The 127,976-nt window shown below is 42.6% G+C and overlaps 1 protein-coding gene across 1 annotated transcript; it reads right to left on the bottom strand.

Annotated features, from left to right (window-relative positions):
• Positions 1 to 52,095: 52,095 nt before the first annotated feature.
• On the bottom strand, positions 52,096 to 104,301 carry Kiaa1210 (KIAA1210 ortholog). The gene is made up of 14 exons (XM_036174610.1): positions 104,203 to 104,301; positions 103,924 to 104,002; positions 93,161 to 93,314; positions 89,115 to 89,241; positions 81,077 to 81,232; positions 71,477 to 71,650; positions 71,169 to 71,237; positions 67,158 to 67,263; positions 61,876 to 63,475; positions 60,822 to 61,752; positions 58,997 to 60,770; positions 57,014 to 57,201; positions 54,176 to 54,272; positions 52,096 to 52,262 (listed from the first exon to the last, which is right to left on the bottom strand). Exons 1-14 carry the CDS (start codon positions 104,299 to 104,301, stop codon positions 52,096 to 52,098), a joined length of 5,721 nt encoding a protein of 1,906 aa, XP_036030503.1.
• Between the last annotated feature and the right edge of the window lie 23,675 nt (positions 104,302 to 127,976).

The following is a 127,976-nucleotide window of genomic DNA, read 5'->3' on the forward strand; positions in this document are numbered from 1 at the left end:
AAAATAGGATAGATAAGGGAATTATTTTATCTGAATTTGTCAAATACGAATGAACCAGACATTTTTTAGGTATTTATTGCTTGTATATATGATATATATAGTTATTGTACTTTTGTATATAGTTTTTCTTATATTAGTTATAACTTTTTCCTTTTTTCTTTTTATTAAAATTGAAAAGGGGAAATATGGTGATATTTTATTTGTACTGAAATATGATTTTATTTGTTTATTAATAAAGTTGCCTTGGGGTCAGAGCAAGCCATAGCAGAAGCTAGGCAGTGGTGGTGCACGCCTTTAATTCCAGTACTTGGGAGGCAGAGCTAGGTGGATCTCTATGTGTTCAAGGATACAGCCAGCATGGAGACACATACCTTTAATCTCAATGCCAACCATAGAAGACCTGGAGGTCTGTACAGACAGGCAGTGATGAGGAGGTCATGTGGTTGGGTTTACAACCAATGAGAAGGCAGAACAGAAAGTCTATAAAAAGAGAGAAACACAGGAAGTAGCTCTCTTTCGGAGAGGAAAGACAGAACAGTGAAAGGTAAGGTTTTCAGCTCTCAGCTATTGCTCTGACCTCTTGGCTTTTAACTCTACAATTGGCTCTGGGTTTCTTATTTAACAAGATGGTTACATACAAAATTTGCAAAATAGGAACTGTTGGGTTAACACTCCTCAGTGACCTAGAAGGATAATGAAAAATATTAAATGGTCATTAAAACATGGCATCTCTATGTAGCTTGGCCTTTCTAGAACAACAGTGTCACATACACACTGTGAACTTCTCAAAGGCAGTTAGTTCAGTGGGACCACATTCAGGATCATGTCAACCAAAGTTTATCTTGAGGAACATGATAGTCAGCTGGTTCTTGGGTCTTGAGTTGACACTTATGCAGGAAAGAAATGCCATTTGATGGATCAATTTGAAGTCCATAAGATCATCTAAAAAGTGGTCACATCTAGATGTTTAAGAACTCTAGATGTTTTAATCTGGTTAAATGTAGCCACATAGTATTCTAGCTAAATGTAACTGGTAATGGATAAGATGTAGGAGAGTGGATAGCCTGGTTTGCCTTTGGCAGATGTGGAGAGAATGAAGCAATGAGCCATTACAAACTGGTAGTGCCCAAGGCAGGGCAGCAATCACAAGGAACTAAATATTGGTCATTGTTATAGGCTGAATTGCATCACCAACCTCAGATCCAGTGTTGAAGTCAATAACCCCTAGTACATTAGAAGGTGACTTTTTGAAAATAAATCCTTAGAAGGTATTAGGTTTAAATGAAGCCATTAGGGTAGGTCTTAATTCAATTCAAGTGGTATCCCTATGTGAACCTAGGGGGCTATATAAGTTCACAGTGAGCAAGAGAGGGGAGAGGGAGGGAGGGGGGAGAGAGAGAGAGAGACAGAGAGACACAGAGAGAGAGGCTTCAAGGAGAACCCAAACCTTCTGGCATCTTGATCTTGCACTTCTAACTTTCAGAACTGTGAGAAAATAAATTTTTGTTGTTAAGCCCATTCAGTCTGTAGCATTTTGTTGTGATAAAACTAGCATAATGATATACTTCCTTGAATCTGAAGCCTCTTTCAGAGTTTGGGGAAGTCTCCACAGATGCATAATTGTGGAAGGCAGAGACTCTGTAGCAGCAGCAGCAGCAGATGTGTCTAGATGAAGTTCCCAGCTCAACACCGAAAGTAATGAGGCGGGTTCCCATGGGTGATGCCCAGTGGTGGACACTGCAGTAGTGTCAAGAATGGATTAAGGTTCAGTTACCTTTTCACCTTGCTGGCAAAGGGGCTCACAGAAAGAGCTTATTGAAGGAAGGGTTTATTCTGCCTCATTGTTTCAGAGGGGTCAGTCCATCCGGCTAGGGAAGGCATGGCCAAGCACTTCAGTTTATATCATGGTGAGTCAGGAGGCAAATAAATAGGAATGCCTTTCCCCTTTTAGACCTTTATGCCATCCAGATCTCCAGCCCATAGGATAGTGCCATCACCCATATTCACAGTGCACTAAACCTCCTCACTTAATCCTTGATGGGAAACTTAAAAACATACATAGCGGTCCCTCAGTCTCCCAGGTGATTGTAAAATGAGGCAAGCTGAAGATGAAGACAGGGGATACAGGCAGCTTTTGTAGTGGGTTGGCTGTTTTCCTTGCATGAACTTCATCTTGGTTTCCAACTCTGTTAGGGACTCTGTGAGCTACTGAGAACCTTGAAATGGATTCCTTTTCTCCCTAACTCCATTAGTGATGGGATCCAGCCCTGACTGCTTTGCTGAAGGTCTACATCCACATCTTGGCAGTGATCACATTAAAAATACAAGTCAAGGCATCCAGAGTAGGGATGGATGATGACATCAGGGTCACACACACACACACACACACACACACACACACACACACATATATATATATATTAATTTTCACTTCCCACCTTCCTTTTGTTCTCTTTTTTTTCTCCCCTTGGCTAAGGTTTTGACTAGGCCAAAGGTGACATATTATTTGGATTTACATGGGGCCTTTAGAACTAAGAAAGCTGTGGTTTGTGCTTGGTGTGAACTCTGTTGGGAATGAAAGCTATTTAAAATAAGTCCCTCTTGACCCATCTCAGCCACCTTAGTCTCACATTTACCATAAAGAATAGAAGATAATAACTCCACTTCATTTCTTTTTCTTTTTTATTTTATTTTTTAAAGTTTTTTTTTGTTTTTGTTTTTTGAGACAGGGTTTCTCTGTGTAGCTTTGCGCCTTTCCTGGAACTCACTTTGGAGACCAGGCTGGCCTCGAACTCATAGAGATCCGCCTGCCTCTGCCTCCCGAGTGCTAGGATTAAAGGCATGCGCCACCACTGCCGCCACCACCCAGCAAAGAATAGAAGATAATGACTCCACTTCATTTCTTTTTAAACTGTGATTTTACATTACTTGAACTGAAAGGCCAGCTTGAGACAGTGAAAGCTCTAGAATACACAGGGGAGTAGTAAAGGGGTACATGATTATCAGTGAGCAGTGGAGAAACTGTTGAAGAGGGGACACTGATGTGGTCAGGGTACTATCTTGAAGCTGAGTTTACACGATGAATACATTATTTCTTTTTAGGTGATATTTAATAGAGGAACAGAAATAAAAATCTGTGCTACATCATTTGTTTGCCCTTTACCTCATAAAACACATGCTGTCCTTGTGAAATAGCTGTGTGTTGGGAGAGGGACTGGAGATTGAACCTAGGGTCTCCTGCAGGCTAGGCAACCATTTCTACCACTAAGTTATGTGTCTAGCCCTCTTTTTTACTTCAATTTGTTGTTTGAGACAAGGACTTACTAAGTAATCCAGAGTAGCATTGAACTGACTTTGCAGCCTAGGCAAGCCTTGAACTTGTGATCTTATCTTAACTTCCTGAACTGCTGGCATTACACATCTGTGCCATTAAACCTGGCAAAAAAAGTTTTATTGTTTCTTATTTACAGATTATATTCAGAGACTTAGGGAAATAAAAATGTCTATATATTCCCCCAAACAACTCCTCAATACTACCACACCTGGAGTTGTTTCCTAATCTCATCTCAGAAGAAATTTATGTTATTCCTCAGTTACTTGCTTGGGGTCTTACTTTCAGTTGCCTAGCAACCTTGTGCAGGATTTTTGAGTCCTGATCTCTTGGGCCTGGATGCTAGCTCTTAGCTGATTTGTTCCCATGCATGTATGTATGCATGTGTGTTTGTATTTTGGTTTTGTTTGTTTGTCTGGTTTTGGGTAAGGTCTCCCCTTGTAGCACTGGCAGGATTGGACTTGTGATTTTACTGCCTCTCAACCTACAGAGGGCTGGGATTACAGGCATGCTCCATACCCAGCAGTTATTCTTGTTAAAATGTGACTTCAGACCTGCCAAGTTCCAGCTCTCCTCTGTATGTACTGTCAATTGTTTTTGTTGACTTTTTGTAGGCTGTAAAATGTAGGCATGACAATGGAGATAGCCCTTTAGTGGTGACATATACAAATGAGAGAATTCCTGGTTTTTTTTTTTTTATTTTTCCTTTTGGAGAACTCAATTAGAATATTTGGCTGGAAGTGTAAAAATACAAAATATAACACAAAGCCCAAGGAAACAAACTGAATTGGAAGTATAGGCTTTCAAGCACTCCCCAGAATGCAAAAGAACATTACACTTAAAATATACCCAATTCCTCATTGATTTGCTGGTTTAAGATATCTATATATATATATATCATTAGGGGAAGAAAAGGGTAAGTAGAACAGAGTTCATAGTAACCACCAGCCACACCTCTTGTAACCTGTGAAATCATTAAAGTTGAGAGGTGCAACTAGGTCAGAGAAGAGCTTGATGGGAGCTGGCTGACCAATGGTTATGTAACCAAGCCAAGTGAAGGTCACACAGGCCACTCCTTCAGGAAGAAGCATGTAGGACTGGCAAAGGGCCAAGGCTGCATCATGTTGCCCTACTGTCAGAAGGCCCTTCACCTTAGTGTTCCCAGTAGGATGCCCCAAGAAGTCAAAGGACACACCGGGAGAAAACAGAAAGGAATATTTGAATATTTGAGCTAGAAAACGGTGGTGCTACCCAGACCCAGACCTGGTGACCCCCTGCTGATCTGCTACCTTGGCAAGAGGACATAAGCCTCTTTGTTGGGGAATGGAGGAGTCCATTCTTATTCTTATTCTTTCAAATGTATGAGAATAAAACAAACCTGCAGGTAAACCAAGAGAGGCATAGTAGCTGAAACAAAAATGTCATGCTTGTGTTACAGTCTAAAGGTGGGATGTCCCCACAGGCTCATGTGTTTGACCGGCTGGTCTCTAGCTGGTGGTGCTGTTTAGGGAGACTGTGGGACCTCTGAGGCAGGGTCATGGAGGGTAGAGGTGGATCACCAAAGACAGGTCTTTGAGGGTTATAGCCCAGTCCCACTTCTGTCCAGGGTTCTCTGCTTCTTGCTCTACCAAGACGTGAACAAGCCGAGTGAAAAATTCACGTTGTGCTAGGTATGGTGGCACATGTCTTTAATCCCAGCACTCGAGAGGCAGATGCAGACAGATCTTCGTGAGTTTGAGGCCAGCCTGGCCTCATAGTGAGGTCCAGTCCAGACAGGGCTACATAGTGAGACCTCAACTCAACAAACAAAAACAAAAAACAAATCCTGTTTTTCTGGAGCCACCCCCAGCTGTTTCCTGGCCTTGAAATATTCCTGACTCTATGGGCCAAAGGAAATCCTTCTTCCCTTAAGTTGTTTGTATCGGGTATTCTGCCTAAGTGATGAGGAAAGTTAATAACACAGTTTAGGGAACTGAAGGTTTACCCAGATTAAGAGACTAAACCTCTGTGATTGGGAGATACATCCCTTTGGGTCCTCATTCTTCTCATCCTGTAGCCCATTGCAGAAACTAGAAATTCATAATTCTCATTATGCCTACAAGTAGAAAATTGGTGGCTTTAATTCGACAACACCTCTGCCAACCAAATGTAAATAGATTAATCAGTCCAGTTGTCCCCACTACAGGAATTTCAGAGCATGGTATAAAGCAACTATTTTATTTTGTGCCTTCTGAGGAGAGCAGCCTTTGATTTAGGAAACTTTGTGGGGCTGGATTATACAGTAGAGGAGAGACAGAGATGTAGTCTGTTTTCTCATAATCGACTGGGAGGAAAGTCGGTCTTCAACCCTATCACAGGGACTAGAATCCGTACCCCCCACAAATTATGCAAATGCTGTGAGGCAGGTCTAAGATGATGCTAAGTTCCTGGGTGCTGGAAATGACGTCTTTGGTAAACTCTCTGGTGTCTTAGAACCCATCTCTTTCCTCCACCCTCTCCAAACAGCACACTTAAGTACCTTGCTTACCACTTTTGATCACATATGGGAGAGGGAGGTAGGCATGAAGGACTGAAGACTGTGTGACTTTAGGGGACTGGTGAGGAAGGGGGTCAGTTGGGGGCAGCAACCAAACTGCAGTGTTCATTCACTAGCTCTAATACTAAAGTTCAGGATGATTCTGTCTCGCTGGGTGACCTTCAGTGCTCCATGAGTCACAGCTTCAGCTGAGTCACTGGCAGTAGAAGAGGCTCCTTCCCATATTCTCCCTAGTTAATTGAGGAAGGAACTAGATTTCTATTATTATTAGTGCCTTCTGTGGATTTAGAGTCACGGCTTTGCCATTTACCATATGTAGATTGCTTCTGTCTAAAGCTTAATTCCTCACCTACAAATGAGGCAAAATAATACTGCATAGCATATCACAAGAGCCTTGTGGCATTTGAATGGAATGAGTCATATAAACATTTTGTGCAGGCTGGAATATGGTTCAGTGAGCAGGCACTTGCTTGTGTACGTTTGAAGATCTGAGTTCAGATCTCCATCACCTGCACAAATGCCATGTTGATATGGTTTCCCACCTGTAAATCAAGTGCTCCTTAGGCAGAGACTACACAGCCCTGGGACAAGATTCCTAGATAGACCATCCAATTCAGTGAGATCTGGGTCAAAGTGAGAGACCCTGACTCAATATATAATGTGGAGAACAACTGAGAAAGACATGCAACATCAACCTTTTGCATACACACACACTTTTACACATACTCATAATGTGTGTCCACACACATGAACATGCATATGTACTCCACACACTCACATACAAGTGCAAAGAAAAGAATATCTGAGTTGCTATCACATAGGAAAAACTCAGAGAATATGAATCATTACTAAATTATTACAGAAATTTAATTGGTTGGTGAAATCTCAACATCTGGAAATAACTGCTGTATAGAAATCAGTGGAAGATTATCCTCCATTATAAATTACTAACTTAGACTTTGGTACTTAAAAATTCATTTACCAGGAGTTTGGTTAATGAGGATCTTTATTCCCAGACCTCATCACCCTACAGGAAGAGGTAGGTCTTGAGCTAATTTCTGAATTCTCAAAGGTAAAGGCCAAGGACTCAGCACCTATGGAAGCACATGTACCCCACAGGCTCTGTGGGAGACAGTAGATGGGCTTCTCAAGATCCCTTGCTGGTGGTGGATAGAACCTAGGTGATGGATATGTGAACTTTTCAGCTTGCTGGGCTTCTGCTAGGGGATGGAGGTATTTTGGGCTTCCTGTATTACTGCTGATGGAATGGCTTGTTCAGGCAATGTAAAAAGATGAAGTTGCTTGTCACTGACAGTAGAACCTGACCTTTGGACACTGAACGTCTCCTGGGTGCCTGACACACTTTATCCTGTAGCTCTCAAAATAAAGACTAATTTGCTATCTTCTTTTTCTCTAGGAACAGCACATTCATCAAGAATTCTCTATTGCTTTATGATTAATTTCTTTCTTTTTTCTCCCAAGAAAGCAAAGTCTCTAGTGAGCTTCTATGCCCTGTTCCAAAGTTTCCCACAATAGACTCAGAGAACTGCCTTTAGCACAGCGTGTGCTTTCAGTATCTCTGGAAGTTGATAAGGGCCTCTGTGCCACAGTCGTTCCTTTCTAGATTGTAGTTAGAGGAAATGAGAAGGCTGCCAGACGCCAGAGCATGTGTGTGTGTGTGTACTCTCTCTCTCTCTCTCACACACACACACACACACACACACACACACACACATACATATACACACACCACTAGAATCAAAGATTTGGTAGTGGTTTGTATGCACAAAGCCAAAGGCAAGATCAATGCAAATGTCATAAATTTTCTAGACAAAGAAAAAGAGTAGACGCTGGTAAACACCATTTAGGGTAGAGTGCTGGTTCAGTGGGCCTCACAGAGCTCACTGATGACATACTCAGGTCTGTGAAATCTTTTCCCACAGGTTTTTGACGATCTTCTGCTGTGCTACATGCCAACCACAGATTACAGATGTTTTGCAGAGAGGACTGCATTACACTTGAGAAGTCTGCCTGTTCTGTCACCTAAGTTATTGAATTCGTGAAATCCAATTAACACATTTTTCCTTGCCTTAAAAGTGGACTTTCCTGCAATTACAGAATGGTTTGGGAGTAATATTTAAACTTGGAAGGGCTCTTAGAAACTCCTCAGTCCAATGTTTTCACTTTATATACAAGAATAAACTGAGGTTCAGAGAGATTCTGTTGCTTATCTAAGGCTATGAAGTAGAATCTAAGAATCCCGACACCAGTTTCCTGGCATCTTCAAGGCCAGGATGCTACTTTTCACTGTAATGACATTTACTTTATCTTAAATAATGACATCTTATAATACATAGTGATCACTTCCTCTACATTTAGCAATTAAACACATACCTGCTCCCCAAGACAAGGCTAAGTGGTAGCAAATTTTATTTTCTCTCCTTAGACATGAAGAGGTGGAACTGAACTTGGTCATACATTGTGCCACAGAACTCATTCAGATTTAGTTGATCTAACTAATTCGATCCAGGAAGAAAACTGTTTAGACTAAGGGAGATATTTATATACAGCAGAGTGTACAAAGCAGAACATCAGAATGTACATTTGTTTATTTTTATCCGGAAAAGATAATTGCATTAGCACTTACAGGTCTATTTCTGGAAGACTCTTCCAGTTTCTGAATGCTCTCATCGATATTTGCCACTATGTTTAGGAGCAGCAATGAATGTGTATAGGTCGGAATAAAGAGTGGCTTCATAAGGGACTGAAGAGTAAAACAGGAATAGAGAAAAAACCTGTAGTCTCATACAAGCTCAGGGCAGAATGGGAATTTGAGAGTGAGAGAAGCATAGGAATCATGCCCCACGTACTCTTCAAATCAGAGTTAGCAGGTCTTCCCACACTTGTGTGGGTTCTATGTGTTTCTCAGCATAGGAAAATTTATATCTGAAGTCACCACAGTTGGCTGCTTGGCAATATTTTTGTCAGGGGAGCTGAGATTGCAGTCAGACGTGACTGTTTTGAACACCCTTTGGGGGAAACACCCTTGGGTGGCTCTAGTGGTCAAAATTAACAGTCCTAATTCATTTCTAGTGAAAGACGACTTACACTCTGAAATGCTAGTAGGGCAGAGGAAACATCTTTGACCTACATTTTATTTAATTCTACCCTTCTTTCTCCACAAAGCTTTCCTGGTCTCACCTGGTCAACAAACTCTTCCTGTGAGAACGCCTCCTCCTCCTGGATTTAGGAGTGCAGGCCTGTCAAAGGACCACGGAATTTAGCATGTTCTTCTGAGGTTGGGTTCTTGCTCTATGCGTTAGCAATCTGCTGTCTGTCTGTCAGGCCATTCACTTCTTGACAAGAAGACTTTCTGCACTCAAATGAGTGTTCCAAAATACAACTGAGAATGGCCTGAGGGAGGATGTCATAAAATCCACATCCTTATTAAGCATTTAAGAAACTACCAGGAGTAAGGGGTGGCAAAACAGCTAAGTTTGATATAGGGGATTGCTGCCTATACTGAGGACTGGAGCTTGATACTGGTCCTCATACAGTGGAAAGAGACAACCAACTCTGCAGACTGTCCTATGACCTCCGCACAGGCACTGTAGCGTGTACCCACATACATTTACATAAATGAATGAATGAATGAATGAATGAATGAATGAATAAATAAATGTTAAACCTAAAAAAAAAAACCGAATCAGCCAGAAGGGAGTTCCTTTCACGAACGTCAGCTGTGATTTTTCTGCAGGCGCTAACACCATAAGGAAATTACACTGAGCTCCATATTTAACCAGACTACAATCTGGACATTTTCTCCCGGGCCCTTTGCCATAATCACAGAGAAAACCCAGCCTTGAATGAATGTCTGCTGGGAGGTGGAAAGACACGTCTCTAGTGTTGGTGTGGGAACAGCAGTGGAGGACAGCTGAGTCATCTCCCTCACTGGAGGGTGACCAGGAAAATAGGAAATTACTATGCACAGTGGATTGTGGGATTGTGCTTTGTTGGCAGCTCACGGTGAGTGGCAGAGCTGGAATAAGAACCCAGGCAGCTGGCTCTACAAGCTGTGTTCTCAACTCCTAGACTAGACAACCTCTCAGGAGAGCGCAGGGACTCTCTGTCTCTGTGCTTGTCTGTCTTTATCTCATTCACTGTTTCAATCAGACAATAACTGTGTTTTTTTTTTTTAACAAAAGTGTGCAAATAAGTCCTTCTTCTGTCCCTGTGATTGCCTCTGTCATTTCAGATGTTGTTGCTTCTGGGAATTTTTCAAATGAACCTGGGCAAGAGGATTGTCTCTGTACCCCTCGGTCCTTTGGTGACATTGTCACCACGTGTGTATTCCATGAGAGTGAGTTTCACGAACCGTGAGGCAGCTACACCCCAGGATACTGTGGGAGTTGGACTTTGGTTGGGTCGTTTGGAGGTAGGGGCTGAGGTTTGCTGTAACTGGCCACCTCTGAAGGCACAGCCATTCTGCAGTGGAGTATCTGGAAGACTAGATTGGAGCTAAAGGTCTAGTTGGACAAGAACCAGCAGGCACTCATGGTAGCTGGGTGAGGGATTTTTTTTTTGGTCACTGATGTGGTTTGGGCTGTGTTCACGGTCTGTCTGAATTCAGACATTACAGAGTGATCTTGCTTTTGTCTGGATCCATCATAGTCACAGAGCTGCCTTGTCTGGTGCTGGCATCCTGTGTCATTATGTTCAGCAGAACACCAAGACCTACTTTAGTGTTGCAACCATTGCCAGACCAGCTCCTAGCAACCCCATGGCCTCGCTGATAGCTCTGCTTCCACTCCTGAATGGTAAAAAAAAAAAAAAAAAAAAGATTTTCTCTTACTCAGGTCAGCATTTTCATTTTCCCAGAAGGCCATGTGCAGGGGACTTTCTTAAGTGTGCTGTTTAAGTAGGTTCCTGGTTGCTCTCACCACATAGGTATGTCTACCTCCAAACCTTTGTTCTCTTGTCCTGACCAAATCGATGTATCAGCATCCACCCACTCAGCCTCGAGAAATTTCTGAGCTAACACCCTATCCTTGTTCATGTTTCTGTTGCTGTAATAAACCCCATGGCCGAAGTCACTTGGGGAAAGGGTACATTTTGGTTTACAGATTACAGCCCATCATCAAGGGAAGCCTGAGCAGAGGGTCAAGGCAGGGACATGGGGGCAGGAACTGAAGCAGAGACTATGGAGGAACACTGCTTACTAGCTTGCTCCCAAACTCATGTCCAGCTACCTGTCTTATAACAATATATATGCACCCTCGTTTAAATCCCAGAAGCCTCGCAGGTCAGCAGTGTGATGAGCCAGTATTTTGCCATGCAGTACCAAATGGCCTTTTGAAGCTGAACTAGCCCAGAGCATGGGCCAGTGGGCTGCACAGCAAAGTGGGTTGTTGGATTGCTGGCATAGGGCTTCATGAGCTAGCTAGACTTGTGACAGTCATTACTTTAGCTGGAGTCATTTGACTCTTTCAATAGTCCACTTAAGAGAATCAGGAACCCCTCCCTCCTGGCCAGGCTTGGGGATGCATACCTTCTCTCCCCACACTAGGGATACTAAGGCAGGAGGATGGTGAGCTTGAGGCAAGCCTGAGTTAGATAATGAGACTTTAAAAAATAAAAAGATAAACTTTGAATGCTGGCACTCAGGAAGAAGAAGCAGGCAGATCTCTGTGAGTTTAAGGCCATCCTGGTCTGTATAGAGAGTATTAGACAAGCTAGGGAGATCCTGTCTTAAAATGAAAATAAATATTCAAATTAAGATAAGCTAATAAAATAAAATATAGTCCCTTCTGCTAATCATTGGAAATGAGAGAGAAGGAAAACCTGATTCCTCTCTCTCTCTCTCTCTCTCTCTCTCTCTCTCTCTGCCTGTCTGACCTGAATTTTGTGTGAGCTGGGATTGATGAGATATAGCCTTGCCTTGTTCTTTTCCATTCTTTCTCTGCTTGCTTCTTGGTCCTGCATGGATTTGAGAGGCACCAGTGCACTGAGAGTTTTTATCTAAAGACTTAGCAGGCTGGTTGGCTCCCAAACACTGCAAGCTAGTTCTTTGTACTGCTTCTCTTATACTGTCCCCCTCAGCTCCACTCAGGCTTGTGAGTGATGCACAGCATAAGGCAGAGCGTCTGTGCTTGTGGGTCTTCCCCAAACGGCATCTGAGCATAGTTCCCTTTATATAACACATTTCTGAAAATAGGTATTCCTGTGACGATGTTTGCTGGAAGGAAGCAGCTTCCATTGCAGTGTGGATTAGAGTAGAATGTTGTGAGACTATAGAAGACACTACATACCAAATCAGATCACTCCCAATGGTGCTACCCTTGTTCTCATTTTCCATGTAAGAAAACTGAGGAAGCATAATTACCAGAAAAAGTAGAGGAAGAAAGGATAGAATGGTAAAAGATAAGAGGGAAAAGGTCAGGGAAGTATTGAGCAGGAACTAAGAGGATCTGGTAGAGCTTGGTGGAGGTAGGTTAGGAAATGGGGAAAATTTCAAAACAGATGCACTTTTGTTATGAAACTAGAAGAGGAAAAATAAACCAAGACTTTCCTGGACGAGCTGCCCATGTCCCCATCTTGAAATAGGAGGATTTGGTAAGCATAGTCAAGAAAAACAACATGCAGACATACAGACACACATACAGACAGACATACACAGACAGACAGACAGACACACACACACACACACACACACACACACACACACACACACACACACACACACACACACTCCTTTCATTTTTCTTGACTGTTGAAGCAAAGGCAGACATCTGTTCTGATATAGGGCCATAGTGCTCCATCTAGTGGCAATCTTTAGAACGTTCGCTGAGTGTGCCACAGCCTGTACTGAATGGGAAGCTTGAAATAGAGTGGCATTATGTAGTTTTTTAAAAGATAGTGAGGTCCTGATGTGCTGCCACATTAAAAAATGTTTAATAATCTTGTATAACCTATGACAGGGGGACTCTGTGATGCCAGTCACTAATGCAGAGTGCCCCTGGACAAACCACCTTTGCTCAGGAGGGATATCCTTTGTCTCAGTAATCACTCCATGTTTGTAGATTAGGTGCATGGGACGCAGTGATGTGATATGAACAAGGTCCCTGTTCTAATGGAGCTTCCTGTGAGAACTAAAGAATAGTCAATGTCATCCTTTTCAAAATATATTAAAGAAAACTCAAAATTTATATGGAAACACAGTTATCCAAAGGTAATCATAAGCAAAAACGATTCTCACTGCAGGTATCACAATACTTGATTTCAAGTTGTACTACAGATCCATAGTAACAAAACAACATGGCACTGGTGGAAAATCAAACAGAGCAGAGGACCCAGACATAATCCCATACAACCCTAGCCATTTGCTTTTTGACAAAGATGTAAGAAGTATATGTGGGAGGAAACAAGTGATGTTGTGAAATCCAGATAGCTACATGTACAATAAGGTTTATCCCTTCTCCTAGGGTCTTGACCACAAACTGAGGTGTGATTCCACCAAAATTCTCTCTGGAGAATCAATGAGTTTAATTGGGGTTCCCTACAGAGTATAGTTAAGGGGTTACTTACAAGGATGTGGGCATGTCGTCTCAATCCGACACTGCCTTGAAAGGCTAACCCAGCAAGAATGAGGGATATACATACATACATACATACATACATTCTATAGACTAAAAATACAACCTAGCCCCTCCCCTAGGCCATGTACAGAGTTGCCGTTTGGTAAAGAGCAGTTGGATACTCCAGGAGTGAAGTAAACTGTCAACAAGGCTAGCTGGGATAATCTTTTGCAAGAAGGGCATAGCTGAATGTTCCAAGAAAGTAGTTGCTTGGCTCAGAGGACAGTCACTCACAACACACTCTATCTGTTCTTCCAGCTCTTACATTCTTTCCATTTCCTTCTTTTCCAAGGTTCCTGAGCCGTGGAGGGAATGTGTGGCTATATTTGATGTGTGACTATATTTCTTGTGCTCCAAGAGGAAGTGTCTCCATTCCTCTCTATTCACTCCTCCGTCTCTAAGACATAGTGGTCGGAGCCACTATTGTACTAGTTGGTTCCTCTTGACTAGTTCTTCTATCACAAATCATGCAGGTATCTCATGCAGGTGTCATGCAGGTGTGGTGGCTCTTTTAATCCCAGCACTCAGGAAGCAGAGAATCAGGGGGATCTCTGTGAGTTCAAGGCCAGCCTAGTCTACAAAGTGAGTTCTAGGACTACATAGAGAGACCTTGTCTCAAAAAGAAAAAGAAGCATGGAGGATCAATGGTTACTGGGCTTCTGAGATTTAATTCTCCCCAGCATCCTTACTAGCAACTTCTGGAACTACAGGTGCTAGCTCACAGGGACAGAACACTTCAGGCTCAGTTCTAGCTTTATTTCTTAAAGTGTAAAGCAGCCAAAGCATGCAACCTCTTCAGCAACAGGGTCTTACCATTCAGTTCTGGACCCTAACCAACAACTGTGGCAATAGCCTTTATTGTTAATGGGGCCTCTGGGGCCAACAATTGCTAAGGAAGTAACCCACTTTGAGGGCTGAGATTTCCAATTAACCACCTACAGCTTCTAGGAGCACCTGTGCATACCTTTTAGATATACTTCACCATTTACAGGCATGGGCTATTGTAAACTTTCCCCAATTGCTTTGTGGTTTGTTATCACTTGAGTCTTATTCAGCCACAACACTTGCAAAAATTCCAGGGCAACACCTGCCCTTTGCACCCTTTGTGAGCTATTCCCCTATGCTTGTTTCTTTATGTACACTCTCATGTATCTTAAATGAGTCTCTAAAACTGCAAAACACTCAGAGTTAGAGTTATGGTATGCATATGTAACAATGCCTTTATACAGAGAATAGACAGATTAGTGGTGCAAAACCCTGAGCCACCATCCCATAATGAGCGGTGGAGTTGTGGAGATAACCTTGGCAAAGCACTTTGAAAGTCCATAGTCACAGAAGGCCACAACTAAGGAGATACTGAAGTCAAACATAAGCAAGGTCTGACACAACAAGAGAAGAGTCTAGCCATTAGTATTAATTGTTCCCTCCCGAGAGCCACGTTGGGTACAGGGCCATAAGAGGCACTGAGTTAACTTTTCATAGCCGTCAGTCATTCTGAGCCACTCCACTTCCATACCCTGGAGATCTTCCATGGAACCTCCCTGCATCTCCCCAGCCCTGGTGGGCTTGGGGAGGCTGGCTCATGTGGCTCAGGCCTGCTCAGGGCTAGTGATGAGTGAGGTCCTGTTCTCCCCCTGCTGCTTGTACCGGTTCCCTGGGTCAGAGAGGCTCTGGGCTAACACTGTGGCTACAGCTTCTGCCTCTCCACTCACCACACCTGGCTTCTGGGAGAGGCCTATGCTGGGCAAACCAGCTCCACCCCTAGCATACACTTGGGCGACAGTCAAGAAAGTAAGATATTCCACTTAGTCTGGAGGAATAATTGCCCACCCCTGTACAAGCTTGATCTTCTGCACCTATGTTATTGCTTTTTCTTCTTTGTAATCATGAAGACCCTCTGCAAACTGCTCCTCATTTGGCTTACTGTTGTCTCCCCTCCTTAGGAGCTTGGGCCCGACACAAATCTTGCCACATCTGCCTACCAGTAACCCAGACAGACCTCTTTCTCAAATTTGACTTTTTCTTACTCTAGGCTGCTCTTCCACATTATGGACACGTTTTGCTTGCTGGTCTCAGTCATTTAGATCCTCCAAAGCTGTTCCTACTTCATAAAGATCCTGCCCCACCACAGGGCTCAGCAAAGCTGCAAAAGCTCTAGGGCATGTCTAGCTTCCGTTTGAACCCATTTCTGATTGCTTGTATGAGCTAGTGCGTCAAGGGCTGATTCCCCCTGTACTGCCTCAGGCTCTGCAGATTGTGTCTCAAGGAGGGATGTGTGGTTACATTGCTCAGTTTCTTTGCTGTCACAGTACTCACCCTGATCGCATCAGCTCTGTATCCCATAGTTTCACAAACAGGCTATGGGAGATTATTGCATTGTTAGTTTAAAGCTTTCCATAATTCCAGAAATTTGTGTTGAATATTATTTGATGACTGTGGTCCCTCACACAGGGCCATTGTTAAGACCCCTGCTTGCCTCCTAGGTCATGGATTTTCCCTTTCTCTGTACCAAAGGTCAGACTTAAGGGGTATCTTTCATTGCTTGGAGGTAAGTCCTTCTTTGCTACCCAGCCCCCCCCCCACCATGGGTTCTAGGTTTGGGGTTCCAGGAGGGGCTTTGTATTACTGGTTTAATATGGGCCCTCTTCCCATTTTGGCCACCTAGCCATAAAAAATAGCAGGCCAGTACCTACATTTCTCCATCTCTTTTATCCAATTTACCCACTGATCAAGAAGCCAATGCAAAAGCCCCCAACCTCATATCGCTTTCTGACTGAAATCCCCCTCTTATGCCTACAGTCTTCCTCAAGGGTGTCTCTTCCACCTTGGATAGAGGAGAGATCTCTTCATCGCCATATTAGTGGCCAGAGTAACTCTGTAGCTGCTTGCTGACACCTCTACCCATGATCTGTTACTCCCAGGACTTACAATGTCTACTGTAGACTAGGGTGATATTTTATTTGTACTGAAATGTGACTTTATTTGTATGTTAATAAATAAAGTTGCCTAGGGGTCAGAGCAAGCCAGAGCAGAAGCTGGGCAGTGGTGGTGCATGCCTTTAATCCCAGCACTTGGGAGGCAGAGCTAGGCAGATCTCTGTGTGTTCAAGGACACAGCCAGCATGGAGACACACACCTTTAATCTCAACACTAACAATAGAAGACCTGGAGGACTGTACAGACAGGCAGTGACGAAGAGGTCATGTGGCTAGGTTTACAACCAATGAGAAGGCAGAACAGAAAGTCAATAAGAGAGCAGACACACAGGAAGTAGGTCCCTTGCTGAGGGGAAGGACAGCAGCAGCAGTGAAGGGTCAGAAAGGATTTTTAGCTCTTAGCTATTGCTCTGACCTCTTGGGCTTTTAACTCTGCAATTGGCTCTGTGTTTCTTATTTTAAAAATATTGTTACATCTACAGTAGACCTTTGGCAGTCCTCAAAATATCTTCATATTCCCAGAGCAGACCACACCTGTCAAGCAGCATGTCATTTCATAATATCTGGAGAAAGATGCCATCCTGGGATTTCCCCCACTGACAGCTTCTGCTTCCGTGGGTGCAACTTACTCACATGCCTCACTGCTCTCTGCACTTTCCATGTCCTGGGCACTATGCTACAAACCCTACAGAGACAAACCACAATTCAGCCAAAGTTTATTCTAGGGAACCAATGAGTTGATTAGGCTTCCTCATAGAGCCTAGATGAGGAGTTACTTACAGAGGTGTGAGCATGTCTCCTCCAACTATTCCTACCTGAAAAGCCTTACCCAGAGGTGATAAGGGCTTCCCAGTAGCCATGTGGATGGAGTTCCACACTTCAGCCCTCTCCAGCATGCACAACACACACACACACACACACACACACACACACAGAGGCATGTGCATGCACTCACATGTCCCTCTCTTAGGTCATAAGTAGGCCAGTTGGTATAGAACAGTTGGGGGTTGTATTTTGGCAACTAGCCCAGCCAGGATAATCCTTTCCAGGAGGGACGCAGATGAATGCCCCAAGATGGCCCTTACTTGGCTTCAAGGGCAGTCACTCACAATATATTCAGTTCTTTGACTTTTTTCATTATAAATATTTTTATTTTATAATTAATTTAATTTTACATATCAGTCACAGATTTCCCTAGACAGGGATTCTCTGTGTAACAGTCCTGGCTGGCTTAGAACTTGTTTTGTAGTCTAGGCTGGTCTCTAACTCATGGAGATCCACCTACCTCTACCTCCCAAGTGCTGAAATTAAGATTAAAGGTGTGCGCCACCACTGCCTGACTGAAGGGAGTATTCTTTAGATATAATAAATCATTGTGTGTCCTTTAACAGAGGACTGTGTAAAACAACACTTTCAGTGAAAGGAATCATCTCCAGGCCACAGCAGGGCAGCTGCATACACAAACTCACAGTGGTTGTGACAATGTGCACAGAACCTACTCAAACCCAGGCCAGACTAATTTCTAGCACAGAGAGTGGAACTGAGCAAACAGTTCTACCATTAGCCATGTAGAGTTTGGAAATGGATAGCTGCTGGGTAAGGAAGAAACACTTTTCTCTAAGAGTATATGTAGACCCCGGTAAGCCAACCAATGGAAGATCACACATCCAAGAATGTTTGCGCAGCACAAGTGAGTCTTGAAGGGTTTGAAAAAATAAAAGGACACCAAGGCAGGTGGGCAAGAAAAGGAGATAGATTTGGATTATTGGGGGAGGGTGAATATGATCAAAACACATTGTATGAACTTGAAACTCTCAAAGAGCTAATAAATTTTTTTAAAAAATAAAATTAAGGATGTACAAAAAAGCCATAAGGAGGTATTTTATTTTATTTTTAGTTAAAATTACACGTAATATATGCATATATATAGTTTCTACTACATGTATACATGCATGTCATCGATATCCTATATATGTAGTTTAATTGAAGTTACACCAATTGGGGTGAGAATGCTCTCCTCAAAAATCCCTAAATTAGCCAACAAAAATCTCAGTGCTATGCATGGCAAACCTCCTTTAGAGTTGTTGGTCAGTGCAGCCCAAGAGACCCCTAAAACAATATAGGCTATTTCCCTTGCCCTTAATGCCTTCCAGAAAAAGAAGGCAAGGCCCTGTTGCTGAAAATACAACACACTTCGAATACAGGATTTGAAAGAACCAATCTAGATCCAACTTCCAAGCTGATTCCCTGAAGACTAGATCTCATAGTATCAGAAGGAGTCATGCAAGATGCCAAGAGCAAAAAGCTATCAATAGTCCCATTCATTTGTATTGTCTATGAACTATGAAATAAACAGCATGGCAAGATATTCTGAAAGGTGCAATAGTGGCACTTACAACCTGAGGGTATCCAACAGCTACCTAATTAGACTTCAGACCCACTCAATGAGAAGGAATTCATGTCTGACACTTCAATATTAGCTAACTGTCTGGTGAGGCCATGAAACTGAGAGGAGAACCTAATACTGTCATTTTCCTAAACCAGTGTAATCTGCAACTGGATGTAAGCACTCATCCTTGTGTACACAGATAAATGTAGCTTTCACCCCCATCACAAGCCTTCTTGTTCTTCAGCAGATGGAGATCGTTATATAAAACCACAACCAGTAAAAATGCAGAGAGCAACTGACCATGGAGTGTCTGCTCCCAATGAATAGATTTACAACACAGCCCCTACACTTAAGGCTCAGGGAGTATCTAAGAAGGGTGTAGTTTTAGTTTCCCATTCCTGCCCTCCTATTCCCAAATAACTGACACAGAGACTATTAATTGTAAATGTTTGGTGGATAGCTCAGGCTTGTTACTAACTAGCTCTTACAACTTAAATTAACCCATTTCTATTAATCTATGTGCTGCCACATGGCTCATGGCTTTACCTGTCCTCTAGCATGTCTTGCTCCCTCTGCATCTCCTGGTGACTCTTCAGACTCTGCCCTTCTTTCTCCTCACATTTTCAGCCTAACCTTATCCTGTTCAGCTATTGGCCAGTCGTCAGTTTCTTTTTTAAGCCAATCACAGTGACATACATTCACACAATATAAAGGAATATTCCACAGCAGAAGGGGAGAGGGACACAAATATTATGAGTCATATGACCAAGATAGTCTCCAAAAAAAAGGATGAAAGTAGGGTGTGAGGGGGTAGGGATTAGGGGTGGCTGGGAAGAGTAGGGAGGGGAGTATGGGATGAAAATGATCAAGATATGCTGTATGAACTTCCCAAATAATTAATAAAAATATTATGTAATATTTTTAAAATCACAGAAAAAAACTAATCACCAATTTAATTGTTGAGTGACAAATAATTTGTATGGGAATTCAAGTAGGCCTTAATTTATGTTTTAACACATACTTTGAGATAAAGTTAGATTTGCAAAACTCTGTTTTTCAACTCCAACATTAAAAACTATAAAATTAAGATTTTATTCATAGTAGAAATAAATGTACAAAAATATCAAAACCACAAAAGCTGTCAGAAATATATGTGAGATCATGGAGAAGAATGAAGATGTGGAGAAGGATACTACATTCTTGGAACTAAAAGCCAATATTTCAAAGATATTTATGAAGTGAATTTATTGTCTTTTTAGAAAATAGTATTTTGTAGTTGGGTAGTGGTGGTGCACACATTTAATCCAGCCACTCAGGAGGCAGAGGCAAGTGAATCTCTGTGAATTCAAGGCCAGCCTTGTCTACAGAATTCCAGGACAGCCAGGACTATGCAGAGAAACTCTGTCTTGAAAAACAAAATAATAATATAACATTATTATATTATAATAACTATGTAATATAATAATGATAATATTATCATTACATGTGTGGATTTTTTGTCTGCATGTATGTCTGTGCACCACATACATACAGTGCCCATGAAGGCGGGAGAGGGCTCAGATCCTCTGGGACTAGAGTTACTGACAGTTGTGAGCTGCCTTATGAGTGCTGGGAATTGATCCAGAGTCCTCAGAAGAGCAGCCAGGTTCTCTTAACCACTGAGCTACCTCTCTAGCCCCTAAATTTGTAATCTTAATAAAATATTCTAATTTTTCAGGTCTTGGACTGTTTCCCTTGTCTATTTCATTGCTTTTTCATGATTTTCTTTCAGGGACTTATTGTTTTCTTCTTCTTTAATTGTCTTTTCTCTAGTTTTTTATAGCGTTCTTCCCATTTTTTGTTTGTCTGTTCCTCCACTTTATTTTTGATTTCTTCTATATAAGGCTCTAGCCTCTTCATGATGTTACTTATAAGGTTGTTTTCTTCTGCTTCATCCATTCTGTGAAGAATGGATAAAGAAAATATGGTACATATACACAATGGAGTACTGCTCAGCAGAGAAAAACAATGACATCATGAGGTTTGCAGGCAAATAGATAGATCTAGAAAAAATCATCCTGAGTGAAGTAACCCAGACTCAGGACAAACATGGTATGTACTCACTCACAGTAGGATACTAGATGTAAAACAAAGATGACTAGACTGCTACACAACTCCAGGGAGGCTACCTAGAAAACGGGACCCTAGGAAAAACACAGGAATCTCCCAATGACAGAGAAATGGATGAGATCTACATGAACAACCTGGACGACAATGGGAGTAATGAAGGGCAAGATTTGAGGGAAAGAAAGCTTGGGGGAGCAGGAGATCCCAGCTGTATCAAGAACAGAAAGGGAGAACAAGGAATAACAGACCATGATAAATGAAGACCACATGAGAACAGGAATAGGCAGAGTGCTGGAGAGGTCCCCAGAAATCCATAATGATACATCCTCTGTAGACTGCTGGCAGTGGTCGAGAGAAAGCCTGATCTGACCTAGTCTGGTGATCAGATGGCCAAACACCCTAACAGTCGTGCTGGAACTCTCATCCAATAACTGATGGAAGTGGATGCAGAGATCCTCAGCCAGGCCCCAGGTGGAGCTCCAGGCGTCCAATTGTCAAGAAAGAGGAGGGACTGTAAGAGTGTGAATTGTTAAGACCAAGATTGGAGAGGCACAGGGACAAATAGCCAAACGAATGGAAGCACATGAATTATGAAGCTGTGGAGGCCCCAGCTGGAGCAGGCCCTCTACATAAGTAGGACAATTGAATAGCTTGAACTGTTTGGGAGGCATCCAGGCTGTGGGACCGGGACCTCTCCTTAGTGCATGAGCTGGCTGTTTGGAACCTTGGGCTTACACAGGGACACTTTGCTCAGCCTGGAAAGAGGGGACTGGACCTGCCTGTACTGAATCCATCAGGTTTAAATGAATCCCCAAGGGTGTCTTGGCCCTGGAGGAGATGGGAATGGAGGGGAGGGGCTGGGGGGAAGGTGGGGGTAGGGGCGGGAGAGGGGAGGACAGGGGAACCATGGCTGATGTGTAAAATTAAAACACAAGTATAATAAAAAAATTCTAATTTTTAAAAAAAATATAGAAAACTTTACAAATCAACAGAGGAACATTTACAATCAGTTTTGAGAAAGGAGAACACTAAAATTGATCCCCATTTAGGGAACATTGGCCTCCCCAGAGTTCAGTGCTTGTCCTCCATAGGCCTCAACTCTTTCTTCAATAAGTGCACTTATTGTGTTTTAATGTAAAGTGTTTGTGGAAATTTGTTTTCTTTCCTTTCATGTAAATACATAATATAGATTTTAGCTCTCTCTGAGAACTTCCGAGCCTAAAATATGCTACACTTTACAGAAAAGTTAACCTTACTTAGGATCCTTCATATGGGGCAACTATATTTTCCCTGATAACCATCGAATCAAGAGGATAGAGCTGAAACAGGAGAGAGAGCTCAGAGGCTACATACACTTGCTTCTCTTCCAGAGGACCTGAGTTCTGTTCCCAGCACTGATGTCCCTGCTCATAAATGTGGTTAATGCCATTTCTAGGGGAATTCCATGCCCTCTTTTAACCGCTTTAGGTTCCAGCACTCCCTTGGCATACACTAGCACAGACACCTTTAAAAGAGGAGGGGAGAGGACCTATTTTAACATAAAGAGAGTCCTGTTTTTCTAAGGACCCAAACAAGGAAAGGATGGTGGTTTTTTGTTTGTTTGTTTGTTTGTTTTTCTAGAAATGGAAGGTTTTCAATCAGTCATTGGATGATGGCCACGTCAGTCTTCTCTTATCAACAAATCAGCTTAAAGCTGGCTATGTGATGACGAAAACCATTGCATAACCTTCATAAGCCCCACCCCCACTTGTGACACAAGTATTTCCCTTCCTGTCCCCGGATATTACAAGAGACGCGGGGGTTGGCCTCCTCTGCTCTCACACCCCTGCTTACATCCATGGGACCACCTCAGGCACAATCATAGACTTTTGCCCTTTCACCTGCAGTCTCTTCCGAAACCCCTTCTCCTCCTCTAAGGACCCTGCTGACTGCCTTTAGGGGCCTGTAACTTCTTAGTCACAATTTATCCTGTCATCGTGTCATCGTCAGTAGTCTTTGTCCTGGCCGTCATGTCTACCACAGGGAATCGAGATCCAACCAAAGAGAGCCGAGATAACCCAGTAACCCTTCCGGGAGAGTGGGTACAGGAAGCTGCAGAGGGCGGCAGGATAGGCCACGAGTCCCGCCTAGATGGGGTCTCTGCTACACCTGCAGTTGAAATAATGGCCGTTTGCCCTAGGAAGGTGGAGAATGTTGGGACTGAAAGAAACCCAGAGGAAGGGGATGACTGGGAAGAGAGGAATGCTGAGGAAGACTCAGATATTGATCCTGTTGAGGAGGAGGAGGAAGAACGGGAGGAGGAGGAAAACGTGGAAGATCAAGACGTGGTGGACACCCATCAGTTCCCAATGGCTGGCTTCCGATTTATGTTTCTGGATCTGATCCACGCCATTCTCAATCGTGTCTATTACAACAACCATGTCATGATTAGGCGCTCCCGTGAAAACCAAGTGAGGGAAACATCTGGCCCTTCTGCATCTGGCCACTCAAGAGAGGTCCAAGTACCACCGGGGCCCATTCCATCAACGTTGAGGGCCGCAGAGTGTGAGGGCCGTGCCCCAGGTCTGGCTCGAAGCCTGCCAGAGGTCATCTCCACATTTCCGGAGCTGGAGGAGCCTATAGACTTCGAGGAAGCAGATTATTACCTGCCAGAGCCAGATCTTTGGGTGCGGGAGCCAGCAGTTCGGGCAGCAGCGGAGGAACCAGCAGAGCAAGCAATAGAAGAGGTGGCAGCAGTGGGGACAGCGGAAGATCCAGCAAAGGGACTCATAGAGCAAATCATGGCCTCAGAGGGTAAGGACACAAGGCCTAGGGGCCTATATGAAGCGATCAGTGCTGGGCAGTGGTGGGAAGGCAGGAAATAAGGACAAAGATTGGCATTGGCATTGCTGCAGGCCCAGGCCAAGGCTGCTGCTTCACGGACCCAACAATTGACTCTGCTCAGTGCTGGCCTCTAGTGGAGAAAGTTATGATTGGGCACTGCGCGCCTCTAAGGTCCAAAGGGTCTGGTTAAAAAACTGATTCCTGACAGAGATGGTGGTGTCGCATGTCTTTAATCTCAGCACTCAGGAGGCAGAGGCAGAGAGATCTCTGTGATTGATGCCAGCCTGGTCTACAGAGTAAGATCCGGGACAGCCAGGGTTACAGAGAGAAACCCTGTCTCAAACAAACCAGAAACAAAACAAAACAAAACAAAAACACTCAAACAACAAAAAACTGGTTCATTTGTTATTGTTCTTATTTTTGTTCATTTGTTTTGAGACAGGGTCTCATTATTTAGCCTGGGCTGCCCTGGAACTCACAATGTAGCACAGGTTGACTTTTACTCACAATCCCCTGCCTCTGCTGGCCATTGAGATTACAGGTCTGAATCACCAGGCCAGTTCTATGATAACCTTTACAGTTTTTTGTTTTGTTTTTGTTTTTTTTTTTTTTTTTTAGACAGAATCTCACATAGCCTAGATTGGCCTTGAGCTCACTATGTAGCCAAGGTGTCCAAAGAGAGCTTGGGAGCCAATAGAAGGGAAATCTGCAATTCACCAAAAGAACAAGCAAATGATGTTCCTCATTTTGTTTATGGCTTTTAAAAATGTAAAGGTTCTTACAAATTTGATTCTCTGCATTGATAAACTAGTTTGGAAGCACTTCCTAGGAAAGAGAGTGTTAGTATTCATGGCTTGAGAAAACAAATTCACCCCAGAATTTGTACTTGAGGCAAACAAGATTCTGCTCAGGGCATAATGGATGCAAGGTGACCAATGGCTCAGATGTCTGTTTCACAGAGAAGAAATGAATATCATTGCCTGGGATGTGTGCTGGGAAAGGGAAGAAATGTCACTGTGGAAACTGTGAGGTAGCAGAGGGTGGAGGTGAGGGAAGCCGAGCATGAACAGAAAGAAGGCACCAACGACTGCTGTTGTAGTGACTCATGTGCCCTGTTTCTCCTGAGAGTAGACGTGAATGGTGCTACTGGTTGGGAATTAGGCTATTTTCGTCTTTTTAAAAATGATCTTTTCTAAATAAATAGATGCATGCCATTGTGATATCTGGAATGAAGAGGACAACATCTTTGAGGAGGAGGAGGAAAAAAGAGAAGGAAAGAAAAACCAAGGACCACCTGAAGTGGACCCAGATCCGGCAGGCTCTAGCACCAGCAAATCCAGGTCTCTGTGCACCATCCCTGCAGTTAGTTACCTTTCAGTTGAGCTTTCGCATTTGAAATTCTCATCCATTAAGTGAGGAGAACTTTATTTTGAATTCAAACAAAATTCAATTTAGCTTTCTTAGAATGTGACTAAAGTAATCATGCACTTACTAATCTAAATGTATGTTCTTTGTGGCAATTCCTTAGTTATGCTGAGGTCTTTTGTCCACCAATGTAAGACTAATAACAAGTGGTAAACCTATTAGACTTAATACCTGTATCAGATCTAGACGAATATCTGTTTAGAGAACAATTGTCAGGAGTAACAGTGGTGATGGTTGGGCTGGGCACTAGCTGAGTCTTTAGTGCTTGGCCACAGTTAATGCAGCCACCTACACTAAGTAGGAAACAATGACTTTTAAACTACTACACGGAGATAGTAAAAAGTTAAACAGTTCAAGTAGGATCATTTTTAATGGTTAATATCTAAATATTCATTTAGCTGTGGATTTTTACATTTTATAACAGTCAAAAGAAATTTAGTCCTAATATGATCATTCAGCACCAAATTGATAATTAAAATTTAAGGAATATCTTTTCTTTTAGTATCTTTAAGTGATTCACATTTTTCTTCTCTTTCTTTCCTTCTTTCTTTTTTTTCTTTTTTTTTTCTGCATTTTCACAGCTGAGTGCTCCATAAAATATGTGGAAGCCAAATGTCATCACCTATGGCACTAGCACTGGCTTTTAGCGCTCAAGGGACTTCTTCACACACGCCAGCAAACCCTCTGAGCAGAATAAACAAACACATACAACACTGAAGTTGTGGCTCGTGGGGTTGGTGTGTGCAGGGCTCTGAGTTCAATTCAGAGCTGCACACACACACACACACACACACACACACACACACACGCACACACACACCAATAGCCAAAAAAAGGGGTGTAATCACATGATTGGTTGCATAAGCACTCCCGTCACCATGGGTTTGATTTATAAGAGGAAAGCATGTTGATTTTCTGTAATTGTTGAGACAGAGAACAAATGGAACAGGCATGCACCAAGGGCTGAACATTTTCTTTCTTTCTTTCTCTCTCTCTCTCTCTTTCTTTCTTTCTTTCTTTTTTTTTTAAATTTTTCGAGACAGGGTTTCTCTGTGTAGCTTTGTGCCTTCCCTGGAACTTGCTTTGTAGACCAGGCTGGCCTGGAACTCACAGAGATCTGCCTGCCTCTGCCTCCCTAGAGCTGGGATTAAAGGCGTGTGTCACCACCGCCCGGCCTTATTTTCTTAAGTACAGGAAGCAGATTAATCTTGTATAATTGCTCATTTTCTCTCATTTTTACCCGTAGTTAAGAAGAATAGCAAGAAGAGGATGAAGAAAGAAGGCTTTCTGAACTTAACTAAATTTAGGTTTTCCACTTCTGAGAAGCCAATAAGGTTTCATTACCAATGACGTCATCATCCAAAAGTTCATCCTTCAGTAGTGATACTCCTCCTTAGGAATTTAACATCGTTTGCTCAAGTTCCAAATGAAACAGTGTCATGTGGTAAAATAAAACATAGTCGTGATTTGGAGGCAACACTGTCATTCTGTTTCACTTCTTTCGTGTTCGTTTGACAGGGATAACTTTCCACCATTTCATACTTGTTGTAATTATTTTATTACAGCTAAGTAATTAAAAGAATAAGCTGAAAACAATTTTATAGATGGGAAGATGAAGTTTAGGCTTTAGTTAAAAATCCACAACACTATCCACTTACATGTTCCTTTTTCTTACCTGTTACAGATATGTTTGGCAATAGTTAATAAAGTTAAAAAAATAAGATTTTAAAAAATGAGCATAAATATTGGCAGCTTTTATTTAGATAAATACTTCTCACTCATTTCTCCTTTTATTTCTTTGGCCACCTTACTTTCAGTGAAAGGCAAACCTGTCTTAATTAGTTTATTGTGGTCCAAATGAAATTCAATGACAATGCTAAAACATCATTTATATGCGGGGCAACAAGCCTTTAAAACTGTGTGCTCCCACATGAGTTACTGCTCTCAGTATGGCTAATCTGATTTGACACATGCTTTGTGAAAACCAGTGGATAATACCTCATTGACTGTGTGCCTAAACGACAGCCCATTGGGTTAGTCAAAACAGTAGCAAAATTACTCTCACATGTTTAGTTTTAAAAGATTTTATTTTACCTTTTTGATTACATTTTTTTTCCTTTTCAAAGTGACAATTTTATCAATTATTTGAGAATGTCAAGAGACTTTTCAAAAGATTTCTTTTTACTTTTATTTATGTGTGTATCTCATTGTGTGAGTGGATATCCCTTGGACCTGGAGTTACGAGGAGGCTCTGAGACACCCAACATAGCTGCTGGAAACCGAACTCTGGCCCTCTGGAAGAGCAGCAAGTGCTCTTAACTACTGAGCTAACTCTCCAGGCCCTGTAACGCCTTTTGATTAATTGCTTCCTTTCTATGAGTGCCTCCTTTATCTCATCCTACTCATTTGAATTTAGATACTATTGCGTCAGATACCGAGATAGCCATGCCTGCCTTTTTTTCCCTGGTCCCATTTGCTTGGAATACTTTTCTCTATCCGTTTACTGTCCTTAAGAAGAACTACTTGTAGCTAACAGAAAAATGGGTTTTGTTTCCCAATTCTTTGAAGTAACCTTTGTTTTTTGTTGAATAAAATAATTATTGGAAACTGTGTGCTGATGTCATCTTTTTTTCTGTTGGTGTTCATAGCCCTATTTTGTGTTTCAGTAATCACAGCTTCATGTGTTTGCAGCCTAAGGCCTCATGGCTTCACTTAGTACTCTTTTCAGTCTGAGGTACTGCTTCCAGGATTCTCTGCAGGACTGCTTGTTGGACACAAATTCTTTAAGCTGCTTTGTCCTGTGGAAAATTCTTCTTTCTTCTTCAACTCTGGAAGATAGTTTTGCTTGGCCAAGTTAGCTTGGTTGGCATCCGTGGTCTCAGACTGCGGAGTACACTGCTTTAGGCTTTTCTGACTTCTAAAGTTTCCATGGAGTAGTCAGCTGTTATTGTGGTGTTTTTCTTTATGAGACCAGTGAATTTGTTTTTGCACTCTTTTTGAAGGAATTTTTTTATTCATTTACATACTATTCACAGGTCCCCCTCTTCCCTCCTCCTGCCCTTCCAGCTTCCCCTCTCACCTCCTCCCCATTTCCTCCTCCAACAAAGTAAAGCTTCCAAATGGGAGTCATTAGAGCCCGGTACATTCATTTGAAGTAGGTCCAAGCCCCTCCCCCTGCCTCAAGGCTGTGTAAGGTGTCCCACCATAGGTAGTGGGCTCCAAAAAGCCTGCTCATGGACCAGGGATGGATCCTGATCCTATTGCCAGGGGGCCCCTTAAGCAGATCATGCTATACAACTATCTCACTTATGCAGAGGGCCTAGTCCAGTCCCATGGAGGCTCCACAGCTGGTGGTCTAAAGTTCATGAGTTCCCACTAGTTTGGTCTGGTTGTCTCTGTAGATTTCCCCATCATGATCTTGATGCTCCTAGCTCATAGAATCCCTCTTCTCTCTCTTCAACTGGACTCCTGGAACTTGGCCTGGTGCTTGGCTGTCGATCTCTGTATCTGCTTCCATCAGCTACTGAATGAAGGCTCTATGATGACAGTTAGGGTATTCACCAATCTGATTACTGGAGTAGGCTAGTTCAGGCACCTTCTCCTCTACTGCTAGTAGTCTAAGCTGGGAAACAAGTGATTTTTAAATTCATTATTTTTGTTTGTTTGTTTATTTATTTTAAATGCTCTATCTACGTGTACAACTTTATGCCAGAAGAGAGCATCAGATCTCAATACAGATGGTTTTGAGCCACCATGTGGTTGCTGGGAATTGAACTCAGGACTTCTCGATGAGCAGCCAGTGCTCTTAACTGCTGAGCCATCTCTCCAGCTCCTTCATTATTATTTTTAATTAAAATATAATTATATCATTTCCCCCTCCCTTTCCCCCATTTGAACCCTCCTATTTACCACAATTTCAAATTCATGTCCACTTTTCTTAATTGTTATATATATATTACACACACAAAACCTGCTTGGTCCTTACATTGTTTGTATGCATATGAGTTCAAAGCTTACCAATTGGTACTAGGAGAGGGGGGCTTTTCCCTGAAAAAGATTATTTCTCTTGTTCTCAGTGTTCATTACTTGCCTGTAGATCTTTGTCTAGAGTTGGAACTCTGAGATTTTCCCCCTTCCATGTTAACATTTCTTTTCTTTCTTTTTTTTCCTTTTTGATTTTTTAGAAATAGGGTTTGTCTGTGTAGTTTTGAAAGACCCCCTACAATAGCTTTAGCTTGACTGCTGTAACGCCATTTTGCAAGGCTTAAACATAAAGAACAGGATATCTGCGGTTCAGGGGAAGAAGGCCAAACAGGAGTTCATAACTATGGTCGGCCACCCGGCCTTGGGAGAGAAACCATTGAGTCAAAACAGGATATCTATGGTGGGCCACCTGGCCTTGGGGAATAGACAGTCGGGCTAGGAAAACACCACTGTGCCCTAGACAAGGCCAGGTCAGCCACACACATCCAAATTCCGAGATGTCCCCAAGTTCACCCTGGCCTTATTTGAATCAACCAATGGGAACCCTGTAACTATGCTTCTCGCTTCTGTAACCGTGCTTCTGCCCCTGGGATCCTATAAAAAGTCCCCCTTCCCCTAGGAAGGCGCGCAAGTCCTCCGAGAGACTTTGTCGCCCCAGGTACCTGTGCATCTCAATAAACCCTCTTGCTGTTTGCATCTGATCCATGGTTTCGGCGTGTTCCTTGGGTCCGGGGTCTCTCCTGAGGGAAGATCTCCTCCGGGAGTCTTTCAGTTTTAGTGCCTGTCCTGGATCTCACTCTGTAGCCCAGGCTGGCCTCAAACTCACAGAGATCCACCTGGCTCTGCCTCCAGAGTACTGGGATTAAAGACGTGTGCCACCACCAACCAGCCATATTAACATTTCTTGATTATTTCAGTATATTATTTCTGTATATTTACTGGTTCAACCATAAAGACAGTTTCTTTTCTGGTACTATCTGGTGTTCTGTGTGCTTCTCTCTCTCTCTCTCTCTCTCTCTCTCTCTCTCTCTCTCTCTCTCTGTGTGTGTGTGTGTGTGTGTGTGTGTGTGTGTGTGTGCGCGCGCGCGCGCGTGTGCGTGTATGTGTATGTGTATGCATGTACATATATCTTATTCCCTTTGGTCCCCAAAATCTTAGCAGGAGAAATAAAAGGAATACAAATATTTGAAGATAACACAATCCTATAGTTAAAGAATCTCAAATGCTAAATATTCCTCTAGAAAATTCTTAGATCTCATACACACTTCTAGCAAAGGAACAGGCTACAAAATCAACACACCCAAATCAGTAGTTTTTTCATTACTAACAATAACATTGTCAGGAAAGATATTGGGACATACTGTAGGCAGAGTTTTACTGTACCGCAGCTGCTCTCAATCTCTCAGAGTCTTAATATTAGTTACAAATGCTTGGCCAATAGCTCAGGCTTATTACTAACTAGTTCTTACATTTTAAGTTAATCCTTATTTACACTCTACCATGTGGAGGTATCTTTATTAGCATGGCATGTTGATCTCCTGATCCCTCTGCATCTGGCTCAGGACTCCAGACTCTAACCTTCTTCCTAGCATTTTCAATTTTGCTTTCCTGCCTAAATTTATCCTATTCAGCTATTGGTCAATCAGCTTCTTTACTAAACCAAGCACAGCAAAAAATCTTCATAGTGTACAAAAGGATTATTCTACAGTAGCATACATCACATTCACAAAACCTTTCAGATAATGCGGAAAGAAACTGAAGAAGACAATAGAAAATGAAAAGACTTCCCATGTTCATGACCTGATAGAATAAAATGACAATGACTACATCACTGAAAGTAATCTATTGATTTAATACATTCCATTTAAGTTTGAATGGTATTTGCAGAACTAGGAAACACTCTTAGGATTCTTATGTGGTCACTAATGAATCTATATAGCCAAAGCAATCCTACACAGAAAGAAGAATATCAGATCTCAAATTCTATTACAGCCTCAAAGCAACAAAAACTATATTGTATGGGCACAAAAGTAGATATCTCAACAAATGGAATGTATTAGAGGACTCAGAGATAAGCTCACATAGCTGCAGCAATCCAATTTTCAATAAAGGTATTCAAACATCCTTATCTAACAGGGAAAAATGCTTTGAGGTTCCATCTCATCCCAATCAGAATGACAAAATGTCTATGATTTAAAAAAAAAAAAAAAAAAAAAAAAAAAAAAAAAAACAGCAAATGATAACAGCCCCTGGTATTTTCCAGGCCTGAATTGGTGGAGGACACAGATGGCTGTGTAGCTGGAGTTTTCTCCAGTACCACAGGAGCCCACAGCCATTCAGACCCAAGTAAACATACAGAGGCTTATATTACTTATAAACTGTATGGCTGTGGCAGGCTTCTTGCTATCTAGTTCTTATATCTTAAATTAACCCATTTCTATTAATCTATAAGTTGCCACATGGCTTGTGGCTTACCGGTATCTTTACATCTTGCTTCTCATGGTGGCAGCGGCTGTCAGCGTCTCCTGACTCAGCCTTCTAATTCCCAGAATTCTCCTCTCTGCTTATCCCTCCTATACTATACTTCCTGCCTGGCTACTGGCCAATCAGCATTTTATTTATCAATCAATCAGAGCAACACATTCACACCATACAGAAAGACATACCCAGCATGGCTGCCCCCAGACTCTTTGGTCTGGGGTAGGTTGTTCACATAATCAACCAGGAGCCCACCTGACACCTCTGGTGCCAGGTGGTCAGGCACCATCATACCAAGTGCCACCCACAGCTTCTAGTCCCAAGCACATGAGAGAAGAAAAGCAATAGCCCCTCTTCATGCCTTGAGGCTGGAGTGACAGGACTCAACCACTCATACCTCCTGTGACCCAACCAAGAGCTCTGGCACCCTCCAAATGGGCATCATTATGGTGAGCAAGTGCAGAGTGGGAAATGTAAGTGAAATAGGGGCATAATGGTTCATGGGCTGGGAAAAGAGGCAGATCTGGAGAGGCAAGGGTGGTGAGGAACAGGCTGAATGAATGGTCTGCTAGCCACCTGATTCAAAGGTGATATCTGGCCTGGGCTATTTCCAAGGGCTAGGTCTTGATCCGATGCTCTGAAGCAACCAAGGATGCCTGTGTTGATGTCTGTGGCTCTGAAGACTATGAAGAGGCCTGTAGTCTGGGCTGCCACTTAGGGGCATTTTGATATCCCAAGGGCCATGCTGCTATAGGTGCCATGACAATCTGAATCACCTCTGTTTCTACTTGGGGCCATGGTGACATTCTGACCTGGGCTGTTGCCAAAGCCAATTTGAGTGGCTAGTGCTATCACCTGGAGCCATGGTATCATCTGGACCAGGGCTGTGGCTGGGACACAAGTCTGGGTACACAGGCCTTCTGAAGCCAGGGTCTGTGTTGATGTCTATAGCTCTTGAGACCATTGAGGGTCATGCTGATGCTGGGGGTCTGGGCTGCCACCTAAGGCTGGCCATGTTGCTGCAGGGCCACGCCAATCTTAGTGGACTGTGCTGCCACCTGGGACCACAGTGACATCCAGGCCTGGACTGCTGCCTAGTACCATGTCTGAGTCCAAGGTTCTATCACAGCCAGGGTCTGTGTTGATGTCCATGGCCCATGTTGCCACCAAAGACTATATAGATGCCTGAGGTCTGGGCTGCAACCTATAGTCATAAGGGTATCTGAGAGTTGTGCCACCACCAGGGCCATGCTGATCTGAGTGGTGCATTGTCACACAGGGCTATAGTGTCCTCTGGGCCAGGTCTGCTGCTGAGGGCCATATCTGGGTGTGTGACTCTACAGCAGCCAGGGTCTGAGTTGATTCTGTGGCTCTTATTACCGAAGGCCATGTGGATGACCTGTATCTGGTCAGCCACCTGAGGCCGTATCTGTGCCCCAGATCCATGCTGCTGGTGGGGCCATACTGATCTGGCTGACTGGTGCTGTCACTAAGGCCATGGTGATGTCTAGGCCTGAGTTGCTGCCAAAGGTCATGTCTGGGTCCATGGTTCTGCTGTAGCTGGGGTCTTTGGTGATGTCCATGGCCTATGTTAGCACAGAGAGTCATTGGAACCATACTGTGATAAGCTAGCTCCTCTTTTCACTGGCCCTGGGATAATTGGCCCACTCCTCGCTGAATACTGAAGCAGAAGAGCTGGCCCTGAGGCCCTCAAGGTAGAGCTCACCCCCCAATAATAAAAGATGGTCAGGAACACAGGTGAGCTTAGCCTGAGGTCGTGAGAACAGGAGAGCTGACCACCATCCCATCCCACCCCTACCATCTGTCATATGCCCCCTACAGCAATCAGCAGAGAGATCCCTGCATCTTGCCTGGGCAAAACAGTAGAGTTGGCCCTGGTGGTGTGAGTGTGGGTGATCTGAATCTGAGGACTTAAGAGTCAGAGAACTGGCTCTTGCTCCTTGCTGCAGGTTGCATTGGGTGAGCTAGTCGAGGCAGTGCTGGAGAGCTTGCCTGGGTAACAATTATGAGGGAAAGCTGGCAGGCTGACCAACCCAGTTACCACCCAGGCCCAGAACCAGGGCTATGAGTTAGCACACCCCAACATCCACTGAATCTATGAACTCTTGGAGCTTGTGAAGGGGACAAATCTACAGATCCACAATAGCAGCATGACATAGGAAGACAACAGGATCTCCAAGAGGAGCCCCAGTGAGAGCCCATTATCAGTGGTATAGCAGAAACCAGAGGCCTCGAGCCAGATCAATCACTCATGGCAATAAACACTTGTAAGTAAAGATGAATGGACTAAAGGGTCAACTGTGTGTCTCAACAGGCCACATCACAGCTTCCACAACAAGATTCTGCTCCTTTTGGGGGTTTGTTTTGTTTTGTGTCTTTGTTTTGTTTTGGTTTTGGTTTTTCTTTGAAATTTGGTTTTGTTTAGGGGGAGAGGTTGCAAGATCAGAGGGCAGATTTGAGGGGACAGGGAGATGAGTGGAATCAGAATGTATGGTGTGAAATCCACACTCAATAAAAGTTAAAAAAAAGTAAACAAATGACAATGATGTTGATGGAGATATAAAAAAAGACAAAGCCTTACACACTGCTGAGGGGGATGTAAACTGGTACAGTCACTGTGGAGATAAGTATGAATGGTTCTCTAAAAGTAAAAACAGAAATTGGAGCTAACACATGAAGCAGCTCTACCTAATGCTGTAGAAGGATTCTCCTCAACGTGTCACAGAGATACATACACATACATTTTATTCCTGCACCACTCAAATTAGCTAAGAAATGAAACCAGCACAGCTTTTTAAAACATGGACACATTACCACAGTGCACATAGTCACTGAGACATTTTTCACTTTATTAAAAAATGCAGGGGCACCTGCTAGCAGGTCTGAGGACCTGAGTTTGATCCCTGAAGCTCACATGATAGAAGGAGACAAATGACTCACACACAGGCCACAGCATCCCCCTCCCACCATTCATGCCCACACTTGTGCACGCACAAAATAATAAATATATAATCAAACATTTTAAATTGAAATTGTAACATTAGCAGGAAAATGGAAGGAGCTGGACATCATCATGTTAAACAAAATTTAGAAATACCACATTTTCTCTTATACTCACAATTTAGATTGAGTGTGTGTGTGTGTGTGTGTGTGTGTGTATACACTTGTGCAGGTCATGAAATCAGAAAAGAAGAGTTGAAGGAAAGAGATCTTGTGGGAGGTGGGAGAGGAGAAAATAAAAATATGACATGAAAAGTGAAATTTTAATCTCCTACTATAAATCAGAGTAAAATGTAAGCATTTAGTAGGCAAACAAAACCTGGTGTTGGTAGCACACGCCTTTAATCCCAGCACTCGGGAGGCAGAGGCAGGTGGATCTCTGTGAGTTGAGGCCAGCCTGCTCTACAGAGCTAGTTCCAGGACAGCCAAGGCTACACAGAGAAACCCTGTCACAAAAAAGCAAAACAAAACAAAACAGAAGGCCATCAAAAGGAACATACAAAATAAAATTTCTCTGGATGAGAAAATAATTTCAAGCTTAGCATAAAGCTAATTTTCATTGCCATGAAAAAGGCAAAGTTGTTTGATTTTTAAAACATGAAAAACTACATAATTACAAACATTAACCAATTTACAAAATCAAATCGAACTAGGTAGTATTTCCAATAAATTCTTAAATTTATCTCTTTCTATCTACCTGTCTGATTGAATTGACTGAAAATGGTTTATAAAATTGTACCAGGAAGGAAACTTATAGTTACATGTGACTGGGAAATACTGAGGTCTGACTATGTCCCTTTCAACTCTGTCCTTAAGTAAGAATGTATGTGCAGGCACATGCATATGGAGGTGCATGCATGTGGAGGGAGTCCCCTGGACCACCCCGGGTCCCCTAGTGCTGTCATTACAAACACACACCACCACCTGGTTGGTGCTTCTGTACAAACTCATGTTTGAACAGCAAGAATTTCACTAAGTGAATCATCTCCCCAGAACCTTTTAAAAATAAATTTAGCCCCATCAGATCAACTAAATTCTCAATCTTCCTGAGAGTTTTTTACTATTGCTGAAATTTTAGTGGCATTCTTTGCACTTTTAAGACTATTCTGCTTCCAGAAGCAATACCAGGTGGAAACTGATGAACATATACCCTTTAAACCTGTCTCAGGATCAAGTCTATACTGGCTCCCTATACTATCAGGGATACATGTGAAATCAAAATGTCGGTACATGTTTGAACCTAAAAGGTTGCCTGGGTAACAGAACGTAGGGGGAAAAGTGAGAAATTCGTATTATTTAAAGGATGGGCGGGAAAATCATTCATTGGATGATGGGCAGATCACTCGAATTTTCAGCAAATCAGTGTAGAGTTTGTTAGGCAAAGGGGCGGGGGAGTGGCTCTTGGTTGCACTGCCCCCTATTGTCTGCCACGGAGCTTACCCTTCTCGTCTGCTCCGACTCGTGGGAAGCGGTCCGGCTTTTCGGTTCCTGAGATTGTACACCTATCTTCCCGTGGAGCTTCTCAGGTGACATTAAATTAGAATCTTAACCTATAGCTTATCTCCTTGGCACTATCTACTCCCTCAGCCCTCACCATTACCTTAGCCCTTACTTCTTACCTCAACCCCTACCCTCTCGCCCTTCGGGCTCCTCTCCACTCTTAGCCCCTACTTCTCAGTCTACCTCTCAATTCAGCCCCTACCCCTCGTCAATTTTCAGTCCTTTTCATTTCAGCTACCCCCTCACCTCAGCCCCCAGATCTTGCTTTGCCCCTTCCTCTCACTTCAGACCTAGCCCTAGCCTTCTCCTTAGCCCCACCACCTCAGTACCCCCAGGCACCTTCACATCAGGCACCCCTTACCTCAGTCCCAATCCCACACCTCCGTCCCCAGCCCTCGCATTACTCTGCACCTCTCATGCCAGCTTCTCAGGAACCTCAGCCCTCAACCCTCACCCCAGTCTCCTCCCACTTTTTCCAACCACCCTTGGGTCTGAGAAAGGCCCCAAGGAATAATGAGGTGGAGGTACATTGGTCCTGGCCAGAGATCAAGAGGGTTTATTTGGAGGAAGACTGGACTACTATGCCTCAAAAAAGGAGGCATCACGGTATCAAGATAGAACATGACTGTGAACAACTTTTAGTTCCTCATGGTTGGCTTTCTTTTCATGTTTTTGGATATTTCTACTCCATTCTGCACCTTGTCTACTACATCACATATTTATTCATTTATTTATTTATTCCAAGTGTCCTGGAGGTTAAAAATAACAGTTTCTTTCTGCAATGGTGAAGGCCAAGGTCTGAGCATAATCCTGGGTCTGATCTGGGTCTTAAGCCTGTCTTTTAGCATGGAACTTACTCATGGGCCTGTTCTTCCAAAGTCACAGAACACAAGGAGTTAAACAAAATGGATGGAGCCTTCACCACCAAAGTGTCTGTGGAGCCAGCAACAAAGGAGAAGGAAAGGGAAGAACTGGGAGAAGATGATATGTGCATACTGATTACAGATGTACAGGGTAAGGAACCAAGGGTCAGCGGGTTATTGGCAAGACTTAACAGGAGGACAACGGTAAGGAAGCAGGAAGGGGTACATGAGAGAGTGTCAGAAAGGCATCCGGGTTACAGACTCTGCTTAGGGAGCCTTAGTGCAGATCCCATCTACTGGCCCTGTTCAGCTCTGTCCTAGGACTGAGAAAGTACTAGATATTTCTTTCCTCTAAACCTGGAGCTACATGGGTCAGAGTAAAAGCCAAGTTCTAGAAGGACCCTTAAAGTTCCAAGAGAACATCTGCCCTCTAAAAACTTGTGTTTAACAAGAGAGCTGAAGTTCTAAAATTGTGAGCCCACAGTTTACTGTTTATGGGAAATAGGTGGGGGTCAGGGGCGCTTGGTAGAAAGTGTGAAGAAAAAGAACCAGTAGCTATGTTTTTCATTTTGAGTGCATGGCTTTTTAAAAATTTCATTTTTAATTTAAAATTTTAAGTTAAAATATAATTACATCACTTTTCTTCCTACACAGCTCTGTCACTTCCTGTCTGTCTATACAGACCTCCAGACCTCCATGGTTAACTAGTTTTGGAATTTAAGGCTCTGTTCTCAGTGTGGCCTTGAACACACAGAGACCATGCCTACCAAGTGATCAAATTAAGGGAATCTGCTACCGTTGCCTGACTTCTTTGTTTACTTAAAACAGCTTGCTATTTTTCTGATCACCAGGCAAGATTAATTTTTTTACAGCACAAATAAAGTATCACCACATTCCAGCACAAATAAAATATCACCACAACAAACTGTATGGCAAAACTGATTGTTTCCTAACCTCCCTGTGGATTTTATTTCCACAAAGTGACTCTTAGCCAGTTAATCACATTGAGGGACCAAATCTCCAAGAATCTTTCCACACAGAGGTCAGAAGAGGGCCTTGGGTTCCCTGGAAACTAGAGTTGCAGATGGGTTTGAAGCACCATGTGAGAGCTGGGAACCAAACCCTGGTCCTCTGCAAGGGCAGCAAGTGCTTTTATCCATTGAGCAGCAAGTGCTTTTAACCATTGACTCATTTCTCCAGCCCTTCTTTACAATTTTAAAAGGTCTAATTTGTTATCCAATACCAAGTGGTCAATCCTAAAAACATACATATATGAGGACTCAACAGTTCATTTGTTCGCTCTCTGTCTCTGTCTCTCTCTCTGTCTGTCTGTTTCTCTCTCTCTGTCTCTCTGTCTCTGTCTCTGTCTCTGTCTCTCTCTCTCTCTCTCACACACACACACACACACACACACACACAGAGAGAGAGAGAGAGAGAGAGAGAGAGAGAGAGAGAGAGAGAGAGAGAGAGAGAGGGAAACTAATAAAGGAGAAGAGAACATGAATTTGAGAGGGAATAGGTGGAGGAGTGGTGGTCATGGGTGGCATTGGAGAAGAGAAGGTAAAATTATGTAAATATTTGTATACGGAATTTTCAAAAATAAAATGGAAGGGGTTGGAGAGAGGAAAAGAAATGGGGAAATGATATAATTATATTTTAACTTAAATTTTTAAATTAAAAATGAAATTTTTAAAAAGCACTCAAAAAAAAAAGCCATGCACTCAAAACATAGCTACTGGTTCTTTTTCTTCACACTTTCTACCAAGTGCCCCTGACCCCCACCTATTTCCCATAAACAGTAAACTGTGGGCTCACAATTTTAGAACTTCAACAAAAGTTGGCAGAGAGAGCAAATCAGATGGCAGAACAGCAAGGCAATGAAGGTGTGGGTAGACAGGAAGTAGCTCACATTTGAAAGCTCCAGAGTTGGTGAGGTAGGGTTGGCTGGTGGCTTTCCCTATTTCCCTGATCTCTCTAAGGCTTTCACCCCTATATTTGGCTCTGTGTTTTTTTTTTATTTAATAAGACCACTTAAAAATTCATCTATAGTTTGTCTTTGAGGCAAACAATATCTTACCAGCAGATCTGTCCCCATAGTAATCAGAAACATGGGTTGATTAGGTTACTGGGCAAAGGAAAGAAATATAGCCATGGAAATGATCAAATGGCTGAAATGTGAGAGCCAGGAAAGGTGCCCAGCTACTCTTTTCCTAATTGCTTCTGTCCCCAGCTTTTTCCCAAGGATGTTGCTAGCATTTATGGTGAGTTATTTTTCCACATGTCTTCTCACACTGTCGTTCTTCACTCTAGCCATAACTCAGTATGAGTTTGATCATTTCAAGGAAATCTACCAAGACATTGGAAGCAATGGAAATACCAGACAAAAGGAAAATGAGTCAGAAGAAGCTATCCAGGACCCTGGTCCAGCACAAGGCTGTCCCAGCACCTCCAGGTATCCATGCACAGCTTTGAGTGTTACTCCCCCATCCCTGAATTTATCATAATTTCATATTTTTAATTCTTCTAAAGTAGCTGAGAAAAATATATAAGTTTAGATAGAAATTCAATCCTTTTTGAAATGTTAAATTATTAAAGTTCCTAGTAATTTTGTAAATGCTGTTTGTTTCTAAATATATAGTATAGCTCTTCAGTACCTCTTTTTAAAGACTATTAACATGTGGTTATTACATCAGACTTAGTAGCTGTGTTCTAAGTGGGCCAATATTTGTTTAATGAACAGTTACCAGAAGCAGCTTGGGCCAGGCACTGGCTGGGCCCTCATTCTATAGCCGATTATACAGTCTCTTGTAATGCCTAGAAGATAATACCTTTTAGACTGTTATTGCTGGCAAGCAGAAAAAGCTATTGATCACAGACAGGACCATGCTGTGTGGCTAATAACTAAATATTAACTGGTGAATTTTATATTTTTTGCCATTGAAAGTATAAGTTAACCTTAATATTATCACTAAAGTGATAATTACGGCTTACTTTCAGTCATGTTTTTAATTATACTTAAGGGATCAGGAAATTTTTTGTACTCTTTTCTATTTTGTTTTTATAAGATATCTGTGTTTTGTGACAGGGTCTTGCTATTTAGGCCAGGATGGCCTGAAATTCACTATATAGACCGTGCTGGTATCACATTTACAAAAGTATTCCCATCTTAGACTCTGAAGTGCTGGGATTACAAGTGCAAACACCCATTTTTTTATTTTGATTTTGCCTGTCCTCATGTTTTCAGTTGCATAATTCCTAATACCCTCTTTCTCTCTCCTCCTCCTCCTCCCACATATCCCTCCCTCCATTTGTCCTCACCCTCATGTCTTCCTCCTATTTTTTTTATAATCGGGATCTTAAAGGTTGGGGGTTTATTTACATCTCCAAATGCTCTCTCGAGTAAAAAACCTGGTGTTAGGAAAGGAGACAAGGAAGGCCATTGGCATCATATGGTTGAAGCTATCAGTTGGTAAGCACCTTAACTTTGCAGTGCTAACTTTGTAACACACTACAGCAGGGAGACAAAAAAATTTCCTGTTGGTTACAGTCTGGCACACAGATGGATAAGGGCTACGGAGCTCTCTGCTGTCTTCTGTGTGGAGAGTCGTTGTGGCTGCTTGATGTTTCCTTACTCACTGCTCTTTCATCTAATTCTACAGTTAAGAGACATGAAAGGAAAGAGGAACAAGAAGAATGCAGCCTGCGCTTCACTGTTTTTAGGATTTTCAGCTTTCAGAAGGCCCCAGAAGTTTTGAGATTGGTGTCAATTCTGTCTGTCATCGCTTAAAGGTGCCTTTCAATGGCATGTGCCCTTTCCCCTTCCTGTTGAAATATATCTCACAATGTTTGGTAATGTTAAGAATAAATTTTAAAAATAGAAATACTATCATGTTTTTTTTTTACATAATCTTGACTAAAATCTGTGTTTTTCTTCCTTGGGATACTTTTAACTTCATTGAAAGGTGAACTTGTTTTAAATGACTTTATATAACCCAAAGTAAATGAAAATGTCATGCCTAAAACAATTGTGAAGAGGGAGATGGAGCTGTACTATTCACTCCATTCATCAGTGAGTGCATGTGACACCTGGGCACTTACTTGAATCGCACTGCTTAGATTTTAGATGTGCTCTTTGGAAGAGGGTGTAATTTTTAAATTAATGCCTTAAGCTACCAAACAAAATTTCATTAAGGCTTTTTCGTGTGTATGTGATTTTCATTGTTTTTCTTCGTCCCTTTCCAGTTAGGCTGCCTTATCTCTCCTGCCGTACTCCTGCTAAACATCTTCCTCCCCTTAAAAAGGCTTCCCTTGGGCTTTCCCATTACGTGTATTCCATTTTCTTCTCTTTTTCTCCCCTCTCGTCTCTCTGGAGGCTCTTCCTCTCCTTTCAGGGTCCCCATCCTATTTCCATGAGACAGAGAGGAGAGAGAGAGAGAGAGAGAGAGAGAGAGAGAGAGAGAGAGAGAGAGAGAGAGAGAGAGAAATCTAAATTCCACATATAGGAGCAAATGCTTTTCTGGTGTGGCTTATTTTGTGTAGCGTAATTGTCTTCAGTTTTATCCACTTTTCTGGAAATCTCATGATTTCGTTTCTTAATGCAAATGGAGAAAAGAGGTCTGTTTTGTTAAATGCTCCATGTTTTCTTGGTAAGTTCATCTTTTGAACAGCTGGTTCTGTTTTTTAGCTATTTTGAATAGTGCAGCAGTAAATACAGATGTGCGTACATCTTTGTGGTCTTTGACTTTAAGTATGTATCTGGGACTGGTATAATATTTAGTATTTCTATTTTTTTTATTTTTTGGATGAACCTCCACACTGATTTTCCTATCAGTCATACCACTTTACATTCCCTTCAGCAGCCGGGGGTGGGGGTGGGTGGTGGGGTGGTGGTGGTGATGGTGGCGGCAGCGGCGGCACATGCCTTTTGTCACAGCAATCTGGAGGCAGAGGCAGGCGGATCTCTGAGTTTGAGGCCAGCCTGGGCTACAGAGCAAGATCTAGGACAGGCACCAAAACTACACAGAGAAGCCCTGTCTCCAAAAAAAAAAAAATTCCCCTCAGGAGTGTATAAAAGCTCCTCTTTCCCCATATCCTTGCCAATATTTAGTATTATTTTCTTTCTTCCTAATAGTCATTCAGACTAGAGTGAGGGGGAATCTCAAAACTACCCTCCCTGTTGTGTAAGGGATATTGATCACTATTTTCAAATATTTATAGACCATTTGTATTTCTTCTTTTGAGAAATGCCCATTCATTATAGTAGCCCATTTATTGATAAGACAGGTTTTGGTTGTTAAGTCATGCTGGTTCTTCATATATTCTAGATATTAATCTGACTGATGTGTAAGTGAAAATTTTTCTCATTCTTTAGATTGTCTCTTCACCCTAGTGATTATTGCCTTTGTGATTAAAAATGATTTTGAATTTCATGCAAACCATTTGTCATTTGGGGGATTATTTCCTGTGCTATTAGAGTCCCTTTCAGAAATTCCTTGCCTTGGCCTATAGTGTGAAATGCTTTACCTAGGTTTTCCCCTGGCAGTTTCAAAGTTTTAGGTACTAAACTAAGGTCTTTTGAATATCTTGTGTTGATTCTTATTCAAGATCATAGGTGCATGTGGATTCTAGTGTGAGGTCCTGCTAGTTCTTTAATTCTTTGGAGACTGGGTTTCACTATGTAGTCCTAGCTGTCCTGGAGCTCGTCATGCCCTTGAACTCAGAGATTCTCTTGCCTCCACCTCCCCAGTGATGGGATTAAAGGCATTGCAGCACAAGGCTCAGCCTTTTCTTATTTCTTGAATGTAAGGGATGTACATATTGCTGGACCTCACTTCCTGTGAGCACATCTAAGTTGAGGGCCATGAATACTAGTCTGTGACTGGTATAAATAACCTTGGGGCTGGCTAACTATGGTAGAGCCATTTTCAGTTTACACACACTGGACTTTTCCTATGACTTAAACAAGTGGCCCAATTAAACATGTCCCTTTTGTGTCGTTGATAGGTAGGTTTTGGTCAAGTTATTCCTACTCCAGTATAAGTAATCAGACTTGCCTGTAAGCATATCTTGCAGTCTTGACCTAAGTTGAGGAGATCATAGCTGGCATTTATTAAAGCCAGCCTTTTGAGACATGGCCTTTCCCACATGAAGGGCTTCTCTATGGTCAGTTCCCATATTATTCATCCTCACCCCCAAGGCCCATTATGGCCTTATCTCCTTGTTCCTCTATTGGATGTCTCTTCCAGGCCCCTTTTGTTAGGAAGTCCATGGATGACCAGTGTTTAAGATAAGACAGATAGATTTCCATACAGTAGTTCTTTTGTCCTCCGGCTACTCATCCATAGGCTGTCACTAGCTGGGGCCATAGCCAAAGGGAGCACAGTGTGTTTTACTGGTGTGGGCAGCTCCATCACATCATACTAGGTCTTAGAGGTGATCCATGGCTGTCTGTTTCCAAGTAGCATCACCTGGAGGAGATAGTGCAGATCCTCTCATGGGGGACAGTAAGTTATATTGATGGGTGTCCAGGAATTGGAATTTCCTTGGAACAAGGTTGCACTCCATACTAATTTATGTGACAGAGTCAGAGAGCTTGAGTGGGGACTGGCTCAGATGCACATCCACAGGATCAGAAAGGACAGCAGGAGGCAGAGGAAGAGCTGAGCCATTGTCCCTGTTTCTAGGTTGTTTTGAGGTTATCAGTTGCATTGGCTAGTCTGAGTTGGCTCTCATGGCCCACTCCTGGCTTGGGACCACAGCAGCTTTGGTGTGAGTGTGGTGTATCCATGGCTTGAAACCTACAACTTTAAGAGCTGAGTGGTGAGGACTGGACATTTTTTTTGTACAGTGTCAGCCAAGTCTTTCAAGAACCTCTAGAGGTAGTTATGTCTGTACTCTCAGAGGTCCCTTGAGTCCTTTAGGAGTGGCAAACACAACCTCAAAAGGACAGTAACCATATTTACAGGATGTGTAATGCATCCTAAACACTACGTGTGTCCGACTTACAGTCCAGTTTATTTTCTCAACCAGGCCTGAAGGTTTGGGGTGGTACTATGTGTACACGTTTCAAGTTAATTCTCTGTGCAGGTAGAATAAGCTACCCAGTACACACCATAACCGGCAAGTATTGTTAGCTTCTGCTGGATTGAGTGTCAGGAAAGTCCATTCATACATCTTTAAATAGGTAGGACCCCTGTTTTGTGTCAACATGGATGCCTTGGGTCCCTGCTTGAGATTTTTCCAGGAACACACAGATAGGCTTTGCTAGCTTGAAATGTTGGCAACCTTGGCACTACCAAATATCTTTACAATAATTCTTGTAGGGCAGTTTTATATTCAGATGGGTTGCTTCATTAGTTTTCAGGATTAAACTGGGAGCTGTCATCTCTGGGGAATGATTTTCCTATCTGTCACAATCAGCCAGTCCTTCTGATTTTTAGTAGCTCCTTCATCAATTGTTAAAGGATAATAAGAGAGGAATGGGGAACTTTGTCTTCATGGAGGCCAGCCTGTTTGGCACCTGGTCTGCCAGTTGGTTTCCCTGACTCACTTGATGGTGACTCTGTGTGAGCCTAGCAGTGTACCTCTGTCATAGCCAGAGGCCCAGACAGCTTCTAGGAGCTGGAGGATTTGGTCTGTTTTTCCATTTCTTTACCCCCTGAGGTAAGCAGCCCTCTTTCTCTGTATATTGCTATGTTGAGTATCTTTTTTACTTTCTTTTTATTTATTCTGTGTATCTTTCACATCATGTATCTCGATCCCATTCATTCCCTGTCCCTTCTCATCTGCCCTTCATCCCTGCAACCACCCCACCAATAAAACAAAATTTAAGAGAAAGAAAAGGGAAAAAATTAAAATTTCATCGTGGAAGCTGCAGTGTGACACAGTGAGTCATGCAGCCTTTTGTCCATTTATCTTTACTTGCAAGTGTTCATTGCAAAGAGTAATTGATCTGGTTCGAGGCCTCTGACTTCTGCTACACTATCAATGCTGGGCCCTCACTGGGACTCCTCTTGGATATCCTGTTGTTGCTCTGTGTCATGGAGATCCTGCATCTTTGGGTCTGCAGGACCGGCCCCTTCATGGGCTCCATCAGTTCACAGATGGGGTGGATGTTGGGACAGGCCAAGTCATAACCCTGGTTCTGGGCCTGGGCAGCTGCAGGGTTGGTCAGCTCGTCAGCCTGTCCTCACCACCAGGGTGAGCTCTCCATCACTGCTGCTGCTGATTCACCCATTGCGGCAATGAGTGAGGGATGAGACCAGTTCTCTTGCCTTCATGCCCTCAGGGTCAGCTCTCCCACACCTACACCATCGAGGCCAGCTCTACTGTGTTGCCCAGATGAGGTGTAGGGCCACTGTCCCCAGTGCTGCAGCTGGTGAGGGGCCGGGACAGCCCTCTTCCTCCCATGACTCCATGGCCATCTCTTCCACCTGTCCCAGGTGTCAGTGGGCAAGGGGGCACCTCTCCTCAACCCATGCCACCACATGTCAGAAGAGTAATAAGGACAGCCCTCCTCCTGCTCACAACATTGGAGCTGGGTCACCCACACCTCCTCTGACAACAGGGCCAGCTCTGCTGTGCTGCCTAGGCCAGGAGCAGGGCCCACTTTCCTGAGTGCTGTACCTGGTAATGAGAAAAGTCAGCTCCCTCATCTGTTGCAGCAGGGTAAGGAACGATGGGTAAGAGGGAGCATCTGTCCTCCACCCACGCTGCTGTATGACAGATGAGTAGTGAGGGCAGCTCTCCCGTGCTTAAAGCTTCGGGCTGGTTCACCCACCCCTCCACCAACTGAGTGGTGCAGCTGATGGGGGTCAGGGACGGCTCTCTCACTCTTGTGACACAGGGCCAGCTCTTCCACCTGCCTCAGGTATTGATGGATGTTTCAGGGAGAAGAGCGTCTTTCCACTCCCCATGCCACCACAAGACAGATGAGAAATGGGACGCACTCTTCCATGTTGAGCATCTTGATGTGAGGGTCTATCCCCTTTGTGCAGGCTTCAGCTCCCATCAGTAAAAAGTTCCATATCTTAATTGGGGAGTAGTCAGTCCTTTAAGTCTGGCCATGAGGAGAAAACTTCTTCTGTCATTTCTCTGAAATCGTGGAAGGGCTTTCCCCCCTTTTCAGGCAAGTATGTGGCTGTTTAACATACCGGTCATCTTGGCTGGCAAGACAAGTTGGTGTGCATTGTGCCAGACAGATGCCAATGGAAGGATGGAATCAGGTGGTCTTGCAACCACCTCTGCAATGTGAGGTGTTGGCAGTTGGAGCCAGTAGAGGACAGCACCATGGGCAAAATTTTATCCTCTAGGGAAGCTAATAACAGTGCTTCCTTGGCGTCTTCGGGCTTAACTGTTGTTGCAGGACTGTGTGGATCTCACATTGGGACTATGTAGATCCCATGACCACAAGAGTTCCCTAACCAGGAGTTGGGGGCTTTATATGTGCCTAGCCCCATGAGATGTGTAGGGTGAGCTGGGGGAAGATCGCCTTCTCTCTCAAGAGGATGACTGCCGGATTGGTTGCCTCACAGTGACTTAAAGGTCTTACCTATACCTTACATGTATAGGCCCAGGCTCAGTCACCTCCTTATATGGGACGTGAATGCCCATTCAATTGAAACACACTCAGCAGAACCTCAGGTTGAGCCCCAGTCAGACCCAGTAGCTGCAGCACTGTGGAACCATTACAAACATTAACACAACTCATTCACTATCCATTCAGAAGTTACATGTTCCCGTTTTAAATTCCCAGTCTATCTATTTCTCTGAAGACCAATATCAGTGCCTTGGTAGCCCTTTGATACCTTGGAGACCAGTGCCATCTTAGTATCCTACTGAGGCTTCAGATGTAATCGCCTGTTGGGTGATTAAGCCCATCTGGCTTTCCTGCCTATCTCCCCAGGTGTCCTTACCTGGTCTGAATATCCAGTCTAGTCTTAATTTTTTTTCCACTCTTGGGTCTCACAGTCAGTTCCCTTGGCCACTGGAATGAGATCCCAGAATCCATTTAAGGGTGCATACTTCTATATTCCAAAGTCCTTCAGTGAACTGAGAGGCCTGGAGCAGCAATCATTTTTTTATCAACTGGGGTCCTGGTGAAGGAGATCTCGCTGGAACCTCCAGAGGTGTTATAGGACTCTTTCTAGAATAAGCACTTCAATACCAATAAAAGCAGAAGGGAGATGTCACTAGTGGACTTAAGCCAAGATAGCTCCGGAAAGGCCTTAGTCCTGGGTCCAGTTTACAGTCTCATTTTATACTCTAAAACCACAAGGTGGGGTGGGCAAGAGAGATTGTATAGAAGGTATGTGGCAGTCAGCATGTTGTTAAGAGCAACAATCTGTTATTTTAGCTATTCTTCCAGATCATTCTGTTCCAGGCAACAAGTGAAATCATGCTTGGCAAATAGGCAGTCCATTCAGTGCTCTAAGTAAATCACTAAATCAGTATCTGATAATTGATCCCTTTTTTTCAGCAATACATGAGAAATTTGTTTATTTTTCTTTATGATTTCATCATAAAAGAGCAATTTGGCACTTCCCCCAATAAGGAATGTAATTAAAGTAGACAGAGTAATGAAAACTTGTTTTAAAAGATGGTAGTGTCACTATTTTAATTTCTTTTTTTTCAAAATACATTCGTTTATCACATAATATATCCTGATTATTTCCCCCCTCTCGCTACTCCTTCCAGTTCCTTCTCACATTCTCTCCAACCTGGATCTACTCCATTTCTGTCTCTATTAAAAAAGAAGTCTTCTAAGAGATAATAATAACATATAACAAAATAAAATATAGTGAGATAAAATAAAATCTATCACATTGAAGTTAAGCAAGACAAACCAACCAAAGGAAAAGAGCCCAAAGGAAGGCACAATAATCAGAGACCCACTTGTTCATACATTCAAGAATCACATAAAAACACTAAACTGAAAGCAATAATATATATGCAGAGGACCTGGTGTAGATCTGGGCAGGCCCTATGCATGCTGGTTCAGTCTTAACCTTATTCTATTTTACATATTTATATTATTTTATGTTGATCTCATTCTTACGGTTTTAACTAAAAGTTTGAGCACAATATGGAACAAGAATGTTGTGAATGGGTAATATGGAGGTTTGAATAAGAATGGCCCCCATAGGCTCCTGTATTTGAATGCTTAATCTTTGGGGAGTAGCACTACTTGAAAAGGATTCAGAGGTGTGGCCTTGTTGGAGGAAGTGTGTCACTTGGGTAGGCTTTGAGATTTCAAAATCCCAAACTAATCCCAGCATGTCTCCCTTCTCACTGTCTGTATATCTGAATGTAGAACTCTCAGCTACTCTTCCAGCACCATGTCTGCCTGCATGCCACCATGCTCCTGCCACTATGATAATGAACTAAACTTCTGAAACTGCAAGCAAGCCCCAATTAAATGTTTTCTTTTATAAGAGTTGTTGTAATCATGATGTCTCTTCACAGCAATAGAACACTGACTAAGACATGCACTCTTGTCATTATTCCTGATTTTAGAAAAACAATTTCATTTTTCTTCCACATTTAGCACAATGTTTGCTATAGGTTTATCATGTCACCTTTATTTTGTTGAGATATTTTACTTCTACTCTTTCCTTCAGACCCTGTATCACAATGGGATGTTCAACTTTGGAAAAGGCTTTTTCTGTGGCTATTGAGATGATTGTATGACTTCTGTCCTTAAGTGTATCTATGCTGTCAATACACACACACACACACACACACACACACACACACACACCACACAACACACACACAACACACACACACAACACACACACATTTTATATATATATATAATGTGCCAATCCTGTAACCATGGAAGGAAACCAACTTGGTTGACTTGATGTACAATCTTCTTAATGTGTTCTATAACTTGTAAGGATGTAAAAAAATTCATTTTTTTTGAGATTATAATTATATCATTTCCCCTTCCATTTTCTACATCCAAATCCTTTCATATACTCTTCCTTACCCCCTTTCACATTTATTTCCTCTTTACTTTGAAAGAATTTTTTAAAAGAAATTCTGCACTTATGGCCATCAGGGAAAGTGGTCTACAGTTTTCTCTTTGTTTTTCACATCAGTGTAATACTGACGTCATATAGCATGTTAGTTTTTCTTTCCAACTTGTGGGAAAGTTTGAGAAGCATTGATATTAGCTCTTCAAAAAGTCACTACAATTTGGCAGTGAAATACATCTGATTGTGGGTTTCCTTGTGGGGAGTCTTAATCACTGCTTTAATCTCATTGAACAGTATGGGTCTATTAAATGTTTTTATTTATCTTACCCTCCCAAAGCTCTGCACATTGACTTTTACACTAAATAGATACTGTCTTAGTACCCATTATGGTGAAGTAGACTTGACCATTCTATAACCCATCTTATTAACATCAGTGTTGATGTTTAAAATGTCTATCAATGCCGGGCAGTCATGACGTATGCCTTTAATCCCAGCACTCAGGAGGCAGAGGCAGGTGGATCTTTGTGAGTTCGAGGCCAGCTGCCCTACAACTCGATCCAGGAAAGGCACAAAGCTACACAGAGAAACCCTGTCTCAAAAAACCAAAAAATAAAAAATAAAAATAAAAAATAAATAAAATATCCATCAATATTGTATTCCTTATGGCTAGAACTACACAATGAAGCAGAAGCATGGAGACTCTTGTCCCTATTACTTAAACTGAAAGGACAGAATGGGTCAATATATGGGTATTCACATAGTGTAGTTTGGTGCACCAAGCTGGTTATGATATGTTATTATTTATGTTGAATGAGTCGATAAAATAGCATTGCTCTTAGATCTAATTATAAAGTATGCACCTCCATATTTCTTAAGTCACACCTTGGCCATCTTCCTGTTTTGTTCCTCTATAGAGGGCCAGGAACCTATGAAAACAAGATCTCCTAATCCTTCTAGAATATGCCCCATGTAGTTAACATCCATGAATATTTTCCAGTCTGCTTCTAGCGGCTGGTGCCCTTGGGATGGGGCGTCCTTGGTAAATCTGACTGTCCTATCAGGGTATAGGCTCCCAGAGCTAGCATAGGACCTGGGGCTTGGTCTAGGAGATAGGCCAGTGCCTAGAGGGAGAACAGGAGTGGGAAATAAGGGCCACAACATTGGTTATGTCTTTAGTAGTTTGAACGTTCTCAAATCCATTCTAGTCTCTCTAGTCATTATTAATATACATGAAAAAAGATAAACCATCATTTAAATCATGCTTTATTGGTTGGCTCAAATGTGGATTTCTTTAACTGAGTTCCCATTCTGAAACTCAGCTGATTGTCTCACTAGCCAGACTAGATAAATAGTTGATGTTATAACTCCCTTTCCTCCTTTATTGTGTACCACACATTTTTGCAAAAGCTCAGTGGCTCCATGATTTTGAAAATGACTGATTTGTAAGCTTATCTTTGTGTAAGATTTAGATGCAGTCCTCAAGCTGCCTGGACACCATGTGCCATGTCCCTTCTCCCACCCCACCAAGGCCCAATTGGAGGCCATCAGCTTGGTCAGACACATCAGTGTGGAGTGTGGAGACTACTTCTATATAAGGCAACCTCTTAAGATATTTTGGTTCATTGAAAATCTTCAGTCTGTATTGTCAATATTCTATTTCCCTTCCTTTCTCATTCGCCAGACAGAAATGAACTACAGAGCAAGCTTTATTGAATTTATTTGCTTTGCATTAATCAAAAAAACAAGAAAGCTAAAAGAAACAAGTAAACTTATCAGAATACATTTCTAGGCACTGAAAAAACTGAAGCTCATGATTAAAAACTGAGGTCTGTTAGTAATTGGAGAGATATCATTAAGGGACATTCTCATAGTAAGGAGGATGCAATGAAGGCAAAAATGGGGAAGGGAAGTGTTAGAGCTAATATACCAGGATTACCTATGTTAGAGGCATTGGTTTAAATGAAATCAGTCAATCAAAAATTTAACATTATCAAAAGGGCAAAACTGGGATCAAAATAACAAGGTGTCTTATAGATTAAGTGAAAAATCCAGCATTATATTGTATAGCATGTCTTTATACCATCATCTGCATGAATTAAGTTAGCTATAGAATCTCGTTGCCTCTCTAAACTTGGTTTTGAATGGGGAAGTATCCAACATAGATATTCAAAGCTGCATGTCTGTTTAAGCAAAGCAAGCACAATGTGACAAAAGTAGATGTCCTTTGGAATTAGGATGTCCTTTGGAGCTAGGTTTACTGTTAAGGCATCTAAATGTAGATCTCTCATAATATTTGCTAAACTTGAGAGAATAAATGTGGAGAAATTGAACATGGAAAAATTAATCAGGGTGGGGAAAACCCACCTGCCATAGGTGACACCATTCCCTAGGCTTTGGATCCTAGAATATATATATTCCAGAAAGTGAATTGAACACAGTAATTCACTACTTTCCATATCTTGACTGGAAAAGCAATGTGACCAACTTCCTCAAGTTCCTGCTGCCGAGAACTCCCTGCTATGATAGGCTGTGCACTCAAACTCTAAGCCAAAATAAGCTCTTTCTCCTTTAGGTTGATCTTATGAGAGAATTTATTACAGCAATCAGAAAAGTAACTAAGATGCTGAGTTACACAGAGTTCTTTGCCTTAAGCCTGCAGCCAGAGAGGAAGGCTACTCTCCAGAGGACCCGGACACAGTCTAACTAGTGGTCTTGCCATCTTCTTGGTTGAAAGTACATCCATTCCCTCGGCTAAATTACCTGAATCTTCCCATTGAAATTATTTGACTGAAAATAATGGCAATCTTTTAGTTGTTGAAGCAAAATACGGTTGTTTTCTTTCTTCTAAGCCACAATGTTTTGCAATTCTATAGCATAACTTTTCTGGAGAACATGCTGGGTTTGGGGATATTGGTAGTGACTTACTGAGGGTTAGACATTAGTAGCATTTATTTCACTCAAATAATTAAAATGTTAATTTCTAATGTTATTTTTCTTAATTAAAACTAGCCCTAGTAAGAATTTATATGAAATTACCACAGCTACTGGCAATTATTACTGAAAATGCTGATGCTCTGTCCAGGAGCTATTTATTTCATGATCTCTGACATTTGGCTCCATGCTTGAGATTTCTTCTTGGCCATTGCAAACCACACAGGCTCATCAGGTGGTGAAAATTTGGGTGGCAGACTTGAAGAGCGTCTGGTTTCTCTTTCACTGATATATGGATGAGGCAAGTTCTGATCATCAAATGCAACTGGAATCACAGCAAACAACATACAGTCAGAAATCCCAGAGACACTGGAATATATTTAAAGATGAAATGAAATGGACCATCCTTGCATGTTTTCCATGATCACCCAGTTCTTAGTACTTTCCAACCATTGTTCTCTTACAAGTCAGACTTCCAAAAATCAGAGCTTGGGTGAATGGCACAGTAGGTATGTATGTCCAGGGGCAGCATCAATTTGGAAATGGCTATAGGATCATAGCCATGGCAAGGCACGTGAGGTGATTCTTGCAGTGTGACAGCAAATCTTTTGACATTTACTATTTGACTATCTTACACTTTTGAACTCACACCCAAAAGGAAACATACTATACGTACTCCTTTTTTAAAATTTCAGATCTCTTTTCACCAGTTACTAACATTGTGAAATTAAATAACTAATGGCTCAATAGATCTATCTAATAAAAGCCAGAGAAATAACACTCTGCCAACTACTGTGGCCAGACAGACCACTCTCTGTTTCCCAACTCCACTCCCTCCCTCATCCTGCCCTACAGCTTAAAAGCTTCAACTAAACAAGTGGTTCTCAATTCTAACTACATATTGGAGTCATCTAGGAATGTTTTTAAAATGCCAGTGTATCTGGGTGTGATGGTACAAACCTGTAATCCCAGCATTTGGAAGGCTGTGGCAGGAAGACTAGGAGTTTGATGCTCTAGCTTGGGCTACATCACTGAAATCAAGTGACAACTACAATAACAAAAACAAAAACAAAACAAAGAAAAACAAAAACATAAAAGAGAAACACAAAAACTGTCAGTGCCCATGCAATTTCTTGAACCAACTGAATCAAGAGGGAAGCAGTCAGGACTATCATTTAACAAGCTTCCTGGTGGATCTATTCTTCAGTGGAGCTGAGAACCACATTTCAGGAACAAACAGCTCATAAGACATGGATCAAGATGATGACTGCTATTTCCACAGCGAAATAATGGGTTCCTGAGTCAAATGTAAGTTCATCCTCCTCTCCAGTTTCAGTAAGAGTCCAGGGATGATGGTGTACCAGAGGCCAGAGGCCTTGAACCAGACCAAAGATGAATTGCAATGAACATTTGTGGATGAGGCTGATTGGACAAAAGGGTATATATACTGTGTGACACACTGCAGCTCTCAATGCTACTAAAACGAATGAAGAAGTGGTAGAGAGGCAGTAATGGCAGAGGAGTGAAGTAGGGTTTTTGTTTGTTTGTTTTGTTTTTAATTACATTTGGGGTGGAAGCTGCAGGGGAGAGGGGAGGATATGGAGGGACTTGGAGGTGAGTGGGATTGGGGTGCATGACGTGAAATTCCCAAAGAATCAATACATACATTATTTTAAAAATATCCATCCTCCTCTCCTTCAGCTCCTGCTGAGGAAATCCCTCTGGTACATAACTCTCACTGATGAGGTCGCAGTCTATCATTTCCTGTCACATTTATCTGCAGCATTCAACATACCCCTATGTCTCACACCCCTAGTCGGAATATAGAGCATGTGAAGTGGGCCTTTTCAATGAATCAATGCTACTGGGCCTTTACAGTGGATTATCAACAGTTTCATTGAGGTTAGAACAGGTGAAGAAACATTGCTTTGCTCCAGCTAGAAAACAACTTGGTACTTTCCTCTCCTACCTAGCCACGAGAACGTTTTGTGCCTTGCCTTGCCAGCTTCTTCAATGAGGTGAGAGACTGTAAAGAGCTATGGAGATTGTGCACTGGACTCAGATACAACAATTGGATTTTCTTAAAGTAAATCTGTTGCATTTCATGGAAGAGACAAGAAAGAATCATGAAGCTGATTTGATTAATATGAGAAATACATTGAGTGAACTTGAAATTGCAAAACATTTCATCACATTCCTCCATGGCTAGTTTTGACAGATCAGAATGTGTGCTTTCACCTGTTTTTGTAGACTTATACAGCTTTGACATCACCTGTCTGGGAACAGTGGAAGAAAAAGTCATTCTTGACGGGGTATCAGCTATGGGTTCATGTTCCTGTAATACCAAAATGAAAACAAAACCTTTGTAAGTCTTGACAACAACGACAGCAAACTACTCAGAGGATCATATGGTGTAAGTGTTAGGATCCTGCCCTCACTCCTGTACATGTGCAGCTCAGGGTCTTGCATCTTACATCATCAGGGGGCACTGGCGACTACGTATGGCACAGCATGGTCACACAATCTGTGCCTTAAAAGCCTGATGCAGACCACACCCTCTTTCTCTGCTCTCTGTTCTGCTTTGGTCCCTCCTCTCCTCCCACCGTCTTTCTCTCTCTCCAGGCCTGGTTCCCTTCTACCCTCTTAATAAAGCTCTGAAAACTAACACTGGGTTCTGTTGTGACTGTGACCTTTCCATGTGGTAACCAGCGCCACACGCCTCAACCAGTGCTGCCACCAGCACCGATTATCATCCTTTCAGTAAGCCCTGTCCTGGGGACTATAAGTTCAACAATAATCAGAAAAAAGGAGATAGAGAATAGAGCTATTGATTTGGAAGTATACATCTAGATAGAAATATATAACTATAGAAACTGATTATATACATTAATAACAAAAGATAGCACAAAGCTCCTTGGGCTTAGAATATATACATACATAGATATTTAATGACTTATTTGGAATATGAATTACTTAATGATGTATTTGTTTTTATTTTGTGTGTTCAAGTATTCTGCTGCATATATGTGTGTACACCGCAGGCACTGCCCCTGAGGCCAGAAGAGAGTATTGCATCCCTGGAACTGGAGGTATGGATGGTCACGAGCCGCTATGAGGGTGCTGGGAACTGAACCCATGTCCTCTGCAAGAGCACTAAATCCTCATAACCACTGAGTAATCTCTCCAGTGCCAGAACTTAAATTATTAACAAATACCCAAGCTGACTCAAGTTTGCCACCTTTCAGATCAGGAAGAAAAGCTATCTAGTCACATACATAGTGTGAACAGACTGATAGGAGAGAATACCTTCTCCCTTGTCTATGGTCATACCACCCTAACTGTGCCCAATCTCCAATGCTCTCAGAAGCTAAGTAGTGCAAGACCTGGTTATTACTTGGATGGAAGAACAACCTTCTCTATAGCATGTACCACCACTTAGCTGTGAGCTAACAGAATGTGATGGTTACAAACTAATCTGATCAGTTGGTTTCAGTGAGCACTATACATTTTTCTACCTTTCCAAACTTGTTGGTATATGACTAGAAGTGCTTTTTCCACTAGGAAATGGTGTAACTGTATTGTTTAAAGTTGATCTCTACACAACTGTTCTTAATCAACATGTTTACACATGCTAGGATATTTTCTCCTGACAAAAGAGGTAACGGAGTAGGCTTTACCCTTTTATGATCCACTTTCCATTTAAATACCAATGACGAAAAAGGGAAAGATATTTAGAGCAAAGCAATGAGCATGATTCCCTCAATAAATTTAGCAAGCACTTAAAAGTATCTCAGATACAGCTTTTAATATGTAAATGTAATATGCTTTCCTGAGGTTCATTTTCTGCAGCTTTTCTAAGAAAAAAGCAAGGCATCATTCTATCATCCCTGATCCTCATGTCTAGTCCATCCTGTAATATTTTAAAATCTACAGGTAGGTTTGAAACCCAGCCGAATCAGTATGTATAAATGTAAACATCAACACATACATATTTAGGAACTGATATGTAAAGGAGTACATAATGAAACATTAGATGAAAAAGAGCTACGCTTTTCCTAAGGTTTTACTTCCCAGATTTAATTACACATGATCAATCACAGTCCAAAAATATTCAGTGACGTTTTTCATAAACAAACAGTTGATAAATTTTACACTGAGTGCCATTTCTAGCAGCACAGAATCTTCATCCCTTCCCATCCTCACCTGGCTTCGAATCTTCCCTTAGTCCAGCATCCCACACTGTATGCTCATGTTTCCTGCCTTTTACTCAGCTGTCTTACATGAGTGATGTCCTGGGATGGTATCATCATAGTGCCTGTATTCAGGTAACCCGTATTTAACATAGCAATAGCCCCAAAGTGCAAGGGTAATGATGCTGGCCATCCAGATACAAGACAGAGACGCTATAAAGTGCCTCCGTTACATGAATAAGCAAAAATCCTGGACTTACTAAGCAAATTTAGAAACATCATAAGCAGAGGTTGCTAAATTTATGGTAAAAACAGATCTGATTTTGAAATTGGGAGGAATGCTAGCTTTGAGCTCAAAATTTTAAAGTTAATAGTCACAATGTGTAAGTAATGAGTTAAAATGAAAAGAGCATTCACTTATAGGGCTCTTCACTATGTGCAGCTCCAGACATCCACAGAGACTCTTGGAATGTAATCTCTGTGGGGAAATGGGCCTACTGTGTTTATAGTTTGATTCTCATTTATGAAAATCATATACATGAACTTAAAGGTGTAATATATAGTTGCTCAGTTTTTACCCTATTGGTTATCTGTTTTATTGTTGTTGGTTGTAGTAATAGGGCTGTTGTTGTTTTATCTACTTTTTATGCAACCAATTTCATGGAATCCTGCTTTAGAATATTTAGGGCAAGGCTTGATTTATAGACTCTCTTCATATCCATTACTTTTCATAAATGCTTCAAGAGCACCAAGGCTGTCACATTTGTGTGAATACAAATAAAGACCCTTAATGAAGAATTGTCCTTGATTAATGCTCCCAATAAGAGATGGTCACTACATGTCTGACATAATTCCCAGTGCAAGCTTAGTCAGTGGCTCCACTAACCTTTACTGGAATTTCCAAGTCTGGCTCATAATTTGACTCATATCTTGGTTCCTTGGTCTCAGCCCTAGCTTCAGCTCTGGTCTTTGTTTTTTTGAGAAAGTGCGATACAAAGCCCTTTTGCCTCTGTTTTGCCACGTTGATCCAAGCTGGTTCTGTACTATAATCTGCCTTCCAATTAGAGGTCTTTCCTGAAAAAGAAATGAAAAGAATTAGAACGGAACTAGGCAGAGGGTCATCAGTCTGGGTGAGGTTGCCCACAATAGTGTTCCAAGTGGGATCCTTTCTGGTTGCCAAACAAAAAAAGATAGCATTTAGAGAAGGGCCATTCTCTTTTCTACCCTTCCTACAAACTGGGAAGGCAAGATTAAATAGTTAAATAGTTGTGGATTAAAGTGGGCATACTGTCCTTTACTGAACCCTTTCTTTCCTTTAGCTATCCCTCTTTGCATTCCCAAATCAGGGCAAGACAATGGTTGACAGGTAGGCTGAGAAAATTCTCAAGATGCCAGAGACTCAGACCATTGATATAATCCCTCCAACTCTAAAGACAGGTCCGGGTCCCACAGCCTGGGTGTCTCCCAAACAGTTCAAGCTATTCAGTTGTCTCACTTATCTAGAGGGCCTGATCCAGCTGGGGGCTCCACAGCCTTTGGTTCATAATTCATGTGCTTTTATTCGATTGGCTATTTGTCCCTATGCTCTTCGAATCTTGGTCTCAACAATTTACACTCTTACAGTCCCTCCTCTTTCTCGACAATTGGACTCCTGGAGCTCCACCTGGGGCCTGGCTGAGGATCTCTGCATCCACTTTCATCACTTATTGGATGAAAGTTCCAGCACGACCGTTAGGGTATTTAGCCATCTGATCACCAGCCCAGGTCAGATCAGGCTTTCTCTCAACTATTGCCAGCAGTCTACAGAGGATGTATCATTGTGAATTTCTGGGGACCTCTCCAGCACTCTGCCTATTCCTGTTCTCATGTGGTCATCATTTATCATGGTCTGTTATTCCTTGTTCTCCTTTTCTGTTCTTGATCCAGCTGGGATCTCCTGCTCCCCCAAGCTTTCTTTCCCTCGAACCTTGCCCTTCATTACTCCCACTGTTGTCCAGCTTGTTCATGTAAGATCTCATCCTTAGTGCATGAGCTGGCTGTTTGGAACCTTGGGCTTACACAGGGACTCTTTGCTCAGCCTGGAAGGAGGGAACTGGACCTGCCTGTACTGAATCCACCAGGTTTAAATGAACCCCCAGGGGAGTCTTGGCCCAGGAGGAGATGGGAATGGAGGGGAGGGGCTTGGGGGAAGGTGGGTGTGGGGGCGGGAGGGGGGAGGACAGGGGAACTCATGGCTGATGTGTAAAAAAACACAAATATAATAAATAAAAAAGGGGAAAAATAATCCCTCCAACTCTAAGAAAAATCTTACAGTCTGTTACTTCTTTGTCCCTTGTGCAAGTGAGTTGAAATGGCTGTGATCAGAGACAGGACTAGGCATGGATGATACCAAGGGCACAACGTTTTTTGGAAAAAAGTGGTACTCAGCAGGTGACCTTGATCTGGATTAAATTAAGATGATTTCAGGGTAAGAGCGTAAACGTATTGCTCTTAATGAACTGAGTTTTGGAGATCTGTTTGGCAGACTAAAGTGACATGGTGTATTCAAGTTATTATTAGTATTATTTTAGAAACTCATAGAATTCTGCCCAAAGACTACTATACATGAGTTAGATGGAGAAGGAAGAGGAGGTGGTTATGAGTCTATTAATGAAATGTGCATGGATGTCGGAACCACTGCATTCTTGGAAAAAGGAAGACTACAAAGAAGTTCCTTCTGAATCTATTCATCCAGGACGGGGCACTGCCCCACCTCTAAACCCACAACTAGTCCTGTCTAGGAAGCCTAGAGGCTAGAGAGTTCACCGTCCATCCATCCAAGGCTTTGCCTTGCAGGTCTTTCCTCTACCCCGAGAGACAAAACTCTCACCTGGAGGCCTGTAAACTGCTGGCTTCTTGAAAGGGCCTTCATATCTGGGCCTGCTCCCTTTCTTTTCTGCAAAGCTAAGTGTTTGGCTGAAATTCCTTAGGCCTCCACTGAAGCCCTGGGGAGCTCCTTTGTCCATCCATTCTTTGCTTGCTGGGACAACTGGCATGCAAGGATCTAGATTCTCAGTCCCACTCTTCTGTGAAATTCTTCGAAGTCGCACTCCAAAAACATTTTCGACATCAGCCTTGCTGGTGGATATGATCAAAGGGCTCTCATTTCCATCATGACCCTGAGGAACGTCCTCCTTGGAGTAAGTGCCTGTGGAAATGAATGCTTTCTGGGCAGAACCAGTAGTGAGCTTTCCAGGTTTGCTAACAGAAGTTGGGGTGCTTTGAATGAGGTCCCCATAGCCTTGTGTGTATTTTGTGGTTTTCTTTGGAGAATCTGGGCAAGACCGGCTGCCAGTATTTTGAGAAATGGTCCCTTCGGCAGCAGCATTAGCAGAGCTTAAATAAACTTGTTGCTGATAGTCAGTGATCAAGAAAGCCTGAGTAGGCTGACCAGGAGCCCAGTGCCCCTCGGGATAGCTCCAGTCTACAGGAACATTTGCAGAGCCTGTTGATAAAATCGGTGGCTGCAGCCCAGCTACATTGAAGGCCTGAGAAGGCTGTGTGGAAGGCAGCTGTTCTTCAGCCCTCACCCACTCTTTGGGAAAACTGACAGAAACTGAGACTTTCTGGCCATAGTCAAGCTTTCCAAGGGGCTGAGAGACATCCACTGCAGAACTGCTCCACTTTGCAGGGGCACCCTCAGAATGTGACAGAATTTCCTGTGGCTCTTCGGGCCTTCTGAGTGACTGTGAAGGCTGCTTCACGGACAGAGCCTTCAAAGTGGCATCTTCCTTGGGTTCCTCATCCCAGTTATATAAGAAAGTTTGCTCCTCGAGTTTAGGCTTCAACAAGGATCTGGAAGGACGGCTTCGGCTCTGAAGCATAGGCTTGGTATAAATGTCCGGCTCACTAGCAGTGCTCCCTGAAAAGATTTGCTCTGCCATAAACTTCACAAATGACTGGGAAGAAGAGCTGCTATCCTGTGGTTTCTTAGAGCTGTCTTGAGTAGTAACATTCTCTAGGCTGGAGGATATTTCCTGAATTTTAGGTCTCATTAAGAACGAGGTACTCTCAAAACTTGAGGGTGTTTTCTGGACTTGATGTTTGATAATGATTTGGGAAGGATTTCTGGAAAGCCATGCCTCCTTAGAAACATCCCCCTCTTTGGCAAAACCTTCTAGATTTGAGGTTTGTTGCTCAAATGCAGGGCCCAGCCATGGCTGAGTAGCAAATTTGGAAAGCATTGGCTTGATAGGAATGCCCCATTCTCCAGAAGTTCTCACTGAGTCTGGGGAAATTTCTTCCTTGAATCCTGGGCTTATTGGAGGCTGAGAATGACGTCTTCTAGGCCTCATCATTACAGAAATTCCCTCCTCTGCTGTATAACTCTCTGAATCTACTCTTGGCTGGAAAGGGAATCTAGAAGGAATTAGCTCCACAGAGCTGCTCTGTGGTGCAGAAATACTCACTAACTCAGTGGAGACTGGTTGTTTGATTACTGACCCCATCAAGGGCTGAGAAAGCATTGTGGGAGCTGGTGGATCAACAGGAATGCCCCATGCTGCCGCCGCAGCACTGTCTGAGGGCACAGTGACTTGTTCAAATGGAGAAGTTGGCCATGGCTGCAAAGGGTGTCTAGAAGACATTGGCTCTACAGTGATGATCTGTTGTACAGATGTGTTCATGGATCCTGAGGAAACTGGTTGTTGGGCTACTGATCCCATCAAGGGCTGAGAAGGCATTCTGGGAGTTGTTGGATAACTATGAATGGACCATGCAGAAGGAACATTGCCAGGGGGGACAGATATTTGCTCAAAGGTAGGAGTCAACCATGACTGGGAAGGGCATCTGGGGGAACCTGGCTGCATAGAGATGCTCCCTTGGGCTTCGGGGCTATCTAGACCTGTAGGCACTTGCTTAAATTTAGGGCTAGCCTGTGTTTGGAAAATACGTTGAACAGATACTGGCTCCATAGGGCTGCCCCATTGAGTGGAAGAGCTCACTGGATCTCGGGTCATCTGTGGCTGAAATTTGGGCTTTACTGAAGGCTGAGGAGGCAGTAGCTCCACCAAAGTGGCACCTTCTACAGAGGTACTTTCTGAGGCTGGATGACTTTGAGGATTTGGTAAAGACTGAGCAGAATATTTGGTGTGCAGTGGGCCCATTGAAATTATCTTTGCAGCAATAGCTTCAGATTCTAAAGGCACATTTTGATAAGGCTTCTGCATAGGCTGGGAAAGGATAGGACGCACATGCTCTGTAGAAGGGTTCCCTTCCAAAGCTGTGCTCTCTGGAGTTGACAATGATCGCTTCCCTTGAGACTTTGTCCATGGCTGGAAAGGGTGTGCCCGAAGCCTTAGATCCATAGAAACACCTCTTTCAAAAGCAGAAGCCTGGCGCTGGATGAAGGGTTTCAACAGGGGCTGAGAATGATGCTGAGGAGGCACGGGCTTCATAAAACGGCTTCCCTCAAATGCAGTACTTTCTGCACCCAGTGATATGTCCTTCTTGATGTTTGATCTCACCAAGGGCTGGGGAGGGTATCTGGGAGGCTGTGAAGCAATACAATCTTTAAAAACAGCAAGCTCTGTGCCTGTAGAAACATCTTTCTCAAGTTCTGGTCTGATTGGGGGCTGAGAATGGTGTCTGAGAACCAGGGCCTCCACAGAAGCCACCTCTCCCATGGTTGAAATGTCTGTACTTAAGGGTACAGTTTGCTCAACATTGTACCCCATTGGGTGCATCAAAGCCTTTCTAGGGGATGGTGACTGCATATACTTGTCCCAGCCAGCAGCAATGCCCTCTGGATCTGCAAACATTTGATGCTCAGACTGAGGGCTCACCCATGACTTGACAGTGTGGCTGAGAGGCAGCGGTGCCACAGATCTGTTCTGTCCTACAGAAATGTTCATTGAAATGGGGGTTTGCTGCTGAATAATAGGGCTCACAATGGGTAGAGATGTGTGCATGGGGCGCAGTGGCTTGGCAGAAACACTCAACTCTTTTGGAGCACTCTTTGAAACTGGGGGCACTTCTTGCTGGTCTCTGAACTGACCCCGGGTCTGTTTGGAACATTCAGGAGGCTCCTCTTCCTCTGTGCTGCTAAGATCCTCAGAACTGTGGTACTTCTCAACGTAACTACTTGACTCTGTGGAGACTTCCTTTTCTTCAGACCCCTGCAAGGCCTGGGAATGCCTCCTGGGAGCCAACTTCTCTTGAGAGATGGAATCTATGATAAAACTTTTTGATTCTGAGCATTCTTCAAAATCCCCCAAGGACTGCGAAGAGTGGGCAGATGTCATCTCCTCACAGCTTCTCTGATCTTCTGAACTTTCTAGGTCTAAGGAGACTTCTCTACCTTTGGGTTTTCCAAATGATTGGGAGCAATAACCGAGAGGGGGCTGCCGCTCCACCTTGCTCAGTTCTGCACCTACATTTTCTGATTTGAGGAAGACATCATCATCATCTTGAGGGTTCCATGCAAGCTGAAAAGAATGTGTGGGACATGGTTGCACTTCAGAACTACTCTCATATTCTGAAGAACTCTTTGAATCAGAGGAGATTTCTCCTTCAGTTGGCCACCTTCTGAAAGGAAGAGGCAACCTCTTCATAGAAACATTATCTTCTGTGTTAGCGCTTGAAACACTTGCTGAAAAAGCCTGAAGAGAACCTCTGGCATGCCTCTCTCTGTGGTAAGCTGTGCTCTCCATTTTGGGTTGAAACTTTTGCAAACCAAGGCTGGATGCTTCTTCCTTTTCTCCACAGGCTTGAGAATGATGTACACATGCCTGGACCTCTATTGTCCTCGAGACAGTGGCCTCTTCTTGGCTTGTAGAAGATTTGTTTAGCCGTAACAACAACGCAGCTCTATCCCTTTTCTTCTTGTCTTCAGAAGACCCTTCTTCATGGCTGGTTGGTGGACCATCAACCGTGGACTCTGCCACATTTGTAGGTGTAGGTTGTGATGCTGCTGTTCTTTGGACTTCAACATTTATGGCAGCCATTTCCCCTTTCACATTCCTTTTATCTGCAGACATCTCCTGAGGAGTAGTAACTTGCACTTCTGCAGTTGTGGTATGCTCTTTGCCATGCTGCTCCAGGAAGAGCTTCAAGAAAGAGAGGTCCCTGCTGACCAACTCTTCATTAGGTGAGGAATCACTTTTACTGTCCTGATCATACTCTTGAGTGCATTGTACAAGGCTTCTTTCAATGATCCCCCACTCACTTTTGGCCCTTCTTCTACGTCTTCTTGGTTGGGATCCTGAAGTCGAGTGTCCTGTGCTTGAGGCACCATCGGTACTTAGAGTCTGCTCTCTTGTGTTCTTATCCTGAGTTTCAGTTTTGTAGCTCTGCTCCTGGCTTGAGGGCCCTGTACCAAATGTAAAAAAAAAGGAGAGATGTGTGTGCTTTCAACTTCCTAAAAGAGTACTTACTACTCCTCCCTGGCTATGTTTACTACTAAATTCCCTGATATGAAGATGTAACTATGCAGAAGACATTCCCCTCTTCACTATTAGCTTTAAATTGTGAGAAATGTTTATATCAAAGGGAAATTTTAATCCTATGAGCAGATAGCACTTCATCAAAGTGGTCTGATTGGCCATTAGGTGTGAAATTCAAAAAGAGGCAAATTGTAATTTTGTAACAATGATTACATTTGAGAAATCTGACTGGAGCAGGAGCAAGGAGAATTCTTTTAAAATGACTTACATATTATTATTTTATGTATGTGGATGTTTTGCCTGCATTTATGTCTATGCACCACATATGTGCCTGGTGTCTGGAGAAGCCAAAAGAGGGCCTCAGATCCTCTGGAACTAGAGTTACAGATGTTGGTGAAATCAACCTGGGTCCTCTGGAAGGTCAGCAATTGCTCTTAACATCTGATCTGTCTCTCCAGCCCAGCAAGGGAAAATTTTTACTTTCTGATTAACATTTTTATTTTCTATATAGTACTTATCCAAACTTCTTAAAATTCTGGATTATATGAATTTATGGATTTTTTCAGAAAAATGTCAAAGGAATTATTTGAGAGGTTAAGATGATGGCCCCCATTTCTTCTGTTTTCTACCTCCTTGCCTTAAGACAATCCTGTGTAACACACCTGTAAAGCAGTTCTTTGAATACCCTCAAAGCCATACTCCCAACACCTCAGCAATTGCATCTGTGTAAGTGCTCTGACATAGATATGATAAGATGAAAGGGTAGATTATCGAATCTACTTTTAAAGAGCAACAACTTGTTTTAAATGTTTTACATTGCTATGGATTTTAGTTTTTTGATACAAATTTAAAGTTAATTTTGTTATACTCTCTCTCTCTCTCTCTCTCTCTCTCTCTCTCTATATATATATATATATATATATATATATATATATATATATACTCTTGTTTAAGGTATTATGTTCATGAAACTCATTTAATATTGTAATGTATAATTAAGAAATACCGATTAATAACTAGTCAGCTGTGACAATCAAACTTATAGTCATGTTAGTTAAGTTTTTTAGGTATATAAAGATATATTTCAATTAGGTAGGTAATCTTCAAACACTTCAAACACTTACAGAATATGGCATTTAAAATGTTTTAAAAAGTTAGACTTTTCTGAACAATGAGACATGTATGCTCCTAGCAGCATCAATTACTTCAAGGAAGATGATTGGCATCAAAGACACTCCATATGGAGTTTATCTTCTTCTTGGCAAAAATAGCCATTTGGGCAAGAGACTGCTCTTGCCTGGACTGTTGATAATATATTGTATAAACTGAACATACAGGACCCATAGGAAAATGACCACTGAATTTGCCAAAACAAGGCAAAATGGTTCTTCAGATTCCTGCTTTGCAGAGAAGACTGCCAGACATTCTACAGGACACAGGAAAAATGACTGAGATACTCTAGGCCTATAGGCTGAAGATGGATGCCCCAACATTGCAGAGGAACTTTGAGAGACTGTCCAGGTAGCCAGCTGTCTCTGTCATTCTAGACTTTTGGAAGTTGCTTACAGTGTTCTTCCTTTCACTTAGGTAATATTATCTCCTTCTAGGGTCTTTGATGTAGTTGAAGATGAGACAGTTATAATTTTTCCTTGGTTATGATAAAAGATAAATTAGATATAAAAGTTTAGACTCACAAAATAGGATAGATGGCAGAACATTTTCTTTAAATTTGCCAAATACCAATTACTAGACTAGATATTGTAACTGTAATTCTTGCTTGATAACTGTTTTGTTGTATGTAATTATACTATGATAAAGTTAAACCCTTCTTTTTTGATTAGAGAGAAAGGGGGAAATGCTGTAAGATAATGCTCTTGTACACTGGTTTAATAAAACGCTGATTGGCCAGTATCCAAGCAGAAAGTACAGGCAGGGCAAGCAGAGTAGGAGAGTGCTGGGAAGAGGAAGGGCAGAGGAGGAGTCACCAGCCAGACACAGAAGAAGCAAGATGACAAAGCAGAATTGAGAAAAGGTACCAAGCCATGTGGCTAAATATAGATAAGAATTATGGGTTAGTTTAAGTGTGAGAGCTAGTCAGTAATAAGCTTGAGCTAATGGCCTCTGAGTGATTATTTTATAAGCAGCTGTAGGTCCAAGGGGGCCAGGTGGGACCTGAGAAACCTTCCAAATACAAGTGCTTTTTTCAGGACAATTTCCTGTGCAGTTTGATCTAGGTGGTAAAGCCCCAGTTGTGGTTCCTTCTTCACAGACATTGAGTCTGTTGAGCCACTTAGTGGTTGCATATGCAGCATACAGCACAGAGAAGAGCTCCTCTGCTCTTTCTAGATCAGGCCTTTCCTGTGCAACAGCAACCAAGGTAGACCAGGGATACTGACTCAGATCTATCTCCATGGGTGAAAAATGAGATTACACTCTTAATCCATGTCTCTTTCTTCCTCCCTCTTGTCCTTCTTTGAAAGACTTTTTTAGTGTTTTGTTTGTCTGGGACATTGTTAAAAAGCCCTATCTTTGAAACCACATGTGAAATCATTTATAGAAAACCCTGACAACCATTCAATTTAAGTGATGAAACTGAAATTTAATTTTGTCAAACACTGCACGAAATTAGCTTGTCATCTAGCTAAAGCTAAAATCCATCTGTGCACACACGCAAACACACATACACAGAGTTTTCACTCTGGTGGTTTTCATTTGGAAATTGGTTAGGTGATGGCTGCCAAGGATATCTGGCTGCAACTGCAGATGAGCTCCAGTAGCCATGGTTATGTGAAGTCATTGTGAACAGCAAACCTTCTCCTCTATACTGGAAGAGAAAGGTGATTCCTATGAGAATGATTTGGGAGAGACAGTTCAGTTGTTATTATCTTCTTATGTTGTTGGGGAAGAATACTGAAGAGGCCATCAAGAGCTGTACTCTGCATCACTCAGCAAGCATATTCACTTGAAAGAATTGAACACATCTACAAAGAATGCACCTCTCTAGTTGGAAATTCATTTAGATAGGATAGAAAACCATGTGCAATCCTTTACACAAAGCCTGTACATTGTTTTTGCCAGTTTAGCTGGAGAATCTTGGACTGTACTTGCATGAACCTCTTTTTTAATTAAAATTTTTGTTTTTGTGATTTTTAAAAATTATGTGTATGGGTATATACCTCAGGAAAAGTCCTCAGCCTTTTCTAAGCTAGGCAGAAAGCAGAAGGACAGAGAACCACACAAAGTCTCTCACAGTGGAGAACCTGCTTCCCTCGTTGTGGTGAGGTGTCTTGGGGCCTAATGCATGCATAAGCTTTCATTATTTTTTAATTATGTCTATGGGTATGTGCAGGTAGGTGCCTACAGAAGTCACATTGTCAGAGTCACCTGGGGCTGGAGTCACACACAGTTGTGAACTGCCTTATTTGAATGCTGAGAACCAAACTGAGGTCCCCTCTCCAGGCCTTGTATATATATATATACATAGGACATTGAAAATCCCAAAAGGACCCAGGGTAGCAGCCCTGGGGGTATTTTTGTTTATAGCTCCCCCCACACTGTACTGTGCATCAAAGCCAGAGATCCACGGGCTGGCAGTGAAGGTATGCTAACCTGTGCTGTCCTTCTTCTGCTCCTTTTGGTCTGCTTGTTTCAGCTTGGTTATAGCCTTTTCTTTAGTCCCCAGCAAAGGATACTGCTCTTCCTGCTTTTCTTTGGCCTGAAACAAAGTTTAAAAAAAAAAAAACAAAGAAGTTCATTCTACTGGCATGCTCCTCAGACTTCTATACCAGTGAGCTAGGCAGAATGTAGAATGTCAAAAGGGTCGCAGGTTATCTCCCATAATGGAGAGCCTGCCTCCCTGGGTTGTAGTGAGGTGTCCAGGGACCCAATACCTGTATAGGCCTTGGCCCCTTCTTTCTCCTCCCTCCAAATACATCCACATATTCCTTCTTATTCTCTTTCAAATTCATGGCCTATTTTATATTATTATTATTGTGTGCATATATGTACATATATACATATATATTCCTGACTATTACCTGTTCGATCTATATAATGTTACTTATATGTATGTTTTCAGGGCTGATCATTTGGTATTGATAAATCAATTGTTATGCTTTTCCCTGAGGAAGACTATTTCTCCTTATCTTGGTATTCCTTAGTTGTCTGTAGTTCTTTGTGTAGGGCTGGGCCCTCACAGGTTTTTCTCTCAGTCCACTTTGGCATGTCTATGGATGTGTCATTGTTCAGCCCATGTTTAGGCTGTCATGTTAGTGAGACTTCATGGGTATAGCTTCTGAAAGATAGAGGCAACTTTGGATGAGTACCTGCATTATTTGTACTTTCATGATCTCCCTATAAAATATTTGTGTTAGCCAATCTTTGGGTCTCTTCCATCTATTTTAGTCCAGAATACCCAAAGAATTAATTGGGTAATTGAATGGCTAAATTGTTTTGGGTGACACATCCTTTTAAACACCAGTGTCTTTGATTTCTTAACTTTAATTGAAAACCTCTTACAAAAGCATTAGTTCTTTGTTTTCTTTTTAAAAGGTTTTTATTACATTCATTTATTTATGTGTGTTTTATGTGAGCACACTCATGTACAAATGTATGTGTATGTGCCACAGAGAGTGTGTGGAGACCACAGGACAACTTACTAGTGGTTAATCTTTCCTTGTACCCATATTTTTATATGGATATTAGGGATCAAACTCAGGTCCTCATGCATGTGATTCAATTTATTTGTTTGTTTGTTTGTTTATTGATTCATTCATTCTAACCCCAACCACAGTTTCCCCTCCTTCCTCTCTTCCCAGTCCCTACAACCCTGACTCCCCTATTCCACCTCTAACCCCCAGCATCCACTCCTCCTCCATTTCTATTCAGAAACGTGCAGGCCTCCCATAGATATCAACAAAACATGGTATATCAAGTTTCAGTAAGACTAAGCACCTCTCCCATGTATTAAGGCTGGACAAGCCAACCTAGTATAAGGAGTAGGATCCCAAGAATGAGCCAAAGCATTAGGGACAGCCCCCGCTCACACAGTTAGGAGTCCCACAAGAACACCAAGTTACACAACCATGACATATATGCAGAGAGCTTAGGTCAATCCCATGCAGACTCCCTGGTTGTCAGTTTAGTCTCTGTAAGTCCCGATGCAAAAATACTCAACAAAATACTCACAGACCAAACCCAAGAACACATCAAAAAATTCAACCACCATAATCAAGTGGCCTTCATCCCAGAGATGCAGGGATGGTTCAGCATATGAAAATCTGTCATGTGATCCACCATATAAACAAACTAAAAGAAAAACCACATGATAATCTTGCTAGATGCTGAAAAAGCCTTTGACAAAATCCAACACCCCTCATGATAAAAGTTTTGGAGATACAAAGGACATACCTAAACATAATAAAAGCAATATACAGCAAGCTGACAGCCAACATCAAATCAAATGAAGAGAAACTCAAAGCAATTCCACAAAAATCAGGAGCAAGTCAAGGCAGTCCATTCTCTCTATATTTATTCAATATAGTACTTGAAGTTTTAGTTAAAGCAATAAGGAGATCAAAGAGTTATAAACTGGGAAAAAAACAAGTTAAAGTATCTCTATTTGCAGAAGATATAATAGTATACATAAGAGACCCCAAAAATTCTACCAGGGAACTCCTACAGCTGATAAATATCTTTGGCAAAATGGATGGTTATAAAATTATACAAATGATAAATGGGCTGAGAAACAAATCAGGGAAACAACACCCTTCATAATAGCCATGAATAATATAAAATATCTTGGGGAAACTCTAGCCAAGGAAATGAATGACCTGTATGATGAGAATTTCAAGTCTCTGAAGAAAGAAATTGGAGAAGATATCAGAAGATGGAAACATTCTGATGGATAGGTAGGATTAACATAGTAAAAATGGCAATCTCACCAAAAGCAATCTACAGATTCAATGCAATCCCCATTAAAATCCCAACACAATTTGTTGTGCAATATTATTTTAAGATATATTACTTTTTATGCTGTGGGATCATTTGTTTAATTATGCAAAGATGTGCAGCATTATTTTATCTTGCATTTGTTTAATTCTGTGAAGCTGTGATTCTTTGCCTGTCTAAAACACCTGATGATCTAATAAAGAGCTGAACCAATAGTGAGGCAAGAGAAAGGATAGGTGGGGCTGGCAGGCAGAGAGAATAAATAGAAGGAGAAATCTAGGAGGAAAAGAAATGGCTAGAGAAGAAGGAGGATGCAAGGGTCCAGCCACCCAGCTACACAGCCAGCCATGGAGTAAGAGTGAAAGTAATAATTACAGAAGTAAGAAAAAGGTAAAAGCCCAGAGGCAAAAAGTAGATGGAATAATTTACACTTAAGAGAAGTTGGCAAGAAACAAGCCAAGCTAAGGCCAGGCATTTATAAGTAATAATATGCCTCCGTGTACAATTTGTTTGGGAGCTGAGTGGCAGCCCCCCAAAAAAAGCAAAAGCAAACAACAACAACAATTCTTTTCAGACCTTGAAAGAATAATACTCAACTTCATATGAAAAACAAAAAACCAGAGATAGTTAAAATAATCCTAAACAATAAAAGAACTTCTGAAGAATCACCATCTCTGATTTTGAGCTGTACTACAGAGCAATAATAATAATAAACCTCATGGTATTGGCTTTAAAACAGGTTAATCAATGGAATCAAATCAAAGACCTAGAAGTAAATCCACACACCTATGAACACATGATTTTCAACAAAGAAGCAAAATTATACAATGGAAAAAAGAAAGCTGGTCAAACTGGATGTCAGCTTGTAAAGGAATGGAAATAGATCCATATTTATCACCCTGAACAGAACTCAAGTCCACGTGGATCAAAGACCTCAATATAAAACCAGATACACTGAACCTGATAGATAAGAAAGTGAGGAATAGCCTTGAACACATGTGATATTTAAGAAAATATTTTAAAAATATGTTTTTATTTTAATTATGTGTCTTTGTATGGGTCTGTGCGTATGTAGCTGCAGGTACCTAAAGAGTCCAGAAGAAGACATTGGATTACTGAAGCTGGAGTTACAGGTAATTGTAAGCCACCTGACATGGGTACTGAAAAACACACCTCGGTGCTCGGTGAGAACATATGAGGTATCAAACATGGAGCCATCTCTTCAGACCCCACTGCCATGATTCTAACTTACTAGCTTTGCCTAAATATAGCTCTGCTTGCTAGTACCTCATACAGAACTCTGTGGCAACGTGTGGAGGTCTTTGGAATAGTTATCACCTGAATTCTGAATGATTGGAGTTGCTGAAAGCCTGGTCTCAAAATGAGTGGAGCAACACAGCAGTTTATAACTCATGGGTCTCATATGATCAATAAATAAATAAGTAAATGAGTCTTCATCCAGAGTAGGCTTGAATACTCTCTGCAGAGAGGACTGAGAGGATTTCCAGGCACTAAACCAATAAGTAGGTTGCACAGGGTTAACTCTGTTTCTGCTTTCCCTTTTATAGAAGTGTCAAATAGACAGGACATTTCATGCAACCAGCACAGTCTTTCTCACCCACTACATGCATCAAGGTCAAGAAAGTATGGTATATACATTAATATTCCTACTGGATCATCATCAATTGTGTCCAACCTGTAGTCCTCAGGCAGCACATGGCCACATTTGCCCAGGGATATCTTTGAATGTAGCCCAACACAAAACCACAAACTTAAAGCATGATGGGATATTTTGGGCATCTTTTTAAAAAAAATTCAGTTGCATGGTTCTGAAGCATAAACTTTGTAGATAACAATGCCATGGCCCAGTGTCTGAAGGTCAGACACATCTATACACATACAGTTTCCTAACAGCAGTGGGCACAGGCCAGAATTCATCTTTTCTCACAGTTTGATGCAAGATCTCTTGAGAGACTTACAGACAAGGAAATTGTCTTCTTCCTCTTCAGTTTCCGGGGGCTTAAAGCTATCTTGTATTTAGCAGCTGAAGAATCCAAGCAGCCTTGTGAAGTGGCTGGGGTACTGAACCCCGAGGGCTGCTGAGTGCTGCTTTGAGAGGATTGTGATAGATCTGAGGACAGCTCCGAGATGCTCTGTAGTGTGGAAAAAATACATGAATCAATCCATGTAGATGCCACTGCCCTTGAAGCCAGAAATGCTTCTTCCTTGCTAAGGAATGCCTAAGAAAACCTTTCGTGGATGACTGCTCTCTTTCTGTCCCCTTTCTGTATGAATGCCACACTTTGGTTCCTTTGTATAGGAAATCAAAAATATGAAGAAATTGGGAGTGCTCCCTCACTCAGGAAGCAACCAGGGGCGTCCTGGTTGCCCTCACAATTAGAACACAAGCACATAGTGTAGTTTACAAGGTGCAATGTTTGTATGTTCTTGTGTCCCATCTTTCCTTATTAGTGACAGGAAGACATCTAGCTAGGGAGTGAGGTGCATCCTTGTATGAATGAAAAACTCTATGGGCATTGGAGCTGATGTATTGAAGATTTAGGTGCAGAGAGAAAATCCAGTTGAAAGAAGGCCTATTTGCAAGCTAGAGAGCCCACTAACTTTATATTTACTGTTCATGGGTCCAAACCTGATAAGAAGACTCTGGGAACTGACTTTTTCTACCTCAAATGAAGCATAGACAGATACTGTAACCTAGTCCTCACTGTGGTTGGCTCCATCTCCCCAAACTACTTGGTTCTGGGATACCTGGTTCCATTCCTTGGTAGGAGCTTTGAAATAGTCCCCTGGGGGATTATTGGCACAGTATTTTTTCCACTCTCAAGAGACATACCAGTGCTCACCTACTCCTAAGTACCTGCAAAGAAGTCACATTGAATAGCAGGTGATGTGTCATCTCACTCCTGGACACATGATGCCACTGAGTCCTTTTCAAAGTAGTGTTGCATGGTGTCAGAGACCCCTTGACAAGAGGCAGAGTTCACATGCCCCCATATTACCTATGAACACTGCTTATCATGACTCTAAATATGATCCTTTTATGGTCTGTGATTTCAGTGTAGGGAACTAAGCAGTGCTAATGGGTTGGGGTACTGATTAACAGAGATCACCTTTCTGGTTTCACCTCTGATCTAAAGGAATACTGCAGCTGTTTTGTAGGGGTTGACCACACAGCACTAACCAGAGGCCCCAAGCTTTTCTTAACTTTTTGTTGTTTGTTTTTTGACACATGGATTTTTGTATAGCCCTGGCTGTCCTGGAACTCACTCTGTAGACCAGGCTGGCCTCAAATTCTGAGATCTGCCTGCCTCTGCCTCCCAAGTGCTGGGATTAAAGGTGTGCACCACCACTTCCAGGCTTTTCTTAACTTCTTTATGCAACTGCCATCCATTAATTTATAAACACCTCTTCCCAGTATAATTTATTTGGTTTGTGTCATTACTTACAATTACTAATTGACTGCTCAGCACATGGAATGACATCCCTTGTTTTATTGTTCTGAACTTCATAAAGATCATCTTAGGTTTCTGGCCTCTTAGGAGTGTATGGTAAGATCTATGCCCCAGTTAAACTCACATGACTGTGTTTCTTTCTTGTTTCTCTGTCTTAAGCTTTCTACCATTTACTGATCCAGAAACACTGTTGATTTGCTACATGCTCTCCAGAGGCTTTTGTACTGATAAGCATGTTATCCACCATGTCTATGTATGTAAGCTCCCTCACTTATGGATGGTCTCTGCTCAGAATCTGTCTTCTTATGGAAGCCTTCCAAAGCCAACCTACTTAAACATCACTGTGTGTGTGTGTGTGTGTGTGTGTGTGTGTGTGTGTGTGTGTGTGTGTATACCATGTGCTGTGCATGTGTATGCAGGTGGCCTTGCCCATATGTGCACCCATGAAGGCCAGAGGTCAACACATCAGATGTCTTCCTCTTATCACTCTCCACTATTATGGAATATTAGTTTAAGGTGTGTTACATTTGTTTATGTTGTGGAACATTGTTTAATTATGCAAAGATGTGTGGCATTATTTTATCTTGCATTTGTTTAACTCTGTGAAGCTGTGATTCTTTGCCTGTCTAAAACACCTGATGGTCTAATAAAGAGCTGAACTAATAGTGAGGCAAGAGAAAGAATAAGTGGGGCTGGCAGGCAGACAGAATAAATAGAAGGAGAAATCTAGGAGGAAAAGAAGTAGCTAGAGAAGGAAGAGGACATAAGGGTCCAGCCACCCAGCTACACAGCCAGTCATGGAGTAAGAGTGAAAGTAAGAAATACAGAACTAAGAAAAAGGTAAAAGCCCAGAGGCAAAAGGTAGATGGGGATAATTTAAAGTTAAGAAAAGTTGGCAAGAAACAAGCCAAGCTAAGGCCAGGTATTCATAAGTAAGAATAAGTCTCCATGTGTTTATTTGAGAGCTGGGTGGCAGGCCCCCAATGAGAAAAAAAAAAAAAAACTACACACCATCTTATTTCTTGAGACAAGGTCTCTCAATGAACTTAGAACTTGCCATTTTGGCTAGATTAGCTGATGAGCCCCCAGGATCCATCTGTCTTTGCCCCCTCCCCCTGGCACTAAGGTTACAGATATATGTGCTGCCATAGCTGGTTTTTCCTTAGACTGAGTTCAGGTTCTCATGCTTGTACAGCAAGCACTTTACCCACTGAACCATCTCCACAGCTCCACCTCTTTTTTGCATCGTTTTCCCCTAACACTTTCATCACTGTCTTATGTATGTTTTCTTTCATAATCTCTTTCATTGGCCGTATTCCTCATTACAGTTTGAGCTCCATAAAGAATAAATTTCATGTTTTCAGTCTGTCTGTTTGTTCTGTGAGTTTGTGTGCACAAGCATGCACACAGAAGCCGGAGGAAAAGTTCAGATGTTGCTATTTGGATGCTAGCTGCCTTTTCCCTTTGAGAAAGGGTCTCTCATTGGCCTAGAACTCACGAAGTAGGCTAGTATGGGTAGCTGGCAAGCTTCAGGGATTCACCTGTCTACACCTCTTCAGTGATAAGATTATAAGTAAATGCCTCCATACCTGGCTTTTTCTTTTGTCTTTTTAAAAGTGAATTCTGAGGGTCAAACTCAAGTCTTTGTGATTACAAGACCAGAAATGTGCCAACTGAAACACCTGCCTACCATTTCCTTGCTTTGCCTCTTTAGACTGAGTATACTCTTTATACTCACTTTATATGTGTTTGTGAGTGCCTAGTTGTTTTTAAGCAATGATTTTAACTGGTGAATTTTAATTGTGTTAAAAGCTTCCACCAGATTTGCTGGTCTAAATGTTGGCTAAGAAAGCTACTGTGTTTACTGTGTCATTTTAGTCATTCTATCTAAGACCTCACTATTTCCAGTTAATTGAAAGAGATCTAGATGTGGAAACCCTAAAAGGATACCATGCAACTTGCTTTGTATAAAAGCCAATGTAGGCTGCCAAAATGGCAAACAATACAGAGCAATTTTAATTTGATTGACCTCCCAAACCTTGCAGTATGAACACTACATAATAGCATTTTTTTTTTTGCTCCAGTGACACTTATTCTATAGTATCACAGAAAGATCAGGTGAACAAGAACCTGTTAATTTCCAGATTTGGTGTGTAGAAGAGGGAGTTAATTCATTCCCAGTCACAATCACAGCCGAGAAGCTATCAAACTTAACCTCAACTACTAATCTTCTTGAACTAGTTCAACTCATTGATCTAAGCACTGACCTACATCTATCCTCCAACCTGAACTAAAAACTACACAGAAAAATCACCTGACTATGGGGCCTTGCACTCAGACATGTGGTTCAAACTACCCGCCAGAGGATCTTTTGTAGGCTCACAGTAAGTTGTGTGGAAATGGAGTATCTTTGGATTTACGTATTTCCTATAACCCACTAGGGGATTAAACAAACTGTACATAATCTAGACCTCCGGGCAGTATTTCTTAACATAAGATTCAGTTACCTCCATATTAAAATCATCTAGAAGTGAGACCTGACAGTAACTGGGGGTGTGGCTCAGTGGTAGAGCATGTGTTCAGCATGTGAAAGGCCCTGAATTCAATCCCTAAGCAAAATAAAACAGAGCTGGAGCATAAGAATATCAGGAGAAGAGCCTTGTAATGGCTTGACTGACTTTCAGATTGTTATTTTAGGTATTTTAGGGCCAGAGTAGAGAATAAGAACCGATGACTTATCTAGCACATTTTCAAATGAAAGCACATAGAGTTCATAAATAATCCCATTAATTGTGTTAGAGGAATCTATTTCTTCTGGTTCTTTCTTATGCCTCATCTCTTCCCTCAGCCATATTATTTAGTATCTCCATAGAACAGTTACCAAGGGAGTCGATCATATGATAGTATGAGTTAGCTAGGAAGACCAAATCAAATCCCCTTCTGGCAGGACTCTGAAAGGAAAAGTGAGTAAAGGAATAGTTCTCTTTTCCCAGCTCCTCTATCCAAACCCAGAGGTTGTTTCCCCTCTTCCATGTGTAAGTAAGAGAGGATTCAATATATAGACATCCTTCCTGGAAAAGAAAGCTGATTAGAGATTTGGGAAAAGCAAAGGGATCTCTCAGTACTTGTTGATAGGGATTGGACTAGACACTCTTGCTTTTAGCTAGGTTAGTGGAGGTGCTTTGAAAAAATAAAACACATTTCAGTTCCATTTTTCCTCCTATCAAGTATTTAGACCCAGCAGGAAGCAGTTCAGTCAATAATGCACCGTTAGGTCATCCTCTTTTTTTTTTTTTTTTTTTAAATGATTTATCATGTATACAGCATGTATAACTGCAGGCCAGAAGAGGGTGCCAGATCTCATTACAGATGGTTGTGAGCCACCATGTGGTTGCTGGGAATTGAACTCAGAATTTCTGGAAGAGCAGTCAGTGTTCTTAACCACTAAGTCATCTCTCCAGACCAGGTCATCCTTTTAATGATTACATCTTTTTCTCTCTGTGTTAGGCTTCACTTTCTTTCTTTGTAGTTGATAAGATACTGGTGAAAAGATGTGAAGAACCAGCCTGCCTCTATAGTAGGCTTAAAAGCCATTTTATAGTAATGACACACTGGGTTCATTCCTGTTTATAATTAAACCTCTGTTTCTCAAAAGTTGGATTATGCCATGCCCATAACCTTAACTACAACTGGTTCTGTACTGTCTGTTCCAGGAATGGTAATTATGTCTTTGTTTCAAAAAATTGTTTATGACCATCTTGCGACCCTGCCTTTGTTTCAAAAAGGTTATATGACCACCTAAGACTACCTGTTGTTATGATTACCTTGTTATGCCCACCTTGCAATCATGCTTTATTTCAGGTGGTTGTTAGGACTAACTGTTATGCTTATATTCTGCTCCTGCAACCCTTACCCCTGAGCTATTAAAAAAAAAAGCCTTGTCTTCCTCATGTTCAATGCTGACCTCTTGCACCTTGCCTTATGGGAAGGTAGCCCATGTACATGAAAACAAAAACTCGCTTTAACTAATTTGGCCATGGTGATTTGAGTTGATGGTCTTTCTCTTCCCATCTTTGGGATTAACAGATAGAGAACAGTATGGGTTGGCTTCTCAGGATAGAGAAAAGTCCTGTTTTGTGTTAAGTAAGAATAGTAGTCATGTGCTGTGGTACAGTCTGTAAGCCTAGCAATTGAGAGGCTGCAGCAGGTTTGGGAGTGCATGGCCTGCCTAGGCTATTTTTATTTTTATTTTGGTTTTTCGAGACAGGGTTTCCCTGTGTAGCTTTGTGCCTTTCCTGGAACTCACTTGGTAGCCCAGGCTGTCCTTGAACTCACAGAGATCTGCCTGGTTCTGCCTCCCCAGTGCTGGGATTAAAGGTGTGCGCCACCACCACCCGGCGAGAGCCAACCTTTTGGGGAAGGTTGGCACTTTGTGTCAAATATATTCTGTAGCTGTCCAGGAGGGTCTGACACTGAGATGCTGTGGAGCCTGGGTCTGTGTGAGCCAAGGCTGTAAAGTCCACTGCCTTAGTAATGTCTCCAGAGGAAGCACAGATCTTGGTGGGAAAACTGTTCTCAGTAAAAGGTGTTTGTGCTAAGAGATGCTGGCACAGGATGTAAGACTTGTTATTACTGGTAGCTTTTTGTTGTTGCTGTTGTTGTTTATTCTCTGGCTGTGCTAAAGAAGTGTATGCCCCCATTCCTGATTGTACCCACTCAGCTACTGATTCGCTCAAATCCTTGGTACATAAAAACTGCTGAGGTCAACACTTTCCAACTTCAACATTCTAGGAGGAAGTGCAGATGTATCCTTCATCCTCCCTCTTAACACAATCACTTCAATTTCTCTTTAATTTAATCACTTAAAAATAAGAACATGCAGCATGGAGGCTGAGTGCACCCGTGGTAAAGCATGTGCTCTGTAAACATGTGGCCCTGGGTTTCCTCCTGTGTGAAATTAAATAGCACTTAATTTGAGGTTCTGGCCATATCATTTCCTGACTCAAGTTTCTTAACCTCTTTAAGTCTCAATCAACAATAGAGACATTGCTGTGTTGTTGCAAAGATCAACTAAGATGACACATGAGAAGTGTTTAGCACAATGCCTTTCCCACAGCAAACACCTCTTATAGGATAGCCCACATTTAACATGGTGGGGGTAAGGGAGGTGTCAGCTTCCCCATTGTCTTAGCTAATAAACGATGTCACGCGTTGCAACTGTCACACATTGATCATTCAAATTCATAGGACTGCTAGAAGTCACATGGCTCAGTGAAAAGTGCTATGAACCACGGGTAGGGATCCCAGGTTCAAGTTCCAGCTTTATCTCTGGTCAGCTCTATGGCCTTGTCCAAATCCTTTCACCTCTCTGAGTCTCACTTGTTTCACCTAAAATGGGCAGCTAGTATCTTTCCTTTTCTCTCTTAAAATCTTAGAGAGAAAAGCAAGTGCTCTGTAAACCGCCAATTTCCATGTGAAAACTGGAAGGTGTTATCCACTCCCCTTTGATTTATCACATGAATTTAACAAAGAATGCTCTGAGTTTCAGAGACTTACTTACAAACAGTAAGAGTGAATTCATTATTAAGAAAGCCACCAAAACTAACACAAGAATCGTGATCAAAAGAAGCAGCTGTGTGGTGCTCTAAATGAACTCCATTAGCCGACATAATGGAAGAACTATAAAGAACCTAACCTACAACGCATCAACACAGAAACATTTGCCCTTTGATGGGCCTAAGGTGGGCTATTTAATCAGCTGTGACTTTAACCTGTGCAACCCTCTTCACAAGGGAGAAGATCTCCTTGGTCCGTGTGCGTGACTTCTTTCCCATACAATTATTTTTCCTCTTAAACATAACACTGAAAAAAGAGTTCTATCACTGCATTGTGGCTAAAGATGACCAAAGTTATGGGCATGATGGGGTGCTGGGAAGCATTAGGCAAGGGTATTTGGATTCCTCTGCCTGACAAACATTGAGATCAGACACAGAGTCACAAGTCATATGTGATGTGCAGAGATACCTGCTCGTGATCACTGCCTAATGGAAAGAAGTGGAGCCCCTGTACTAGATTAGAGGTCTAAACTAGCAGGAAGGAGAGTAATCTGGGAGAAAACCATGTACTTTGCAGACTGAAACTGAAGCATACCAGGAAACCCACCCTCCACCTAAGGACTTGTGGAAGAAAGAGACTGTGGCGGCAACTGTTTAAGTAAGCCTCCCAATTCCAACCCAGGGGACTCTGAGAAAGCAAGCCTGAGCACCTAGGGCAGTAACTGATGGCATGCATCTCCCCCCCCCATTCTGCCAGTAGAGGGAAGCAGCTGAGAGAAGAAAAAGCCTGCAAATTGTTCCCAAAAACGTAGAGACGCAGTCATTGTTTACTCTGACCTATCTGGATGTTTTCTACTCTGCTTAGTTTCCTTCTCCTTGTTCGATGAGAAGACAATGGGAACTGGGTTTGTGGGGAAGCATTTGGGGATAGGAGTTAGGGGTCAGAATGCCGCCTATCTGCTTAAAGAATCATCTACCCAGGCCAGTGTGTCTACAAGATGCCAATGAAAGTCGCTTCCTTAGAAGCTGCGTGAAGCCAACTGAATGCCCCCGGGTTCACCACAGTAAAGTAATAATAAATCTGGAATGATGGCAGAAAGAGCACAGACCTTAATGTCTGGGGATCATTAGCAATTACACTGTAATCTCAAAGACTCAACTTCTATCTCATATTAACCTGACTCAACTCAGTTCGATCTGAGGGGCTGTTGTGTTTTTGAGGCACGAATATCCATCAAAGGATGAATGACTAAACAGAGTGGGATACCTACAAAGGACAGTTACTCAGCCATGAACGGGAATGAGGCTCTGATACATGCTGCAACATGGGTGAACTTCAAAACCAATATGCTAAATGAAAGAAGCTATTTATAAAGTCCTCATATTCTTCATTATATTTATATCAAATAGGAAAATAAAGACAGAGGAACTGAATTAGTGTTGTCAGTGGTGACAGAGATAGGAAAGAGGAGTCACTGCTTCACAGGTACTGGGTTTCTGTTTAGGAGAACCAAACAAGCTCTGGACCTAGATAGTGATGGTGGGCATATGTAACCCCACTGAACTGTATTCTAAAAAGAGTTTTCATGATTAATTTTATGTTAACCACATTTTCCCACAATAAAAAATAGTATCTAATTCAATCTTCCCACCAACTCAGACTGCCCACTCCAATCCATCTGATTTAGTGGTGCTCTGCAGAAAATAGTCATAACTCAATTCCATCAAATAATGATTTCCATCCCCTTACTATCAGTCTGTGCCCTAACTTTGGTCTAACCTAATTTTTGGCATATATAGCCAAAGGCTGCTTTTTTAAAGTTGGGGCCTTGCAAATGCTAAGTAAGTACAATGTCACTGGGCTATAACCCCAGATGCCTTTACAGAATCTTCTAACAACAAAATAGTTTTGTTCCAACAGTTATTTTTGGTATAAATTATGTTTCTGTCTACTTTTAGTTCCCAGTACTAATGGCTTCAAATTCTAAATCCATATAAGTTCACAACAACCAATTAAGACAAACACAAATTAGAGAATGGAGCTGTTAGTATGAGTATAATCTACTAATTTGCCAATTGTTAACGGATACTATTTGGTTGGCAGATCTAAACATACAAAACACATACACACGCACTCCCACTAGTGTGCCAACTGCCTTTTATTGCAGTCAACATTTAGGAAATAATCACATTACCTAACCTCTGACATTTTTTTGTGGTTGGTATGTAAAATGAATAAAAGACTTCTTAATAAAAAATAAAAGTGTACAATGTTTGCTTTTGTTTAAAAAACACCCTATTTTAGTTTCATAAAATAACTGAACGTATCACAAACTATTATGTATTTCAGAAACAATGTCTTTCATTGTTTATGAGTTAAACTGGTGATTATCCGGTTTGTAAGACTAAATGGAAAATGTAAACCATCATGCAAAAGCCACTCTAGTCTGTCCCTGGAGTTGGGCGTGGCAAGAGAAAAATAGAACAAGAAATGAGTCTTTGATGGGGGGCCACCCTGGAAGCAATCCCCGAGAGTAGAACTAATAGTCACCTTCCTTGATGTCGGTGAATGGTGCGGTGAAGACTTCTTTTTGCAGCTCTTGAGTGTCTTGTCACCAGAAAAGGCTGTTCTCAAGTCCCTAGAGGCTTTCTGGGATCGGATAACACTCGGGCTGATGCTGAGTTTCCGTAAGCGCAGAGGTGGGATCTGTTAAAAGGGAGAATGGAAGAGGTTCAAACTTGGGTGTTTCTCCCAGGCTCCTGGTGTTCTTTTGTTCCTTAACTGGTGAAAGACTGACAAGCCAGAAAAGAAAAAAATTACATATATAAAAAGTCATAATGAAATCTAGCATTATGTAAAATGAATAAATGCTAATAAGTTCTGGGAGATGGCTCAGTAGGTAAAAGTGCCTACCATGCAAAGATGAGGATCTGAGTTCAGATCCTTAGAACTCATGTAAAATTAGGATGGGTAGCAGAAGCATCTGTAATGCCACTGGCTTGATGGCAAGATGGGAGTCAGAGACAGGAGAATCTCTGGAAAGTTGCAGGCCAGATAGCCCGATGTATACAATAGAAAAACAGCAAAGAGACACTGTCTGAAACAAAGGAGGTTGAAAGGCAAGAATAAACATCTGAGGTTGTGAGTTTGTCCTCTAACTTCTACAAATGTGCCTTGAATGTGTGCACACACACGTTGAATATGTGTGTGTGTGTGTGTGTGTGTGTGTGTGTATGTATGTATGTATGCCTTTACATATGAATGTATATGTATGTATATAAAATAACAACTGAAAAATAGGCTCAGGAAGTAATCTCCTGCCTCCTTGCCTTCATGTCTAATACCTACTCAAATCAAAAGCCAACAGTCTTGGTTTTGCCTCTGGGTTTCTGCACAGTTTTGTCAATCCCCAAAGTCAGAAACTTCTAATTTCTTATTTGATTAAAGCAGGAGTCTTGGTTTTAGCCCATTCTGGATTCTATCTAGAAAAAAAAAATCTCGTTTCATTCCGATCTTTCTTTGAATTTTGGCCATGTCTTTGGAGCCTAGTGCTTACGGAAGCGAAATCTTGAGATTTGATCTGAGATTGGCTTCCACATTACAATCTCTAGTCCTCTTGCTCCAAGAATTGTCTGAGCCAGATCTTGACAACATTCATTTCTTGTCTTCATATCATTAGGGTTGATTTTTCTGGGAATGTTGAAGAAAAATCTAGAGATTTGTGCTCAGCAAGACTGTATTATCTACAGTTTGCCATAGCCAATCCTATGAAATGGGCCTGCAATAATTCATGAAATGAGGTTATTTCTTCTCCAGAGCTAACACTGCTTGCTTCTGTCTAAGGTGCTGCATAGCTCAAGACATAGAGCCTCCAGACACTAGCCAAAGAAAAATGGGCACAGTGGAGGTTTGCCAAGGTTTTGCTCCTGGATAACTCCTGGCCAGGCTTTCTAGCGCTCCCTTATTGCTACCAGTCTCTACTGGGAACTTAAGGACTGAGCCTGAATCAACTGTTGCTACAGTCAACCATCCCTAAGTCCAGGTCTAGTGATAATTATTACAATGACAAATACCTTTTACTAATGGAGTATAAAATGCCAGGCAGTGAGAAATCGCCACAGATGTATCTCATTTAAACAGCACTGTTCTCACAATGTTTATTAGTAATGACCTCCATTATCTAGATGGGGAAAATGAGATTTGAGAGATGATGTAACTGGTCATAATTCTACCAGTTGCAAGGCAAGTATTTGAAATATCTTGCCAAATTGATAGCTTGTGTCCTTAACCACTATGCACTCTTGTTTCCTCATGAGTAATAAGTGCTGGGGATGGAGGTCCCATACTGAAGGCCATGATTAGGAAGCAGAAAGGCAACAATCAGAGCCAATGGTCTATTGCTCCCTTACGAAGAACTGAAGAATGAGAGTTGGGCCTGAGAGTGGTAAGAAAGGTGCTTTTCACAGGATTTTTAAAATGATGAATTCTAAGTAGGACGGTGCTAATAATACACCATCATATCTTAACTGTTTGTAATCAAATAAAGAAAGCCTCATCTAAGCACACATGTTCCCAACACATCAGAGAGGGCATCAGGTGAAGGTCTGAAAAGGAATAAAATTGGCTCCATCTTAGCATTTCAGACACAAGTGAATACCTGGATTTCCTCCCTCCCAATGTTTAGATGCTATGAAGGTCATTTATGATCCACTAAGAACCCTGTACTGGGGCTGGAAGGATTGCTCAGTGATTAGGAGCATGTACTACTCTTGCAGAGGATCCACATCAGGCAGCTCACAATAGCCTGTAAATCCAGTTCCAAAGGAACTCAACACCTCTGACCTCTGTGGCAACCTGCACTCATGTGCACATACACCCACCCACCCCCACACATATATATATATATATATATATATATATATATATATATATATATATATATATATATATATATATTTTAAATTTAAAAATGAACCAAAACTCTTCAAGGGATGCAGGCACTGGACAATTCTATATCTCCATCAGGATCTATGGAACACTGAATGTAAGGAGCCTTGATTCATTTGGTTTTGCGTATGTATGTATGAATCTGGAATTCACTATGGAGAAGAAACAAGTCTTGAACTTAAGGTCCTCCTGCCTCAGCACCATAAATGCTTATATTACAGGAAAGTGCCAGCTACCCTGTCTGGCGTCTGGGACCCTTGCTATCAATTAACCTTCATGTAGTACTGTCATCTTGGCACTTGAAGGGAGTTTTCTACCCAGAGGTTAAAATAGTCATTTACAACATATTATCACCTATTCTGGTTAGCTTGCCCCTGCCATCCACCAACTTGACACAAGTCAGAGTTATCTGGAAAGAGAAAACTCAATTGAGAAAATGCATCATCAGATTGCCTGTAGACAACTCTATGGGGAATTTTCTTGATCACTATTTGATAGAGGAGGGCCCAGCCCATTGTGGGTGGTGTCATCCCTGGGCAGGTGGTCCTGAGTGGTATAAGAAAGCAGGCTGAGTAAGCCATGGGGAACTAGGTGGTAACCAATATTCCTCCCTGTCCTCTGCTTCAGTTCCTTCCCCCATGTTCCTGCCCCCATGTTCTTTCCCCCATGTTCCTGCCCCCATGTTTCTGCTCCCGTGTTCCTGCCTTGAGTTCCTGTCCTGACTTCCTTCCGTGATTGATTGTTCGCCTGCAAGTGTAAGATGAAATAAACCCTTTCCTCCCCAAGTTGCTTTTGGTCATTGCCTTTATCACAGCAACAGAAAACAAACAAAACTAATGCAGCACCCTCTGTTGTCCCTGGGCATGGTTCACAGGAGGAGACCTAAAGGATCAGGTATGCCCAATCAGTGTATGAGACATAGGCCCACACTGGTTGTTTAAGAAAACTTGCCTTTGAACTCTTGTGGTTTTTCCCATCCCCTTCATCATGAGAAATAAATCCCCTAGAATACTTCCTTGCAATCCTCTCAAAAAGTAACTCTTGTTTTTGCCTGAATATCTGTACAGTTACTGTCTGAAACTCTACTACAGAAGTTTCTCTGTTGCGGAGACTAAGAGACGAGGGAAAGAGTACAGAGACTAGGAACTAGGCTGCATCATTCCAATTGTAAAAAACAATCTGTGACACTTGGAATGGCCATGAGGGGGTAGAGGGTGTGACTATGGGCATGCAAAAGCTGGTGTTGCTATTTCAGGCTGAGTATTGGAAAGTACAGGAGAATATGCTTTCCCTAATGTGCTGCAATAAGGCAACAGTCCAGTGGCACCAGGGACTGCCACCACAGAGCTATGCCCTCCTCTGAATAGCTCAGTGCTGTCTTCCCACCCTTAAAGATTAATGCAGCCAGCAGAACTTGCACACACTTCATAAACCAGAGTCAGTCACCCGAAACCTCAAACAGATGTGTCAGAAATAAACTCAAATCAATGAAAACAAAAGAAAACAGCTTTCCAGTGGGGAATGGTATCCTTGTGTGGCTTCTCCAGTTTCACAGGGATGCTCAGGCAGAAACCCACCAGTAAATGAGAGACAAGTTGCTAAAAAACTGATACCCTGGCATTTACACCAGCTCCATGAAGGCACTCCTGGGTCAGAGTTCTAGAAGTGTCTGGCTGAAGAATGGATGTATCTTATAAGTTTAGGGTTAGCTGGAGGTAAGGGGCTGTCCTATGTAAATGATACATTTTGTTGGGACCATAAGAGAGCTGCCATATCTGGGCAGATATGAAGAATTAGATAATCTTAGGAAGAGGGGTAGAGGAAGCCCATGGATTTTGAGGTTAACACACATGAACAAATTTCTAAGTCAAGAATGTACTAGCTGGGTGGTCCTGAATCATTTCTTTTAAAAATATTTATTAGTGGTATTTACATTCATTTTATGTATGTGAGCATTTTGCCTGCATGTGCACCCTGTCCCAGATGCCCATGGAGGCCAGAGGAAGGTATTGGATCCCCTGGAACTGGAGTTATAGATGATTGCAAGCTATCATGGGGTGCTGGAAATAAAACTTGGGTCCTCTGTGTAGGGGTGGTTGTCTGTACCCTGAAGCACTGCCCCTAGTAGGCAGCAGGTAACTGCTAGGTACCTGCCCCCAAACCCCCCATGGGGGGGAGGGCTTGGTCCAATGTGGTTCTCTGGAGAGCTGCCTTGATACACAGCACCAGCATCCAGAATCCAGCATCCAAGATCACAAGGTAGCCAAGAGAGAATGAGCACATCTCATCCCAGGTCTTAAGGGTTCCCTGTCTTGGCCACGACCCGGGTGGTGGGCAGGTACGTAGCAGTTACCTGCTGCCTACTAGGGGCAGTGCTTCACTGTACAAACAGAAGAGCATTCAGTGCTTTTAACCACTGAGACATTTCTCTAATCCCTTGAATGACTTCTTTAACCTTTCAGAGTCTTCACACAATCTCCATAAGCAAATTTTTGAGGGAGCTATTAATACTCTACAATGTAGATGAGGAAAGAAAGGCTCAGAGGAAGGCTGTGGTCCTACAGCCACAGCCATTAAGTTTCAGGGCAAGAATTCAAGCATAGATCTGTGTAGTGATTTGATTAAAAATGGCCTCCAAAGGCTCATATGGAGTAGCACTACTAGGAGGTATGGCCTCATTGGAATAGGTATAGCCTTGTTGGAGGAAGTATGTCATTGGGGATAGGCTTTGAGGTTTCAGATGCTCAAGACAGGCCCAGTGTCACTCTCTCTTCCTGCTGCCTGTCAATCCAGATGTTTCACTCTCAATTCCCTCTCTGGTTCCCTATTAGCCTGCATGCTGCCATGTTGACAATGGACTAAACCTCCCTTGTAAGAGTTGTCATGATCATGGTGTCTCTTCACAGCAATAGAAACCCTAAGACAGAGGTTGGTACCAAGAACTGGGGTGTTGTTGTGATAGGCCTGACAATGTTTTTGTTTGGAGGAATGTGGGCTTTGATACTCTGAATTTAAAAAGTATCTGAATGCTTTAAATGGGCTTTAATGGGCCATATTAGTAGGAGCATGAAAGACAGTGGTGCTGAGGGTGATTTGAACTGTGGGGCCTGGCTCAAGAAGTTCCAGAAGAGTAGAATGTTAGTATGTTGCCTAGAGATCATTCTTTTGCTATTTTGGTGAAGAATGTGGCTGTTTTCTGCCCTTGTACAAAAAAAATCTGCCTTTAATCCCAGCACTTGGGAAGCAGAGCCAGGAGGATCTCTGTGAGTTTGAGGCCAGCCTGGGCTACAAAATGAGATCCAGGAAAGGCGCAAAGCTACACAGAGAAACCCTGTCTCTAAAAAAAAATTATGGATTAATAGCTTTGGCAGAGGATATTTTCAGACAACCTAGCATTGACTGTGTTGCATAGTTATTAGTGGCCAGCCTTATGCAGATCTATATTGAAAATAAGCAAGCTGACAAGGAAAAATACAAAATGTACAGTTGGAGGAGAAAAGGGGCACCAAGAAGTATAAATAGATTGAAGAAAAGCCTGATGCTGAGTGGAATAAAGGGACTGGTGACCTCAGAGGAAGACCCCACCCAGCTAAGTTTCCAATTTGCAAAAAGGAATTAAAAGTTTAGAGCCAGATATGGGGGTAATACCTTTAATCACAGCACTGGGAAGGAAGAGGCTGGCAGATCTCTGAGTCTGAGGCCAGCCTGGTCTACAGAGCTACTTCCAGGACAGCCAAGTGTAGGCTGTGAAGGAAACCATTGAAAACAGAAAGCTGATGAAAATGTATTTGAACAATGGTGCCATGTTCCAGCCCCAGCAAGTAGCAGAACTTGGCAGCTTCAGCCAAATTGTTCTGGCTTTAGGGTCAAGAATAGAAGAAGGGGGTTATGTAATCTCCCTCCACAACTAAAGAAAGCTGCTGAGGCCAGGTGTGTGGCAGGGTATCCCTGCATAGAGGCCTAGAGAGGCCATTGTGTGAGGCTATGAAGGTGAAACCTGGATTGCCTTGGAAACCTCCAAATCTTGGAGATGCCAGAGCCACAGGATACCTGCCAAGCAGAGATGCTAACAGGGAGTGGAAACAGCCCAAAAGAAAGAAACACGTTGTAGTCAACAAAGCTGAAAAGAGTTGCAGATCTGAAGAGCACTTGGACATCAGACATGGAGATGCAGAGTTTGGAGTTTGCCCAACTAGTTTTTGGTCTTGCTTTGGTCCAGTATTTACTCATATATGTTCCATTGCCTATGTTTTGAAACTGTATGCCCTGTGCCATTATACATTGAAAGTATGTGGTCTGCTTTTTCATTTTGATTTTACAAAGGATTATAGTTAATAGATTGCATGAATCTCAGCAGAGACTTTGAACTTTGGACTTTTAAACAGTGCTGATACTGCAAGAGACTACGGGGACTTTTAAAGTTGGACTATGACAAAGCCACAAGTGTATGGAGGCCACGGAGTAGAATGTGGTGGTTTGAATGAAAATGGCCCTCATAGGCACACAAGGAGTGGCAGTATTAGGAGGTATGGCCTTGTTAGAGTATATGTGGCCTTGTTGGAAGAAGTGTGTCACTATGGGGACAGGCTTTGAGATCTGATACGCTCAAACTATGCCCAGTGTGGCACACATTCTTCTTCTGCTGCCTGCAGACCAAGATGTAGAATTCTCATCTCCTTCTCTAGCATCATGTTTGTCCTCCATGACAATAATGGACTAAAGCTGTAAGCCAGCCCTAATTAAATGTTTTTCTTTATAAGACTTTCCATAGTCATGGTGTCTCTTCACAACAATAGAAACCCTGACTAAGACAATTTCTCTGGCTTAGCTGCCCATGAGCCACACATTTCCATGGTATTACCTCAGAAATCTTGAAACCTGAGACCAAGAGTTCACTTTTGGGTTCATAATAGCCCACAGATCCACTTGAAGCTCCAATGACATCAGTTCCTGTGACTTTAGACAGAGATCTGGGGATAAGAGATCTCTGTGGGAGAGAGAGAGAAGCTTGGAGATTGGTATGCTAGCACAGAAATTGTGAACTCTCCACTATCACAATAATGATGGTATCCTTAGAGTGTGTTGTAGTTGGAGACCTTCTCTCCAGGTGCCACCAAGCCCTGTTAGTCCAACAACCCACTTGTAAAATAAACACACAGACATTTATATTATTTAAACTGCTTGGCCATTAGCTCAGGCCTACCATTGTCTAGCTCTTATTCTTATATTTAGCCCATTTCTATTCATCTATACTTTGCCACATGCTCATAGCTTACCAGTACCTTATTTCTTTCTTGTCATGGCGGCGGCTGGCAGTGTCTCTCCTCCCCCAGCCTTCCACTTTCCAGAATTCTCTTCTCTCTTGTCCCGCCTATACTTCCTGCTTGGCCAGTGGCCAAACAGCATTTTATTTATATAGAGCGATATCCACAGCAGTGTGTCAAGTAAGTACACTAACAGCAGTCAACACTGTGTTGGCCACGTTACATAGTTACACACCTATTTACATATTGTATTATTTTATGTTTAAGATATTGCTGTGAATAGAATTAGCTGATAATCAGGATCAAATCCCTCCCTCCTATGAGGAGGGGTCAGATAGAACAGTGTCTAATTGGACTGAGGTCAAGTTCATTGTTACCTTCTGTGATCTGCCTCTCTGGGGATCTGGAGAAGAGCACAGTTTGCTTCCTGATGCTTCAGGCTCAGGCTCCAAACAGAAGACACTATCGTGGGATATGGCCTTGGCTCCCATGCTGCTCTTAGGCCTACATGGAAAGGAAAAGTCTTTTCAAAGCAATCCAATGGATTAAGACTCAAAGGACAAGGTATTTTCTTGATATAGATACCAGAGACAGCTCGGAAGCAGGGCGGAGATGCACATGTGCTGAAACAGAAATCAGTCTATGAGATGTGGAGTGAGAATGTATATACACATAGTACATACATACATACATACATACATACATACATATATACATACATACATACATAAGGTGGTTTCAAACCAAGTGGCCCCCAAAGGGAGTGGCACTATTAGGAAGTATGGCCTTATTAGAGTAGGTATGGCCTTGTTGGAGGAAGCATGGGCTTTTGAGGTCTCCTTTGCTCAAGCTATGCCCAGTGTTCACTTCCTGTTGCCTACAAGTCAAGATGTAGAACTCTCAGCATTATATTTATGTGGAATAGTCCTAAGTATCCACACACAAAATAAAGGATAGATAGACTTCTCTGGAGGTGGCCTCTTTGGTGACAGAATTTCCTGAAGATTTCTTCTTCTTCTTCTTCTTCTTCTTCTTCTTCTTCTTCTTCTTCTTCTTCTTCTTCTTCTTCTTCTTCTTCTTCTTCTCCTCCTCCTCCTCCTCCTCCTCCTCCTCCTCCTTCTTCTTCCTTTTTTTTTACATTCCAACCAAAGTTTCCCCTCCCTCCTCTCCTCCTAGTTTCTCCCCCTTCACCTCCACCTTCCCCACTCCTCCTCTGATTCTCTTCAAAAAAGGGGGGCCTCCCATGGATATCAGCCAGCTGTAGGATGTCAAGTTGCAGTGAGAGTAAGGCGGTATGAGGCAATCTGGAAGGAATAATAGGTCCCAAAAGCAGGCAACAGAGTCAGAGACAGCGTCTGCTCTCACTATTAGGAGTCTCACACAAAGCCCAAGTAATACAACTGTTACATATGCACAGAGGGCCTAGGTCAGTCCCATGCAGGTTCCCTGGTCATTCGTTCAGTCTGTGTGAGCCCTATAACTCCAGGTTAGATGGTTCTATGAGTTTTTGTGTGGTGCCCTTGACCCCACTGGCTCCTACAATCCTTCCTCCTCCTCTTCTGCAGGATTCCCTGAGCTCTGTCTAATGTTTGGCTGTGGGTCTCTGCATCTGTTTCCATCAGTTGCTGGGTGAAGTCACATAAACGTAATTATGTCATTTCTCCCACCCCCTCCCTTCTTCCCTCTAACCCCTCCTAGATGCCCCTCCCTCCTTCTCAAATTCAGGACCTTTTTATGTAATTACTGTTACATATATACATAAATATATAAGCATAGCCTGCTGAGTGCATTCACTGTTGCTTATTATATTTTCAGGGCAGACCACTTGGGATTCAATAACCAAATAGTATTCACTCCCGTACACCCTCCAACTCCTCCTATACTTCCTACTTCTCCTTCTCCTTTTCACATTCCCTTTTTAAATTAATTGTCTCTAATTAGTGCTTCCCATGTGGGGCCATCCACTGGGGCATAGGAAACCTACCAAAGGCCACACCTCTTAAGAAAATTGACACTCTCTAGTAACCATCAACTGCCAGTAGCTCCTCAACTAGGGGTAGAGCCTCATGATGCCCTCCTCCATCCATGCTGGAATGGTGACTGTAAAGCCCTGTTTTGTTCTGTTTTTTAACTGTGAGTTGCAATCCCATTTGGTTTTACATAACTGGAAATGTGCAATGAATGAAAACTAATTCAAAATCAACTGCATGGTGAATCTGGGGTGTTTCTGGTAATGCTCGTGCATGTTGCATCCTTGGTTCTGAACCCACAATACATGCACTTTGCACTCTTCATGTCACACAGTGCCAATGGACACTGAAACGCCTCAGCTCAGATTCCAGACTAGTGTATAAGAGTTGCAGTGCTTTTGTTGTACTTGCAGTGTTTTCTACTTTTATGGAAACACAATTATTTTCATACTACTGTGCTTCAACATGGAAATATCAAACCAGTATATCTTAGAGTTGTACTGTGTTAAAAGGTTAGTTTTTTATTTGTTTGTTGCATGAGACAGGATCTCACCATGTAACCTTGGATAGCCTGGAACTTGCTATGTAGATCAACCTGGCCTCAAACTTGTGAAGATCACCCTGCCTCTGCCTCCAGAGTACTGGCATTGCAACTTGTGCTACCACACCCAACTGGCTATAAGTTTTATGTCTGACTGATTGTTTACATGGCTGAAGATGCTGATCTCTCTTCCAAACACTTGAATGGCATTCTCTAAGGTGTTTGTCCTAGCACATTAAGCAAGGGACAAAGGCCAGGAGTGATCTTCAGGCTCTTCAGTTATACTTTATTTAATTTATGCTTCTTGCAAAAAATACCCCCCTAATGTCTCTCTCAACATTTCTTAGTGTGGCTGCAGTAGTTTGAATGTAGTTGATCCCCATAAGCTCATAGGGAGTGGCACTGTTAGGAGGTGTGGCTTTGTTGGAGTAGGTACAGCCTTGTTGAAGGAAGTGTGTCACTGTGGAGGTGGATTTGAGGTCTCATATATGCTCAAGCCAAGCACAGTATCTCAGACCACTTCCTGTTGCCTGTGGGTCAAGATGCATTAACTTTCAGTTCCTTCTCTGGCATCATGTCTGCCTGCAAGCTGCCATGTCCCACCATGATGCTAATGGACTAAACCTCTGAAACTGTAAGCCACCCCCAATTAAATGTTTTCCTTTATAAGAGTTGTCATGATCATGGTATCTCTTCATAGCAATAGAAACTCTAAGACAGTGGCAAATACAGCAGAGTAAACAGACCATTTTGGAGTGAGAAGGTACCATTTTTTGTAGAAATAGCCATTATCAATTTGCAGAAATAATGCAGGGTAAACCAGATATTCTCTCCATCCCCTACCCCTCTGTTGTGTAGACAGGCTTCTTCTAGTCTTACTTTGAACTCTGAGACAGTGTCCTACAATGGCATTGCTTGTAAGGTATGAAATAAGCCCTTTTGTCCAACACCCTTCCCCTTGGCAAAGCTATCTGAAAGTCCTCATCTTGGGTACACTCATTAAAGAACCATAGATACTTTAATGTCATAACGTCATGGGAAGTGTTTAGGGAGAATCTTTGCACAGCAGAGCCCCAGAGAACGGCTAGGAGTGATGGTGAACTCTGTGTGGCACCTCTAAATGTCTGCAGTTTAATGTCATGAGAATTGACCGGGGTTGGGGATTTAGCTCAGTTTAGCTCAGGTTGAGCGCTTGCCTAGCAAGTACAAGGCCCTGGGTTCAGTCCTCAGCTCTGAAGAGAGAGAGAGAGAGACAGAGACAGAGACAGAGACAGAGAGACAGAGACAGAGACAGACAGAGAGACAGACAGAGAGACAGAGACAGAGAGAGAGGGAGAGAGAGAGAGAGAGAAAGAGAGAGAGACAGAGACAGAGACAGAGACAGAGAATTGACCGAAGACTTCCTTAGAGGGAGATCTGATTGGTCTAGGGGCAGCTGCAGGCACAGGCAGGATATCCCAAGGAGAGAGAAAGATGATGTTTAAATTGGAACACCACATATAAAAGTGTGAATGGGCATGAGTGAGTGGCTGAGAAACAGCCATCTCCATATACCTGTGACCACCCAGTGTCTTGAGGGGAAATGAAAGATGGATTGAACCTGCTAGCTTGTTTGTGTGCTTTAAAGCAACAAAAGATGTTATGCTTAAGCTCACCTATGCTAAAATGTTCCTTTTCCTGTGGTTTTATTACTTAGAGATCTAGATTCCGTTTTTCCAGATCTGCAGCCTAGGGATGAGGTAAGCAAACCAGGCCCAAAGACCAAAACTCTGCATGACGTGGGCCTTCCTGACCTTATGAAATGGACCACCAGCTCCTCATGAGCAGTAGGCTTGGAGTCTGATTATGCTACCTGCTTCTGCCTGTTCTTGATGCAGCTCCAGCCCCGGCCCTTTCCCCCCTCTGGGCTTACTTGGGCTCCATCACTTGGACTGCTGCCACTGACTTCAGACTGCCGCTGGAAAACCTTGGCTTTTGTTCTTTCCCTTCTGGGACACCTTCTGGCTCTTTCTTCTTCTTCTTGCCAAAAAAGTTCCTAAAGGCTTTAAACTTGGATTTCTTCTTTCCTGGAAGTGAGAAATGGATGTAAGGCCGAGTGCGGTAGAGGAAGTGAGGGTAGCAGCAAGACAGAGCTGTAGTGACAGGAAGAGAGTTGTGCTCTCAGGTGCCTTGCAGATTTTGCCTCTGGTCCCCACCGTACCATTCGTTTGTTTGCGACCCCCTTAGAAATTCAGTAAGCAAGTGTCTGGGCTGTTGCGGAAAGGAACAACCCAGGTCACAGTTTGGGGTCTGAAGGCTACCTCAATTTAGGCCAAACTCATAAAGTACTCATTTGCTTGTCAATTTCAATGACTTCAATGACTGAGAAAGCTCATCTGCATTTTATTTTTTGTTGTTGTTGGAGAGAAGTCCCAGAGTATGTATGTATATATACCTTGAAATCATGATCTTCCTGCCTCAACCTCCCTAATGCTGATATTACAGGCCTGTGATACTCACCCCCAAATATGGCCTTATCTTTATTCTTTTAATTGCGCAAATCTAGGAAATTGTGGGGTTTAAAAAAAAAAACCACAAGGTCTTATTCCATAGCTCAGGATGGCCTCAAACTTGGGTTCCTCCTGCATGAGCAGCCAGAGGGCTGGTGTAACACCCCTTTGCTACCACCTGGGTTTGGCCTTGTGTTTTAATTGAAGTCTCAGAAAGTGTGGAAGATAAAAACAAAACAAAACAACAGCAAAGAAAAAAAAGCAAACAAACAAATAAAATCCGGTAGCTCAAGCTGGCCAAAAACTCTGTCCCCTGTCTCTGCACCCCCTGTGCCATTATTTCAGGCCTCTGCCACCACCAGGCCTGACTTTGTCTTTTAATGTTTTAGTGTTGTAAATGTAGGATATTCTAGGGGTGAAAAAACAGACCTCAGACTTTCAATTCTCCTGACTCCACACCCCAAGTATTGGTATTGCAGGCCTATAACACCACCTAAGCATTGGCTTCTCTTTTAAACTTTGAAATTTCTTCAATCTATAAAATTGTGAGTTGTTTTTAAAGGTCCCAATATGTAGCCTAAGCAGGCTACACACTCTTGATCCTCTTGCCTCCACACCTCAAGGGATTTTATTACAGGCCTATGCCACCTACCAAGGCTTGACCTTCTCTTTTAATCTTTTAATTTCTTAAATCTAGGGAATTGTGTGTGTTTCCTTCCTAAAAAAGCCTCTCTGTATAAATGAGAGGTGTCCTTAAATTTCATCCTCTGCTTTCCACACCCTCAGGGCTGGTATTGGCGGCCTGTGCCACCACCCCAGGCTTGACCATCTCTTTTAACCTTTTAAATGCTTAAGTCTAGGGAAGTGTAGGGATTAAAACAACAGGGTCTTGTGGTGATATTTTGTTTGTGCTCTAACAATGCTTGCCTGGAGATCAGAGTGTGGAGACAGCCACTCGTTAATCGTACAGGCCAGGCAGTGGTGGCACACACCTTTAAGCCCAGCACTTGGGAGGAGGAAGCAGGAGGATCAGGAGTTCAAGGCCGCCCTGGACTACACGAGATTGACCCAGTCTAAAAGAGAAACAGAGCCAGGTGGTAGAGCCTCATGCCTTTAATCCCAGCTCTAGGGAGATGGAGACAGTAATATAAATGGGAGGAAACAGGAGCTCAGCCTCTTTTGGTCTGAGGATTCAGTAGCAGTAAGAAGTCTTTCTAGTGGCTGGCTCCTTTGCTTCTCTGATCTTTCAGCATTTACCCTGATATCTGACTCCAAGTTTTTATTATTAAGACCAATTAGAATTTGCACTACAGCCAAGGCTGCCCTCTCATTTGGGATTCTCTTACTTCCATGCCCAGAGTGCCAGTAGAGCAAGCTGTAGTACCAGCTCAAGCCTTAGCTTTTACTCTTTTCATTTCTTTTTTTTCTTCAAGATTTGTTTATTTATCATGTATACAGTGTTCTGCCTGCATGTTTGCCTGCAGGCCACAAGAGGGCACCAGATCTCATTACGGATGGTTGTGAGCCACCATGTGGTTGCTGAGAATTGAACTCAGGACCTCTAGAAGAGCAGTCAGTGTTAACCTCTGAGCCATCTCTCTAGCCTTTCTTTTCATTTCTTTAATCTAGGAATCTGTGGTGGTTAAAACACTGAGTCTTACTCTATAGCCCAAGCTATCCTCAACCTCTTCATCTTTCTCCCTCCACATCTGGAGTTTGGTATTGTAGGCCTTTGCTACCACCCCTGGCTTGGCTACACCCTAGTTGATGTAGGCCACCACTGCAGCCTAGACTTTCTCTTTTAGTCTTTTAATTTTTAAATTAAAACTTTGGAGTTTGGGAGTTTAAAAAAAATGGGAGTTTAAAAACCAAGGTCTCATTCTGTAGCCCAGGTTGGCCTGGAACTCAAAATCTTCCTGTCTCCACACACTGAGTGCTGGAATTGCTGGCCTGTGCCACCACCCAGTCCAGGTGCTCTTTTTTAAGTGTCTAATTTCTTAAATCAAAAGTTGTGAGGGGAAAAAAACAGGGTCTCACTATGTGGATGAAGCTAGCCCCAAACTCTTCATCCTCCTGCCTCCACCTCCAAGGGCTGGTGTTCTAGGCGTACACCATCAATCTTTTAATCTTTTCACTTTGTAAATCTGTGAAACTGTGAGGGTTTTTTTTAAAGGGTGTTGATATGTAGCCAAGGCTGGCCTCAAACTGTTGATCCACTTGTCTTGACACCAAGAATACTGGTATGCAGGTGAGTGCCACCACCCCAGGCTTGGCTTTCTTTTTAAAAAAATCATCTAATTTCTTAAATCTAGGAAATTGTGAAGTTAAAAAAAAACAACAGGGTCTCACGTCATAGATGAAGCTAGCTTCCAACCCTTCATCTCCCTGCCCCTCTACTCTGAGTGCTGGGAGTATGGAACTAAGGTGTACAAGGTGCGGTTATAATGGCTGGAATCAGAAGTGCAGTGTTGTGCTAGAAAAGCTTTACAGTTAGCCCCTTGTGAGGAAATGCCCTAGCATACACTTGCTGTGGGAGGACCCTTCTGTATGCTCTGAATGTATGCTGCTCTCATTGGTTGATAATAAAAGCTAATTTGGCCTATAGCCAGGCAGAATACTAAGGCTGGGCAGGAAAGCCAAATGGAGATACAGGGAGAAGGATGGAGTCAGAGGAGATGCAAGCTGGCTGCCCAAGGAACAAGATGCCAAAGGACTTGTAAGTCATGGGCCACATGGCGATGCATACATGAATAGAAATGTGTTAATTTAAATGTAAGAGCTATTTAGCAATATGCCTGAGCCATTGGCTAAACATTTATAATTAATACAAGCCTCTGAGTGATTATTTGGAAGTGGGCTGGGATAGAGAAAGGCCTCCATTTACAACATTCTTCACCTATTGGTGCAGTGCAAACACTCCTACCGTGGCCATTTTGAATCAGTTTCTGAAACTGGCTTGAGCCAGTTTGAGCAAGTCTGAGCCAGTCTGAGTCAGCTCCAACACACCAATCACTACTGCAGGCTGTTACAGAAGAGTTGGGGTAAGCAGGAAAGAACCTGCTACATTTCCGCCATTATAAGCACTACCATCTGCTTTTGAAACAGGAAGAACATGACTGACCTTAGAAACATTCACCGTGCCTGGAAATATAGGGCCTAGAGCCTCCTTTGCTTCAAAATCCCAGAATGCAAGGGTGCCAGGAAAGCAAGGCTAGATATTTCGGAGTTGCAAGCCCACTTCTTACAAACCAGCAAAGACAAGATAGTCGCATCAACAGCTGGTAGCTCCATTTGTAACACAACCCGCAAACATAGAATGGCTGAATCAAAAAACTGATAAGGCTGTAAAACCAAACTTGCCAAACATAATCATGACCTGAATAGACAAAATCACACTCACACACATTTTATCCTCCTAAATTAACAAGATGACTCGTATACTAGCATTTCAGTATGCACAGATTCTGTTTTTCTCACCCATTTTGCGTTCTTTGAAGAGAACAACTTGTTTCCCCAGAAGGATTCGAAATACTTTAAATGATACATATCTCTTTCCACTAGAGGCACTAGAGGATAAGGAATGCTTCCATTGTATCTTTGCGGGCTAACTGCTGTGAGTATGGGGTTTCCATAGCTTTGCTAGCCGGGATTTGGGGCAACACAAAAAGACCAAACTGGCAAACATAGTGTGTTGGATGCTCGGTGATCCTGAGCCATGGCATGGAAGCAGGGCACTACCTCAGACAGTAAGCAGTTGCTAGGCACATTTGTGAAATCCTAATACAATCAAAGATGTTTGCCAGATATGAGTATATAAATGTGCCTTTTCAGGATTTCTTTTTGTAATGGTTGCTTTTAAATTGCCAGCAGATGAGCCACAAAATGCTGGTTTTCAAAAGCCAATAGCAATTGCCTAGGGTAATTAAGCAGGTAGGGGTAAAAACTTTACACCCAGCAGTATTGTCACTTGTAGGCCAATAACTCATGTCTCCACAAGGTGTCGCTGTTACACGCCAGCGAACACAGCGCTGACAGCGGACAGCTATCTGGCTTTCTCAAGCAAAGCCATTGATTTCTGTGTCCAAACCAATTTCCAAACAGCAAGCAACTTTCAAAATCGTTACTCAACAAAAACCCGAGTGAACGTATCACGTGATATGAAGCAACCCTTTTAAAGGCTGCTCCCTGCCATCTGCAGAAGAAATCACAACTAAATCCAGTGAAGAAATTGTTGCTACTTCTTCCTGTGTGTGCTTATCCATCATGCACATGGGCAGTCCATTCCATCTGAATTGAATTTAGCTTTAAAATGCATAATACAAAATGACAACCTTTACCTCCCTTCCATCACCAAATGGCCATGTTATTTTTAAAACAAAATGTTATCTTTTGAAAATTCTGGAGAACAAAACAAAAGCATTTCCCTCTATCCAGCCTTCATCAAGATGACCATGCTGCTGCCCTCTCCTGGGGGCATCCGGCTCAGTCAGCTGATGGCTGAATTGGCTCTGCTTTGGTGAGGAGTCAATTCACTCCTTCATTCTTTCATCCGTCCATTCATTCATTCGCATCCATTTCGTGAATATTAGGCAGTACATAATAACACTCTGGACAGTCTACTCTCAGGTTTCCTAGTCTTTTCAGCCATACAGGACTGAAGAAAACTCGGCAAACCAATGAAAAAACAACCCGATGACTATTACGTTTGGCTCTGTCTGTAAAGTCAAATTTCACTTTTGGAAAAGAAATGTTAATGGGGTGACCATATTAAAATTGAGTTACAAACATATATAAAAACTTCACAATGAAACAAATTATTTTACACAATTAATATACACTAATAATAAAAAAGAAAATATAATCAGTGTTTGTGAATTATCTCCTATTTCTATGAATTCCTCTCAGGTTCATCTATGACTCATAGAGGGTGCCTCAATTTAGCCAATGAATACTTATTAGAAGAAGGTTTACAAATGAGATTTATTTTATTTTATATTTCAATATTTTTATTTATTTATTTATTTTTCTGATCAAGCTGCAATTTTTATTTTTCTCCATGAGGCTTCTATAGCATAGGAGGGGAGGGGGCAGGAAGGAGGAAAGGGGAAGAGACATGGGAGGCATGCAGAACGTGGGAGACATGCAGGTCGTGAAACTGAAAGATGTCCTCTAAGGTCACTGGTCAGGGGCCATTTGTTCTGTTGCTAGGCTACCAGAACATGGAAAGTACTAGCTAAGCCAGAGAACAAGTCATAAGCCCACTGCCCTTCCCCAGAGCAGTAACACCTGTTTACTAACCAGAGGCTCCCAAAGATGAGAACATCCCACACTCAGGTGCCAGGGCAATCACTATTTTTAATTTTAATTAGCATACAAAGAATTAGGATTCATTGTGGCATTGTCAAATGAACTTCTCTTGTTGATTTTCCTCCCATTTCATCTCCCTAACCAGTTATCCCCCCACACATCCTGGCTGCTGTGTTCTGTATGCCTCCTCCTCCATTCCTCACACCCCTTCACAACCCCATCATGGCTGCTGTGTCCTGTGTACCTCCTCCACCCTTCCTCAACACTCCTTCCCCACCCCATCATGGCTTCTGTGTTCTGTGTACCTCCTCATCCCTTACTCAACACCCCTTCCCCACCCCGTCATGGCTGCTGTGCACTGTGTACCTCATCTGCCCTTCCTCAACACCCCTTCCCCACCCCATCATGGCTGCTTTGTTCTGTGTACCTCCTTCTGCCTTACTCAACACTCCTTCCCCACCCCGTCATGGCTGCTGTGTTCTCTGTACCTCCTTCTTCCGTCCTCAAGAACCCTTCCCCACCCCAGCATGGCTGCTGTGTTCTATGTACCTCCTTCTTCCTTCCTCAACACCCCCTCCCCACCCCGTCATGACTTGTGTGTTCTGTGCACCTCCTTCTGCCTTAGTCACCACTCCTTCCCCACCCCGTCATGGCTGCTGTGTTCTGTGTACCTCCTTCTCCCTTCCTCAACACCCCTTCCCCACCCCATCATTGATGCTGTGCACTGTGTACCTCTTCCTCCTAAACTCAACACCTCTTCTGCCGTCCATCATGGCTGCTGTGTTCTGTGTACCTCCTCCTCCCTTCCTCAACACACCCTCCCCACCCCATCACAACTGTTGTGTTCTGTGTACCTCCATCTTCTTCCTCAACACCCCTTCCCCATGCCATAATGGCTGCTGTGTTCTGTGTACCTCCTCCTCCCTTCCTCAACACCCCTTCCCCACCCCATCATGGCTGCTGTGTTCTGTGTACCTCCTCCTCCCTTCCTCAACACCCCTTCCCCACCCCATCATGGCTTCTCTGTTCCCTTTATCTCCTCCTCCCTTCCTCTACACCCCTTTCCCTGCCCATCATGGCTTCTGTGTTCAGTGTACCTCTTCCTCCCTTCCTCTACACCCCTTTCCCCGCCCATCACGGCTTCTCTGTTCCCTTTATCTCCTCCTCCCTTCCTCTACACCCCTTTCCCCGCCCATCATGGCTTCTCTGTTCCCTTTATCTCCTCCTCCCTTCCTCTACACCCCTTTCACCGCCCATCATGGCTGCTGTGTTCTGTGTACCTCCTCCTCCCTTCCTCACCACCCCTTCCCCACCCCATCATGGCTATTGTGTTCCTGTACCTCCTCCTGGCTTCCTCACCACCCCTTTCCCACCCCATCATGGCTGCTCTTATCTGTGTACCTCCTCCTCCCTTCTTCAACATCCCTTCCCCACCATCATTGCTGCTGTACTCTGTGTACCTCCTTCTTCCTTTCTCAATACCCATTCCCCACCCCATCATGGCTGCTGTGCACTGTGTACCTCCTCCTTCTATCCTCAACACCTATTCTGACATCCATCATGGCTGCTGTGTTCTGTGTACCTCCTTCTTCCGTCCTCAAGAACCCTTCCCCACCCCAGCATGGCTGCTGTGTTCTATGTACCTCCTCCTCCCTTCCTCAACACCCCTTCCCCACCCCATCATGGCTGCTGTTTTCTGTGTACCTCCTCCACCTAACCTCAACACTCCGTCCCCACCCCAACATGGCTGCTGTGTTCTGTGTACCTCCTCCTGCCTTCCTCAACACCCCTTCCCCACCATGTCATGGCTGCTGTGTTCTGTGTACCTCCTCCTCCCTTCCTCAACACTCCGTCCCCACCCCATCATGGCTGCTGTATTCAGTGTACCCCCACTGCCTTCCTCAACACCCCTTCCCCACCATGGCTTCTGTACTCTGTGTACCTCTTTCTTCCTTCCTCTACACCCCTTCCCCACCCCATCATGGCTGCTGTGCACTGTGTACCTCCTCCTCCTATCCTCAACACCTATTCCGACATCCATCATGGCTGCTGTGTTCTGTGTACCTCCTTCTTCCTTCCTCAACAACCATTCCCCACCCCATCATGGCTGCTGTGTTCTGTGTACCTCCTCCTCCTATCCTCAACACCTATTCCGACATCCATCATGGCTGCTGTGTCCTGTGTACCTCCTTCTTCCTTCCTCAACAACCATTCCCCACCCCATCATGGCTGCTGTGTTCTGTGTACCTCCTCCTCCTATCCTCAACACCTATTCCGACATCCATCATGGATGCTGTATCCTGTGTACCTCCTCCTCCCTTCCTCAACACTCCGTCCCCACCCCATCATGGCTGCTGTATTCAGTGTACCCCCACTGCCTTCCTCAACACCCCTTCCCCACCCCATCATGGCTTCTGTGTTCTGTGTACCTCCTCAACCCTTCCTCAACACCCCTTCCCCACCATGGCTTCTGTACTCTGTGTACCTCTTTCTTCCTTCCTCTACACCCCTTCCCCACCCCATCATGGCTGCTGTGCACTGTGTACCTCCTCCTCCTATCCTCAACACCTATTCCGACATCCATCATGGCTGCTGTGTTCTGTGTACCTCCTTCTTCCTTCCTCAACAACCATTCCCCACCCCAACATGGCTGCTGTGTCCTGTGTACCTCCTCCTGCCTTCCTCAACACCCCTTCCCCACCATGTCATGGCTGCTGTGCACTGTGTACCTCCTCCTCCTATCCTCAACACCTCTTCCGACATCCATCATGGCTGCTGTGTTCTGTGTACCTCCTTCTTCCTTCCTCAACAACCATTCCCCACCCCATCATGGCTGCTGTGTTCTGTGTACCTCCTCCTCCTATCCTCAACACCTATTCCGACATCCATCATGGCTGCTGTGTCCTGTGTACCTCCTTCTTCCTTCCTCAACAACCATTCCCCACCCCATCATGGCTGCTGTGTTTTGTGTACCTCCTCCTCCTATCCTCAACACTCCTTCCCGACCCCATCATGGCTGCTCTGTTCTGTGTACCTCCTCCTCCCTTAACGACACCCCTTCCCCACCCCATCATGGCTGCTGTAATCAGTGTACCTCCACTGCCTTCCTCAACACCCCTTCCCCACCCCATCATGGCTTTTGTGTTCTGTGTACCTCCTCAACCCTTCCTCAACACCCCTTCCCCACCATGGCTTCTGTACTCTGTGTACCTCTTTCTTCCTTCCTCTACACCCCTTCCCCACCCCATCATGGCTGCTGTGCACTGTGTACCTCCTCCTCCTATCCTCAACACCTATTCCGACATCCATCATGGCTGCTGTGTTCTGTGTACCTCCTTCTTCCTTCCTCAACAACCATTCCCCACCCCATCATGGCTGCTGTGTTCTGTGTACCTCCTCCTCCTATCCTCAACACCTATTCCGACATCCATCATGGCTGCTGTGTTCTGTGTACCTCCTTCTTCCTTCCTCAACAACCATTCCCTACCCCAACATGGCTGCTGTGTTCTGTGTACCTCCTCCTGCCTTCCTCAACACCCCTTCCCCACCATGTCATGGCTGCTGTGTTCTGTGTACCTCCTCCTCCCTTCCTCAACACTCCGTCCCCACCCCATCATGGCTGCTGTATTCAGTGTACCCCCACTGCCTTCCTCAACACCCCTTCCCCACCCCATCATGGCTTCTGTGTTCTGTGTACCTCCTCAACCCTTCCTCAACACCCCTTCCCCACCATGGCTTCTGTACTCTGTGTACCTCTTTCTTCCTTCCTCTACACCCCTTCCCCACCCCATCATGGCTGCTGTGCACTGTGTACCTCCTCCTCCTATCCTCAACACCTATTCCGACATCCATCATGGCTGCTGTGCACTGTGTACCTCCTCCTCCTATCCTCAACACCTATTCCGACATCCATCATGGCTGCTGTGTTCTGTGTACCTCCTCCTGTCTTCCACAACACCCCTTCCCCACCCCATCATGGCTGCTGTGTTCTGTGTACCTCCTCTGCCCTTCCTCAACACCCCTTCCCCACCACATCATTGCTGCTGTGCACTGTGTTCCTCCTCCTCCTATCCTCAACACTTCTTCTGCTGTCCATCATGGCTGCTGTGTTCAGTGTACCTCCTCCTCCTATCCTCAACACCTATTTCGACATCCATCATGGCTGCTGTGTTCAGTGTACCTCCTCCTCCTATCCTCAACACCTATTTCGACAATCATCATGGCTGCTGTGTTCTGTGTACCTCCTCCTCCCTTCCTCAACACCCCTTCCCCACCCCATCATGGCTGCTGTTTTCTGTGTACCTCCTTCTCCCTTCCTCAACACCCCTTCCCCACCCCATCATGGCTGCATGTTTTGTAGTTACATCCACATATTCACAAACATTCAAAGCTAGGATGTGCTTATGAGATGTTTCATACTCTGAATTTAGATGCCTGTGATGGCCTCTTGTTTCTTTCCCCTTTTCAAGTTACTCTCTTGTTTGAATCTGAATTACTATCTGCTATGGAACCTCAATGGAATTCGTGATGTTGTGGTTCAGTTCTGGTTATTACTTATGAGTAAACAGAAATACCTTTACTGTAGTGAATAGAATCTTGTGCAAAGGTTTTAGGCCTTGTTCCTCTTCCCCTCCCATCCCACCCTCCTCCATCCCTCCATCTTCTCCTGCTGGTCCACTTCCTATGCCTAGTAGCCTCCATTTTGCTTTTGAGTCACGTGTATCCTATTACTTATTTTTAAGTTCTCACTTCTCCTTTATGACCTCTTTTTTCTTTATTTCCCTCTAATGGTCTCCTCTCTGTTAGGCCTGGTTCTTTTTCCTGATGGCGGTAACAGCAAATCTAACAGTGGTCCCTGAGGTTTTATCAGGTGACTTACCCTCCTCTGTTCCTTCCAAAGCTTCCATGCTGCTGGACACTTCCTTTGATGACTCAGACATGGTAAACTCACTAAAAAACTTCAGAACAAAAGAGAAAAAGATGATTCCTTTAATATATATGCTACAACAAAATCATTTCACCTTGCTGCTTATCCTTAATTTATATTCTTTAACTATTCAAGAAGATTCATACAAATGCAATTGGGACTAGGGGTAGGTATCATGTCTTGAAACGACAGTAATCCTAATAATAGGAAATGACCAGAAGAGGCAAATACACGGATATACACGATGTCTTGCCCAGGGCTGGGGGAGTAGCAGGGAGTGATGGATGAGGCATCATTGTGACACTCTCGGCCGGCCGTCTTAGTCAACATGGCGGTACTTCCCAGCACTCATGCCTCACAGAGGGAAAGAAACTATGTCTGAACTTCAGGAGCAACCGGCAAAGGAGCCTGTTGCACATGATGCCCAGCCATCCTAGGCTCAGCTTGTCCTTGACTCACCATAGCGGGTGGTAGGAGAACCTCTAAAGAGAAACTTATGAAAGACAAAGGAAGAACAAAGAAAAAAAAAGAGTATTCGGACACCCCTGCAACTCAGTGTCACTACAAGAAGCAATTCAATTTAACCCCTGAGTTCAGTCAGAAATGTTCTCTGGAATATGTGCCTCACTTCCTTCAACTGATCCTAAATGCCCATAGGACACCACTACCAGCAACCACTCACCTCAGGTGGGGCCTGTGGAACATCTCCCCTCCTCACTAAACCCACAGTCACAGAAAAATGAATAACCCTCCCCTTCACTGCAAACCCTTTCATGGTACTTCCCCATCCTTCTCAGGCTTGTTAGCACAAAATCCACGAGTTGTCTCTACTCACTCATTCTATGACTTCACTTGAACTTCTCTGCGCTTGTCCCAGCGAGGGCTGCAAACCCGCCTGGCTTGGTCCTCACAGCAGAACTGCTCTGCCTGAAGCCAGCCTTCCCACAGCATCTCTCTCTCTCCTGCTCTCCCTTTTAAAACATTTGTATCACTTCCTGTCCAGAACATCACACTCCCCAAAGTTTCCTCTTCTTTTATTGGCTGATCATTCCCAGGCTCCTCTAATGGCCTATTCTTCTAGTCCTGATTTTGAAACATAGCATTTGGGCCCTTGTCCTTGGCCCTCTTCTTTATCAGCAACAATGTCCTAGCCCAGCAAACATTAACAGACACACAATTGTAAGCCACAAGCACAATTAAAAATTCCCTAGCAGCAACACTTTAGACAGGAGCAACTTTGAAAACAGGTGAAATTATTTTTAATAAGGTTTTTTATTGAATCTGATTTAAACAAAATATTATTTCAACATGGAATCATTATAAAATGTGAATAGTATATTTTATATTTTTCTTGTCACACTAAACTGTTACACAATTACCTCTCTACACACTTGGGGGCTCCTTTTCCCCTCCATCTCCCAGCAGCCTCCTGTACTCTGATTCCCACACTGTGGGGTCCTAGAATCAGGAACCATTCCCTAAACATACTATGTTATTTTGCTTTATCTGAACTGTGCACAGCCTGTTCATTATGTCTAGAACACCATCTTCCCAAAGGCCCATACCCTTAGTTCCCTCTTGTTCTTCGTGACTCAGACACCCATGTCTACAACCATCATGCTCTTGGCCCTTTACACGTACATCTTCCAGAACTGGCAAGAACAACATTTTGCTTCTCTAATTAGCATCATTACCTAGTAGCACAAAGCACACAAGATACTCACTACGTGTGGTTGAGAAGGATGGGTACAATAGTAGACAAAGCTGGGTGCTGGAACACAAAATCTGAGTCAGTACAAAAGTGGTCCTCTTGTCTAAACGTATGTAAACAATTTGAGACATGTTTCAAGTAAAGGACTTCTTTGCACGAAGTCCTTTGAGAAAAACTGGTAAGACAACTAAGGAATGAGAAAATACATGTTTTTATACAGAGACCTTCATGTGAAATGGTCATCATCAAGGCTGGTCCCACAGAGATATAAAATTGAATTATTGAGTCATTTTTAAAAATGTCCATCAGAAGAGGAGCATGCACACAACCCTGGATTTGATCCCAGCAACACACACACACACACACACACACACACACACACACACACACACACACACATACACACACACACACACAGAAGGATGAGAGTGGAAATGCATGTTTGCTTCCCTGGGCTGCCCTGGAGCTGCTTCCTCCTTCCTGCTGTCTTGCTGAAAATCTGTGAAGGGTCCAAAGGTAAAACAAAGGCAAGAGGCCATACTCTGGGGTTTGATGAAGTTGTTTACACACGGCCTTATCTAGGTTCAAGGATTCAGAAGACTGCTTACCAGCTTTGTCTCCTTTCCAGAATGGAGAATGCTGCTGAGGAAGCAGTTAGCCTTATGCTCTCAGAACCATTCAATAGTCTCTCCAGGGAAGAACACATCAATTGGTTGTCCTGTGCCAAAGTCAGGGCTGAAAACATACATAAAAGTAACATTCCATGAACTCAGCGGGTAATATTTAGGGATGTGTATGAACATACACACACATATATGCATGCCTTAAGAACTAATGAAAAAAAAAAGAGCCCATGAATTTGAAGGAGAGTGGGACGGGGCATAAGGGAGGGAAAAAAGTGAAAGGAGAAATGTAATAATTAAATTACATTCTGAAACATTAACAACAACAACAACAAAAATCCCACAACCCATTCGGTAGGATAAATGCTTTTCATGGGGTCAGTAGTAGACAGAATTCATAAACAGATCTCAAGCTTTTCACTACCAGTATGCATGCTCTATATGTTCTCTCCCCTTTGTTTGTGGGTGGACCTAATCTAATTATGTGAGCCCAGTAAAAGAGGGCAGCATTTTTTTTTTTTTTTGGTTTTTTGAGACAGGGTTTCTCTGTGTAGCTTTGTGCCTTTCCTGGAACTCACTTGGTAGCCCAGGCTGGCCTCGAACTCACAGCGATCTGCCTGGCTCTGCCTCCTGAGTGCTGGGATTAAAGGCGTGCACCACCACCGCCCGGCTCAAGGCAGCATCCTATACCTGAGAGCAACCTTTGGTTGACAGCCATCAAGAAACCAGAGACCTTATAGGTAGTCATGGTGGTACATGCCTGTAATCCCTGCACTCAGAAGGCTGAGACAGGAGGATGGCTTGAACTCACAGTGTTAGAGTTTGGATATGAAGTGTTCTTTCAAAGGCATTGTTGAAGACCAGCTGGTGGAGATAATCATTGAGATGATTTGCTGGGGATGGCAGTACACTCCTCTAATCCCAACACTTGGGAAACAGAGTCAGGAGGATTACTGTGAGTTCAAGGCCAGTCTGGTCTACATAGTGAGTACCAGGATTACATAGAGAGACCCTATCTATAAATAAATAAATGGAACTTGAGGGCTCTGACCTAATAAATGTATTCATTCACCAACAGTTTTGTAATTTGATGGTATTAGTGAGAGGTGATTGAAATTTGGAGACTAAGTCTGGATGAGGGTATTACTGGAAGCATGTATCAAGAGCACCATCCCCAAACTCCCCACTAGTCTTCACCTCCATTTCAAGTAGGGTGTGCCTGAGATTTTTTTCTTTCATTATTTTTGTCATGGTTACTGCTATTACAGCACCTAACAGTCAATGCTATATTAGTTGGGAGAAGTGACCCTCTTCAAAATGTGGAATAGAAGAAGTACAAGAGTAGAAGAAACAGAAATGGATGTTGCTGTGGGGTATGAATTTCCCTTAGCTGGCTGGAATCTGTGGGATTTGACTCAGATCTCCCCTGTCCTTGCAATTCCAGTGGCACCGGGTGGGGGGGTCAGCAACAGGGACTAGGGAGGGGAGGCACCCGAAGATACTCCCTGTACCTTGGATATGGAGGATGAGAAACCAGGCCTTGAGAATATGCTCTCTTCCCATGCCGGATCATCTAACCTTTGTGAAGGCAACTTGTAACTTTTTGGTTTCATCTTTGGTCCACAGTGTGTGGGTTGGAAGACACAATGTGCAGGTCACCTCATGGCCTCAACAAATAGCCTTTGTTCTCTCTGTTCTGTCTGGTGTGAAATAGAGTGGTCTCTCAACAGGGCCTCTCTCATCCCCGGTGAGTGCATACCCGTTGAAATAACAATACCTCCCAGAAAATGAGATCCCTGAAGATTCTCAGTTAGGGTGATACTTGAAAACCTTTTGGATCTCTAATTTCCTTAGATCTTACATCCACAGGCATCCCTTCAACTGTGAAAAGAAGCAGCTGCTACCTCACACATGAGCAGAATCATCTGAAGGTACTCTGGCTCCTAGTGTCATTTTTTTATTCCACCCATGGCACTACCTTCTCTCTACTTTGCCTCAAATAGCTACTGTTAGACCCATTACCTTGAATCATACAACCAAGTCAGAACATTACTCCCTTTTGCCACACCTACACTCTGTGTGAATGCATTGTGTATGCTCAGGTCTGTTTCAGATGCTATGGAGGCAATGGCAAAATAAAATAGTGTATGTTTGATGTTGACTGGACACTGAGTACATGCTGACCCAGAAGGGTTTTTCTCAGAAACTTTCTCACTGAATCCTCAGGGCTTTCCTGTGGGGTACTATTTATTCTCACCCCCTCATTCATAGGAATAGGGAAGCTGAAAGGCTAAGTAATTACCCATGCTCACATGGTGACCATACAGCACATACAACTTACGAAGTTAGAAGTAGAACCTAGGACTTCAGACTGCTATAGAAAATGATCCACTCCCTGATGACAAAGGAAAAGAAAACACATGAGAGCACGGTGTAGTGGTACATGCCTGGGATCCCGGTAAGAAGGAGGTGGAGGCAGGAGGATCGTGAGTTCAAGGCTACTGAGTAGGTTTCAGAACACTCTGGGCTTTATAGTGATGCCTTGTCTCTAGGAAACCCTGTTCTAATTTGTTTTCTGTTGCTGTGATAAACACTATGGCCAAAAGCAACTTGCAGAGGAAAGAGTTAATTTCAGCTGACAACTCCCAGGTCACACTTCATCACTGAAAGAAGTCAGGGCAAGAACTTAAGGCAGAAACCTAGAGGCAGGAGCTGATGCAGAGACCACGAAGAAGTGCTGCTTATTGCCTTTTGCCTCATGTCTTGTGGAGATTATTTTTTACTACATGGTGACCATGGATTGCTTTATTTTGTACTTGTCTTTAAATGTCCTTGTTTCTCCATCATTTTTAAAGATTTATTTACTTATCTTTTTAAAATTATTTGATGTGTATGAGTATTTAGCCTGGATGGATATCTGGGCACTATGTGCATGCAGTGCCCATGGATCCAGAAGAGGGTGTCAGATCCCCTAGAAATGGAGTCACAGGCTCTTATGAGCCACTATGTATATGCCGGCACTCAAACTAGGGACATCTGGAAGAGCAGCCAGTGCTCTAAAGTGCTGAGCCATCTCTCCAGGCCTCTCCACACATTCTCAAAGACAGCACTACTGGATTTAGCAATCTTGGCTAACACTTATTTGCTTTCAGATCTACCATGCTATGTGTTTCCAGCTTTTAGTTTTCTTCTGGATGCTCTGATATCTTTTCAAATGCTTGGCATTTTTCTCTTACAGCTTCTAATATTATTTCTTTGTTTCATGGCTTTGACATCTTGACTTCAATGTTAAGTTAGGGAGAAGTTCTCCTCTGGGCACATCTATCTGAGAATCTAAATTTCTTCTCTTATGTTTTAGTGTCCACCTTCCATGTCTGATTTTGTTTTGTTTTCTGTTTGGTCTAATCTATTTGTGATGCTTTCCACTGTACTTTTTATTTGATTCATTAAGTTTTTTATTTCCATTCAGCTATACTACTCCCAAAAAATACCCAAAATATTCTACATCTTACTGCAGAGATACTTACATATCCATGTTTATTGCAGCTGGATTCATGATAGTAAGGAAATAGAAAGCAGTCTAGATAATCCCTATGATTACTAATGTTGATTATCAACTTTAGACTCTAGAATTACCTGGGAGGACCTTTGGGCACTCCTGAGGGGGATTAAATGCATTATGGTCAGTGATGTGGGAAGACCCATCTTAACTGTGGGTAGGGCTATTCCCTGAGCAAAAGGATCTCTAACTGTATGAAATGGAAAGGCAAAATGAGCAATATGCATGCATGTATTCATCTCTATTTTCTGATTATAGATGTTATGTGACCAGCTACTTCGTTCAAAGGAAAAATGATAACTATATTCAAAGAAAGAAAGAAATGGTTGAACGAATTTTAAGAGAAAACAAACAGCAAAATGAAATAAGAAAGACAATGCAGGACATTCAAACAGAAGTCAACAAAGAGATAAAAATGTGGAGGAAAAAGTGAAACTGATACTATGCTGGCAATAAACATTTTAGTCAGTCAAACAAAATGCTCCATAGAAAGCCTCACCAAAGGAATGAGTGGAGGGTGACAGAATATCAGAGTCGAAGACAAGGTAGAGGAACTGGTACGCTCCATCCAACTTGACAATAAGTATTTTAAAACATATGAATTGGAAATGAAAGATATTTGAGACACCTTGAAATGACCACATCAACAAATTTTAGACACAGAAGAGCTCCATACAAAAGGCATAGAAAATATTTTCATTACAACCATAGTAAAAAATTCCCCATATCAAGGGAGGCCTGTCCCCTTCTGAACAGAGATGGAGGGGAGGCAAGGAAGAAGATGGGAGGAGGAGAGGGAAACAGTAATCAGGATATAAAATAAATGAAATTTTTAATTAATAAAAAATTTAAAAAAACTCAATATCTAGGAAAAGAGAGAGGCTTGTTCAGGTACAAGGGAGCATACAAAACAGCAAGTAGGCAGAGACAGAGAAGAACACAGAAAGCACATTGAGAAATGCAAGAAAAAAACATGCCAAGTGATGTACAAATAAATAAATAAATGCCAGGAAGACATGAAAAGATGTACTTCAAGTTCTAAAAGGTCACCACTGCCAATCAAAGCTATTATAGTCAGCAAAAATACTTACCATAATATAAAGAGAAATAAAAATGTTCCACAATCGAAGCACACTAAAGGAGCTGGTGAACAATAAGCCACCTCTATAGAGACTTTGAACTGAAAAGAATGATACATTCAAGAGCCTACAGGAATGAAGTTAAAGATCTGACAACAGTGTTTAGACAAATGAGAATTAGAAAAACACCAAACACTACAAAATCAACAAGGTGATAGAAGTCATATACATTTTTCCATAATAATTCTGAATGCTAATGATCTCAAATTTCTAATCAAAAGACACAGACTAGCAGATTGGACTTAAAAATAAAAACAGAATCTATTGTTTCCTACCTCTACTAAATACATCTTGTCTTCAAAGATGGACGCTATCTTAGGGTACAAAGATGGAAAAAGGTCTTACAAGCAAATGGAACTGGGAAACAAGCAGATGTCACTAATCTAATATCTCACAAAACAGATCGCAAACCAAATATGATGAAGAGACAGAAAGGTCATTTCATAGTAATTAAGGGAACAATCCACCAAGATGACATTGCAATTCTGAACAAATATTCATTTGACAGATGCACCATATTTCATAAATAAAATTATACATTAACCATAGTATATAAACAGTGGGCGATTCCAATACCCTACTCTCAACGAAGAGAAAGTTCACCCTGATAATAAAATGAAGAAATATCAGAGGTAAATAGCATTATATAGATTGTGGTGGTTTGTATGAGAATGGCCCCCACAGATGCTCATAAATTTGAATGCTTAGTCACCAGAGAGTAGAACTGTTTTGAGAAGGAGTAGAAGGATTAGGAGGTATGGCCTGTTGGAGGAAGTGTGTCACTGGGGTTGGGCTTTGAGGTTTCAAAAGATCACACCAAAATCAGTCTCTCTCTGCCTGCAGATCAGGATGCAAAGCTCTCAGTTACTTTTCCAGCACCATGCCTGCTTGCTGTCACACTTCCCACCATCATGTTAATGGACTAACCTCTAAAACTGTAAGCAAGTCACAATTAAATGTGTTCTTTTATAAGAGTTGCCTTGGTCATGGTGTCTCTTCATAGCAATAGAACACTAAGACACAGATCAAATGGACTTAACCAATACCTATACAACATTCTATCCAAACACTGCAGAATACAGAATCTTCTCAGTAGCCCATGGAAGTTTCTCTAAAATAGATCATATCAGGCCTCAAAAAAATCCTAAAAATGCAGGAAGATTGAAATAACATTCTGCATACTATCTGATCACAGTGAACTACATCTAGAAATCAAAGGCAAGAGAAACCACAAAAAAAATAACAAAATCATGGAGATTATACCATGTTCTACTTAATGTTCAATGACTCACTGCAAAAGTCAAGAATATTTTAAAATTCCTAGAACTGAATAAAAATTAAGACACAAAATATCAAAGTCTATGGGTTACAATGGAAGAATTCTTAAGACATAAGTCCATAGCTCTAAGTGCCTAAATCAAAATTTCAGGGAGGTTTCAAATAAGCCACTTAAAGATGCACCTTAGGTCCTTGGAAAAAATCCAAACGCAAAGGACGTAAGTGTAAAGAAACAATTAAGATAGTCCCAGAAATTACTGAACTAGAAATGGCAAGATAATATACAGAATTATACAGAATTTATTAAATTAAGAATCAAGACTTCTTTGAGGTTCAATCTACCCTAGATGTCTACCCTAAAGGAAATGAGTGACAAGAACTTTCTGCAAGGATGTGAGGAAAGGAGAACCCTTATTCACTATTGAAGAAAGTTTAAACTGATTCAGCTACCATGGAAATCTCTGAAAATCTAAAAATAAAGCTACCATATGCATGTCCCAGCTGTACCACTCTTATGCATATACCCAAAAGAACTTTATATCCTATGGCAGAGATGTTTGTACATCCATTATCATTGCTGTTCTATTCGCAATAGCTAGGAAATGGAGTCAGCAAAGATGGCTGTTAACTGATGGATGGATAATGAAAATGGGGTGCATATGCACAATGGAATTTATTCAGCTGTAAACAAAAATGAAAATAAGAAATTTCCAGATAAATAGATGGTACTGGAAAACATTATACTGAGTGAATTAACCCAGGTTCTAAAAGACAAATGGGCCATGTTGTCTCTCACGTGTGAATCCCAGCTTTAAATTTTAGATTTGTGTATTTAACTTGGGAGTGTCTGTGTAGGCCAGTACATTAGACAGGGACCAGTAGGGGGTGAGAGGAGAGGCTTTAAGTGGGTGAGGGACAGTGGATAATATGTGACATGAATGTAAAGTCATGGAATAATGGGGTTGGAAAGGTTTAAATGAGGTTGGGGAGTGGCTGTTGGAGGAGACAAGGGGCTGGGGAAAGGATTAAACGAAGTGAAACTTGTATGGGAAAGCTATATGGAAACCTTTTGGTAAGCTAATTAAAAATGCAACATAAACAAGAGAGATTGAAGCGTGCACCATGTGTGAGTAGATAACCCTGCTCCCAGAAGCCGTATTGTTTAAGAAAAATCCCAATGCCAGGCATGGGATACCTCCTTCTAGGTACAGGTATAGGAGACCCTAAAGACTGCCAAAGCAATAGAAGCTATTGTCATTGCCCTTGGTCTGCCACTAGAACTGGAAGGGAAGATTCTGTTGTTGAAGACAGGCACACTTCTGTTGGGGCAACTTATCTGGAAGCTTCTTCCCTGCTAACTAATTTTCATAGCAGGGGAAGATGTTATTCAGGCTGCTGGGAGAGAGAAGTCATTGATGGTCTTCCCTAGATGTAAATCCTATGAGTTAAAATACCAACCAGCCAGGAAAGAAGTGCCCACTCATTAAATAGTGGCATGAGTATTTCCAAGGTAACCAACCAGCTTTTAAAGCAACAGTACTAAAAGGACTTGTCAGAGAAGGTTGCAACAATCACGGAAGGTCTGGTGGAGGAGATAGACCTTTTGGTTCTGGGATTGGAGCAAAATCTCAAAGCTTCTGGAACTGTATTGGCAGAGCACAGAAGGTGGCAACAGAGCAATGGACTGGGAAATGGAATGTCCTGAGGCCCTAGGGCTCCACAGGACAAAATAGAAAAGTGTCTTACTTGAATCATGGCAAGAATTGGGCACGGATATAGGGCAGCTAGTTAGAAAAGAGAGAAAGGCCCATAACCCTAGATATGGCGACATATCTGTAATCCCAGCACCCTGGAAGCTGAGGCAAGACAGAGAATTTCATGCTCGAAGCCAGTGTGAACTGCACAGAGAAATCTTGTTTTAAAACAAAGGAAGAAAACCAGGCACGGTAGCTTGTGTCTTTAATCCCAGGACTCGGGAGACAAATGCAGGTAGCTCTTTATGCCAGCCTTCTCTATATAGCCCTGTTGGGGCTATACAGTGAGATGCTGTTTAAAACAAAGCATGGAAGGAAGGATGGAATGGAGGAAGGAAGGATGGAATGGAGGAAGGAAGGAAGGAAGGAAGGAAGGAAGGAAGGAAGGAAGGAAGGAAAGGAAAGGAAGGAAAATCCCAAAGCCAAGAGCAGAAAGGAGTTTCTTGGTTTCCTCCTTCTCCCAAAAACACCCAACCCAAGGGCCTGCATTCCAAGCATTTCATACTAATTTACTTCACCCCATTCCTAAGCAAGAAAAGGAACAGGACTGACTGCTCCCATAAGAAATCACTGAAACTTGCAAAGCCCTTTCCACTAGGGAACACTCCCTCAAGGAAAAGTGGTAATGGGAATCAGGAGGGCTGAAAACTGTTGTGTGTCTTAGGCACAAGAATCCCTGGTCATTAGGGCCTGAGTAACAGAAAGGCCACACCGGAAGGAAAGTCTCCACTGTCTTCCTGGTTCACAGCAGCAACACTTGAATGATGGGCCTGCTCCTGTCCAGACTGCTGTGTGGTCGGCTGCTGTGTGAAGGGATCCCATGAGAAGTAAATTTGACCATGTGTGTGTAGTAGCTCGTGCTCATACAGAAGAAGTAAAACCGAGTTTTCCAAACTATGACTGCAGATAAGGGTGATGGTGTGAGGTCAGGGTGCAAAGAGAAGCCTGTAAATCACCAGCAAACATGGAAAGTCCTAAGAAAACAGGTGACAGGGTGAGACAAGTGAAGAATATATCATTTGAATGATCTTTAAACATAACTGTGACCAAAAAGGGAAATGGCTTTTGGTTTGGGGAAGGGTGGCACTTTTTTTTAAAAAAAATTGTATTTGTGTGTGTGTGTGTGTGTGTGTGTGTGTGTGTGTGTGTGTGTGTGCGTGTATATATGCCATGTGTATGCAGTTACCAGTGGGGGCTAGAAGAGAACATGGATCTCCCGAAGCTGGAGTTACAGGCTACTGTAAGCTGCCCAACCTGGGGATGCTTTAGACCTAACTAGGGTCCTCTGGAAGAGCAGTGGGCATTGTTAATCAGGGAGCCACCTCTAAGCCCCAGTAGAATGTTCTTTTAAAAAATGTGTAAGACTTGAGTCTCCAGGGAGGACTCCAGGAATTTTTGAAGAACACAAACCTGAACCCTGCCATCAATTAGTTGTAAGACATTTGAATAAATCAAGTCTTTTCAAAAGCTGGGCCTCAGTTCCCTCCTCTCAGTGCTCAGAGGGTGAGCTGGCTCTGGGGATTGGGGTTCAATGTTACCCAGACAGTCTGGATTCTATAGTCACTGGGACTCTCTTCCCAAGTTCCTAGTTCCTCTTAGCGAGGTCCCACCTTGCATCTTTACTGCATACTCTGCCTGAGTTGAGCAGCCAGGCCTGGCTGTGAGAGGAGGCCTTTGTACAAGTCCTTTGTCCAGTTGTTTAGAAATTTAAGTGACTTTATCCATTTAAAAATATATAGAGTTTCAGACTTGGTGAAAATTCATCGAACTCTTTCCTCTACTTCTAAAGAGACTATTTCGTTCTTTTCTTTTGTCCAAGGGTGTGTGGGTGCACACTAACATGGTGGCCAGAGGACAGCTGCAGATGTTGTTCTTCCTCAGGAACCACCCCAATGTTTTCTAATACAATCCCTTGTTGGCCTGGAGCTGATCGGGTAGGCTAGGCTATCTAGCCAGAGAACCCCAGTGGTCCTGTTCTCCACCTCCACAGCCCTGGGGTCACAGCCTCGTTCCATACCACCCCCATGGGTCTCAAAAGAGTTTTCCTCTGACTTATTTTTCATTTTCCCAGGACAGGTAGGTTTATGGAAAAACAAAATCCAAATAAGGATGCAGAAGTAGCACCATGACCCTCAGCTTGTAGGAAAAAAAGCTGCTCTTTGGCCCATGAAGGCCACACTGTGGGAAATAAGGAACAAAGGCTATACAAATACAACACAACTTAATCAGTCTTCAGTAACGTCATTTTTTTTTCTGAAAAACAGTACCTACTGTGGCATCATTGTTCTTTCCTTATCCATATCTAGACTTTCCCATGCTCCTATCTCTCCACTGTGCCACTTAGTGTCTCTAGCCCTCATTTGGAGCATCTCCCTTACATGTTGTAGCAAATAACTGAGTTCCGTTGTTTAAATTTGTCGTTTGTAACGGATAATTCAGCACAAAGTGTTCGTACTTGAGTTCAAATCAGACGAATAAACTACTTTATGTTTCTACTTGCAAAACTTGTTAATGGCTCGAACAATACAAAGCCTATTGCTGATTCCCCCCACCCCACACCGAGCCTTGGCTGAAAGTCTCCCTAACAGAGTTGAAGGCTTTTTAGAGATCAGAAGCTCCAGTTGATGGAGGCCAGTGTTTCTCAAACTGTGGGTCACAGCCCCTCTGGGGTCGTATATAACGTATCCTGCCTGTCAGACATTTGCTTTACTAGTCATAACAATAGCAGAAATTACAGTTGTGAAGTAGCAAAGAAATTAAGTTTATGGTTGGAGGTCACCATGACATGGGACTGCATTAAAGGGTTGCAGCATGAGAAAGGTTGAGAACCACTGATGTAGACGCTGACAAGGTGTGTGGACGTGAGCAAGTCAAACAATCTCCGTACGCCTCAGTTTCCTGCCCTGTAAAATAGACATGATATGTCTAGCAGGAGCGTTTGGGAGCTGGCTCGAGTAGGTGAACGAAGCTGTGGGAATTGTAAAATCACATCTTTGGGTCATGCTCTTGCTTCTCTGATCCAGTAGCTTCTCAGAAGATGTTTCTCAGAGACAAAGAAATCAGACACATTGATCTTTTGGGGGAAGAAGTATACACATTTGCAAACCTATGGAGTTGGAAAAAATCTAGGTTTGAATCCTGCTTCTTGTCAATCACTTTTGTGTATCATGATCTTGGGCAAAACACTGAAATGAGAGGCCTAAATTGTTAAATGGAGCCGTTTAGTACCTATATCATAGGCTAATGATGACGACTCATTCACTTAATAACAGTCATTTGAATACCTGCTATGTACTAAGAAAAGCTCAGAAGAGTGTCAAAATAAAGAAGGGCCCTTCTATCACAAATCATTTGATGAATCTCCGCATATGGGACAATAGAGTGACAGTCCATACATGTTGACTCTGTTTCCCCATTCAAAGACTCCCCTCCTCATGGGAGAAATGATCCCTCTTCTCTTCTCTCCTCGCCTCTTCTCTCCTCTTCCTTCCCTTCCCTCTCTACCCTTCCCTCTCTTCCCTTCCCTTCCCTCTTTACTCTTCCCTTCCCTTCTCTTGCCTTCCCTCCTTTCCTTTCCTTTCCCTTCCCTTCCCTTCCCTCTCTTCCCCTCCCTTCCCTTTCCTTCCCCTCCCCTCCACTCCCCTTCACTTTTATTCATTGGTTTTCCAAAGTAAGGTATGAGGTATCTTAAAGCTCTTCACCCTCTCTCCAGAAGCCCCCTCGTAACCAAAGGGTTAGTTGAAAGCTTCTGAATCAGTGAGGGCAAAGCTAACAGGATCCAGCCTATGCCCTTGGCTCATTGTCTACCGCTAAAAGTGCTTCACGAAAGCACAGATATTGCTGAAGCTTCAATGGTGGAATCCTGGGCAATTCACTGTCTCTAGAAAGCCTGTCTTTGATGTGCAGAGTTGGGATAACCTCTTGGAGTGAACTTCCAAAGCCCCAAAAAGCTTTTGAGGATCCTCAGAAGCTGCATTTGAAGCTACTTCCAAGCTCTATGATGTATAGTTCACTCTAGTCTGTTTCTAAGAGATCTCTCTCCATGTCTCCTCCTCCTCCTTCTCCTCTAACAGAGTTTCGAGTATCTCAGGCTGGCCTTGAACTCATCAAGTATCTGAGGATGACCTTGAACTCTTGGTTTTTCTGCCTTCACCTCGCAAATGCTGGGATTACAGGTGTGCCCCAGTTTTGCCCAGTTTATACAGTAAGATCAAACCTAGGGCTTCATGCATGACATATAATCACTCTAACAACTGAGGTACATCCCCAGCCACCCCACTCTCTTTATACAAAAGCCCCATGCCAGTAGCAGAAATTTGCATTTCTTGTTTCCCTATCTCAAAGGAGCATAGCCTGGTCATGAATTACTTATCCATTAGTGATTGCTTGTGGGTCATCAACATTAGGTGACAAGGGAACTCTGGGGAGGGTAACCTATAGTATCCAATCTAAACACTGTGATAATTCTATTAGGTAAGTATCATCTCATTTTACAGACAAGAAAAGTAAGGCCCCCAAAGGCTAAGGGATTCGCTCACTGCCACATAAAGAGTAGCATTGTGTGAACTCAAACCTAAGTCTGACTCTGAAGTCTCATGCTCCTTCCTCTGCATGAAGCCAAAATATTTTGGTATGTGTAAGTAGGTACATGTGTAAGTGCATGTCTCTTGGTTTAGATAGGTGGCTGAGCTCTTGGGTAGTTATGGCCTTTGACAGCATGGTGGTTCCCTAGCTAAGGAGCTGCTGTGAGTTGTCCTCTTTTCTTCCCTTGGACCAGGTTCCTTAATTCTTCATTAGAAGCCTGGAACCGCTTTGGTCCATACAGTGCTCTGGTCTCCTAGCCCCCAAATCCAGGTGTGTGAGTTGTCCTGACACACTACTGGCCAGGCCAACGCTGCTCTCCAGTGTGCCTTCCCAGTTCAGACATCCTCATTGAGGGCTGAGGATCAGATTGAGGATAGTGCCATGGAAACAGGGCAGCAGTGCTGTGTACAAACTCCCAGCATAAGCCGGAACCTTAAAGAGGGTTTGACATTCTGTAAGGCACTTTCCTGCAACCCCGAGTGGTGGATCACTGGGCAAATGGCCTTTCTGTGAGTATCAGTGTTCATTATTCCCACAGAGAGAGGCATCAACCAAGGTCCAAAGAGGCATAGGGGCATGCCTCTAGAATTGTTGTGAGGCCCAAAAGCCAGGTCTCTGCTTCTAAAATAGTATTTAAATGCTATCTCAGCGGAGATTTTGTTCTTAAGCCTTTCATCTACATAATACCAACTGCTAAACATTATTGCAGATCTCTGTCAATTACATCCAATAGCTCTCTGCACTGGACATTGTACTACACATGTTCATCTCATAAATCATTGCATCTGGTACTCACAAGCCTCAACAGTGGGACCCTTGACTAATTCTTGTTTTAGAGATGGGGGAACTGATACTCAAATGGCTTAAGTGGCAGACCCAAGGCCATAAAGCTACGAAGTGGTATTGTGAACGTAATCTAATGTTCTACTGGACTATGCCCTTAAAGCAGAGCTCCATGGTGGATGGAGAGACATCTTTGTGGTTAACAACACTTACTGCCCTTACACATGGCCCAGATTTGATTCACAGCACCCATATCAGATGGCTTATCACATAGGGTCAGAGAATTTGGCATCTTCTCACCTCTTCAGGCATCAGGCCCACACGTGAGCTACAGATAGATATGTAGGCAAAAAAAACCCACATACATGAAATAAAAATTTACATCAATATCACACCCTTCCCACTCAAGGCTCAGGGAAAAGACTGTAAGAGTAAAAGGTGATGAATGACTCCCAGGAAACTGCATAAGCCAGACTAAATCCCAACACGGAAGAGGGGGAAAAGGCATGAAGCCCCACCCTCAGCTAAGGTGGCACTAATAGCAATTGATAGCTGATGGGAAGAGAGTCAGTGTTCTCTTAAGGAGTGACGCTGGCTACGTCAAGTTTTTCTCTTTGGTTCATTTTCTGTTTTTTTTCAAGAGAGAACGAACATGAAGTTGGATGGGAAGGGTTGTTGGAAGAGTGGAAATAATATGACCAAAATATATTGTACAAATTTTTAAAGAATAAATACAAATATTAAAAAATAATTAATGATATTGCAATACTCAACACAACATAGAAAGAATGTTTTGATGGGGTATTCAGTATGCTATCTGAACAGACTTCCTACATAGTGCAACACTATATTATATAGTCCCTTATTCAAAACTCTTAAGATTAATTTGTCACTTTAATGGAGAGAAATTTAAATTTAAATTCTAGTTTTTATTGATATATGGAAGTAAATGATTCACAAATTCCTGTTGTTTCTTAATTATCTGTAAATAAGTACACTAAAAGCGAACACATTTTGTCAATTTTTGAAAAAGAAATAAGTATTAAAATTTTAAAATGTAAAGGTAATAAAGCAGAGTTCCATACAGAAGACACTAACCACATGTGAGATCTTCTATTCCAATTAAACTGAATTAAATAAGATTAAACATTCAGTTCCTTAGTCGTACTTGCTCAAGCTTCTATTGGACAGGCATGATCGGAACACTCTTAATGTTAATCTTTCTCATTAGGTTAGTCCTCCAGACCTATGCCTTGGTAAAAGATTAAAAGACAGTATTTTTCACTAGCAGTACATTTGGAAGGAAAGAGCCCATGAATATTTAGTGACGTATCTGGCATGTACCCACTAGATGTCAGTATCATACCTTCCTCCCAATTTCTGTCAACCAAAAAATATCTCAGGGATTTGCCAAATGTTCTGGAGGGAGCAAAATTGCCCTCCACCTCCCTTGGAAGTTTGAGAAGCTCTAGCTCAAGGATATCATATGTACTTGAAGCAATCAAATGGCAAACCTTTTTACTTACTAAGTTAACCTGATGTTCTGAAAGTAAGCCAGCTTGTTGACACATTTTCCTGGTGTATTATAAAGTGCATTTACTTGTGTTGAATGAGTAGCTTTACTAGCTACTGAGGAAGTCATAAAAACTTCAAGCTGCAAGAAGGCATAAGTAGGAAGCCTCACTCTTCAAATTGGATAGCCATGAACCATAACTAGGAGATTTGTGAAGGACATATAAGAGATAGGTTGGCTTGTAAAGTAAAACTAAGAAGATATGAAAGTGTAGAGAATTGAGTGAGAAATGCCAGTGCTATTACCCACTACACTGTGGTTACTAATTTCTGGATGTAACAAATGACAAAAAAGTAGGTTACTTGAGAAATCGGTGAACCAACTCCTAGTATGGTGGTTAGCTCAGCAGAAAATGTACTTTCAGAGGACTGAAAGGAAATTAGAAGATAATTACATAATGCAATAGACCCGTTAATCATACCACAGTATGTACAACACATTAAGATGTCATGCTTGAGGACTGTACAGATGGCTCAGTGGTAAATGCACTTGCTGTCCAAGCATAAGGATCCGCTGAGTTCAGATCTCTAGCACCCAGGTGTAAGAAAAAAAAAAACAAGGTGTGTCCATGAATATCTATAACCCCAGCATTGTGGAGGATGGAGATAGGATCATTGAGGTTTGCTGGCCACCCAGCCTAGCTCAGGTTGAGTGAGAGACCCTGTCTTCAGGGAATAAGATAAGACAGTGATGAAAACAATACAGTGGGCTTTCTTTGACCTTGCAGGTACACACATAGGCATACTACCAAAACATGTGTGTGCACACTCACACACCCACAAAAGCTACATCATTCTGTATAACATAAGCATATACAATTATTCATTTGCCAATTCCACTGGAAAACAAATAAAAATAAAAAAAATTACAAACAAGGGTTGGGGATTTAGCTCAGTGGTAGAGCGCTTGCCTAGCAAGCACAAGGCCCTGGGTTCAGTCCTCAGCTCCGGAAAAAAAAATTTACAAACAAATATATCCATTCCTATATAACAGGCTGAAATTTAGGTTATTGCTGAAATACGACTTTTCCAAAGGACACAGAACCTTGGTCTAACAAATGGATGGCTCCCTGGAATGTTTCTAAAGTCCAGTGAAACCCATCAACAGTGCCCTCAGAGAAATCTCCAAATGCTTTCCAAAATGTTCCCTCCTAAGTGAATTTTACAAAGCAAATATTTTTAACTGTGTTGTAAATAATCAAAGGTTAAGAAATTACCCAAGGTACAGCATTTATCCCATCCCTATGTGCCTGCCACTCCATTAACACCTAATAATCCTCGCATTGTTCTGGAGAACAGAAAACCTGATAGGCCTACACCACAGGGTAGATGTCAGTTAGCAAAATGTAGTACCCACTGTGTCTTACTTGCCTGGGAAATGAAGTTTTAACAACATTTCTTTAAAACTAGGGGATATCAGGGGTCTGTCTCAGTGACATGGGGATTTTCTAGCATGTACAAGGTTCCAAGTTCCATCTTCAGGAAAATAAGTAAATAAGTGAATACATAAATGAATTAAAAAATAGCTTGGCTGGGGGTGGGGGAAGCAGGAGCAATTTATTGATTAGCTGTCAGCACTCATCAAGCCTTGCTTTGCAGCAGATAGGACCATTGCAGAAAGCCCTATTGGTCAAAATGCAGAGAACAAGTGACCGTGGGGTGTCCAGCCCAAGTTGATACATCTACAACATAATCCCCACACCTATGCTTCAGAAACATCACAGAAGATCTGTAGGGACAGAGCAACTTGAAGAACCAGAGGACCTGGTAGTCTGCTGCGAGACTTTGTCTTCCAGGTATGAAGATCTGAGCAAGGACAGCACCAGTTGACATGTCCATGTGGATGGGGAAAAATCTCATGCAGTCCCACCCCTGGGTGAACTGCTACAGGCAATTAATGAATGCTGAGAGAGGGAGAAAGGATGAGCCCCCTAATTGGTTATTCAGTACCAAGTGATCAGCCCTCAAACCAAAACATACAAGCAACACGAAACTGACTCAGCAGGTTGCAGCTCTGTGTTTATTTTATACATACACACACACACACACACACACACACACACACACACACACACACACACCTAAAGAAAAGAGGCTATGGATTTGAGAAAGGATACCAATGACCTGGAAGGAGTTGGAGGGAGTAAAGGGTGGGGAAATGATGTAATTATATTTTAATTAAAAATAAAATAAATTATTTTTATATTTATGTATTTAGGTTTGTGCATGTGCATATTTTGCCTGTATATATGTCTATGTATTGCATCCATGCCTGGAGCCAGCAGAGACCAGAAGAGGTGTGGGATCCTCTGAGACTGAAGTTACAGACAGTTGTGAGCCATCACGTGGGCACTGGGAATTGAACTTGGGTCCTTTAGAAGAGCAGCCAGTGTTCTTTACTGTGGAGCCATCTCTCCAGCATCAAATAAATTAATTTCTTAAAAGCAGAGAAGAAGAGAGGGGGAGAATCGGAGTGCTGTGAGGATCACTAATGACCATTGGACATACTCTGAATTACATTGAAGAGAAGTAGGGTCTGAGCTTTCTGGCTGAGAAATCACAGAATTAGGTACCTTCTAATGACCTAAACATGTCTTTCTCAATTGAGAACTCATGTGGAGGCAGACTTTGCTACTACTCTTGTTCTCTGGATGCAACTGGCACACAGCCAGTCTTCAGCTTCAGGAGAACTGGTTGCAGGTGGCACAGGGAAATGGATCCAAGACTGTGGGCCACCATAGGGACATGCACAGGACTCTGAATATTAGCAACTGGATCTCAGAAAAAGTCAATTATTTGTGGTCTCTAACTTCAAGTAGCAATCCACATTGCTCCCAGGGGTACCAAGGGAGTTTTGCACCTGGTAGGGGAGTGTTACTAGTGCATGACTGATAATAGATATTCCACAGTCAGGACTGCAGGGCTGTCCATCTTGCCTTCCTGAATTCTGTTCTTACTGAGGAGAAACTGACTAGCATGATATGAGTGGCTCATCACTCTGACCATTTCCTCCCAATGACCACCAGTAAGCACACAGAGCCTACCAACGCACATTGTTAAGGGTTATTCCATAAATGCCCAAAGACTTACCGGCACATGTCAATATACCCAAGAGCATTCTCTGAGTCACAGAATGGCAAGGTATTAGCAAAGGGGAAATATACAGCCTTGGCTTCCAGAGGCTTGCAGAAGAATTGCCCAGAGAGATGGACAAGACACAGACCCAGAATATCTGGAGTGGAAACTGTGCTCAGGACAGGAATGTTCTATCACAGGAGAAACTGGAGTTGCCAAAAGCAAGTTCACTATTTTGCCTTAGGCTGAATGGACCTTTGCAGCAGCCTCTCTGGGTGTCACAGTGTCCTTGATATATGCTTCTGTTCTATTGTTGATAAGTTGATCCTTTCTCTATCCTGTGGTATGCAGAATTCTAATCTTGTCATTGACTACATGAAAAACAGAACATTTTCCCACCCATGGAGTCAGCTGTCCTACCCTTAACCAGAGTCTGATCATGGTCAAAACTCTTCTGTGTCTCCTTCATCTCCCATCTACAACATGGTGTCACATAGGCAAAACTGGAGCTATTTTCTTCCTTCTTCCAATAGGATGATTACAGACATGTTGATAACTCTCTGGTTACCTGGTACCATTTTATAGCCACAAAAATAATAACAGAACTTAATAACTCATTATCTGGAGCAAAAGCTATACCTATAATAACCAGTTCAGAATTGAAACATCAAAAGTGGAATCCCAGCAACTCATTCGATTAGAGCAAAGTTCCAGTGAGGTTCTTGGAAGGAAGTCAACATCTGTTTGAATCTGAGTGACTCCAACATACCCATTTCCACTACTGGCTAAATATCTCAAACACCTCCAACTCATGTAATAAATGTATATATCTAGAGATAAAATCTCCAGTGCATTTGTGAGACAGAGAGGAGACAGACCTAAGTCTGAGTTCGGGGGTGGGAGTTCTTTGTTAGCTTGTTTAGTAGACTTCATTTGCAAGGGATTGGGATATTTTAAAGGTATGTAATCCTAGTGATACAGCCAAATGGTGATTCTAGGAAAACCCCTGTGGGGAGCAAATATTAACTGGCTATACCGTGGAAAGTGCCCCAAGGCTACTGGGGGAATCATGAATATTTGAGTAGCATGTTTTCCGTCCTGGTCTCCCTCTCCTGAACCCAAGTAAAAGCTCAGAGAGAAAAATGTAAGCCCTCTCCCTGTGCACCTATATGTACCTGTCTTCCTTTCATTAGATCTTTCTGAGCCGCCACTGTTCCGTACCCCAGCTCCTGCAAACTACTATTTCCTGGGAGAAGTGCCCCCTAAGAAGCTAGCTCCTCTAGCATAGCTTGATTCAATCAACATCCTTCAACAGGTATTTGTGACAGATACTGTGCTTGGCTCTGAGAAGGAAAAGGAAATGTTTCCCTTGGAGAATTCAGCACAATTCAGCTGTATAGTGCATACTGTTGCTATGTACTGGGTCTCTTGTACATTTCAGGTCCTGTGAGGGAGTCTAGGCCATCTGTTTATATAGAGCCTGCTCAAGCATACTATCTTTGTTTCCCCTACCTTTTTTTGCCTTTGCTTTCTCATTTTGGGAAGGGGTGAATAAGGTCTCATGTATGACAAACTGGCCTCAAACTTTCTGTAACAGAGATGGCCTTGAACTTCTGATCTTCCTGCCTCTACCTCCCAAGTGCTGGGATAACAGGTGTGCAACATCATGCCACGTTATGCAGTGTTGGGGATCAAAACCAGGCCTTTGGACCTTCGAGGCAAGTACTCTGTCCACTGAGCTACAGTCGCTGACTTACTTTTAAAATAAGCTGCCCCTTGAGCTCAAGTCCAAATTTATCCACCCAAGGCCACAGGCTTTTGGGTCCACAGAGTCTCCCTTTTCCACCCCAAATACCTCAGGCTGCAACAGATCCTGCTGTGGAAAACAAAACCCAAAAGGTTTAAAAGAAGAATCTAATATGATCTGGCTCCGAGTCCCAGAGAGGACCAGCGTACTGCTCATTTGGGCGTGGTGACATCATCTCCCACCAGCCAGATCATCATCACCCTTTTTGTCCAAGTATTAACCATTCACTCTCAATTTCTCTGTCATCTGACATTGTAGTGAGTTACATAGAACAAACCCTGTAAACTTCCACAGCATCTGCCCAAGGCCATAGAGAGGCACAGCAATGAGGATAGAGATCTGGAGATATTCCTTTAAAACAGTTGCCAAGGACACTTTATACAGAAATCAGCAGGGTTCCCAGAGACTAAGCCCACAGGGCATTAAATACGTGTGGCCAAAAGGTTAACTTTACACTATACACTTTAACTGTTTCAGGTTCCCCCAAGAATACTGTTTCCCCAATAGAACCATAATGAAGTTTAATACAGATTTTTCTAATTTTGTAAATGCTCCATATCTTCTCACCACCAGGGAAACAGGGGCATGCTGTGAAAGTGACATTGAGAAAAAAGCAGGAAGTGGTTTTAGTCCTATATCTCCATGCCCAAACCACCTCACCATACACCCCAGATGAAGTGCTATTCCAAATGCTGTGGAAGGCCACTTTGGACCTGCAGATCAGCAGTTGCATAGATGCAATGAGTAAGCTGGGATTCTAAGTTTGACTACTGTAACAGCTGAAAAGAGCTAGGTAAATGAACAAATTGTTTCGCTAGTGAATGGCACATGACCATGTATACCAACATAATATTTAAGCACACGACTACCTCTATCTTGGTTATACTCTCCCTGTTGGCAATGCTTAAAATGTGCACACAAATCCAAAAACAACACTGGGCACATATATTAAAAATATACTGAAAGCCAGATGTGGTGGTGCATGCACCTGTAATCCCAGCGCTTAAAAGGCAGAGAGAAGCAAAAAGAATCTAAGTTTGAGGCTAGCCTGAGTTACAGAGCCTACATCTCAAAAAGCATTTACTATTTTGAGAAAATGCTCCATCGAGTAAAAATTCCTTCATCAAGGAACTACATGGAATACATTTTGAAAATACAGCTTAGAATAGATTTAGAAAATTGTGACAGCTAAAAAAAAAATGCAAGGTGATTTTCTTGAATCCAAAAATTTCCCTTCTCCTTATATCCCTGTCTCCTGGTTCTTTTCACCTCTCTTGATGCCAAGGTCTCCCTTACATCTCAAAACCTGTTTACTTCCAGTCAATGTGGCTCTTACCCGGTGTCAGAACAGCACAACAGTGTAATTGCAAAATAATATTTAGTGGAATTGTCACTATGATTGTTAATGAGTGGTTTTATCAGTTAATACATATAGCTTCAGGATTTTAATCCAGGCTTATTGGGGTGTGTTTAGTAAACCCTGGCAAGGTTGTTTGTTTTGTTTGTTTTTTGACATATACAAGCTATGGCCTGTACTTTTTTCCAAGTCTCTCTCCAAAGCCTATGTGTCCTACAGACACCCTCCATGTACAGCTCCCTCTTCTTCCATTTTTGAGTCACTTTTTACAAATACTGGTGAAGCCAAACTGCCATGAAGTACCTCGGGACCTAGGGAATAGCACAAGTAACAGGTACTTGCACATCCTCTGCAGCTCTGCAGCGTTTCCCCTGCAGTACCTCCCTCCTTCTTGCCTTTATTAAGTCAAGAAGTAAATTTATCAAGTACTGCAGTGGTTTGTGGGAAACTCCAGCTTTTGCTAATAACTCTCTCCGAGTGACTTGGGTGAGCCAAGTTGAAACTATGGCAGGAAGGAGAAAAAGCCCAAACGCGGAGAAGCCTGGAGGAGGCGTCAACTCCAGATTGCTTCTCTGGGAATTCACGTGTCTCTGCTTCGCACCCAGACGGGCAAGTCTTGAAAGTTGGGCCAAGCTTGCACTGCTGTGCTTTCCCCACAAACAGGCACTTGCACACCTGTGCGAGCTCTCTCAGTGGTGCACTGCCCGCCTACGTGTACACACCACATGCGGGAGAGATGCTACAAGTTTGACTCCCAAGTGGG

This window comes from Onychomys torridus, chromosome X (genome assembly GCF_903995425.1).
Source record: "Onychomys torridus chromosome X, mOncTor1.1, whole genome shotgun sequence".
Classification (NCBI taxonomy): Eukaryota; Metazoa; Chordata; class Mammalia; order Rodentia; family Cricetidae; genus Onychomys; species Onychomys torridus.

What these genes read in the sequence shown, in the direction of transcription:
- Kiaa1210 (XM_036174610.1), bottom strand. Translation starts at nt 104,301, where the DNA reads ATGTTGACTAAGACGGCCGGCCGAGAGTGTCACAATGATGCCTCATCC. An exon ending in ATTCACCGACATCAAGGAAG is followed by an intron (nt 71,651 to 81,076) that starts GTGACTATTAGT and finishes TCCACACTACAG; the next exon opens with AGCATCTCGGAGCTGTCCTC. An exon ending in GCAGAAGAAGGACAGCACAG is followed by an intron (nt 63,476 to 67,157) that starts GTTAGCATACCT and finishes CATTTGGTACAG; the next exon opens with GGCCCTCAAGCCAGGAGCAG.